The sequence below is a fragment of the Silurus aristotelis genome, assembly GCF_946808225.1.
Source record: "Silurus aristotelis genome assembly, chromosome: 5".
Lineage (NCBI taxonomy): Eukaryota > Metazoa > Chordata > Actinopteri > Siluriformes > Siluridae > Silurus > Silurus aristotelis.
This window is the reverse complement of record NC_139578.1, coordinates 8356714-8500892: the sequence shown is the minus strand read 5'-3', so window position 1 is coordinate 8500892 and position 144179 is coordinate 8356714. Positions and strand designations below refer to the sequence as shown.

General features: G+C 37.3%; 3 protein-coding genes, 1 long non-coding RNA gene and 1 pseudogene across 23 annotated transcripts in view; all 5 read right to left on the bottom strand.

Moving 5' to 3' along the window:
- LOC310726631 (uncharacterized protein) overlaps positions 1-4867 on the bottom strand; it is a gene marked incomplete at its 5' end in the record, with an annotated part of 5935 nt that extends 1068 nt beyond the window's left edge. Inside the window, 4 exons of the mRNA XM_083542377.1 lie at positions 1-1254; positions 1596-1916; positions 3156-3240; positions 4769-4867. The exon at positions 1-1254 is cut by the window's left edge and continues 1068 nt beyond it. Of these exons, the coding sequence (XP_083398503.1) occupies positions 1103-1254; positions 1596-1916; positions 3156-3240; positions 4769-4867 (657 nt within the window). The 3' untranslated portion in view covers positions 1-1102. The remainder of the gene's footprint in view (positions 1255-1595; positions 1917-3155; positions 3241-4768) is intronic.
- A 13792-nt stretch (positions 4868-18659) lies between these two features.
- On the bottom strand, positions 18660-18941 carry LOC310727024. The gene is made up of 2 exons (XR_014533916.1): positions 18850-18941; positions 18660-18736 (listed from the first exon to the last, which is right to left on the bottom strand). It is a non-coding gene; the product is annotated as an uncharacterized lncRNA (long non-coding RNA).
- A 12863-nt stretch (positions 18942-31804) lies between these two features.
- LOC310726343 (immunoglobulin lambda-1 light chain-like) lies at positions 31805-134873 on the bottom strand. 19 transcript variants are annotated; one of them, XM_083541838.1, is made up of 6 exons: positions 132515-132585; positions 120741-121052; positions 36643-36693; positions 33328-33648; positions 32933-33043; positions 31805-32737 (listed from the first exon to the last, which is right to left on the bottom strand). In XM_083541838.1, the coding sequence occupies exons 1-6, from the start codon at positions 132555-132557 to the stop codon at positions 32586-32588; spliced, it is 990 nt and encodes a 329-aa protein (XP_083397964.1). In that variant the 5' UTR covers positions 132558-132585; the 3' UTR covers positions 31805-32585. The 19 variants fall into 19 exon arrangements, with proteins under 19 accessions (XP_083397964.1, XP_083397949.1, XP_083397962.1 ...); XM_083541823.1 differs by having other exon boundaries at positions 120741-121049; positions 132515-132562; XM_083541836.1 differs by lacking the exon at positions 132515-132585 and adding an exon at positions 121204-121310.
- On the bottom strand, positions 113975-119119 carry LOC310726599 (uncharacterized protein; the record flags this gene model as incomplete). The annotated part of the gene is made up of 3 exons (XM_083542352.1): positions 118891-119119; positions 118414-118728; positions 113975-114330 (listed from the first exon to the last, which is right to left on the bottom strand). The coding sequence occupies exons 1-3, from the start codon at positions 119003-119005 to the stop codon at positions 113975-113977; spliced, it is 786 nt and encodes a 261-aa protein (XP_083398478.1). The 5' UTR covers positions 119006-119119.
- Positions 134874-138294: 3421 nt separating the features above from the next.
- LOC310726381 (immunoglobulin lambda-1 light chain-like) overlaps positions 138295-144179 on the bottom strand; it is a 6614-nt pseudogene continuing 729 nt past the window's right edge. The window contains exons 3-5 of the transcript XR_014538352.1: positions 142194-142236; positions 139265-139786; positions 138295-138709 (exon numbers count right to left, since the gene is read on the bottom strand). The product of XR_014538352.1 is annotated as an immunoglobulin lambda-1 light chain-like (transcript). The remainder of the gene's footprint in view (positions 138710-139264; positions 139787-142193; positions 142237-144179) is intronic.

The window sequence follows — 144179 nt, the reverse complement described above, 5'->3', positions numbered from 1 at the left end:
CCACCACACAGTCCACAGCTGTTTCCATTCTATTTGTTGAAACAAAATTGATTCTCATTAGAGTGACCTTTTTAAACTTAAATATTTCATCTAAAAATGTGCCCCAAACAAATAATTCTGTGTAAACTCTATTGTCTGTTGACTGCATAATGATTAGGAGTCTCAGATACTTAATCCAGCCTGTCTTGTACAACAAGCCACGAATAAAGTCTTATAGATCAAACTTTCCCATTACTGTATAATGTTTGATGTAAATCTTAACTATTTTTATGCATTGTGCTGCTGCCACATGATTGGCTTAAAATTTAGATTAATGATATGCAGCTGTACAGGTGTTAATGTATTAATAAGCACAGTGAGCAACTGCATTAGATACTCGGTCATTACATCAGGTAACACATCAAAGTCTATATTAATTGTAACATTATCACTATCTTTCTGCAAACGTGTAAAAACCTGTTGTCCTTTTTTAAAAATACATCTTAGTTATAGCTAACCAACACTGTATGGATATATAATAAATAAAACTCTATGACCCATTATCTTTATACATCTAGATTAACTTTATTTGCTATAAGCTAGTTTCAAACAGGCATTATTGTATCAGTGAAGAAAACAAGACTATTGGAAAAAAAAGCACTGTTCAAGAAGATATGAAAAGTACAAAAGTTACAAATTAAAAACATATTGTGAGATTTTACATTTCAAAATACCATAATACAGTATCTCACAAAAGTGAGTACATCCTTCACTTTTCAGTATCATTTCAGTATACTCACTTTAGTAGCGTACTCAACAATGGCTGTATATTTAGTTATTTTTAGAGGACAGTAAATCTGTATGGCTATAATCTGTAATCTGTAAATTACTCTAAAGTATATCTCATTTTCTTTTCTATAGTATTGACACATATAATAAAATGGCTTGAAATGTGAAGGGTGTACTCACTTTGGAATTAAACTTACTCAAGTTTTTAGTACTTTTGTATAAAAAGAGGATATTAAAAAGTATTAATTAAAATTCTACTTCAGACAGAATTCATGTGTAACATGAAATGGATACTAGTGGCATGTAAAGTCGTGCTGTTTGGCCGATGGGTGAATCAGTGAGCTTTGCTCCTGAACATCTCCTGGTTCACACTGTTTCTCTTGTACAGTATGACACAGACAGTGCAGAAATACAGCACATTTTTCTCCAGCAGTATCACATACAACACATTCAACAGGTACAGATTGTGGATAAGTTCGAACTCACCTGCACAAGAGAAACAAAAACAAAAAATCAAACTCAACATCAGAAAGTGTTACAGCCTTTGCATTACAACATTCGCTTTAAAATTCATTAACAGGAATTTGTACATCAGTAGAATCTTAAAGAATACCTTTATCAAAAAGAAAAAGTTTGTCTTTTGGGTTAATGTAATACAAAAACTGAAATGATAGTTAAGATGAAATATGTATTGAGGTAATATGAATGTAAATTTTAATGTTTTTTTTTTTTTTTTTACCTATGCATCAAGCTGTGAATAAGGACTTTATGAAGTTTAAAATTTGCCACTACTGAGGACATATAAAAAAAAGAAACTTTGTTGTTACCCCATGGAATCACATTAATCTGGTCATCAAAGCTGCTGTCGTGTTGAACAATGCAAGTGAATTGTTTGTTTTTTGCTTTATGCTGGTCTACGATGAGCATGCTGGTTATCTGGACTTCATCCACATCTCTCTGCTCCAGCTGCTCGTCCTCGATCAGCTCCACTTTTCTTCTGCCCCAATCTTCTGCTTGCCATATGAATCTCACCATGTTCGGGAACATGGATCTTGCCTGGCACAGCATCACACGCTTTCCATTTGATTGTTGTTTGGACAATGCGTAGACGGACACATACGGTTTTTTAACTTGGTCCTTTTCAGTGTCTGTATCATAATGGAGAAATGCAAATGTTGCAGCATTTAACAGTCTATAGATCAATCATTTTGCATAATCCATCAATTCTTTTATGCCTAATGAATGAGAACTATGTAATTATGTAAATTTTTTAATTCAGACAATGTTTGTTCAGATTATTTGATTACAAATGAGACTGACGATATCCAGGGCTCAACATGGACATTACAGAAATATGTTACAGAAAAATGTTGATTATTAAAAGCGTTCATGTTTTTATGTAAAAGCAAAAATAAGTTCTACAATATGCATGACCCAAAGTATGTGGGCACCTTTGCCATCACAAACATATAAGGTTCGTCTCCAAATAGGGACAAACTGGAAAGCAAACCAATGTAGCTACTTATACACATAATAAAATCCATAAAGACATAATTTGCCAAAGTTGGAGTGGTAGAACATTATTGGCCTGTCCTAAATTAACTAGACCTTTGGACTTAACTGGAATGCTGACTGCCCCCAGGCTTCTTACGTGCACCCAAACTCACTATTTGTGAGTGTTCTAATGCCACTATAGACACCCTTCAAATTCTAGCAAAAACCTTCCCCGAAGATTAGATGTTATTATAAAAGCAAAGCAAAAGAAAAGTATAAATGGAATGAAACGTGTTTTTGTGTGTGTGTGCGCACCTAATTTAAAGAATTTAAACTTGTGTATGCAAGTTACAAGACAACATGACAAAGGATCAAATCCAAAATGTTGAGAGTTAAAACATTTTGAGTACTGTTTTTAATGGATCTTTACACAACACACAACACAAGAAACAAGTCTTTATTAGACAATGTCTATAATTATTACTATGTATCAAAATAAATATCATATTTAAACTTACAAAAAAATATTTTGGGTTTTAAAGCATTTAATATTTGTATTTGTAAATAGAAAAAATTTTAACATTAAAATGTGTATGTATTATTTGATCCTTTTGCCACTTTGCATTTAATAATTTATTGTGTGAATCTTGGAATTTTTAGATTTAGAAAACTGACTTTGTTAGAACATTTCTCTTTGTAAAGATTTACTTTCAATCACATTTTTTGTGTTTGTTTTTGTTACTGTACTGCTTGTGATCCTATTTTAACATTCCTTTTGATTCATTGTTTAATTCTTTTAAAATGACAAAAAAAAATACTGTTTGGCATAATTTACATTAAACATATTATCAAGTCATAAGACAAAAAAGCGAAAACAAAAAATGTGCTTATACCTGTGACAATAAGCCGAGTTCCAGATCCAAATACCTTATTGTAGTAGTAGTAGTAGTAGTATCCATTGTATAATTGAACATCACACTGTGACACAAACTACATCAAAAACTAGTCATCTAAACAATGTCTTAACAAGTCTATAATACAGCTGGAACCCAATGCATTTTGCATGCAGTGTAATTTGTTTAATAATTTGAAAATGTCACAAGTTCGCTTAAAGACCCACAGATGTTTCAGTATTTGAATCAGCTTTATTGGCCAAGTGTGTCTGATTATACATGGAGTTTATTTCTGGTAATCCTATAGTGCAGACTTCACACACATACAGTACACAAACTAACATATAGACATCAAGTAATAAAAAGAAAACCGAGAGCACCACATAATACATTCTAAAACAAACTAGATTAGCATTCTTACCTTCTATGTAAAGTCTTGTTGTTGAGACAAAAACCTTATCTCCAGTTTTGCATAGCATTATGTCAAAGAGCAGAAACATTATTTCAATGACCTATAATGTTTGATATAGAGCAAATATTCATATTAAATGTATTACACTAACCAGGCCATTTTGCTTAAGATGCTGTAAAACTAATTATCAAATGTACTATTGTTGGCAAAGCATCTTAAATAAAAAAATTTTTAACAGGTTAATCATGATCTTACCACTAGTTGCTGAAATAGCTGGCATGTTTCTCTTAAATGTATCAGGTGAATAAAGCACTTCTGAAAACATGTTTTCTGTTACTACTTATCTGATTATTATCTGAATCTAAATTTAAATTTACTGACTGCAGCTCTCACTTTTTACTTGTGATGCTGTTACAGTATGACAAGTTTTTTACTCTAAACTCTTTTATTTTAGTAATCGAGTGTTCAATCGATTATGCCAGGACAGGTCTCTTAAAATGAACAAGTTGTTTCCTTTTTTAGAAAAATTAACGTTTTATTTCTGAAATTGCTTACAAAATCACAATACCTGTAAAACATTAAACCCATTTCATGCATTTATTTGCCATATTACACCATAATGCAAATATATAAATAAAAAACTTTTTCTCTCTCTCTTTTTTTTTTTTTTTTTTTTTTGGCTTGAATCCTATGGAAACCCATTTCCATTTCTTCAGGGATTAGTTTTAGATTAGTTTGATACTTTCAGGGAACAGCCTGTCATCCTCAACACTCTGCACGCTTGTAGCGAATCTCCATCATACTAAGTACCGGCACCTGGCGCTCATTACCACTATATGAACGCCCACTCTTCCCACAGTCATCGTCCGTTCTACTACTTCACTAAGGAGAACATTCCAGGACTATTCTTGTGGATATTTCACTCTTGTTGGGACTTTTCCTATATTCCAAGATTCCGTGGGCTTTACCTTTCCTAAGGTTCCCCTTGCATCATAGAGACTCTTACGGTACTATTTACTCGGTACCAGTGTATATGGGTTTTCTGAGTGCCGTCATTAAAAACCTTGAACTTTGTTACTTCGACTCCATTTCTCCGAACAGAAGAACGGACCCAAAAAACAAAAAAAAACATTGAGGAATTAACAGCGTTACCTATGGATCTACAGCCGAGTGCAGAAGCGGATCCTAAAAGGGAGCCCACCGCTGCTCTCCTGGAGGTATTTACGATGACCACGGCCCGCTGAGCTCCACCACAGGTGCCACCGCCACCCTCCGGCAGCCAGATGGCTCTTCTGGCCATCTTTTCCTGGGATGCCGCCGAGTGCCAAGGCTTCCTGCTCCAAGTGTCGCTATACATAGAAATGCAACCTCACAGATTTCCCTCTGAGCGTGCAAAGATAGCATTCCTCATCTCGCTACTTTGCCGGAGAGTGCTTGCATTGAGCAGAGCGTTGTGGCGCGCGAACAGCGCAGCAATCGCATCCTATGCGGTATTCACCGGCTATTTCACGGAGGTTTTCTGTACGGCATTTGGAGTCCTCACCACCGCAGACCAACTTCTAAAGTTTCGCCAGGGGGCAGACAGTACGATGGAATACAGTCTTTGTTTTCGCACTCTAGAGGCCACTAGTGGTTGAAACAAGATTGCACTCCTGGGCTCCTACTGACAGGGATTAAACCCAGAGATCCACTTAGCCATGGCCACCTATGATGACATCATGGGACTGGAAGCATTCATACAGCGCTCCATTCGTATTTTACAACACCTCACCGCCTGTCGATCGCCGGAGCAGGTTTTTACCCTCGCTCCTGCGTCTCTTCTTGCTCCGGATCCTGAACCCATGCAGGTGGACTTCTAGGAGAGAGAATGACACCTGGCAGCCGGTGCCTGTCTATATTGTGGTAGCTGGAGTCATTCCATCTCTTAATGTGCTGTCCGACCCCCACGTCCTGGGGTGAGCAATATTGAGTTCTCCAACGACATCTCCGAGACCTGGCAGTCCAGACCATCCAAGGACACCTGTTAGGGTGGGGCTGGGTTGAATACTGTACACCCACTATCACCCTCCAAGTCGGGTTGTTTCATAAGGAGAGGATCAAGTTCTGGAGAACTCAACAGTGAGCATCATACTGTTGCTCAACAAACATTCACCCAGATGCTCTTGGAACCCGTGCGACATCCTCGAGTGGAGCTCTTGGTGCCGAGAACACTGCCTGCACCACCTTCCATCTCCACTCCCGGAAGGAATAACCCTGGCGGCAACACTCGTGGAGGGCGCCCCTAAACCATCTCAGGTAGAGGTCCCAATTGAATACCACTCTTTTTCTGGTGTATTCAGCGAGCAGGCCGTGACCCACCTACCTTCTCACGGGCCTTGGGATTGTGCCATTTAACTAGTCCCTGGGGCCAAACTCGAATCTATCCCCTGTCAGCTCCTGAATGCATGGCCACGGAGGGATACATACAACAGGCCCTCCAGCAGGGTTTCATTGACTGTGCAGGGGACTGTGCATAGACTACCGCAACCTAAATGCTCAGATCGCACCACTTCAGTATCCACTCCCACTTGTCCCGGCCGCCCTAGGAGATCCTTGGGAGGCGCGGATCTTCTCTAAACTGGACTTAAGGAGTGCTTACAATCTTGTGCGCATCTGCAGGGGAGACGAGTGGAAGACCGCCTTCATCACCCCCGCTGGTCACTATGAGTATTGGGTCATGCTGTACGGCCTTTCCATTTCTCTGGCGGTGTACCAGAATTTCCTAAATGAGGTGTTTCGGTCGTTCTTACACAGGTCGTTATAGTCTGCTTCGACGATATCCTAATCTTCTCCCGGACACCTCAAGAACATCAAAACCAAGTGACCCAAGTCTTGAAACTGCTACTTAAACACCATTGAGGTTGGAAGGGCATTTCAAGAACTACGACCTCCTGCCTCTGTACTGAATACACCCCACCTTTCATGTGTCACACCTGAAGCCGTTCTGCACTCCTACAACACAACCTCCAGGGGATGATAGGGGTCTCCCACAGCCGGAAGTGCTGGACCAACCTACGGTGTATTCGGTATGGAAGATACTCGACTCACGCCAGAGTGGCTGGGTTCTAAAGTACCTGGTCGACTGGGAGGGATATGGGCCAGAGGAACAATTCTGGGTGGCCAATCAGGACATCCTAGACCATCTCTTGGAAGAGTTCCACACCACCCATCCACTCCTTCCCGCGCCCCGGGTTCGGGGTCGACCCAGGCCCCGTGTTAGGGTGTCGGTGGCCGGGGGGTTGAGGTAATGTCAGGGAACAGCCTTCCCTTAGCACTCCGCACACTCATAGCGAATCTCCATCATACTAAGTACCGGCACCTGCCGCTCAATACCGCTCGGCCCTATATAAATGCCTACTCTTCCCACAGTCATCGTCTGTTCTATTACTTTACTAAGGAGAACATTCCAGGACAACTCTTGTGGATATTTTACTTTGGTTGGGACTTCTCTTATGTCAAGAGTTTCCAAGATTCCGTAGACTTTATCTTTCCTAAGGTTCCCTCGCATCATAGAGACTCTTACGGTACTATTTGCCTGGTACCAGTGTATATGGGTTTTCTGAGTGCCATCATTAAAAACCTTGAACTTTGTTACTTCAGTTTTCGAAAAAAAAAGAAAAAAAAGAAAATAGTTCTATGCATGTGCAAAAAAACTAACATTTTTATATAATATGATTTTGTACCCAAGTTTAAAAATCGGCTTTGATAAGTCAATTTAGGATAAAATTTTATTAAAAAACTAAGATTAAATAAAAACAAATAAAAACAAGATTTATAGACTTTTAATAAAAAAAAAAAAAACAGTTAAATGTTTTTGTTTTAGAAGTTGTTTTCATGATCACTGTTCAGCTTTAGTTTGACATCACTTACCTCGGCTGGGAAAAAAGGGGGTGGTGTCCAATGCTGTATTGATTATTGTGGATTGACCGATGTAGGATTAAGTACCAGTTCTAGTACTGCTTGAAAAACTTTGTGTAGTCAAAATATTCAGGAAAAATGGACCTGCATAGTAAATATAATAACTGGACTGCACAATAGGAGTGGAAGTGGAGTAGAAGAAAGCTTTTAGTAACAGACTTCATCATTACCATCAGTGAACATTCAGGGAAAGAACATTGTGAGAGTGGACTTTTACAAATACCTGGGTGTTCATCTAAACAGCAAAATGGACTGGACAGATAACACTGAGGATTTATAAGAAAGGGCAGAGCAGACTCTTTCTGCTTAGGAGACTAAGGTCTTTTTGAGTGCAGGGAGAGCTACTGAAGACCTTTTTTGGCTCTGTGGTGGCCTCAGCCAAATTCTATGGTGTGGTCTGCTGGGGCAGCAGCATCTCTACTGCAGACAGGAAAAGACTGGACAAGCTGATCAGGAAGGCCAGTTCAGTCCTGGGGATTCCATTTGGACACTGTACAGGAGGTGGGAGCAAGGAGGATGGTAGCGAAACTATCATCATTGCTGGAGAACGTCTCTCACCCCCTGTATGAAACCGTTTCATCGTTGAGCAGCTTCTTCAGTGACAGACTGTTACATCCTAAGTGTCTGAAGGAGCGTTACAGAAGCTCTTTTCTCCCTGCTGCAGAGGTGGCAAAAGTACACACATCCTTTACTTAAATAGAAGTACAGATACTCATGTTTTAAAATACTTGGGTAAAAGTTGAAGTACTGATTAAACTTTTTTACTTAAGTGAAAGTAAAGAAGTTTGGCTCTGACATGTACTTAAGTAAAAAGTAGTTATTACTGCTACCTGTTTTAGCTCTTAACTGGACCTCACATCATAGATTGAATCCTGCTTTCTGCCTGCTAGTTGCGATGTAGGTTATGTTCCTGCTTCCTAAATATTTATTTAGCTTTATATTCTTGTGTTGATGGTTTAAAGGTAGAGAGACCTGCTCTAAACAACCTTCCGGCGTGTCTTCCCTGTTGGTTCAGTGGGTTAAATCAGGTTTCTTGCTTTTGGTGGGGTTCAGGGTTCGAATCCTGCTTTCTGTCTGCCAGTCACGATCAGGATTCACTTCCTACATCTTTCTTTAGCGATATATTTTTGTTTTTAATGGGTTAAAAAGAAAGATAGACCTGCTCTAAATAAGCTTCCTAGCCTGTCCTCACCAATGGTTCAATGGATTAAGGTTGGTATCTTGTTGGTGGTGGGGTTCATGGTTCGAATCGTGCTTTATTCATGTTATTTACAATGTGGGTTCAACTTGTGCTACTTACATCTGTATTTGCTTCCTACATCTTTCTGTACTGTTAAATTCTTGTGTTGATGGTTTGAAAAGAATGATAGACCTGCTGGAATCAAGCATCCCATCCTGTTTTTTTCTGATGGCTTAGTGGGTTAAGGCTGGTACTTTGCTAATGTTGGTGGTCAGGGTTCAAACCTGGCTTTCTGTCTGCTAGTCATGAGGTAGGTTAAATTCCTGATTCCTACATCTTCATATTCTTGTTTTGATGGGTTAAAAAGAAAGATAGACCTGCTCTAAACAAGCTTCCCAGCTTGTCCTTCCTGATGGTTTAGTGGGTTAATGCTGGTGCCTTGCTAATGGTGTGAATCAGGGATCGAATCCTGCTTTGTATGGGTTTGCTTCCTATGTCTGTCTTTAGCATTATTTTCTTGTGTTGATGGTTTGAAAGAAAAGATAGACCTGCTCTAAACAATCGTCGCAGCTGGTCCTTTCCGATGGTTCAGTGGGTTAAGACTGGTATTTCGCTGTTGGTGGGGTTCAGGGTTCGAATCCTGCTTTCTGTGTTTCTGTCTGGTCTGAATTTCTTGTTTTGAAGCATGAACGAAGGATAAACCCCCCAAAAAAAGACGGTGTGTTGTGGGACTTGATGGCTTTGTGATAAAAGCCTTGCCTCTGAGCTCAGAGGTTGCTGGTTTGAAGCTGGCTTGTCCCCACACTGGGTAAGCTGTGTGGAAAGTAGTGTCTGGTGAGCAATGAGGTAGTTGCCCCTTAACAAAGGCTGTGAATACTGGCTTCTTCACAGCCTCAAAAAAAGTGTGGGTGATAGGTTTTTGGCAGAATTCTTCCCTATATATGCAAAACTAAGTCGATACTTTTTGAAACGTTTTTGCTTCATAAGCCCCTGTTTTCAGCTTCTCAGACACCGGGGGGGGCCAGATGCCCGGATATTGCCCCCCTGCTCCAGGATACGCCCTCCGAAACCACATCCAACCTTCCACGCAGCCATTTCTGACACCTTCCTTACTACAGGAACCTTCCACACTCTTTACTTTGAGCCCTGGCCGGGGTTTGAACCGGCAACCTCTCAACCCAGAGGTAAAGCTCTTCCAATTGAGCCACAGGATCTCCTGCAAGAACCTGATTTTTAGGACCTTTTTTGTTCTTTTTAAAAACTTTTTAAAGAATTAAAAGGAAAGCTAAGGGTTAGGAATCGAACCGGGTGAGTCAGATAGCAGCGACCACGTCGCTGACCGTTACACCAACACAGGAGGGGCAAACAAGCCTTTGCTTATTGGACTCTTGGCTTTTCTATAGTTAGGAGACCAGTGTTTTCTTTTAGATCATGATGGTAGTGGGTCAAAACTTCTCCTTCCTGCACATTCTCTCAGTAACTCGAAGTCTATGAGAAGTGACTCAGGTACAAGAACCATATCTCCAACACCTGCACCACTGATATACCATGATTTACCAGCAACCGATTTTAATGATCTTTCATTGTTCTGTTTTTAAAAACTTCCTATAATGTTCAATATGAAACTAGAGGTAAGAATCGAACCAGGGAAGTCTTTCATCATAGATCACTAATGGCATTACTCCAAAACTCAAAACTTTGTTAGACATGTAAATAAGCAGGAAAGACAGAGACAAAGACAAAGAGACACTTAGAGAGAGCTTTAGAAACAAAAAAAAAAAGAGTGAGAAACAAATAAAGAGACAGCAAGAGAGAGACATATACAGTGAGACAGAGACATTTACTAAAAGAGACACAGAGACAATTAGATAGAGAAAATAGAGAGACAAAGTTAGCGAGATATAGCCACTTCCTGTTGGAAGTGTTTATCCCGAGCAACTCTTAATGATCTCATTTACTAAATGAGCAGTAGTGAGTTAAGGGCTTGCTCAGGTGCCCAAAACTGGCAGCTTAGAGGTGTTAAACATGGAGGTGTTAAACATGTATCATATGTACAGCATGTAATATGTATGTAAGCATATGTACAGTGATTAAATATAAAGGCTATATCAGTGCAGAGATGTGTGGACATCATTAAGAGCCTTTGCTATGTTTCCACACGGACAGTTATTGAGGTGATACCGGAGAGACTGCACCTCTTCAAGTCAAGTCAGGAAGCTTTTATATATATAACATTAGAGACATTTTACAGATTTAAATGATGTATTGTTTTTATCTGTACGATCAATAAAGACAGTAATTTAAGTTTGTGTCGCCATTATGAGGGAAAAACCCACAAAACGCCACCCAGAGGGTAAATTGTGAGAATCATGGCGGATTTTGGTGTTTGATTTGAGACTCAGAAATAAAACAAAAGTTGACTGATTAAAAATATTTTTATCTGGAGTTAATTTATTTATTTTATATCTAAGTAAAGAAAGGAAAAAATTTAGTGCCGTTTAAAATCATTTTAATTTTTTAACTTTCACAGTGGACATGCATCTACGATGACAATTTCAGACCCCTCCATGATTTCTAAGTGGGAGAACTTGCAAAATAGCAGGGTGTTCAAATACTTATTTTCTTTACTGTATATATATATATATATATATATATATATATATATATATATATATATATATATATATAGGGTCAAATATATATAGGGTTGGAATCCGCGATGCGCTTTGGGAAGAAAAGCGCAGCCGTTGAGAGAGTGCCGGTGGGAAGGCACGTACCGGGATACGCATGAGCGATAACAACGACCGCCGTGAACCAACATATACCAACAATAACGGACGGTGGGAGTGTGGAAGTTTAAATAGGAGCTGGTGATGAGTGCTAAACGAGCACCATATGTGCGAGATTGAAGCCGGGAGCTTCAGAGAAAGTGGCCGAGAAAGGTGGATTCCTGACAGTTAACAAACATGTACTGTATGTAAATTTTTATAGCATGACTTCATCAAACAAATCGCTTCAACACTGTTGTGTAAAGAAAACCCTCCAAAAACACGTGCATGCACATTCTGATTTATTAACGCACATCATGTACATAAAGAAATTTTAAGCACGTTAATATATTGCCGCCATATTGATTTTCGTTTATCTCGATCATCGGTTATCTCGATGCTTTTTGGCTACCCCCTAGGACATAAAAATAACCGGGTTCTACTGTATATATATATATATATATATATATATATATATATATATATATGATGAATATATGAATGTGTCCAGGCTGAAGATCCACATATAGAACACAAGCAGAGAAAAGATGATGATGATCAGGAATGTGTCTGTTCTCAGTCATGTTTACATCACTGACTCCCTCTGTCTCATCCACATTAACCCCAAACTTCTTACTGCCTTCTGTGGTGAGTGAGAGTCCGTACTTTATACACCAGTGGATTGAACGCGCAATGACAGGAAATCGGTTGTTCGGCTGAAATCGGCAACCAGTGAAAATAAAAAAATTATATTTCACCAAATCAATGGATTAAAACTAAAGTAACGAGTCTGATTTGAAAATGTAAGGAGTAAAAAGTACAGATATTTGTGTAAAAATGTAATGAGTAAAAGTAAAAAGTTGTCTGAAAAATAAATAGTGGAGTAAAGTTCTGATACCAAAAAAATCGACTTAAGTACAGTAACAACTGTACAACTTAACAACTTAAGTACAGTAACAAAGTATTTGTACTTCGTTACTTCCCACCTCTGCCCTGCTGCTATTACACTTTACAATCAAAACTGCTCCCAGTAAACCAGTCACCATAATAAACACTGTTATTACTGTTTAACTGTGTAATAATACTACCTGTGTGCAATATTACCTGCAATACGTGCAATTCCACCTGTGTGCAATATTACCTGCAATACGTACTTTTTTCCTTATTTGTATTTATACACTGTGTTGTGTACTATATACTGTATAATATAGTATGTGTCTATTCTTTTATATCTTCTTCTTCTTCTTCTTTTGGCTGCTCCCATTAGGGGTCGCCACAGCGGACTATCCGTCTCCATACCACCCTGTCCTCTACATCTGCCTCTTTCACACCAACTACCTGCATGTCTTCCCTCACCACATCCATGAACCTCCTCCTTGGCCTTCCTCTTTTCCTCCTACCTGGTGGCTCCATCTTCAGCATTTTTCTACCAATATAATTCATGTCCCTTCTCTGCACATGTCCAAACCATCTCAATCTCGCCTCCCTCACCTTGTCACCAAAACATCCTACATGTGCTGTCACTCTAATGAACTCATTTCTAATCTTGTCTATCCTCGTCACTCCCAACGAAAACCTTAACATCTTTAGCTCTGCTACCTCCAGCTCCACCTCCTGTCTTTTACTCAATGCCACTGTCTCTAATCCATACAACATCGCAGGTCTCACCACAGTCCTATAAACTTTCCCTTTCATTCTTGCAGATACCCTACTATCACAAATCACTCCTGTCACTCTTCTCCACCCACTCCACCCTGCCTGCACTCTTTTCTTTACTTCTCTAACACACTCTCCATTACTTTGCACTGTTGACCCCAGGTACCTGAACTCCCCCACCTTCTCCACCTCTTCTCCCTGCAACCGCATCACTCCACTGCCCTCCCTCTCATTCACACACATGTACTCTGTCTTACTCCTACTGACTTTCATTCCCCTTCTCTCCAGCGCATATCTCCACCTCTCCAGGCTCTTCTCAACCTGCTCTCTACTCTCACCACAAATCACAATATCATCTGCAATCATCATAGTCCAGGGAGACTCCTGTCTGACCTCGTCCGTCAACCTGTCCATCACCACTGCAAACAGGAAAGGGCTCAGGGCCGATCCTTGATGCAGTCCAACCTTCACCCTGAACCAGTCTGTCGTACCGACTGCACACTTCACTGCCGTCACACTGTCCTCATACATGTCCTGCACCACCCTCACATACTTCTTTGACACACCTGACTTCCTCATACAATACCACAACTCCTCTCTCGGCACCCTGTCGTACGCTTTCTCTAAATCCACAAATACACAATGCAGCTCCTTTTGTCATTCTCTATACTTCTCCATCAACATCCTCAAAGCAAATAAGGCATCTGTGGTGCTCTTCCTCGGCATGAAACCATACTGTTGCTCACAGATGGTCACCTCTTCTCTCAGCCTGGCTTCCACTACTCTTTCCCATAACTTCATGGTGTGACTGATCAACTTAATTCCCCTGTAGTTACTGCAGGTCTGCACATCTCCCTTATGCTTAAAGATCGGTACCAGCACACTCCTTCTCCATTCCTCAGGCATCCTCTCCCCTTCCGGAATCCTGTTAAACAATCTGGTTAAAAACTCCACTGCCATCTCTCCTAAACATCTCCACGCTTCTACCGGTATGTCATCTGGTCCAACCGACTTTCCATTCTTCATCCTCTTAATCGCTGCTCTCACTTCCTCCTTACTAATCCTATCTACATCCTGCTTCACCAACTCCACATCCTCCAACCTTCTCTCTCTTTGATTTTCCTCATTCATCAGCTGCTCAAAATACTCCCTCCATCTTCTCAACACACTCTCCTCACTAGTCAACACATTTCCCTCTCCATTCTTTATTGCTCTAACTTGCAGTACATCCTTCCCAGCTCGGTCCCTCTGCCTGGCCAATCGGTATAAATCCTTTTCTCCTTCCTTAGTGTCCAACCTCTTATACAGCTCCTCATATGCCTTTTCCTTGGCTTTCGCCACATCCCTTTTTACCTGCTGCCGCATCTCCTTGTACTCCTGCCTACTTTTCTCATCACTCTGTCGATCCCACTTCTGTTTTGCCAGCCTCTTTCCCCTAATACTCTCCTGCACTTCCTCATTCCACCACCACGTCTCCTTGTCTTGCTTTCTATTTCCAGATGTCACACCAAGTACTTTTCTAGCTGCCTCCCTCATCACTCCTGCAGTAGTTGCCCAATCATCCGGCACCTCTTCACCACCACCAAGCCCCTGTCTGACCTCTTCCCTGAACCTCACACTACACTCTTCCTCCTTCAGTTTCCACCATCTTATTCTTCTTTCAAACCTTACTTTCCTCCTCTTCTTCTTCGCCTCCAAAACCATCCTACAGACCACCATCCGATGCTGTCTAGCTACACTGTCCCCCGCCAACACCTTACAGTCTCCAATCTCCTTCAGGTTGCATCTCCTACACAGAACATAATCCACCTGTGTGCACCTTCCTCCACTCTTATACGTCACCCTATGATCCTCCTTCTTCTTAAAATACGTGTTCACCACTGCCATTTCCATCCTTTTTGCAAAATCTACCACCATCTGCCCTTCCACATTCCTCTCCTTAAAACCATACCTACCCATCACCTCCTCATCACCTCTGTTTCCTTCACCTACATGCCCATTAAAGTCTGCCCCAATCACCAATCGTTCTTTCCTAGGTACACCATCTACCACTTCATCTAATTCACTCCAGAATCTTTCCTTCTCCTCCATCTCACAGCCAACTTGTGGAGCATAGGCACTGATGACAATTATCATCATCCCTTTAATTTCCACCTTAACGATCATCACCCTATCAGAAACTCTCTTCACCTCCACTACACTCTTACTGTACTCTTCCTTCAGAATCACCCCTACACCATTTCTCTTCCTATCCACTCCATGATAAAACAGTTTAAACCCACCTCCAAGGTTCCTGGCCTTACTCCCTTTCCACTTGGTCTCCTGAACACACAGCATATCTTCCTCTCCATCATATCAGCTACCTCTTTTCCTTTACCCGTCATAGTACCAACATTTAAAGTACCAACCCGAACCTCTACTCTCCTACACTGCTCCTTTTCCTGCCGTCTCTGTAGACGCCTTCCTCCTCTTCTTCTCCTCCTTCGGCCAACAGTAGCCCAATTTCCACCGGTACCCTGTCGGCTAACGATACCTGTGGCGGTCGTTGTTAACCCGGGCCTCGACCGATCCGGTATGAAATTCTCATTTGTGATCCGCATATTTGATTTGGCACATGTTTTATGCTGGATGCCCTTCCTAACGCAACCCTCCCCATTTACCCGGGCTTGGGACCGGCACTAAGAGTGCACTGGCTTGTGCCCCCCTAATGGCTGGGTTATGTCTATTCTTTTATATATTTGCATTTATTTTTTCTTTGCTGCTGTAACAGAGAAATTTCCCCACTGTGGGACGAATAAAGGTATATCTTATCTTATCTTATCTTATCTTATCTTATCTTAATCTTTATCTTATCTTAGTACAACCTTAGGCCACTATGAATATCTTGTCTAGCACTTGTAGTGTCTTAAATGTATAGTATCTTAAATGTGTAATATCAAAAGGCCTAAACTCATATTATTCTGCAATGGTGACATTCCTGGAGAGGCCAAAGTTAATTACTGAACCGCCTGGACAGATGGTTCTCTGTAAACAAAAGTGTAGGGGGTAGACTTAATGTTATCTTAAGACTGGTAAGAGATACGGGCTCTCACCAGTGTTGAGATAATGTTCTTCAAATATGGAATGTGGTCCAGGATGTATATCTTCTTGGGAGGCGACCTCCCCGTTCACCATATACTTCGAGGTACAGGAAAACGGGATGCGCTTTATGTTTTATGATCTGGGAATGTGAGCCCTGGAAACATCTGGACATTTCAGGCTTCTCTTTACGTTCAACATTATTGCATAGTAAGCTCATATGCATCTCATTTACATTAAGAGGTGGACCCAGGAAACGGGCAAGCATTTAATGTGTGTGTAAGCATGGATCTGGAGTCAGACTTTGAAACAGAGCGTGCTGACTCCAGGCTTGACCGGAAGGCCTGTAAAGATGCTATATTTCTGTGCTGAATAAAAATCATTATTTACACGAAATACGGTGTCTAAGAAGAGTCCTTCCAGCAGACAACTACACCTCATCAAGACGACGAAATATACAACACACTCTCTAGCAATCCCCCAGTCTTCTAATGCTTTACAGATATTCTGATGTTTACTGATGAGAAACACATCACAATATTGGCTCCACTTCTGAACATTCACTGTGGCCTACAAACAAAACTGCTAAAAAACTGCCTTCACCTCATACATATTACATACATACTTTTGACTCTTCCTGTTTCATGAATTGGAATATTCTGCAATAACCTCCCAGTTATTGGTGTTAATCTGGCACCTCGTGCTAATTTCCTTGATTATCTGTCAACCCCTATTTAACTGGCAGCCTAACTTCCAGTTTCACTGACTCTGCAAGATGGTGGGCCGTTCTAAAGTAACTGAAAGCCTCTGGCAGCAGGTTGTCCAGATGAAAGCCAAAGGGATGACCCTATCAGCCATAGCAAGACAAGTTGGTCGTTGCAAATCTGTGATTTCAAGAATATTGAATCTTTACAACATCACAAACTCATTTAAGTCCGCCAAGAAGGCTGGTCGTCCACGGAGGACAAATACAATCAATGTAAATATAAATGCAATCGTTTCCACACTGCAGCTGGAATTGCTCACCAGTTCAGCGCTGAACAGGGTAAGGATCTGTCTCGTCATAAGAGCATTTGGACTGAAAGCCCACTCTGCAGTCACCAAACCTCTCATTAGCAGAAAGAATCAAAAGGCTAGACTAAGCTTTGCTGAGGAGCATGTTGTGTGGACAGAGGAGAACTGGTCCAAAGTTCACTTCAGTGATGAAAGCAAGTTTAATTTATTTGGGTCCGATGGGAAACATTATTTTCGGCGACAAACTGGAGAAAGACTGAACCCAAAGTGTGTAAAGAAGTCAGTGAAAAGTGGAGGAGGAAGTGTCATGGTTTGGGGCATGTTTTCTGCAGCAGGAGCTGGGCCTCTTATACAGCTACATGGCAGAGTGAATGCAAAGGTTTATCAGAACCTTCTACAACAACATATGGTTCCTTTCCTGCGTTCATCACCCAATCAGCCCGCAGTGTTCATGAAGGACAACACTCCATGTCACACAGCAAAACGGGTAAAGCAGTTCCTTGAAACTGAAAACATTGAAATACTGACATGGCCTGCCCAGAGTCCTGATCTCAACCCAAAAGAGAACCTCTGGAAAATCCTTGGTGACAAAGTTATGGCCAAGAAACCCACTACAGTCACAGAACTGTGGAGGAGACTGGAAGAAGAGTGGACCAAAATCAGAGTCTAGTGCTTTCCTGTGGCCGCAGATGTGCTGAAGTCATTCAGAGCAGAGGCCTGTACACTTCCTACTAATTTCTGACTGTTGTAACCTTCAGAAAATTTTGTTGTAATCTTTTTTTCATGCTACAGTCATTGCTGTTTTCTAATTTTGATCAGTGTGTTTTCGGCAAAATAATGTTTTTTTTTTTTTAAATGCCTTAGTTAATTTGTGGAAAAGGTGTTCTGGTAGCATGGTATAGACAGGACAAAAACTCCTTCAAATGTTGAGCAGTGAAGATGACATTATTTCTAAATTTTCAATTGTTTATAAATTGTTCTCTAATTTTGGTCTCCAGTGTATATATATATATATATATATATATATATATATATATATATATATATATATATATATATATATATATATATATATATATATATATATATACATACTGTATTATATCATATCAAATCATATATATGCTTCAGCATGCAGTTATGGAATGATGCTGTATGATGGTGGGTGCAGTGTATAGTTTTTGTACAAGTCTTTTAGCTTTAATCTCACTGTGATGATCAGTCCAGCAGGCACAATAATATGTTGCTGAATGCTCTGGCTTCACGTTTGGGATTATCAGAACAAACTTATTGCTTGCTGTCTTCTCTGATTGTAAAAATCCAAAGCCATAGTCATTTAAGTAATGTGCACTATTAATGTTCACATACTGAACTCTATTGAAAGGTTCACCATCTTTCTTCTGGTACCAGTGAATGTAATAATAACAGTCTGAATGAAAGGTACATTCTATCTTGATTAGCTTATTAACAGCTGTAGTCATTAAAAACTTCTGATGCAGCTCTACTGCATTTCCCACTGTGGAAAAAGAGAAAAAAAAAAGTCTGTCTTAAATGGAGAAAGTCATGTTAGGTATAAAGCAAAAAACCTGATAAAAATGAAGCAAAAAGATTTAAAAATGTGAAGCTTACCTGCACAGAACTGAAAACTCATCAGTACAAAATAGAACATGAAATGCATGGCAACTGTAGGGTGTGTAAGACGCTCTGTGAAAATGGAAACCAGCAGATCCACAAATGCAGAATGAACACTATTTCGAGTGTTACTCCTCCCTCTGGTGAACTGCTTATTTAGATTTTGTTTTACTACAGCAGAAGTACGCAAGATATTAAACTGATGATTCATTATAATCTTACTGTAAGAATGTATTAAGTCGATATATTGGATTTAAAACTGTATCTATATTAAAATACATAAAAATCTGTTAAAACCATTTGAACTTTTAATTAAAATGAGGTTTATTCACAAAAAAAAATTATGGGCCAAAAAAGATAGTCGCTTGTCAGTTTTTTTTGTTGAACTGTAATATATAGTAGGTAATATGTTTAAATTGTGATATTTGGTGCTACTTTGCCTTTGTCTGTCTGTCATAAAAATTTGGCCTGTTGGGAAATTATATCTGCTCAGACATGTTTCTTTAACTGATGTGAAATGAACAATTTCTAGCTGTTGATTAATTTTTTTTTTTTTCACACTGATATTAAAATAGTTTTCATTAAAAATTTTTTTTTAAGTCATCCTTGACCTGTTGTTTACATAATCCCACTAAAAGTCATAATCTGGGGTTCAGTGGTTTAGATGTTGAATTTTGGATTGGAAGATTGTGAACCCAGTACTACCAAACTCCCACTGGTGGGCCCTTGAGCAAAGCCCTTAACCCTTCATTGCTTAGTTGTGTAAATAAGATAACTGCTCTTTGATAAGGGCATCTACCAATTGCTGTAAATGTAAATCTTTGTAGACGTATCAAAGTTGTCATATTATTAATAGTATATATTATAAGAATAATAGAATAAAATTAGAATAATAGAATATAGTATACAGTATAGTGAGTATACACACACACACACACACACACACACACACTTACAAATAGAACATCTGGAAAGACAATTTCACCAAACATTTAGCAATAATTTATTTTTGTTCAAATGCATCTGAAATTGCACGTGTGCAAAAGTCCTAAAATTTGATGGCGGACAGTATTCACATCGATTACCACAAGAGGGCGGCAGAGATCCGTGTCACAGATTATAGTCCAAGAATATAATTTAGCATGACACTGATATCTTTTTTAATTTTAATATTAATTTAATATTACATTTTTAGTATGCAATATATACATTAGTTAGCCATTCCATTAAAATGATCTTGTACTGCTAAAACACCTCTGTCCTGTTGAGGCAAGACCTGTAACACCCCACAAGCCAGTCTATTTGAAAGATGTTCTAGATAGGCCTCTAGCCATCACAATTTGGCACCATTTTTCTTGCTACCAATAAATCAACTTCACCTTTTCACCTGATCCCTGCAGATCCCTTGCATTATTCACTTCCCCTATCAGTGAGTGTGATATTATTATTGGTCAAAGTACACCCTGTTTAATGTTATATAACGGTAAATTTATTTAAATACTTTGTGGTAACATCAAAAATCACAAACACTTGATTAATTCAGCAGTTATAAGCTGATCTCACATGCTTAATAGTGTTTATTGTAGTAAAAAAAAAATACTGTTCAACCACAGGGAGTTTCTTAGAAATAAGTGCAGGTGCATCATCAGGGAAAAACGTTTCCAACTGCATATTGATTTACTTGTAAATAACATCAAACCATCATTTTAGTTTCAGTAATAATATGAACAGAAATGCATGGATTTGTTTTTAAAATGGCTTAATGGTACACATAAAACAGGCCATGTCAAGACTTTCAGTAAAACCACCTCTTAGAATTTCAAACAATCACATACATCTCACAGAAGTAAATAGTTTATCAGTTTAGCAAATTGTGTTCAGACTACTGCATGCGGTTTACAAACTCGGTTACAGCGCATACAAAACTTACCATGCAATCCCCTTTTCACACTTGCATGCAAGGACACACAAACTCTCACAAACACACACACACACACACACACACACACACACACACACACACACACACACACACACACACACACACACCAACATTTTATATCCTAATGAAATGTTGAATATATATAATAATATATATGTTAATATATGTTAATTCTAACATTGTTAATAATAATAATAATAATAATAATAATAATAATAATAATAATAATAACAATAATGATAATAATACATATGATTGGTCATTAGCAACAAGGCTTAATGCAGACATGGGCAAACTACTGCCCGCGGGCCAGTTTGGGTTTATTAATCCGGCCCACCGAACGTGACCAAATTAGATTAAAATAGGTACAGATAAACATTGTTCAATTGACCTTTCCCCTGTAATGCCCACATTTCCCCAAAAGATGGCGCAATTCAGCTCCATTGACCTTGTTCGTGTGTATTACTCTCTTCTTCTCTTATGAGCCCTTCTGCAAAAATGATCTTATCAAAGAAAAGAAAAGTGGATGAGCTCCGAGTGTTTAATACGGAGTGGACAAAAAAATATTTTTTCACTAAGGTCCGATCAAAGCCCCTCACAGATCCAGGTTAACTGACCAACACCTCGGATGTATCCTGAGAATTGCCAAAACAAAACTTACTCCAGACTTTGATGAACTGGCAAAACAAGGAGTTCAACAACACTGTTCCTACTGAAACTGAACTTGAGTTTTTCTGCTGTGTTTATTGATGCACTGGCAAAAAAAAAAGAATCAACAAGTTGTTGATGTTTTGGCACTTGATGAAACTGAATTTGTGAAACTAAATTTGTGCTGTGTTTATTCAACTGAAACTTAATAAATTAATTATTAATTTAATTAATGCATTTGGAAAACAATTTGTACAATGAGCCATGCATATTCATGCTTTGCTACATGTTACAGGCCAAATCTCTAATGTAATTTTATATATATATATATATATCCTGGCCCAGCCTCTCTTTCAAATTTTAGAACCCATTGTGGCCCGTGAGTCAAAAAGTTTGCCCACCCCTGGCTTAATGTCAGCCATAATTTGATGTATAGAGTCCGTTGTACAAAAGGGCAAAGTAAAACATGTCCCCAAAATAAAGCATGATGCTGCATATTCTGTTATATTACTTATATCTTTATATAGGTCTTGATGACATGAATCATTGTGATTGCTTCTTTTCCATGATGCCTGAGGCTATGGATGGATAATATTACCTTTACAGTAGATAATATTTAATAAGGTTTATTTGAAGGGTTATCCAAACACATAAAAAAAAATATTTTTGTACACAATTGTAATATATATTATATATATATATATATATATATATATATATATATATATATATATATATATAAAAAAAAATAGAAATAAATAAAACACAAGTTAGATACATGCAGCTGCATCAGGCTCATAGAATGGATCATAAATCTACCATGCATATATTTTTTAAAAGACCTTACAAAAAATATATGATGAAATTAATAGATTAGATTTTCCCAAATGGTATCATATAGAACCCACATAACTACACCACTACAGTACTCCTATATAAGTATTTAATTTATACAATGCAGAATAATCAATATTTCAAACATTGCTTTCATGATTGTCAATTATACACAAAATGTTTGTGTGTGTGTGTGTGTGTGTGTGTGTGTGTGTGTGTGTGTGTGTGTGTGTGTGTGTGTGATTTTACTTCATGGTTAGAAGCTAATCTCTTTTCCTTAATATAATATATGTGATTAAAATTAACTGTTTAACCTCAGACAGTTTGTGAAAGCAGTGCAGAGAGAGTCCAGGTGCATCATCACTAATAAATCTAATGACACACAGTTTCTCATGATTGTTCCAATTCCAACTCTATATTTAGAGCAATGTGCTAAAGTGTTTTATACACCCTATTTCTTTCTAATACAAAATTAGAAATACACACACACACACACACACACACACACACACACACACACACACACACACACACACACACACACACACACACACACACACATCTGTTTTTGTATTTTAGTTACAGTGCAATGGAGATATAAAAAAAAAAATGACTGGAATTTTTTTTTTTTATCAAAATGCATTTTCCATTTGTGCAAGGCTATGCAGAAACACAAAGTTATATTTGCTCTCAGAAAAACCGCTAGCAGAAGTTTAGAGAATCCCCCCCCCCAAACACACACACACACACACACACACACACACACACACACACACACACACACACACACACACACACACACACACACACACACACACACACATACATCCTGCAGAAGCGAATAGGTTATCAGTTCAAGCTGCTGCATGTGGTTTATTTCTAGTAAACACACTCAGCTGCAACCACATGCAAAACCCACCATACTATCCTTTAAACAGACACACACACACACACACACACACACACACACACACACACACACACACACACACACACACACACACACACACATATACTGCTCACAAATCAAATAGCAAACAGGTTTAAATTTATTATTATTAATATTAATAATGTATGACGACTACTACTACTACTACTACTACTACTAATAATAATAATAAATAATAATGATAATAATAATAATAATAATAATTATTATTATTATTATTATAAATATAGAAATAACAATAGTCTATTGAACTTTTAGAACAATAGTCTAAAAGTTTCACCAGCATTAACATATACAGATATAAGTTTCCTAAAGTTGTCATACTAAATATTTGTTTTTAATTCCAGATTTAATACTATATAATAGATATTTGCAAAGGGATGCCAGAAAAATAAATATTACAATAGTAATAATTTTCTTTTAAAAGGCATTAAACTGTATGTTATACTGCATGTGCCAGGAATTTATGAACAGGAGCCTCAAAGCAGCCTCGGTCTGTGTGGGGCACAAATACAGTTACTGGTTCACTGAACCAAACATTCAATTAAACTCCTACGATGTAATTATCAGATTTCTTTATGATCCACACTTTCTGTCAAATAAACTTTGATTACCCCTTGAGCTAATTACATCATTACACCATTAATGGCATATTTCTATTGAAGATTAGTTATTAAGATGACAAAAACATTCATGTTGATAGTATACATAAAAAGTATTTTGTTAGTTAATGATTTATAAATGTTTTTTTTTAAATATTGCCAGTCCTTCAGAATCCTGAGGGACTGGCAATAAATGTTCCAAAATGTCCTAAAATGTCCTACACAAATGTATCTGTCAGCAAATGTGACTAAAAGGAAGACCCAAATGCAGGACGCAACAGGGGTATGGTGAAAACAGTCTTAAATAAAAGAAAGAGGCAGGGGGAAAACACAGACCAAGACCAGTCCAAACCAAAAACCAGAAGAACGGTGCATCGAAAGGAAGACTAATCCAAAAATCCAAAAACAGTCCTAAATTTTTTTTTTTTTTATAATTTAGGTAGGGTACACTAGCAACCTCAAGATTCATCTACATAGTGAAGGAAGTGCGCAATTAATTATTATTATTTTTTAAACCAGAATGAGCAAAATTTCAAAGCTTCACATCCAGTATAATTTAAACTAATATAATCTGTACAAGGAAATTGAAATAAATGTGCATTAAAAATGGTGATATGTCAGTTGATTGTGTTTATCACAGTCAGCTCTGAAAAGTTAATATACATGAATGGCAATTACATTCAAGCTGAGTGTAAATTTTTTTCATGTTTGTATGTTTGAATGTATTTATTTAAATTAAACTATATAATTTATGCCATTCAATTATATATAAATATTTCAATGAACATTTAGATTGTTTACTGTCTGTTATTATGTGGTATTTTTAAAATGTTTTTAGACTTATTTACAGTTTTAGATTTTTTTAATTATTATTATGGGTTTTTTTCCAAAGACTGCACACTTCAGTTAAGCTTGTAAGTCTAACTAACTAACTAACTAACTAACTAACTAACTAACTAACTAACTAACTAACTAACTATACATACAGACATACATACATACAAACAAATACATAACAAAAAAAGCTCTTGCTAATGACAACTGGCCAAGTTCCAGAAACACCAGTATTCTGTGTCACACTCGTAATCAAATTACATAAAATATCCAAAACCTTACCGGTTACATATCAGTTTTGTGCCTGAGCCGAAAACTTTTCTGGATGTCAAAGAGTATAATACAATGACCAAAAATAGTATTACAAATGTTCTTTGAAAATGCCCAGTAGTGTTTGGAATAAATAAAAATATGTAGATGTAAAACAGAAGACGTCAAAGCAAGAACAAACGAAGTTATATTGTGATACTACCACTAGGTGGCGATATAAATGTCATCCTCTCATTCTACAATTATGCACAGGAATGTAAAAGCTTTAATTGTAGACATTAATTTAAATATTTTCTTTATGATTTTAATATTAACCCTAGGGTTAGGAATAGGGTTAAAGGTTAGAGCACATCATTAGATGAACAATAATTTGATTGAGACTTTGTCCCATCCCTATTATAGCAAAATGAGAATCTTCACATAGTCCAGCTTGTTAGGAAGCTGGGGTTAGAGTACAGGGTACTGGGGCATAAACCAATGACTGTAAAATTAAAGGCACCACTGTCCTCAATTACAGGTCTGGCAACATATTTATGGATAATTACATAACATTTTACATGTATTTTTGTTAGATTTTTAACAACTGAAACATTTTCTTTTTGTTAATAGTGTTTGAGTATAGGCAGAATTCATTTTCATAAATGCAGTATGTATGTGTCAATATGTATTAATGATTATGTAACTGTTTTAATAGTTCAAAACTGTCATAATTGAATGTAAGAAGATGAGCTCTTACAATTTAGTTTTGTTTAATAAATAGCATGCAGTGCGTTTTTCCACAGTTTAAAATCAGGCTGATTTGTGTTTCTTTTTAACTTATTAAGTTCCATCTATGGTTATTGCAATAGGGTAAAGTATACGGTTTGCTTTTGTGTATGTTTAATATTATCACACTTTTTAAAGTAACATTATTAACTTATTCATTACTCCTCTTTCACTAACATCAGCTCATGATTGGTTAATGTATGTTTATTTCATGACTTTACATTAAGGAGCCTATAAACATGAACTCATCGTTAATTAAGCCTGTAATAATGTTAGTTCATGATGCATATTTATTTATTCGTGGAGCTTTGCAGCTGAACATTATAAACCGAATTGCACATGCAGTACTACACATAGTAACAAGCCCATTCAAAAAAGATTTGAAAACACAAATCCGGCCCGATATTGATGATTTATCTGTAGCCTAGTGCACTTGGCGACATTTTCAGTCAGACACCCTACTTTTACATGCTTATACATGTACATATACATATAAGCTACAGTATCCATGCAAGCTAGGAGAAGCAAGAAATCAGCACCAAAACTGTAGATGGTATGTAAAAAGTAATAAGATTATGCCTTTTTTATTTATATCAAGGTCATTTAGGTCAAAGTTGGGTTTAGTATTCCTCATTCTATATGTATGTCCATTGCATGTTGTTTGCCTGTAGGTATTAATCAAGCTGTTAACTATGGTGTGAATGAATGAATATATTAACTAACAAAAGGATTCACATTTAGTTAAAGTGGCTGTTAATAACACAGAAATCATCATAACTCCAGCCCTACTCATAACTCAAAACTCCAGCCCTACTCATAACTTAAAACTCCAGCTCTACTCTTAACTCAAAACTACAGCCCTACTCATAACTCAAAACTCTAGCCCTACTCATAACTCAAAACTCCAGCCCTACTTATAACTCAAAACTCCAGCCCTACTCATAACTCAAAACTACAGCCCTACTCATAACTCATAACTCCAGCCCTACTCATAACCCAAAACTCCAGCCCTACTCATAACTAAAAACTCCAGCCCTACTTATAACTCAAAACTCCAGGCCTACTCATAACTCAAAACTCCAGCCCTACTCATAACTCAAAACTCCAGCCCTACTTATAACTCAAAACTCCAGGCCTACTCATAACTCAAAACTCCAGCCCTACTCATAACCCAAAACTCCAGCCCTACTCATAACTCAAAACTACAGCCCTACTCATAACTCATAACTCATAACTCCAGGCCTATTTTGTGCATTATTAGTTTCTGGTTACTACTTTTATTCAATTACTTCATTCAATTTGTTTATGATGAACTAACTGTTAATTCAGATATTAACACATGATAAATCAGCTACCCTTATTATAAAGTGTTACCATTTTTTACTCAAATATGAAGACAGTAAATAATGCACAATAATAATAATTACATATATACCACTGGCATGCTTAACTAGTAGCTCTAAGGCTGGTCTTTTGCACAAACCGCACACTTCCTCAGCAACAGCCTTTCAAAAGTGTGAATGTTTACCAAAACGTTATCATATTAGCATCACCATTACCATCAGGGTTGTGCACCAAAAGGCACACATCTAAATCATTAGTAGATATTTATCTGATAAACATCATGCCTTTTTACCTAAACACATAAACACAGTGCACAAAATTCCATAAGCTAATTAAACATGTAGCTTGGTTCTTACCAGTGCTGCTAGCAAGCCAGCTAAGATCTCCCCATTGTTGATGCTAATGCACATCTTGTATACAATGACTATGAAACTTTTTTGGTATTGTCAGTATAGTTGCAGAAAAAATTAATATGTGACTTATTCTAAATATACAATGAGTAATTAAAAAATATATAACATGTTCTTTTTTGGCAGTTAACTGAATCTGGCTTTGGACCTATTATATTCATCTTCTGCCAATTTTTTAGTCAACGCTGATTCAATTTGAGTTACACAAATGACACATCGGGCAGAAACACTAATTTGATTGAGAGTTCTTATGTTTGCTAGTAGAGTGTTTACTTTTGGCTTAAGATACTATATAAAAGCTCTTCAGGAAATAGATCCCAAAAAAGCCACACTAACTGGTAGCCCAGGCAGTAAGCTGGTTAACTAGCACACAATGAATTTTTGACTCCCCAGAGCATTTTTTTTTCATTGTAACTATGAGATACAGCCTAACTTTTTGTTTGTGTGTACTGCTGTCAGATTCTTTTGGATAATTTGAAGTTTTTAAAATTATTTTGTGAAGGTTGTTCTGAAGATGACATTTTGTGTTGACTGGACATAATTAGTGGGAAAAGTTCATTTTGGATATTATAGAAAAGCATTAAACACCCAGTGCATCACAGCATTTTGTGTATAGGACTGTGTCGCCGAGAGCAGTCAGAAGTCCCATGCTGACCTTTGTACAGGGTAGAAATGAGCTACAAATGAAAGGTCAAATTTGTCTGGGCTAAGCTATTTATATATTTTTGTTTAAACTTATGACTTTACTATGAAGTTCACTTTAGCAATTTGTCAGAAGGAAATTATTACTGTAAAAATCTACTATCTGGTGTCACCCAGATGAGTCTGATTCATCTTAAGATTTCCTTTACTCCCCCCACCCCCCCTACAACTGTCTCCTCTCTGCATCATTAGAGAAAAATCCATGTATTTCTGTAAAGCTGCTTGTGACAGTGAGCGTTGTTAACAAGATATCCAAATAAAATTTAATCAAATTGATTGAAGGTCCATTCACTGTTTTTAAAAACAACTCTAGACTCTTTTCTGACTGTGATACTGTACTTAGTTCCCAAATTCAACAAACACAGTAATATGTTGCTGAACGCTCGATCTTCATATGGCGAATTACCAAAACAAACGTATCATTTGCAATTCTCTCAAATATGAAAAACTCGAAATCAGTATCGTTATTGCCCTTTCTGTTATGAATCTTCACATGCGGAACCATCTTGAAAGTTTCACTCTGTTTGTACTGATACGAGTAAATGTAAGAAAAAAAGGTTCTGAATAAAAAGTACTTTAAACCTCAGCAAGCTTGATGGCAGGTTTAATCATTAACATTATCTGGTGCAGCTCCATATCACTGTCCACTGTCCATCTTACCTGCACATGTTAAATTTAGCAATGCAAAAATGTAAATTATATTAAAATAAAGAATAAAAAATGTACCGCAGTGAGAGATTCATGATAACTCTAAAACGTGTAGGAAGCATTTGAAACTACACCTGCAGACTTTCCTTTAATTAGTTGTTTTTAAAGAAGCGGTATTCAGAACAGTATGTTACACAAGACATCAAAAAGATGCAAGAGAGTACAAAAAGTAGTATGTCAAAATAATTATTGTGTAATGTATACAATGATGGAAATAAATAATTGGAACAATTTTTATGAGTTCATTTATGTTTGGTGCACATACACACCTTTCACTAATTTCAAAGAACAGCAACAAAAACCTTCAACATTAATGTCAGCAAAATTAGTTTGATAATATGCAGGTGGAATGTAGATGGGCCAAAAATAATCATTCCTGGACAGGTGTAGCACCCAAAATTTTACAGTTCCTCTCAGATTACTGATAAGGTAAGAACAAACTTTTATGGCCCAAACCAAATCGTATTTCAGCTTTTCCCACACATACTTCTTCGAAGAATACTTGAGTAAAAATTAGGGCCTTTTGTTGAAGTTGATGACTTATCAGATCAGCAACTGTGGTCAAACTGTTGCATGCGGTTTATTTCTTGTAAACACGCTCAACTGCACTTCATGCTAAACCCAGCATGCATTTAAACCACAACAGTTTCCATTCTGATCAATCAACTTCACACAAAATTAATACTAATGCATATTTTTTTTTTTACATAGAATTATTACAAATGCATGAACTAAGCACATTCTGTTTGGGTTAAAATGGAATTATGTACAACAAATACTGCAACAAATACATATATTTTGTAATAACCTAATTCATTAAAAGTGTTTTCTCTGGTTAATCAGGTTAGCTAATTAAGAAAATGCATGTAGTGTACTGCTTGTTGGAGTTCAGAAATGTAGCCTATGTAGCAGTTATTTAAATGTTTTAAAATAATATAATAATTAAAAACATATGTCATTACAAATTAGAAATGTAAATTATAAAATATTTTATTTAAATAATAGTCAATAACAATATTCTCATCTCTAATTTAGCAGAGTGGGTCACTTTATCCTATAGTTAGACTTTTTATTAAGTTAAGTTATTATGTTTATTATGCTTCATTCATCAATTCATTTTCACGTTAGTGATGTGTTGATATGAAGAAAGCAAAAAAACACAAAATAAACAAGGGCTCACATGCACAAAATAAAGTGTATATATATATATATATATATATATATATATATATATATATATTTATAATTATTAAATTGGCACAAATTAAATGTATTAAATCAAATTAAATAAAAAGAATTTATTTTTTTTTTGTTAAACCCCATTTGGGTCATACAGTGTGTGTGTGTGTGTGTGTGTGTGTGTGTGTGTGTGTGTGTGTGTGTGTGTTTTTAACATATATTTAATTTTCTTAAGATATGATCTATTTCACTGTTCTACTTATTTTAACATACTTTAATAAATGTCTTTGTAAATAAATGTCATCCTTCCTTTCATTCACTCCCTACATGTGGAATTGTCAGGATTTTCACCTTTTAACAGAAATTCCTGGGGCTGGACATAAAATGCTAAATAATTCACAGCTTTAGCCGTTAGCCACTTCCTAAGTGGCTAGCGATATGGATTCTTTAGCGTTTTCATTCACACGCAAAACAAATCTTATTTCTGTCACGGAGTGAGTAGCTACAGTGCCACTGGGCTAACTCTAGTTTCTTTTTAATCCCCCCTGGAATTATGTATGTTTTCAAGTTTAATAATAATAAAAATATTGAAAAAACATTTTGAAAAAAAAAAAAAGGATCCCATTCGGTACACGTTTACACGTGTACAGTGACCATTACCAATTACATTTTGCAGTTCTGTTGAAGATGTCATTAAGGCTTAACACTAAAAATCAAAAAGCTAGAATCAATTCCAAAAACTTTGAGAACCAAAAATATTGCTCCTCTTTGAGACTGAAAGGTGCATCAAATCACAGTTTGCTCTGAATACTTGGTTTTATTTTATCTAAAATGATTTACTTGAATTTTATTTGTCCATTGAATATTAATGTTTCTTTTACTTTGTGACATGATACTGTAATTGTATTTGTTAACTGAAGATTGCATTAGTATTTTGTCTTCTTTTTTACTAAATAAAAAAGTTTGATCCTTGTTTGATCCGAATTGTTTGACCCTCATTCTGGCATGTTCAAGACGCTGTAATGTTGATGTTGCTTAATGCAGTGTTGAGGTGTACAATTTTATTCGTACTTCATGAAAGGAAATCTCACAAATCAACTGTTGTTGGCTTTTGCTAACATGTGTCTAGGTGTTGAGGACTAGTGCACCTTTGAGTTTATGTTCAATATGAGTAAATATTCAAGTACTGTTCAAATCAAATACTTTAAGATTTTTTTTTAAAGTCCTATTGGAATCGGTGACTTTGAACTTGTAATGGAGTATGTTTTGCAGTAAGGAATCTATACTTTTACTCAAGTATGATTTTTAGGTTCTCGTTACACCACTGTATACAGTATTATACAGTAACTTTTATACAGTTATTATAGGTTACATGTTAAATGTAATATTCACTATATTCATCATGAAAACTATAAAGAGAGTAAAATAACAAAACAAATATATACAGTTTTTCAAGCATAATTCATTTCCAGACATTACACTGCCCAACACATACCTCTGTTTAATAATATTAGTGGATTTTGAATGATTGCCTATATTTTCAGATTTTATTCTCAAAGCCAGGCTTATTGCTATCATTAATAAGAGCAACTCACTATAACATTTATCTGTTATGTATAATCTTTAAAAAAATAACCTGTGTTACAACAGCAGTATATGCACAGCTAAGTAAGTGACTGTTTAACTATAGAGATATTTTCATAGAAATACCTTTGTGACACTATAAATTCAGATGCATTTTTACAGGAAATACCTGCAACATCAGTTAGTCTGCCTGATCAGTGCATATTTAATCATTTTGTTATTACAATATTTCACATTTTCATGCCATGTCTTACTATTCTGATACAGTAAACCATGAGGTATTAATGATTATCATTTTATGAGCTAAACACATAACACATCATCAAATAATTGCTTCTGTTCTTTCCATTATAGAATAAAACATACGATTTTTAAAAGTCATTTTAATAAAACAACAATCCGTCTATAGCAAACAATGTATGGCAAGAGAACAAATACAAAATGTTTTTAGGCAGTACAGGTGCATGGATAGATACAACAGGTTTTAAATTAACTGTGTACAAAAACAGGTGTATATTCGCAATACAATTTAAAGTATTAAAATCGTCACATCATTTAAACACAAAAGCATAAAACTACAATGTAAAAAATTTGATAGATAGATAGATAGATAGATAGATAGATAGATAGATAGATAGATAGATAGATAGATAGATAGATAGATAGATAGATAGATAGATAGATAGATTGATTGATTGATTGATTGATTGATTGATTGATTGATTGGGCGGGCCAAATCTGGTTCTTACCACAAAGTCTGATGCATACAAGGATATAGGAGGTCTTGTTGCTTACAAATCTTCCCAACTATCTCCCCAACAATCCAAAATAGATAGATAGATAGATAGATAGATAGATAGATAGATAGATAGATAGATAGATAGATAGATAGATAGATAGATAGATAGATAGATGGATAATTCTTGAAAAAGATGTGTTGCATCGTGATGTTTAGCTGATGATCAGCGAGCTTTGCCTTTAATAAACTCCGTGCTAGCAGGACTTCTCTTGAACAGTAAGACAAAGATGGTGCAGAAATAGAGCACATTTTTCACTAGCAGTATCACATATGTCATGCTGAACAGATTCAGACTGCGATCAATCTTAAGCACACCTACAGTGCACAAAAGACAAAGGAAATAGTTTTTACAGATCAGTCATCAAAATGTTGATATTTATCATTATGTTAATTTCATTTATTATAATCACTGTAAAAATGTCAAATAGCTAGTGATATATGAAAATATAATTATTACATATCAATGTGCCTTTTTATCATAATATTTAAAAGATATTTGATTGTCCATACCAATATTCACGTTTTCCTCTTCCTCCTCCATCTCTGCCTCTGCTACTGCTTTTTTAGGTGGACAGGTAGGAGTTTTGGAAGGAATTTGCTTAGATTTACGAATTTCTTCTTCTGTAAGGAAATCAACATCATTGTGTATGTTTAGTAAATGTGAAAATAACTTTGACATTTTATGTAGTTATTTTTAAATTAAATATTTATAATATGTTGTTAAAAGATCAGGCAGCTAAATGATGAATAGTTCACACATTTGAATATTACATTAATAAAATCCATCTGTGGACATTATTTCCAACACAGAATTTTTGAAATGTCATTAGTTTAAGTCCAGATTGATAAAGGAAATTCTGAGAAAACATACTGTAGGCAACAAATTAACAGCCTTTTGTTGTTACCTGTTGGAATGACATGTTTCTTTTCACCAGTGGTGCCATGCTGAACAGAGCAGGTGAATTTGCTGTTTGTGGCTTTGCTCTCTTCTACGATGAGCATGCTGGTGATACGGACCTCTGAGTCTTGCTCTCTCTGCTCCAGCTGGTCATCATCTTTCAATGACACGTCTCTATTATTATTATCTTTTGCTTCCCACTTGAATCTCACTAGGTCTGGGACCATGCCTTTTGCCTCGCACAGCAAAACAGACTTTTGGTTCTGTGGCTTGGACACTGGATACACATGTACTTTAGGCTCTATGACCTTGTCTTTTTCATTCCCATCTGCATTTTTAGAAGATATGTAAGTTCTTTGTTAGTGTTAACACATTGAGAAAATACATTATTGAAAATGTGAATAAGAGCATGGACCCATTCTCCCTTTACCTACTTTGCACATTTTTTGACCTTTACATTATACACTGTATTCTTTATACAGTATATTTAATAATTTTGTTACTTGCATTTGTTCTTGTACCTTCATAAATTTGTAATTAATGTCTTGTCTTATGTCTTTTCCCTTATATGTCCTTATAATTAATGTCATAGGCTTTGAGGATTCCCAGAGCAAGAAGTTCAATGTATGTATAACAGACTGTTTCTTGTACATATAACAATAAACTCTTGAGCCTTAAACTTTCATATAGTATTTAGAATCATGAATCATGTCACAGAAAAATGCAATATTACTTTCATAAGTACAAAAATGTTTGGGATTATTAAAAAAATAGTGACATCAAACACCAGAACCTCAAAGAGAACAGTGCTGAATACAATTTACCTCAAACTTATACTGTTATTTATCACAAAAAGTAAATGATATGTTAAATAATAAACTATAATGAATTAAAATATTTTTTGAATAAATGATATAACTTCTAATTGTTCTACAAACAAACATTTGTAATTAAGAGTTTTAAAAATAGCAATGTAGGCAAAGTAATACTAAATATTAATTATATTATTATTATTATTATTATTATTATTATTATTATTACTACTACTACTATAAATAATAATAATAAAAAATTATTTACAAAATTTACTTTGTCTACATTGTTTTTTTTAAAACCATGAATTACAAAGATTTGTTTACAAAATGATTAACATTTGCGGCATTTATTATTATTTATTATTTATTCATTACCTTTAAAAATGTGTTATTCATTTAGTGTACAAGTGCACTCTTAGGGGTGCCACAATATCTGATTCAACAAGATCTATTTATTGGTAAATGATGTCAAGCCATAAGCATTAAAAAATGTTATTACTGGTTTACCAGTGTTAAGCAAGAACAATGCAAATTTTGTAGTTTTTCTTGCAAACCCATTTAATTTAATACATATATTGACTGTTAATGAACCTAAACCTAACTAACCTAAATGGCATGTTAAACATTATTAGTATCATTAGTATATAATGTATTTAACATTCAATATTCATTATTATCTGCATATATTTCTAAAACTTAACTGTTTCACTGTACAAATTGTGTACTACACGTCTACACTTCTGTCTATGTGCATATGTGTATTTGAATATTCTATTTGTATATTAATGATATTATCATACAAATATAAAAGTATTCATGGAGAAATACTTAAACATTATAAGTAAAACACAAATGTGTCTGCTTATTATTGAGGAGAAAACCACATAACTTTAACCACCATAAATTACAATCTTTTAACATATAATTTTAAATATAGTATGCTATTTATTCATTTATTATCTATTTGCCGTAGGCCTATGGTTCAATTGAATTCTGGACAATAATGTAAGGCTATGAAATATATAAAGCATGAAAAAACATCAATTATACAGTGTTTCTGGATTAACAGTGGTAAATTTGGATTAGGATACTAATAGAACATTAGATTAGAACATTAAAGGGAAAAAAAACAGTTAATATGACATTAACTATCAATTCTTTATTTTTTATTATATCTTTTTTTCTTTCTTCTTTCTTTTTCAATATGTTTATTATTTAATGAACTGCTAACATATCTAAACAAAATGATACAATAAATAATTAATTGGTAAAAGTAGTATGACAAATAGTGCGTATTAATCTATAAACATACACCAACCAGGCATAACTTTAAGGCCACTGATTGGGCATAACATAACCACCTGACTAATATTTTGTTGGTCCCTTATTTACTGCCAAAACAGTTCTATCCCATTAGGTATTAACAGCATTAACTTCTTTAGCAATTCAAGCTACAGGAGCTTGTCTGTTGGATCAGACCACACGGTCCAGCCTTTGCTCCACACATGCATCAAGTGAGCCTTGGCCGCACAATGACCCTGTCACTGGTTCACCACTGTTCCTTCCTCGGACCACTTTTGATAAATACTGACCACTGCAGACTGGGAACATCCCACAAGAGCTGCAGTTTTGGAAATGATTTGACCCAATTGTCTAGTCATCAATATTTGGCCCTTGCCAAACTCACTCAAATTCTTATGCTTGCCCATTTTTTCTGCTTCCAACACATCAATTTTGAGGACAAAATGTTTACTTGCTGCCTAATATATTCCCCCACTAACAGGTACCATGATAAAGAGATAATCAGTGTTATTCCCTTCACCGCTCATAATGTTATAATGTCATAATATTATGCCTGGTTCATGTATGTATACATCTACCAACAATTACAGATATGTTTATTAAATAAATCACTGATGTAATGTCTTATTAAGTAAAAAAAAAAATAATTCTTATAAAGATCATTTTATAACTTGTTTGTAACTAGAGTCCAGTGTACTACTTTGATTAGTATTTTAAAACATTCCTCCAGCATTTGAACATTGCACTGAATTTATACACAAATGCACATTTAAACAATCCTTATTGAAAAAAGAAATAAGAGAAAGCATAACCAATTCCTGAACACAGAAAAGGTTCATACTAATTGTAGTCACAATGGAGCTATTGGCTATGGCTATTTTAATACAGTGAAATGATAAGCATATTAAACATATTAAACATATTAAATATCTCTTTACATGTAATTTTCACATAGTAATGTTATGTTATGTTATTGACTGAATTAAGTATTTATAAATTTCATATTTAATGATTTATTCCCAATATTTATGAATCGATATTAGTTTTCATCACACAATATTTAAACCATTACTTATTTTATAGTCATTTTTTTACACCTTTTTTTTTCTTTTCTATTTTTTATGCATAGAATTTTTCTTTAAAATTCATTTTGCAGATATTATCAAGTAAGAAGACAAAACAGAAACAGCTAAATGTGCTCATACCAGTGACGATAAGCCGAGTTCCAGATCCAAAAACTTTGTCGTACACAGTGACTCAGATTACACCAAATACTTCAAAACAATTCGATATCCAAAAACTTTTTTATAAGGTCTATATTCTGGGAACAGAATATTTATTTATCTGACATTATTCGGAATGTTTCTCTCCTAGCATTGTTTTCTCTCTTTTTAAAGCGTTTTTTTTTTTTTTCTCCTTTTTGAAATTCTTTATTTTCTCAATTAATTTTGGGCATTTTTTAGGTCATGTAACAAAAAAAGTAAAATGTGGTGTTACCAGTGACGATGAGTAGAGTTCCAGATCCAAATACTTTATACAGGTATCCTTGCCACAGTGACGCACACTTCACCAAATACTTCTAAATAACTGGGCATCTAAACAAGCTTTGTTCAAATCATTTGTCTATATTCTTAGAACAAATACTACTTTTATTTACTTATTATTTTCTAATTAGAAATATTAAACATGTTAAAGACAAGGTGTCAGTTGTGCATCATATGGTTAATGTAAAGCTCTGGTAAACAGCTGTGGTACCAGTATAACCAGTATCTGTGACTACTATACATATGCAGTAAGGTCATTATTGAAGTCAAATGTCAATCGTATGAATACTTTTAAGTGTGTCTTCAAATACATTTTGTACTGTACTGTAAATTATTAACTGTATGCTATTGACTGATTAAGTTGCTAATGGCAAAAATATGTTGTATTTCTATGTGTGGGCAAAGATATACATTAAAAAGTTTGCTTTGCCTCATATCAATTTGGATTTTTATTTGAATGCAGTAAACAAAAAAATGACTTATACCTGTGACTATGAGCTTGGTTCCAGATCCAAATACTTTATCTCTGATATATCCATCTGACACTGTGACTCAAACTATACAAAATACTTCTCAACAACTAGATATCTAAACAAGATTAAGGTGACTTAATTAAAAAAATGTTTTAAATTAGCTTTCATTATAACTTTTTGTCTCTAATAAGGTAACAAAATAATAAAGACATTTCTACACCATATGGTTAATGAAATGCTCTGGGTACTATAACCAAAATGTATGACTACTGTACCTGTCAAGGTCTACACTTATCATTAAAAAATTCTTAAGTGTTTCTTTAAATATATTTTGTGCAATACTGTACACCTCTTACACAACTACATATTATTAACTAATACATTTGTCAGTAGTCAAATGTGTTTACTAATGAATTTGATATCAGATACGTATTTGTTGTATTTTAATATATGTGTATGAATCAATTTCATATGATATTATTTAAACAAAGAAAAACTTTGTCTTGGACTTTCTAAGGTCAAGTTGCTACAAAGAAAAAGAGCAAAATATACCCATACCAGTGACGATAAGATGAGTTCCAGATCCAAATGCTTTGTGGTAGTTTCCACCAGTTTACACCGTGATTCAGACTTTACCAAATACTTCTAAACAACATGACATCTAAACAAGCTGTTTTCTTAATGACTTCTAACATTACTACTACTAAATATATCACTTCACTAACAAAAAATATTGAAGATATCAAAGACAAACTGTCATGGTTAGACAGCTTTGCTTTGGTGAAGTGCTGATTTTGAAATGCTCTGGAAAGCATCTGTGGTATCAGTATGACAATATCTGTCACTACTGTACATTGTAAGCACTTTAAGACTACTGAGAAGCAACTTATTTCCTCTTAATATGTTATATTAATATTGTTTTTTTATTTTTAAACACTATAATTTGCTATTGACTGATTAGGTTTTTGATGTTAAACATTTTTTTAGGTGAACTAAAAAAACTTGTCTTTCTTCTTTCTTTCATCATAGACTATTGGTCAGTTAAAAACAAAAACAAAATATGCTCATACCAGTGAACTTAAGCCTAGTTCCAGATCCAAACACTACAAAATCATATCAAATCACACTATACTTTATGGCCACTTCTATGACTACTGTCACAGACTAACTATTACTTCACAAATGGTTCTACTCCTCTAATTTTTCTTCCATTGTTACCTCACGTTATAAAGTTTCTTCTTTTATTTTGGACATTGTTTACTTTTGCAGACCAAAACATTTTGCTTAAACCGGTGACCAGAAGTTCCAGATCCAAATATTTCATAGTGCTAATTTAGACTACACCAGATACTTATGTACACATGTAGTAATGCATGAAGTATTCCTATATTTTATATTTATGTTAAGTAATTATGCTCAATATTTACAACCCCAATTCCAGAAAATGTGGCACTCTGTGAAAAATGTAATTTAAAACAGAATACCATTTGCAAATCTCATAAACAAATTGCATATTTTATTGACAATAGAACATAGAAAACGTATCAAATGTTTGAACTAAGGAAATGTATTGTTAGTAAATTATAACCATTTGTGATTTTAAACCAGAAACATCGTCTTTTCTGGGCCAAAGCTCACGTAATATGGACTGAGAGCAAGTGGAAGTTGGTCAGATGTATCAACATTTTTTATTCTTTTTGAAAATCATGGACACTGCATCCTCCAGATTAAGAGGAGAGGAACCATCTGGCTTATTATCAGCTCTTATTTTAAAAGCCTGCATCTCTGATGCTATATGGGTGCATTATTGCCTATTTAATGAACAGCTTGCACATCATGAAATAAAAAATATGGCAAAAAAGAACCAGGACTGTTAAGCAGCTGGAATCCTCTATCAAACACAGACTGTATCTCTCATACATCTCCAGTCAAACTTCCCTGACATGTAGGTACTGTTGTTAAAGAGAGAATGTTATGCAATGGTAAACATGGCCCTGTTGCAACAGTTTTTGAGACATGGTGCAGCTATCAAATTAAAATTTCCTTAAAATAGTACAGTTTATTAGCAGATTAAACAGTTGATATGTTTTCTATGTTCCATTGTGAATAAAATATGGGTGTATAAGATCATTGCAGATCATTTCTGATACTATATGCAAGTCAGTCTATATTTAGAACAAATTCTAAATTATTTAAATGTTGATTCCTCTCCCTTATCTTTTTTTTTCTCTTTACTTTATGAAATGTGCCTTTATTATTCATTCTTCAATTCATTCTAAACTATTTCTTTAGGTAAGTTAACAAAAATAAGCAAGATGTGCTCATACCTGTGACAATAAGCCGAGTTCCAGATCCAAACGCTTTATAGGTGTATCCACTGTGACTCAAACTACACCAAATACTTCTAAACAACTATGCATCTAAATCAGCTCTTTAAAAATATCTGTATATTCTGAAACCAGATATTACTATTATTTGTTCATTAGAAATATTGGAATTATCAAAGACAAGATGCCACTGGTGACCATATAGATAATGTAATGTAACTTCATACCAACATAAATGGGACGCTATTAACTTTTACGCAACTAAACATCTAAGTAATCCCTTTTCCACCCATAACCTCGATATTACTACATTTCATTTTTATTTTTATTGATTAGAAACATTAAATATGCCAAAGAAATCTTAGACACCAATTTTTGTTTTTAGTGCTCAGCATGTTGAAGTGGAAAGCAAACTGTGAATACATTCTGTTAAACTCTAAAATATAGTTATATAAAAAGTTATATAAAGTTATATAAACCCTCTAATGATCTTTTATGTCACTCATATACATTTTCTTTAAATGTATTTTTTGATGCACTGTATTATTGACTGTATGCTATTGGCTGTAGCATACAGAATACAGAATATTAAAGTATTTGTTGAACAAGAAAAATCAGTTTAGTCAGTTTAGTTTAGTCAGACATTATTTAACATTGATTCCCTTTCTGTCATCATTTCTTACTCTAAGTTTATTTTGTCATTCATTCAGTGTTGAAATTTTTTTACGTGAGTGAACAAAAACAAAACTGCAAAATGTGCTCGTACCAGTGACGATAAGCAGAGTTCCCGATCCAAATACTTTGTAGTAGTAGTAGGTGTATCCAGAGTCACACTGTGACACTCTCTACATCAAATATCTACTTTTAAATAACAACATCTAACAATTGCTAAAACCCCCATCTTTACTGAGATTATATTTTAGAAATATTATAGACAAGTAAGAATTTGCTTACTATGTAGAAAGGGTATGATTCAGTATCATTTCAAAAGTCACAACTTTTTTATTTTAAAGACTCAAAAGGTGCCTTGAATTTTGTACAGTAATTCATTTCTTACCTGTTACATAAAGTCTTGTTCCTGAGCCGAAATGCTTCACCCAGTATCCCACAGCATGATGTCCAATGACAAAAAATGGAGGATACAATGAAAGGATTAATATCTCAAAACTCATTTACAAAATCATTTTAAAGTTAAAAGAGAAATCATGGCAATGTAAACTTTAGAATGGAATATTAATGTCCAGAGAATACCAGATGCTTTATTTATGATTCTGCAAACCAAATTCAAATGAATATACTTCAATAAACTATTCATGATCTTACCACTGGAGGCTGAAATAGCTGGCACACATCTATCAAAATGGATATGACACAGATGTTAGTAATCAGTCAACTACAGAATAATGAAGAAGTCTCATTTACAAAATATGTAAATGTAAGTGTCATTTGATTAATAGCAGGAACATTTCAACAATGTAGTTTAAATAAAAGCGAAAACTTTACCACATAACCATAATTCTGCTTCCCTACATCTGTACTGTTTCTAGATAGTGAGGTGGAATATTTGTTATTTTATTTATCACTTGTAGCTAAACATAGAGCCTAAAACATATGAAACTATGAACAATATTTTAGTTGTTTTTTTTTTTTTATAATAATGTGCAGTGGTGTTTATAAATAGTCAAAGAAATCAAGATTCATAATTAAAATGTAGACTATATAATATTAGCATAAATTAATGTAGCGGTACATTTAATAAAATATAATCAAAATTATCGAAAATTACATCTGCAAACAACATTTACGGGCCAAGCAGCCAGACTTGGTTGCTGTACATTCACAGTTGTGCTACAACATTTGCCTAGGCTATGAAGAAGAAAGAAAAGCTATTTGTAGGCTCACTCTTGAGATGTATATTTGGTTGGACAGTGGTGACGTGGCTGACAGTAGGAGAAAATGTCTAAATGAACAAATAGGCAGAGGTGGAAAGTAACGGAGTACAAAAACTTCGTTACTGTACTTAAGTAGATTTTTCTGGTATCAGTACTTTACTCCACTATTTATTTTTTGACTTTGATTTTAAACTTTTTACTTTTACTCATAAAATTTTTACACAAATATCTGTACTTTTTACTTCTAACATTTTCATATATATATATAGCTGTCAAAATTCAAATTATTTTAAACAGCACTAAACTGTATTAACGCGCTCAATTCAGCGCGCATTTCTGTTTTTACCATTTTTATAAAAAATATAAATAAATAAATAAATAAATAAATAAATAAATATTTTAAAAAAGGCGAAATTAAAACCTCCAGCCAACATACACTTATTAACGACGTCCCTTCTTTACTTCAATATAAAATAAATAAATAAACTCCACCGAAATATATTTTGAATCAGTAAACTTTTGTTTTATTTCTGCGCCAAGTCTCAAATCAAACACCAAATCCGCCATGTTTTATACAATTAGGAAGTGTTATATACAGCTGGTGAGCCTCTTCTCAATATTATTAACTCCTCACTATCGTTAGGTCATGTCCCTAAATCCCTCAAGTTAGCAGTTATTAAGCCCCTCATTAAAAAACCTAATCTGGATCCAAACACGCTATCGAATTACAGACCAATTTCAAATCTCCCATTTATGTCTAAGATTTTAGAAAAGATTGTCGCTGCCCAGTTATGTAACCACTTGCAGGAGAACAATATCTTTGAAGAGTTTCAGTCAGGTTTTAGGCCCCATCATAGCACAGAAACTGCTCTAGTTACAATCACTAATGACCTGTTTTTAGCTTCAGACCAAGGCTACATCTCCCTATTAGTTTTACTAGATCTTAGTGCTGCGTTCGACACTATAGATCATGATCTTCTCCTCGATCGCTTACAGAATTACATCGGTATTCAGGGACAGGCATTAAGCTGGTTTAAATCCTACCTGTCCAATCGTTACCATTTCGTAGATTTAAATGGAGAGCTATCCAGGATAATGCTAGTAAATTATGGCGTGCCACAAGGGTCAGTTCTAGGACCCCTGCTTTTTACAATATACATGCTTCCATTAGGAAATATTATTAGAAGGCATGGAATTAGCTTCCATTGCTATGCTGATGATACCCAGCTATATATTTAATCCAAACCAGGCGATACAGCTCAATTAGCTCGCATAACTGAATTTGTTGAAGAAATAAGAGATTGGATGACCCATAACTTTCTGCTATTAAATTCTGATAAAACGGAGATTTTGCTCATCGGCCCAAAAAATAGTACACAGAAGCTCCAGCATCTCAGCCTGCATTTAGACGGTTGTTCTGTAACTACTAGTTCAACGGTAAAAGACCTGGGAGTTATTTTAGACAGCAACTTATCTTTTAAAAATCACATCAATCAAGTTACAAAAACAGCCTTCTTTCACCTTAGAAATATTTCTAAGCTAAGAAATATCTTATCTATATCTGATGCAGAGAAGCTCGTCCATGCGTTTATGACCTCTAGAATAGACTACTGTAATGCATTACTAGGTGGATGTCCTGCATCATTAATAAACAAGCTTCAGTTAGTTCAGAATGCCGCAGCAAGAGTTCTTACTAGGTCAAGAAAATACGATCATATAACCCCTATCTTATCGTCCCTACATTGGCTTCCCATTAAGTTTCGAATAGACTACAAACTACTGCTACTCACTTATAAAGCACTAAATGGTTTGGCTTCCATGTATCTATCCAGTCTTTTAACACGCTACAATCCGTCACGCTCCCTGAGATCTCAAAACTCTGGGCTTCTAGTAGTTCCTAGAATAGCAAAGTCCACTAAAGGCGGTAGAGCATTTTCACATTTAGCTCCTAAACTCTGGAATAGTCTTCCTGACAGTGTTCGGGGTTCAGATACACTCTCCCAGTTTAAGTGTAGATTAAAAACATATCTTTTTAGCAAAGCCTACACATAACACACATCACACACATCACATCACAACCTTGTGCTCCAGAATATATGCACATGCACATTATCAACTTGTGCTGTTAATATCATGAACAGCAGCTACGCTAATTCCTCTCCACTGCTTCTCTTCTCTCCCCATCCCGAGGCATCCTGAGGTTTGGCCAGCTCCAGTCACGTCCCACCTCGTGAAGATTATGGACCTATGGATGATCATGGAGAAGTAGATGCCGAGTGTTTAAAGGCCCTGGCATGGAGAAGCTGATGCTGGATCTATGATGATCACAAATTGTTCTGTATTGTTGAAAGATTTATGACCAAACTCTTGATGTCACCCATATGAGGATGGGTTCCCCTTTGAGTCTGGTTCCTCTCAAGGTTTCTTCCTCATATCATCTAAGGGAGTTTTTTCCTTGCCACTGTCGCCACGGCTGCTCATCAGGGACAAACGCACACCATTCACCTTCACTGTTGTTTTCTGTAAAGCTGCTTTGAGACAATGTCTGTTGTGAAAAGCGCTATACAAATAAACTTGACTTGACTTGACTTGACAATTAACCCTCTAGGTGGCGTTTTGTGGGTTTTTCCCTCATAATGGGGAAACGAACATAAATTACTGTCCTTATTGATCATAGAGATAAAAACAACAGATCATTTAAATCTGTAAAATGTCTGATTATATATATAAAAGCTTCTTGACTTGAAGGGGTGCACTTTCTCCGGTATCACCTCATTAACTGTCCGTGTGGAAACATAGCAAAGGCTCTTAATGATGTCCACACGTCTCTGCACTGTTATAGCCTTTATATTTAATCACTGTACATATGCTTACATACATATCACATGCTGTAAATATGCTACATATTTATCTGCACTATTTGCACGATTGCTACTTTTTGCACTTCTGGTAGATGTCAAACTGCATTTCGTTGCTGTGTACCTGTACTATGCAATGACAAAGTTCAAACAATCAATCAATCAATCAATCAATCAATCAATCAATCTATCTATCTATCTATCTAGCTAGCTAGCTAGCTAGCTAGCTAATATTAATATGATGTGAGGTCCAGTTAACAGCTTAAACAGGTAGAAGTAATAACCAAATTTGGTGAATATTGGACACAATTTAGAGGAGTACCAACAATGGAGATTAGATGTAAGCAGGTTTAAGTATGTTTAGTATGTTGTTATTGTAATTTGTAATCAAATATCCTGTTGTCAGGACATTTGTTACATATCTTAGGTCATTGACAAATCTTTTGCAGTGATACAGACTCACACTGCTTTACTGTCAGATTCACAAGCTATTTAAAATTCTTTAGACAACTTTTGTAAGACATCAGCCACATTTGGTGATGACTGGACAAAATACTCTATGTAGGAGCTAAAAAAACTCAGATGGGAGAAGATTTCATTAGGGAAAAATTTCTGCTGTCAGTTATATTGAGTTGAACTTGCCTCAACCTAGGAAATTTAGGACAACCTTTCTATTCTGGACACAGGTCAAATGTATGAACTAATAAACATACTTCCAAATTAAGCCAGATTTTGGTAACAAAGCATTGTCAGGACTTGGCCTAAATATGGCCCCTCCTTAAACAGTGTGCCAAATTTTAAAACATTGACAACCTAGCCAAAAGTAAAAGAAGAAAAAGAAGAAAAATAGAATAACAAACAACCTTTAGTATTTGGCACCCTAATTAAAGATTCTATAGCTATCAAGGGTTTATCAAATGCAATGTAATTCAAACAGATTAAATCAATTTATCATGTTATCAATTTATTTATTTATTTAGTATGCTACAACAGGTGCTAGAGAATGAAATGTTTTCAGTATCCTTAATATATGCACGCATTTGGCTTTTTGTTTCGTTTTGCACCTTTATAATAATTCCTGAATAAATAAAATACCTATGCAATCTCAAAAAATATGAGAAACTTTAGATGTATGTCATTATTTTTATGTGTTTTTAAAACTTGGGAAAAGTAAAAAAAATTACTATATAATTTGGAAAGAAACCATGAATTCTGATTGTGAGTTGTTGTACAGCACTTATAGTTTTATTCTCACTGTGCTGCCCACACCCAGCAGGCACAATAATATGTTGCTGAATGCTCTGTTTTTAAATTGGGGATTATCAAATCAAACTTATTTCCTGTTTTTTCAGCTTTCAGTGTTTCAAATCCAGGCTCATTTCGAACGGTTTGATCCTCAATTTTCACATATTGAACTCTCTTGAAAAGTTCACCATCCTTCTTTTGATACCAGTGAATGTAATATTCACAATCTGAGGGGAAAGTACATTCTATCTTAACGAGCTTGCTGGTTTGTTTAATCATGAACATCTTCTGATGCAGCTCCACATCACTGTGCCCTGTGCAAAAAGAGAAAAAAACATTATTTTAGCTCAATTGTACGTATAAAATATGTTGATGAAAACGCATCTAAATGGAAAAAAAAGTTATATGAATAAAACTTTGTTGAAAGGACTTAAGTATAATTTAAGACAATCTTACCTAAATAAATAAGAAAAATCATCACAAAACATAACTTCAGTAAGACAATCAAGGCCATTTTTTAATATGTTGGAAAGCAATTGAAGCTGCACCAGAAGATACTGAAAGCTTAATGAAAATCATTAAGAGATTAAGAGAGAATCATCATACAGTGTACGCCCATTATCTGCTACATTTCTCTCTTAGATGAACATCCAACAAAGCAAATCCAACAAAGCATTCAATAATATGTTGTACATTGGTTTTTGTTTTCAACTGGATGTTCAGTTTTATTACTTTGTTTTATAAAATAGTTTTTTTATTAAAAGCAAATAAAAAAAATGCACCACAACAGCATAACATAATTGCAAAGAATTATAGAGCCCTTAAGCTCTTGAGGATCCCCAGTTTACAGACAAATACTTATAGCATATTGCATTATTAACCTAAGTGGTTGCAAAAACAGGTGTTGAGGGTTTTCAGCATTAATATTAAAGTCGGTCTACACACTGTTATGAAAATTGAAACTTCCAAGATAAGTATGCTTTTAAGAAATCTTAGAACATCCATTTATGTCCTAATATTCTTTAAAAATTTCTTAATTGCATTTTACTCTGTTATGTGTTTAGAATACAGCACTTGTATAATGGCATGAGTCAATATCAATAATAATAATAACTGTTGAACCATGGAGAACTTTTCGTGGAAATGCCACTGCACAACTGTGAATCCAGGTGCATCTTCACAGCAAAATTACACTTATCAGCCAGAGCATTAAAACCACTGACGTGAAGTAAACATTGACTATGTCGTTACAAAAGCACCTGTCAATGTTGGGATATATTAAGCAACAAGTGAAGAGTCAATTCAGGAAATTTAAGTACGCGTAAGGCTTTAAGCCAACATTGACTATAATTAGGGCTAAAATGTGATGATTATACAGCTGGTTCATGGGGTGTTCCTGAATGCTGTGGTTGCAGTGGAATTCGGTACCTACCAAAAGTGGTGCAAGGAAAAACGACTATGCACTCGAGCATTGTTTCAAACCAAGTACACCACTTCATGAAAATGCATTGCTTAATTGCACTGGCCTCTTCAGCCGGATAATGCGCCCTGACACACTGCAAAAAGTGTTCAGAAATGGTGTTACGGCTTCTTTTTATACTCCTAGGGTTTGAAGCTGCAACATTCATACTGTGATCCATTCTGTGAACAGGCCAGGGAAAAGGACATGTAAACCAAGTATAATATAAAAGGATTTATTTAAACAATAAGGAACATATGGCGTAGTATATTCACAATATTTACACACTAGTCAAAACCAAAACATAAATAATCCCACAGGAGAGAGAGGCGGAGAGTGGCGCTAAAAAGGAACACAATAAAACAAAACCCACCTAACCCAGTAATAAACCACTAACCTAACTCCAAACAAAACAATTTTCTGGCACCTCTACACGCCCTAGCTTACCTACTCTAAACTAACAAAAATACAGAAGTAGCGCACACTCCTAGCTAGTGTCTCTATACATAGTAGTCTCTACATGTTGCAAGATGTAAGTCACGTGACATACTACCTGACCAACACTCCTGGGGAAAACACAGGGGTTGTTATGGAAAACGCAAAGTTGTTATCAGAATATAAACAAACAAGATGACATTAACTTTAACTTAACAAATATTGTACAAAACCAAGTCAAAAGGGAAAAATACAAGACAGAATCAATGCTTGAAACACAACAATGCAAAAAACAAAAAAAACAAACAAAAAAACAAAACAAATGGTGCTCTCTCTAACGTTCCTGCAGTCCTCTTTTTAAACTCCAGCAGCTGACCGGATTGGCCACAGGTGCAGTCAGGTCACAAACGATGATTACCTCCCTAGCCAATAGCAGTCCAAACAGGGAGGAACCTTGAGAAATTGACAGGAAGGTGAACCAATAGAGAGAGAGACAAACACCCTCACACACGAACATCCAATGGGACGTAACAAATGGTTTGAGGAAAATGAAGAGGAGTTCAAGATGAAATCCCTCAGATTTATATCTGATTGATTATCTGTTAGATGTGCTAGATAAGCAATTCTAAATCATGGAGGTCCCACTTCACAACTTACAGGATTTAAAGGATCTTTTGCTAAACACTTGGCAACAGATACCACAGCACACCTTCAGAAGTCTTGCGGAGTCCAAACCTTGTCAAAGCTGTGTAAAGATCTTAGCATACATGAACACAGTACCTACAAAATATTTTAACCCATTAGGCTACCATTACATATTTAAAAGGTTTCCTTGTTGACAATTTCTGTACTTTGCTCTCTATTGAGTTAATGGGTTGAAAGTAACAGAATAGTAGCATTGAATATTCAATTACACAAACTAATTAACTAGCATTCATTTAAATAATTACAAATAACTTTGTTGGCTTTGGTATGGATCAGAAATCTCACAATAATTAATGACTAATGATTGCATTTGTAAGTGACTTGTAAGGGTTGTAAGGGGCTATAAGACAAGAATAACAACCAATAAAATCCTTATAAATAGCTTGTGATGGCATACAAGTCTATAACGAGTCACCCTATATATTTAAATATTAATAATTTACTTAATAATATCACATTTTGTATTCCCATCATTGTGTGCTTCAAGAAATTATGGGTGATGCAAATTTTCTGTGATTGTATTTTTTTTTTCATGACCAATAATGGATGATTTCAGGGAAGCGCATCACCCATGATTTTAAAATAAAGGGCCAGATACTAGAGAGTGGTTCTATAGAAGAACTGTTTTTTTTTTTTTTTTACCTACAGTGTGTTTACAAAATCCTTTTTTTTTGCATTTCATATTTGTAAATGCAATACCAGCCAAGTATGAGCTATCCCCATATAGTGTTCAAGTTTCAAGAGTTTTTTTTTTTTTTTTTAATTCTCATGGTTCATGCTGTCTTACAAAACAAGTGCATGGACAAATAAAAGCTCAGTGCACCTTCTTTCTCCCTTTCTCTCTCTCCTCTCTCTCTCTCTCTCTCTCTCTCTCTCTCTCTCTCTCTCTCTCTCTCTCTCTCGCACTTTCTCTCATGCACACACACACACACACACACACACACACACACACACACACACACACACACACACACACACACACACCATACAGCATCTAGCAGCTTATCACCTCAACAACATTGAGCTCTATTTCCAGGAAACACTCTCACCTACCAAGCATGCAAACCACCCCAATCACTATAGAGAATTTCATAACTAACTCGACTGCTAAGTATATACTGGAAATATATAATTATATAAAGTAGGCCTTTGATAGGGATGCCTTGTATAGTCTATACAAAATATGCATTTCACATCTGCTTCCTTAGTGACATAAACTTATTTTACAAAAGTATTACAAAACTAAAGCTAATTGATCAAAGTAAAGATTAATTAAAAGTAAAGACACTCTTTATGTATAGAGGACATTTCTAACAACAGACACTGACCAAAAGTGCTTTACATATCATTTAAAACACCTAAACTTTACCCAAGTATGTTTACATATAAAATAACATTAATCAAGCATAAGTATAACAAAAATTACTGTCAAGGATGATTTTAGAAGTGTTTATTGAAGGAGCTGACCTAAAATGGAAAAAACTAATATTTCAAGGGTTTAGGAAAACAATAAAAGCATGATTGTATTTTTTTTTTAGTGCCAACAATGGACCATCCAAAACACAGAAATGTTGTGAGGATGAATATAACACTAAAACACTAAGAATAAAATCCATCCTGAATATTATAAAGGTGCAATGACAGTAGTGTGTCTATACTTTAAAACATACAGATCGACACTAATTTTTTAAAGATTTGTGAAGAATGAGACTAAACTAACTAAGTTGCAGATTTTTTCCTTAATGTACAGATATGTCCACTTAACCCAGCCATTATGGATGCACAAGCCAGTGCACTCTTAGTGCCGGTCGCAAGCCCGGGTAAATGGGGAGGGTTGCGTTAGGAAGGGCATCCAGCGTAAAACGTGCCAAATCAAATATGCGGATCACAAATGAGAATTTCATACCGGATCGGTCGAGGCCCCGGTTAACAACGACCGCCACAGGTATCGTTAGCCGACAGGGTACCGGTGGAAATTGGGCTACTGTTGGCCGAAGGAGGAGAAGTAGAGGAGGAAGATGTCAACAGAGACGGCAGGGAAAGGAGCAGTGCAGGAGAGTGGAGGTTTGGGTTGGTACTTTAAATGTTGGTACTATGACGGGTAAAGGGAGAGAGGTAGCTGATATGATGGAGAGAAGAAAGGTAGATATGCTGTGTGTTCAGGAGACCAAGTGGAAAGGGAGTAAGGCCAGGAACATTGAAGGTGGATTTAAACTGTTTTATCATGGTGTGGATGGAAAGAGAAATGGTGTAGGGGTGATTCTGAAGGAAGGGTGATGATCGTGAAGTTGGAAGTTGAAGGGATGATGATAAATGTCATCAGTGCCTTTGCTCCACAAGTTGGCTGTGAGATGGAGGAGAAGGAAAAATTCTGGAGTGAATTAGATGAAGTGGTAGATGGTGTACCTAGGAAAGAATGATTGGTAATTGGGGCAGACTTTAATGGGCATGTAGGTGAAGGGAACAGAGGTGATGAGGAGGTGATGGGTAGGTATGGTTTTAAGGAGAGGAATGTGGAAGGGCAAATGGTGGTAGATTTTGCTAAAAGGATGGAAATGGCAGTGGTGAACACTTATTTTAAGAAGAAGGAGGATCATAGGGTGACGTATAAGAGTGGAGGAAGGTGCACACAGGTGGACCATGTGCTATGCAGGAGATGCAACCTGAAGGAGATTGGAGACTGTAAGGTGTTGGCAGGGGACAGTGTAGCTAGACAGCATCGGATGGTGGTCTGTAGGATGGTTTTGGAGGCAAAGAAGAAGAGGAGGAGAGTGAGGACTGAAAGAAGAATAAGATGGTGGAAACTTAAGGAGGAAGAGTGTAGTGTAAGGTTTAGGGAAGAGGTCAGACAGAGGCTCGGTGGTGTTGAAGAGGTGCTGGATGATTGGGCAACTACTGCAGGAGTAATAAGAGAGGCAGCGAGAAAAGTACTGGGTGTGACATCTGGAAATAGAAAGCAAGGAGGAAAGGATTTATACCGATTGGCCAGGCAGAGGGACCGAGCTGGGAAGGATGTACTGTAAGTTAGAGCAATAAAGGATGGAAAGGGAAATGTGTTGACTAGTGAGGAGAGTGTGTTGAGAAGGTGGAGGGAGTATTTTGAGCAGCGGATGAATGAGGAAAATCAGAGAGAGAGAAGGTTGGATGATGTGGAGTTGGTGAAGCAGGATGTAGATAGGATTAGTAAGGAGAAAGTGAGAGCAGCGATTAAGAGGATGAAGAGTGGAAAGTCGGTTGGACCAGATGACATACCGGTAGAAGCGTGGAGATGTTTAGGAGAGATGGCAGTGGAGTTTTTGACCAGGTTGTTTAACAGGATTTTGGAAGGTGAGAAGATGCCTGAGGAATGGAGAAGAAGTGTGCTGGTACCGATCTTTAAGCATAAAGGAGATGTGCAGTCTTGCAGTAACTACAGGGAAATTAAGTTGATCAGTCACACTATGAAGTTATGGGAAAGAGTAGTGGAAGCCAGGCTGAGAGAAGAGGTGACCATCTGTGAGCAACAGTATGGTTTCATGCCGAGGAAGAGCACCACAGATGCCTTATTTGCTTTGAGGATGTTGATGGAGAAATATAGAGAAGGACAAAAGGAATTGCATTGTGTATTTGTGGATTTAGAGAAAGCGTACGACAGAGTGCCAAGAGAGGAGTTATGGTATTGTATGAGGAAGTCAGGTGTGTCAGAGAAGTATGTGAGGGTGGTGCAGGACATGTATGAGGACAGTGTGACGGCAGTGAAGTGTGCAGTAGGTACGACAGACTGGTTCAGGGTGAAGGTTGGACTGCATCAAGGATCGGCCCTGAGCCCTTTACTGTTTGCAGTGGTGATGGACAGGTTGACGGACGAGGTCAGACAGGAGTCTCCCTGGACTATGATGTTTGCGGATGATATTGTGATTTGTGGTGAGAGTAGGGAGCAGGTTGAGAAGAGCCTGGAGAGGTGGAGATATGCGTTGGAGGGAACGGGAATGAAAGTCAGTAGGAGTAAGACAGAGTACATGTGTGTGAATGAGAGGGAGGGCAGTGGAGGGGTGCGGTTGCAGGGAGAAGAGCTGGAAAAGGTGGAGGAGTTCAGGTACCTGGGGTCAACAGTGCAAAGTAATGGAGAGTGTGTTAGAGAAGTAAAGAAAGGAGTGCAGGCAGGGTAGAATGGGTGGAGAAGAGTGACAGGAGTGATTTGTGATAGTATCTGCAAGAATGAAAGAGAAAGTTTATAGGACTGTGGTGAGACCTGCGATGTTGTATGGATTAGAGACAGTGGCATTGAGTAAAAGACAGGAGATGAAGCTGGAGGTAGCAGAGCTGAAGATGTTAAGGTTTTCTTTGGGCATGACGAGGATGGACAAGATTAGAAATGAGTTTATTAGAGGGACAGCGCATGTAGGATGTTTTGGTGACAAGGTGAGAAAGGCGAGATTGAGATGTTTGGACATGTGCAGAGGAGGGACATGAATTATATTGGTAGAAGAATGCTGAGGATGGAGCCACCAGGTAGGAGGAAAAGAGAAAGGCCAAGGAGGAGGTTCATGGATGTGGTGAGGGAAGACATGCAGGTAGTTGGTGTGAAAGAGGCAGATGTAGAGGACAGGGTGGTATGGAGACGGATGATCCGCTGTGGCGACCCCTAATGGGAGCAGCCGAAAGAAGAAGAAGAAGAAGAAGAGGTACAGATATGTCCACTTAAAAAAAATAAAAATAATTAAATTAATTAAATAAATGTCAGTAATTATATTAGTCTTTTACAGTGTTCACGATTTGGGCTGAGAAATTTTGAAAACATGAGACTGAAATAGTTGACTTTGTTTTTACCTTTATTGATTTATATAAAGAACATGAAACCATTTAATTATTATAGAATACAACAACTTTATAAGACAAATGCTGAAGAAATAGAATACCACAAAATACCACTCACAGATAATCAGTAGAAAATTTCCATTACCACAAATTGCTGGATAATTTATTTTTGGACAAGAATAAGAAAAACAGAAAACAGAGTGTTACTGTTGTTGCTTTTGTTGTTGTTTTAAATTTCCTTCAACACTGCAGCATGAAAGTTTATACACATAAAGCAAATACAGTGAATATATTTAAAAAAAATAAACAGGAAGAGACAGATGTTTAACAAAATGGATTTCTATAGTTTTATACCATTCAAAATAAAATAATCGATCAGCGAGCTTTGACTCTGAACATTTCCTTTTTAGCAGAATTCCTCTTGTACAGTAAGACAAAGATAATGCAGAAATACAGTAGGTTTTTGACCAGTAGCATCACATACGTCATGCTGAACAGATGCAGACTGCGGCTGATCTCATGCACACCTGCACAAGAGACACAGTAACAAACAAATTTATGCATGTAAGTGATTAACTTCATATAAACTTAATTTCTATTAATAAAAAGAGATATTCAATAATTAAAATAGTAAAAAAAAAAATATATATATATATATATATATAAAAATAAAAATAAAAATAAATATATATATATATATATATATATATATATATATATATATATATATATATATATATATATATATATATATATATATATATATATTTATTTTTTTATTACCAGAAATGAGAGTTTCCTCCTCCGATGTTTCTTGTCTGGGCACACACTTGGTTGCAACAGCTTTAACTGTGCAAATACAATATTTTAGTTAATAGATGACAGAAATCAGGATATTTTGACTTATTTTTGCTGCATCTGTTAAACTGACAATATTCAAGGTTAAATTTATATTGACATAATGGTAATATCTTTAAAATGCCTTATAAAATGAATAGAATAAATCCAAAAGTGAATCGATTGAATTAAAACGAGATGTTTTAATCAAAGTTCTTCGGAGAGCCAGTGGTTGTTAAAATGTTGTAAGATAATCAAAATAGCATGTGAATTTTTTTTTTACCTGTTGGAATGGTTTGTCTATGCTCTTCTCCCTCATGTTTGACAATGCAGGTGTATTCATATGATGTCACTTTGTTTTTCTCTAAAATGAGCATGCTGGTTATCCCTACACCATCTTTCTGCTCCAGCTGCTCATCACCTTCATCTGATGACTTCACTTCTCCCCCCTTTGGATCCAGCCATGTGAATTTCACCAAGTCTGGGAACATGTTTTTAGCCTGGCACAGCAGTACATGCTGTCCTTCCTCCTGTTTGTTGGATACTGGATACACAGATATTGTAGGAGGTACCTTTGCTGTGTCTGATTAGGAGGACAGACAATGATCATGCGAGTAAGCAATCAATAAAGCAAATAGAAACATGTCAATTTGTACTTTTTTCATTGGACACAGCATGCAAAATGTCAAGGATTCAGTGATGTACAAAGTACACAAACCATGTACTTGAGTTAAAATAGAGATGCACTAGACAAAATATTAATCCTGTAAAAGTAAAAGTGCTCCCTTAATACCCTCACTTGAGTAAAGGTATTTGCCTTCAAATGTACATAAGTATCCAAATAACTATGATTTATTATGTCTATTAAATGCTCCTATTATCATTTTTGTCGTAAGACTTTTGCTTAAGCAGTTCAGTTCATGTGAAAAGACTCTAATGTTACTTGGCACGAAAATCTATTAATAGAATGATAATAAGGCAAACACTGAATAATATCTATTAAAATTATTATGAGCCAAAAAACTTTTTTCAACTACTTAAAATAAAATCAGTAAATAAGGCCACAGGTGTTGTGACAAGTTAGATTGAGGAGTTTCCTTCATCATTTATTCCTCTCAAAATTTTCTTCTTGCTGTTGAACTGCATGTTGGTGATAAGTAGATACCACCAAGCGGCGATCAAAACAGGTTCAAAACAGAGATCGTGCTCGACCCTGATTGGTGGTTTGCTGCGTGCTTGATCAGTTAAGTTTGTATCCACAAATAACAACTGAGTTAGCAAATTATAAAGATATTTAAGTTTGAAATGTAGTAAAGTTCAAGTAAACGTCTCCACAAATAGAAAAACTTCAGCAGTGTATACATATGCAAAAAAGCTACATAGGTACAGAAATTAATTACATTTCATTCATTACTGTCCACCACTGAAAAGATTTAACTGAAACATTTTTAAACTATTGAAATCCACTCAGTATGCACATTTATTTACTTCCTTCTTATAATGATGGCCATGGAAGAATTAAAAACAGACCTAGAATAGACTTCAAATTCCTGGTCTTTGATTAAGAACGTATTTGAGGCCAGGAACTTGTCATGTATCTTGCATTTCTCTTTCTTTGTACTTGTAAATATGACAGTGACATTGAATATCATCTAATCTTACAGAATGAAAATATAATCCTACTTTTCGCAAGAAATAAACATTTTTGTCCATCATTTCTGATGTTCAGACTGTCAGTTTTCCTGCCCTGCTGCTAGTACACAGCCTTGGTCACAATTTACACTGTTGATCTGTTCAGTGCATGCATTCACTTCTCAGTATTTACAGAACATGGACCCCAAAGAGTGTTTAAGTGCCATGTATTTGTGTTTTTCTGGTCATAACTAAAGAATGATGGACATATTATAATACTTGGAAAAAACAGAATAAATGCAGCGTTCTATATGTCTATTCATCAACTAAACATCCACAGAGTACAGTTGTTAGATCATGAATTGAGGGTAGAAATGCACTTTATTATTAGACTTATTGAGTAACTCAATAAGGTATTAATGCTTCACTTGTTAAAATTGAATATCTGAATCTAATTATATATCCAATTATCATAGCTCGAGCTATAATCTCGTATGACTTTCATATGCTACACATTGTAATTAGAAGTATAGTATATAGTTGTATAGAAATTGCGGAATGTGAAAATGTTTCATTTTGTTGCAATAAGCAAAGACTAATACAAAATGAAGCATCTCCTTTATTTCTGTAGAAGGTGGACATGTACTCCATTTAAGTTGCAGAAAGCATGTTCAATAACTTGTTAATAGCCTATATTTATAAATATAAATAATACAATTTAATAAAATTTAAATAAAATAAATGTTTAAATATTTATTTAATAGATTAGACTAGAATTCATTTCAGTAGCTCACACAAATTGGCTATTAAAATTATGGCTAATGAAAAATATTTCTATAATGTTTCTTACATACATTTTATTTCTAATTAACAAACTGGGTAACTGGCGCTAGTCACGAGGCTTCAAAAAAATCTTTATTAAGTAAATTTAGTATGAATCTGGCACATTATCTATATTTAAATTAAGTACGTATAAATCATGTATGGATTTTCTTTTTTACACAGACACGGGATCCCATAAAACCAAAAAAATTACTTTGACCATGGAATAAGAATTCTGATACCTACATTATAACCTACAGTTTACAGTCAAAACATTTTTCTTTGAATTCATTGTTGTAGTCATTCTAATTTATTACCTTAACTATCTTAACTATCATGATGTATTAAAAACTATATTTAGTACATACAAGTTTGTACAAGTTTTTAGCATACATAGGACTATAGAATATTATATACAGTCTATATTAGCTTTTTTCCTAGACGTTATACATACATGCATACAAACGCACACACACACACACACACACACACACACACACACACACACACACACACACACACACACATACATGCATTTATGATTTTCTTTTGCAAGATCTTTTATAAGATGTTTTTTTAAATGTCTCCATCAAAATTCAAAGCAAAATGGCAGCTTTATTTATGAAATGTATTCATTTATGTACCACCTACCTAACTGTTTCATGATCTAAACTTATTTATTGATTGTTTCCTATTTTTTGTTTTTGTAATTTCGTAGTTATTGTAGCTATCATAAAATAATATTTAATGTTATTATATAAAATGGCATTCTGTTTTTTTACAATGTTGTTTGATATACAAAAAATACTTTGTAATTAATACTTGAATTTGTAATAAAATATAATTTCATGGTGCCAAATTGGTTTGAGAGTTCATATATATCTAAGAAGGTACAGTTTATAAAGGTCACCTCCAGACCAGAACAAAAAAAAATAGGCTTCGCATAAATTTTTTACATATGTAAACAGTCTGCATTCAGAGTCAGAAAAAAAGTATAGAAGACATTGGATTAATAATTTAAAACAAGTATAATATACTCCTACTATCTACTGACATTTTGCTGCCTTCATTTTTTAACGTATTTTCAGAATTATACACAGTTGAGACATTTTAGAAATTAAAAGACATTTTTCTTACCTGTTACATATAGTCTTGTCCCTGAGCCAAAGATTTTAACTCCCACAGTGTATCATTCAGTTATAAAAACATGTGCACTGATCTGCATACAGCCAGATCCAGATGTGTTTAATATCAATATTCACATGGAATTTACTTAGTGAGGAAACAAGTGATAAAACTTTACTTTGGATCATTACCAATGGATTAAACCTAGTTTGAAAATAATAAAGCAGATATGAAAGTAAGTATGTCGTTATCTTACCACAATTCTTTTTTTTTTTCTTTTTCAGTCAACATGCCTCCTTTAATATGTTAAGTAAAATTCATACCAGAGTATAACAAGGGCTGTAAAAAATCTGTTATTTATTTATTTATATCCTCACTGTGGTTAATATTTGTTTTTGATAATATCTGTTGTGTACACATGCTGTTTTCACATATACATAATGAGCAAAGAGTAATGGCAGCTCATTTAGAACTTCTATCATCAGAGCAATCTGGCCATTAGAACGCTTTGGAATAACGTTTTGTTAACAAATATATGTACTTTCACACTTAGTATTATGATGAAGCGCAATGACAAAAAGAATAGTGTTTTTAAATGTACTAAATGAACTGAAAAAAATAAATTTTTTTAGGATAATTATCACGTGTAGCACATAAGTAAGTGCATATTATATATTTAAATAGCGTGAACTTTTAATTAAAAACAAAAACATACAATGACTAAAATGTCAAACATAGCAAAGACAAAAGTTGCGGATTGAGTGCTATACAAAATGTCCAATGGCTCGGTATACTCGATTATGTTTACATCTCTATAGATTAACAGCAGCAGGTCCAATTTTTATATGGGCCTTTCTTATAACAGATGTTTTTGGTTCCCTTTTCCAGTGCCATTTCACCAGGTGCAGTGTATCATGAGGGATGTGTCTGGGCGCAGCATGGTGGCATTTGGGAGTTACCTGTTTGGTGTACTTCTTCACAATCTAGACATATCTGATTACAAAGCAGAGCAGTGAAGGCTGTTCCTAGCAGTCTACCTTGGCCATGTCTAATAGTCATCAGAGTTTCCTCTCAAAGAGGATCTCTAATGAAATCTGTGGATGCCATTGGGGTTTTATCAACCACAAAAAGGACATCCCAGTTTTTCTGATTCTTGTCTTCCTCTTTCAAAGAAATGAGGCAAGCAAAGCCTGATGGTTTGCTCAATTAACCTGTAGACCCTGCCCACACCACTGTTACAGATTGCCATCCTCCTTCTGCTCTCAAACAAAATTACACTTGGGCATGCCTAGACTGGGTTCCATTGATTCATCTATGCCATTTTGAGGTTTTTATGGCCCTCTTGATTGTATGTCACTCAGAAGAAGACTGGGGCCCATTTTATTCTTTTTTCTTTGAACTGTTCCTTTTCTTTTCTTTCCAAAAGATTTTTTAAATAACTGATCAGAAGGTTGAGATACAAGTCTCAAGTCCACCAATCCATGTATGGCCATTAAACAGGGTCTATAACCGAATCAACTCGGTGACAAATAATTTTTAAAAATATGTTCTGACAGTTTGCTCCGACCCCAGGTTTAACAAACTGGGGTGTGCAAAGTGAGAATTTCAATGTATAGCAGCACTGTCATTGGATAACTGGATTGGGGGATTTTCTGCCATTCTTCATGGCAAATCCTTTCATGCTGGGTCAGGTTGGATGGGGACTGTTGGTGGACAACCACTTTCAAAGATATTTAAAGATATTCAAAAATGTTCAAGTTAGGGCTCTGGCTGGGCCACTCTAGGACATCCTTTGGGAGCTTTGGGCTAGATAAGGTCCTGAGCACTGTTAAACTGATTTTTGTTGAAAATATATCTTCACTTTGCTTCATTCAGCTTCTCTTCAAACTTGACCACTTGCCCAGTCTCTGCTGCAGAAAAACACCCCTATATCATCAGTGAGACCATCAGCATCTTGGGCACCTTTCTTAGAAAGGCCCTTTCCCCATTGCTCAGTTTGGCCAGACAATCAGCACTTTTAAGAGTCCTGGTTGTGCCACACTCCTTCCATTTGAGAATTATGGAAGCCATTTTCTCTTCAGTGCGGTGGATATATTTTTGTAGCCTTTCCAAGATCTGTGCTTTGCAACAATCCTGTCTCTGAGCTCTGCAGGCAGTTCTTTGACCTCATGGCTTGGTTTTCGCTCTGGTATGCATTTTCAGCTGTGAATCCTTCTTTAGAGAGGTGTGTGTCATAGATAGATAGATAGATAGATAGATGGATAGATAGATAGATAGATGGATAGATAGATAGATAGATAGATAGATAGATAGATAGATAGATAGATAGATAGATAGATAGATAGATAGATAGATAGATAGATAGATAGATAGATAGATAGATAGATAGATAGATAGATAGATAGGGTAGAGTAGAGTAGAGTAAAGTAGAGTAGAGTAGAGTAGAGTAGAGTGCATTTCAAAATAAAAATGTGTTGAAATACATTTTCCATAGAGTCGCTGTGGGTGTGTACCATCGAGGTTTTTGTACAGGCACTCAATGTTTGCTGTCACTGTGGCGACATCCCAGCTGGCACAGTAATAAACTGCTGAGTGACTTTTCTTCAGTTTTGCTATCTTTAGATCAAATTGTTGAAGCTTGTTCACATCAAATTCCTTGGCGTCAGGATATTTAGAATCATGAACAACTTGACTACCTTTTTTGACATACAGGATCCTTGTAAGAGCTTCACCTTCTTTCTTTTGGTACCAGTGAACATAATTGCTGTCAGATAATCCGGTAACATTGCAGCTGATAAACACAGTCTTGTCTATCCCTTTTGTCATGGAGAGATCTTTTTGCTCCAGTTTCACATCCAGAACAACTTCTGTAAAAATACAAAACATTATCAATGTTTTGTATTATTTAGAAAATGTATTATTTTATAAAAATTATTTCTATTATTTATTTTTTCAGCATCTTATATTAAGTATTTTTAGTCTTTAGTCTTTCATATTTTAGGTAAAGATTCCAGACCTGTGACCAGATAGAAGAATAGAACACTGTATGTGCCTATATACATTTTGATTTGGTTGTAAAATAAAATATTTTCTTATTTCACCACCTGTGCATTAATGCTATGTTAGAACATGATGCGTTTCCCTTTATACAGTAATGATGTCATTTCCTGGGGGTGGAGATTTGCCACCTTGTCAATCAGTATTAACCCAGACTTGGTTCATTTGTTATTTAATGATTACTGAACAAACAATACTAAGAACGTTGCAAAATATTTGCCAAAAGGTTTTCTTATATGTTCATTGCCATTAGTAGAATTTCTGAAACATCTTCCATTGATTCAGGTCAAATAGTTTGCTTATATATTTAAAAAGATTAGCTGGAGTGATATTGAAATACTTTTCAGGTTTTTATGTGGTTAATATTCTGGATTTTGTTACTGATAAAGTAATGACTCATAAATCCGTTGTTTCCACTGTTGGTATTTGTGCTCTAATTATAAATATAAATATGTCCATACACTCATCTAACAACTTCCCTCTAGAGCAGAGCAGGGGAGGCTATTCCTCCCAGGCTACGTGGATCATGACTAGTATTCTTCAGCCCTCTTTTCAAATCCCAGTTTCACCCATTCCTGTCTTCCTCTATCTGGAAGTATGAGGCAAGCATAGTCTGTTTACCCTGGTAGGTTTCTCTTTTTTCCCTATAGCACCTGTTCCCAACAGTGTTTCAGATGGTCATCCTCTTATCTGCTCTCAAGCAAAATTGCCATTGTTTGCTGAGCAGGCTTGGAATGGGTCTCGAGGTTGTCATGGCCCTCTTGGTTGCAACCAGGTCTGTGAGGAACAATGGCATGTTTCTTTCAGTTAGTAAAGGCACATGTAATTCGGATACCAACCCAATTAATAATTGGTACTCACTTCCTTGATTCCCTTGGAAGTATAGAACTTACAGAAATTCTTGTGCACATATAACCCAAAATGATTCCATATGTCCTATCAGCCAAGTTGACAGTGCTTCCTGTGTCTAGTAATGCTGGGACATGTGTGCTATCTAGTTTAATAGTGTTGATGGGGGCTTGACTGTGAGATTGAAATAAAGTGCAGGCCCAACTTAATGGGCATGGGTTCATTCAATGGTGTGACAGTCAGAATGGCCCTTCTGGCATTTGTTTCTCAGCTGATGCTCAGACCTTGGTGGATCATCCTGGCAGATGCCAGGAAAGAACTCTCTTCACTCTCCTCTACTGATTTCCAAAGATGCCAGAGCATAATTAATCGGTGTGATACGAGACTGCATGCATACTTTTCTCTGGTGGTAGGGACCTCAAGAAATTCTTCTAGCATTCTCCAATAGTTTTATGACTCTAAGCAAGTAGAAAACAGACAGAAGTGGAGATACTGGTTAAAGGAAAGATGGAAGTGTAGTAAGGAATGCGTCATGGTGGGGCACAGTGTAGCAGCTCTTCCTCTCATCTCTTAGAGAGTTTTTCTTTGCTATGGTTGCAATCGTTTAATATAATTGGGATTTAAAAAACTGATGAGATGGTGAAGATAAAGGTCCCAATCACACATTAATAATGTAATCATGGCCATTGGTGGCAGTGGATTTTATTATTCAGCAAAAGGGAAAAATAGCAGGACATCCCTGCATGTATTCCAACTTCTGATTGGGTAGCAGCTTCTACTGATTGCCCACCTATTATTTGTGCCAGCCTACCCTAATATAATTTGTTAGAATATAATTGGTTATACACTGAACCAAATTACAACTGACAGTCAGATCTTTTTTTAAAGTTTTGAGTTTAAACTTGATAAATTGCAGCAGTAAATATATTATATTCCAATTCTATTTTAAATCCACTTTATTTTTGTCAACATGTGTACTGATGCAGCTTTGTTGTTAAGTTTAAATAGAATGTGTAACCCCAAAGTCTTATTTTTTAACTCTCATGGTTTAACGTTAAAACTTGAGCTAGTGCATATCAGAATAAAAATATGTTAAAATACATTGGGTGGCATAGAGTTCCTTTTGTAGGTTTGTACATTCTGGGTTTTTGTACACACAGTAAATATTTACTGTGACTGTGGGAGCTTTCCCAGCTGGCGCAGTAATAAACTGCAGAGTGACTTTTCTACAGTTTTGCTATCTTTAGATCAAATTGATCAGACAGGATTCTCATTTCGAATTTCTTTGTATCAGGATGGTTAGTATCATAAAGAACGTGACCAACTTTATTAACATACAGGATCCTTGTAAGAGCTTCACCTTCTTTCTTTTGGTACCAGTGAACATAATTGCTATCAGATAATCCGGTCACTTTGCAACTGATAAACACTGTTTTGCCTTCCTCTTTTGTCAAGGAAAGATCTTTTTGCTCCAGTTTCACTCCCAGCACATCTGTAAAATCAAAAGAAATCATTAATCCATAAAACAGGCATGTTTTCTATAATTTTGAAAACAATCTGGCAGCATCTTAATACATGTTTTTCCCCTTTTTCAGTTTAGTGCTGTAATATGATTTTTACCTCTGCCCAAATAGAAGAATAAAACAGCGTATATGCCTATAAACATTTTGTAAAATAAAATATGTTCTTATTTTACTGCCTGTTTTTGAATTAATGGTGTAGAATATTATTTTTTTCCTTTATAAAGTAATGATGTCATTTCCTGGGGTGGAGTTTGTCATCTTGTCGTCCACTATTGGGCAAGCCTCAGTGCATTTATTATTAAATTATTAATGAACAAACAAAACTAAAAAAGTTGCAAGATTAGATGTAGTTAAGAAATAATTTTCATTGATTTATGTGAGATTATGATATGATATATAAGAGATTCTGAACATCTCTTCATTTTATTGAATTATTTTTACATACAGTGGAACCCCGTTGTACGAGGATAATTCGTTCTTGAAAATTGCTCGTGTGTCCATTTGCTCGTATGTTCGAACTGATTTTTCCCATAGGAATGAATGTACAAGTGATTTAATCCATTCCGAGATCTCATCCGAACGCTTATTTCTGCATTTGTAGCCTATTTTTTAAAAACAAATACACAGCAAATGACCGTAATATAAACATAATTTAACACTTACTCATGTGGTAGTGGTTGATTGCATGTGTGAGACGCACAAAACGCTCATAACCTTCTCGGTTTCCATGTAATTCTATTTACTTTCGTTTTCACAGCACTATCACTGATTTTCTTGGGAGACATTTTTCAAGATTTCTAGTGAAATAAAAATATAAAACTAAAAAAAGTTACTGTGGGAGAGCGCCACAAAAGGTCAGGTGCAAAGGCTTCACATCCACTTTTATTAGTTTTTTTTGTGTCAGTCTGCTTAGTGCCCCACGCAGCACGTCTCTGACGCACGCACACACACACACACACACACACACACACACACACACACACACACACACACACACACACGCGGTCTCCCCCTTAAATGCACCCTCCGATCACTGGATAAGCGAGAACAGATTATCTTCAGGTGAGGCAATCCCCTGCCTATCTGCTCCCAGACCCACCCTCCATTCACAAACCACCATTCGGCCACGCCCCTGCTGCCACAGTTACGTTTTTGCTGCACTGAACAACGAGAGCGACCGAGTGATACGTCATCAACTTAGCGACTGATGCGAGCCTCCGCCCGAAAACGGGGAACCGGCAGCATGAGTTTGCTCGTGCCTTCGAGATTTGCTTGTGAAACAGGGTAAAATTTTGCGAGCGAGTTTGCTCGTATCTCCGTTTGCTCGTACAAGTCAAGTCAAGTCAAGTCAAGTTTATTTGTATAGCGCTTTTCACAACAGACATTGTCTCAAAGCAGCTTTACAGAAAACAACAGTGAAGGTGAATGGTGTGCGTTTGTCCCTGATGAGCAGCCGTGGCGACAGTGGCAAGGAAAAACTCCCTTAGATGATATGAGGAAGAAACCTTGAGAGGAACCAGACTCAAAGGGGAACCCATCCTCATATGGGTGACATCAAAAGTTTGGTCATAAATCTTTCAACAATACAGAACAATTTGTGATCATCATAAATCCAGCATCAGCTTCTCCATGCCAGGGCCTTTAAACACTCGGCATCTACTTCTCCATGATCATCCATAGGTCCATAATCTTCACGAGGTGGGACGTGACTGGAGCTGGCCAAACCTCAGGATGCCTCGGGATGGGGAGAGAAAGAGAAGCAGTGGAGAGGAATTAGCGTAGCTGCTGTTCATGATATTAACAGCACAAGTTGATAATGTGCATGTGATCAGATGTTCTGGAGCACAAGGTTGTGATGTGATGTGTGTGATGTGTGTTATGTGTAGGCTTTGCTAAAAAGATATGTTTTTAATCTGCACTTAAACTGGGAGAGTGTATCTGAACCCCGAACACTGTCAGGAAGACTATTCCAGAGTTTAGGAGCTAAATGTGAAAATGCTCTACCGCCTTTAGTGGACTTTGCTATTCTAGGAACTACTAGAAGCCCAGAGTTTTGAGATCTCAGGGAGCATGACGGATTGTAGCGTGTTAAGAGACTGGATAGATACATGGGAGCCAAACCATTTAGTGCTTTATAAGTGAGTAGCAGTAGTTTGTAGTCTATTCGAAACTTAATAGGAAGCCAGTGTAGGGACGATAAGATTGGGGTTATATGATCGTATTTTCTTGACCTAGTAAGAACTCTTGCTGCTGCATTCTGAACTAACTGAAGCTTGTTTATTAATGATGCAGGACATCCACCTAGTAATGCATTACAGTAGTCTATTCTAGAGGTCATAAACGCATGGACGAGCTTCTCTGCATCAGATATAGATAACATATTTCTTAGCTTAGAAATATTTCTAAGGTGAAAGAAGGCTGTTTTTGTAACTTGATTGATGTGATTTTTAAAAGATAAGTTGCTGTCTAAAATAACTCCCAGGTCTTTTACCGTTGAACTAGTAGTTACAGAACAACCGTCTAAATGCAGGCTGAGATGCTGGAGCTTCTGTGTACTATTTTTTGGGCCGATGAGCAAAATCTCCGTTTTATCAGAATTTAATAGCAGAAAGTTATGGGTCATCCAATCTCTTATTTCTTCAACACACTCAGTTATGCGAGCTAGTTGAGCTGTATCGCCTGGTTTGGATGAAATATATAGCTGGGTATCATCAGCATAACAATGGAAGCTAATTCCATGCCTTCTAATAATATTTCCTAATGGAAGCATGTATATTGTAAAAAGCAGGGGTCCCAGAACTGACCCTTGTGGCACGCCATAATTTACTAGCATTATCCTGGATAGCTCTCCATTTAAATCTACGAAATGGTAACGATTGGACAGGTAGGATTTAAACCAGCTTAATGCCTGTCCCTGAATACCGATGTAATTCTGTAAGCGATCGAGGAGAAGATCATGATCTATAGTGTCGAACGCAGCACTAAGATCTAGTAAAACTAATAGGGAGATGTAGCCTTGGTCTGAAGCTAAAAACAGGTCGTTAGTGATTTTAACTAGAGCAGTTTCTGTGCTATGATGGGGCCTAAAACCTGACTGAAACTCTTCAAAGATATTGTTCTCCTGCAAGTGGTTACATAGCTGGGCAGCGACAATCTTTTCTAAAATCTTAGACATAAATGGGAGATTTGAAATTGGTCTGTAATTCGATAGCGTGTTTGGATCCAGATTAGGTTTTTTAATGAGGGGCTTAATAACTGCTAACTTGAGGGATTTAGGGACATGACCTAACGATAGTGAGGAGTTAATAATATTTAAAAGAGGCTCACCAGCTGTATATAACACTTCCTTCAGTAGTTTAGTGGGAATTGGATCTAACTGACATGTTGTTGATTTAGCTTTCATAATAGCATCATACAGCTCTTCCTGTCCTATACATGTAAAACAGTGTAGTTGTGGGGTTGTAAGTACGATTGTGTCGGGAGATGCTGTCAGAGGTTGAACTGCCACAATTGTTTTTCTAATGTTATCTATTTTTTCAGTGAAGAAATTCATAAAGTCCTCACTACTAAACTGTGATGGAACACATTTTTCAGATCCCTGATTTGTTGTTAATTTAGCGACTGTACTGAAAAGGAACCTGGGGTTGTTTTTGTTATTTTCTATGAGTTTGCTCAGGTGTTTAGCTCTAGCAGCTTTTAGCGCCTGTCTGTAGCTAAGCATACTGTCTTTATACGCAATTCTAAATACCTCCAATTTAGTTTTCCTCCATTTTCTCTCCAGATTACGTGCTGTTCTCTTTAGGGCATGCGTATGACTATTATACCAAGGTGCAGGTGCTTGTTCTCGAACCTTTTTTAACCGGATGGGGGCAACAGTGTCTAAAGTGCTAGTGAGGATAAGGTCTATGTTGTTTGCCATCTCATCAAGATGATCAGCAGTTATGGGTTTAATATGAAACTGAGATAAATCAGGCAGGTTATTTATGAATCTGTCCTTAGTGGTTGGAATAATAGTCCTACCAAGTCGATACCGTGGTGAAACACGGTTAATCTGCTCTACCGGTAGTGTGTACAGTAGGAGATAATGGTCTGTGATGTCATCATTCTGAGGTAAAATATTTATATCAGTGACGTCTGCTCCGTGGGATATTATTAAGTCTAGTGTGTGGTTAAAACGGTGGGTTGGTCTGGTGACGTTTTGTTTAACTCCAAAAGAGTTTAGTAAATCGACAAATGATAATCCTAGGGCATCGTTTTCATCATCTACATGAATATTAAAATCTCCTACAAGCAGCACTTTATCAAAGCTGATCAGGAGGTCTGAGAGAAAACAAGCAAACTCATGAAGAAAATCAGCGTAGGGTCCTGGGGGTCTGTACACGGTGACCAGAGCGAGTTTTCTATGCATCTCTGAAAGTGCAATTTTAAGAACGAGCACTTCAAATGATTTAAAGCTGAATCCTAATCTCTGACTAACATTAAGAGAAGCACTATAAATGGTTCCTACACCCCCCCCACGACCAGTCTGACGGGGCTCATGCTTATAAACATATCCTGATGGTGTCGACTCGTTTAGACCCATATAATCACCTGGTTTAATCCAGGTCTCAGTGAGACAGAGTGCATCGAGATTATTATCTGTGATCATCTCATTTACAATCAGTGCTTTGGGTGCAAGTGATCTAATGTTTAAAAGACCGAACTTTAGAACTTTGTTGTGTTTGTTTATCTGGCATTTTTCAGTTTTAACTGCAATAAGATTATTTCTGGATCTTGTGTATGTAATTCTTGGTTTTACTACACGAGGAATAGATACGGTTTCTATAAACTGGGCTGTGTGTGAACTTGTAACTATTTGGTCTGTAGTATGCGTGTTCTTATAGTTGAAGATTTCTTGATGTCTTACCAGTCAGATGGTGTGTAGTATCCTAGAGATGTTATCTGATAGCACTGCTGCTCCAACTCTGCTGGGGTGCAGGCCATCAGGGCGGAAGAACCTAGGACGCTCCCAGAAACAGTTCCAGTTATTAACAAAGAGAAGTTTATGTTCTCGACACCATGACTGTAACCATTCATTTAGAGCTAAAAGTCTACTAAACTTCTCAGCCCCTCGCTGGTAAGTGGGAAGAGGTCCTGACACAATGATCCTCGTTGTGGGTGATGTGCTGCGTACCGTCTCCACCAGGATCCTGAAGTCCCTCTTTAAGATCTCCGTTTGCCGCAGCCTGGTGTCGTTTGATCCGGCATGGAGAACAACCGCTCCGAAGTTCTCGTTCAGGATCGCGGGTACCTGCGCAGCGACATCCAGAACACGAGCACCAGGAAAACAGCGAGTGTGCACCTTACCTTTAGCTCGGGTAGCGCGGACATGCCGGACGATGGAATCTCCGAGAATAACAGTGTCGCGTTCCGTCTCGCGGAGGGGGACGAAGCGGTTCTCGGTCGAGATCTCGAAGGCCGGTGGTGGAGGTGGAGACGTCCTCGATCGGGGCTTGGCTTGTCTCTTCCGCCGCGGTCGCATCCAGGGTCCATGTTGCACCGGTGCCGGAGTTGTAGGTGCGCTGGGCCTGGGCAAAGAAGCACGCGGAGTTGATGTGCTGGGAGCGTTAGGTTCCAGCGCCGCTTTCCGCTCTCGCAGCCGGTCATGCTTTACATGCAGCTCGCGAATCTGTTTCTCCAATGCCTCCATCTCCAACGCCACCGTTTGCAACTCGAACGAGTCCTCACCTGTGCTCGAATGCAGACAAACAACCGGCATAGTGCTTATCGTCACGAACAGATTTATTATACAGAGATGTGAGTGAGAGAAAATAAATATAAACAACACTAGTTATAGTCGAGTTAACTAACTACAGGCACAAGTCAGGAAGACAAAAACAATTAAGGATTATTAAAAGAGGAAAAACGGATGGATAGATAGCAAAGTTTGTTTGAAAGACGCCGAGAGAGATACAAACACGTAACTCGCGGCAAACAAGTCAAACACAGGAAGCTACGTCACAGGAAGCTACGTCAAACAACAATAGGTACAATAGGTTGCTCGTACAACAGGGTTCCACTGTATAAGCAAACCTTTGATCAGGTGCATAGGTTTGGTTATATGTAAAAATAATTCAATAAAATGGATAGATGTTCATACGTTTTAGATATGTGTGTAAAGTTGACACTGCTACATTTTTTCACACCTGCCTGCTTGCCTAAAATGCATGGTACTGTGTGTGTGTGTGTGTGTGTGTGTGTGTGTGTGTGTGTGTGTGTGTGTGTGTGTGTGTGTGTGCGTGTGTATGTATATAAAGCAAAGTGGATCTAAAATACACTCTATTGCCAAAAGTTTTGGGTCACCTCTTCGTAAGTATGGTATGTGATGTTGAGCATTGCATTCCGCATTGGTCCCAATTTGTGCCACTAGATTTTGGAGTGTGCTGTGTTGTGTTTGTGTTGATTAACCACAAGGGTAGTATGAAAGGCAGGTACTGATGTAGGTGAGGAGACCTGGGGTGCAATCAGCATTCCAATTTATTCCAAAGGTGTTTAGTAGGGATGAGAGCAGAGCTCTATAGCAGGCCACTCAAGATCATCCTCTCCAAAGCATGTAAACGTCTCTAAGTTACGTATGTAACACTAGTTCCCTGAGAGACCAAGACGATGCAAACCAACGCTTTGGGAACACCTCGTGTTGTCCACACTTGAATCACGTGTAAAATCGGGCCAATTGGCCAGTCGTGACGTCATCAGCGGACAACGTCGCAAAACCAGGAAGCTACAAAATGGGTAAACAATAGAGCAACATTAGCTTCTGGAAAAAGAGAAGATAAGCGCTGCAGGAATGCAGGGAGTATGGCCTGTTGACTCAGTGTCTTGTTCCCTCTGGAACTCAAGCTGCGTCCCAACGCTTTGGGAACGAGTGTCCAATCACGCCATACTGACCAGTCCCTGCCTAGGGGAGGCTGGTTTCTGACCCTCTCAGAATGGCTGGAGCAATGCCCTGCAGCTGTGGATGCTTTCTGAACAGTGACAGGTCCCCTCCATCCGCAGCGATCTCTCAGGCTGGAAGGAGACACCCACTGGAGGGCGACTGTGCTATGAAGCAAATCCTGTGGCAGAGCTTAAAGCTGGGCCTGCTGGTGGTGTCGAGGAGGTACGGGCACCGTATAATGAGGTGTACACCACCCTTCTCCACCGCCCTTCTGATTGTCAGGGCCGCTGCACCACTGCCCATTTGTTAAAGGAAAGGACCACCCTTAGGTTGGCCCGCCATTCCTTGGTGGCCCTAAGGGTTAGGTCGCAGCGTGATGAAACTCCTTAAATTGTCAGCTGCAGAGCTGAATCCCTCGCCCATTTCTCGTAGCAGGTCAGCCCGGTATGCCTGCAGCACACTCATGTGGAGGCAACCCGCAGCCTGACCCGCTGCCGTGTAAGCCTTGCCTACTAGGACCGTCTCAACGGTTTAGTAGGCAGTACCGGGGCCTTATCGATGATGCTATACCGAGGGAGAGATAGTTAGCTAGCATCTCTTGCACCTTAGCATCACCCTATAGCCACAGGGGCATTGCCATGCTGAAACAGGTTTGGGTTTCCAAATTCAAGTTGAATGCAATCTAAAGACGTCCTATACAATTGAGTGCCTCCACCTTTGTGATAACAGTTTGGTTATAGAACCACATATAGTAGGAAAGGTCAGGTGACCCAATAAATGGTATATAGTTTTTTCCCTGTGTATAATGTCAGGAAGAGAATCCAAATTTACTCCTAATATATTTTTGATTCTATTACTTACAATTAATCTAACCATTTTTAAATCTTCAGTTTAGCTGCCAACATTAAGTCTTTCAAGTTTTTGTATGTTGTTTTTGTTTCCCCTTTTTTATCATTGTGCACCATCTCCAGGTGCAGTGTATCATGGGGAATGTGTTCAGGTGGAGCATGGTGACAGTTGCTGTCAACTAACAATGAGTTACAGGAATAAGGTACAACAATGGTGTAAAGTCTGTGAATCTTTAGTGGGTAGCAGGGGTTCGGAGTCTTGGCCATGGTACACAGCAGACAGAGGACATTGCTGAAATCACTTTAGTCAGAAATAAGAACAGAATGTGTCAGAATGCATATATAATTATAATCAATAGTCAAGATAGACTGGGCTATCCAGAGGTGTTCTATTGAGTTGTACACTCAGGGGAAAGGTAGCTGTCAAACTTGAACACCTGATTCATTGTCCAGAATTTATTACAAAACCAAAGGCTTCAGTCAGAATTTAAGACCATGATGCAGCTGGCACAATGGTCTCACTAATAATGCTGTGATGTAGAATCTTGGTGACTTTTTAATCAAGAGACTTGTGCTTTGTGCTGGCAGTTGTGACCTGGAACTTGCAGGGTGAGGCTAGTCAGTTGTAGTTGCACGGCCTGCTCCTCTCAGGCTAGATTGGCCATGTCTTGTATTTTTTTAGGTGTCCTTCTATTTGGGGTGTTGTCTGTGGATGGCTGTGGGGTTTCATGGATCACAAAAAGAACGTGTCTAGGTTACGGACGTAACCCTAGTTCCCCGAGGGAACGAGACGCTGCGTCGAAACGCTATGGGAACACCCTGCGTTGTCCATGCTCTGAACCACGTGTGAAATCTAGCCAATAGGCAAGCCATGATGTCATAGACAGGTGACGTAGCGTAAACCAGGAAGCTACAAGATGGCTGTGCGGTGGTAGCGACATTAGCTTCTGCAAAGAGAGAAGGTAAGTGCCGCAGGGATGCAGGGAGTGTGGCATGGGGACGCAGCGTCTCATTTCCTCTGGGAACTAGAGGAACTCGAGCTGCGTCGAAATGCTATGGGAACGAGTGTCCAATCACGCCACACTGACCAGACCCTGCAGAGAGAGTGAGGGCCTCGGCACCAGCACGTAGGACAGAGGAGCCTGGGGTTGGCTCTGAGGTCAAGGCCATAGAACCTGACAAAAGTCAGTGGGGTGGACCAACCCGCAGCGTCACAGATGTCCTGGAGTGACACTCCAGCGGACCCAGCCGTAGAGGCCGCCACACTCAGGTGGAGCGAGCCCTGACCCCGATCGGAGCGGGGACCAGGACTCGCAGCTGAAAGGATGGCATCCGCTACACACCTGCTTAACGTCCGCCCATTGGCCAGGAGACCCGCCCTATCAAGGCCACAGCAGACGAACACCTCCAAGGACTCGTCCTTTGAAGATAAGCACCCAGTGCTCGCACTGGACACAGCCGGGCCTTGTAACCCCTGGTCAGGGGCTATAAACAGAGGAGGGCAGAATGCCTGTAACACGACACATCGTATTGGAGCACCCAGCCTCGTGTAAAGAAACACTCTGGCCATGCCAGGGGGCAAACTCCAGGCGGGACGAGGCAACTGCCCCCCTGGTGGTTGATGTATGAGACCACCGCAGTATTGTCCATGCGGACCAACACATGGTGATCTCTCATGACTGGGAGGAAGTGTTGTAACCCCAAAACACTGCCAGCATCTCCCGGCAATCTATGTGCCACGAGAGACGTGGGCCGCTCCACAGACCCTGGGCCGAGTGGCCACTCATGACCGCTCCCCACCCCGTGAGGGAAGCGTCCGTCGTTAGCATTACGCGATGACAAGGAGTCCCTAAAACGGGGCCTCGGGACAGAACGAAGGGTCCTTCCATGCAACCAAGGCTCAAAGGGCACACCATGAGACCTTGATGGTACGATACAGACTCCCTCTGGGGAAGAACCCTCCTGCCCTGGAGCCACCACTGGAGGGACCTCATGCGGAGAAGGCCGAGTGGAAATACACTGGACGCTGCCGCCATGAGACCCAGCAGCCTCTGGAACTGCTCCTACCCTCCTGACTGTGGTGAGGATGACTTCAAACTGGGCGGGAGACAACCGTGCCCGCAACCTGGCCGAGTCCCACACCACGCCGAGAAAGTGGTTCTCCGTGCTGGAGAAAGTACACTCTACCCGGCGTTTCAGTCTGAACCCCAGTACCTTCATGCAGGCGAGAACAGCATCTTAATGCCGAACTGCCTGGTGCTCTAACGAGCCAACATCAACCAATCGTCGATATAATACAAAATGCGGATGCCCTAAAGCTGCAGCGGGGTCAGTGCCGCGTTCACGCACTCTGTGAAGGCACGGGGTGAGAGCGCTAGGCCGAACAGAAGGACCGATATTGGTAAGCTTTGCGCCGAAAGCAACCTCAGGAACCTCTAGTGTGTGGTGAAGGATGGCTGCGTGGAAGCATGCGACCACCAGATCTAACGTATGACAAATCAGTCCTCGGACTCGACCTGAGACACGACCTCTCTAAATGAGAAACCTGAATCCAAACCTTAAAAGTGAGTGGTTCAAGGAGTGGAGATCCAGAATGGGATGCAACCCGCCATCCTTCTTCGGAACAATGAAGCACGGGCTGTAGCAGCCTAACTCTCTGAACAAGGAGGAGGGAACCACCTCGATGGCCTGTTTCCACAGGAGAGCACGGACCTCCTGACCCAGGACCAGAGCCTGCACGGGTCCCACCAGGGTGGGACACACCCCATTGAACCGGGGAGGAGAAGATGCAAACTGAATCGCGCAGCCCTTTTCCACTGTATGCAGGACCCCCGAGAGACTCCTGGCAGCCCTCCAGACTGACAGAAAGTTTCCACAGGAAGAACCAACCCCTTGGGGCTGGCCCCTGACCCACTCAGAGCGGCCGGAGCGGTCTCTGCAGCCGACTACACCTTCTGATAGACGGCGGATCTCCCATCCGCAGCGATCATACGGGCGGAATACAAGGAGCAAACCGCTGGAGAAAGCTGCGCCCTGAACATGACCCGTGGCAGGGCTGGCAGACAGTCCTCCTGAACCCGAATGGCAGGAGCAGCGTACTGCGGCCGTTGAAGCCTCCTGAGAAGCGGCGGATGACCCCCATCCGCAACAAACTTTCGGGTGGAATAAGGGAGTTAACCACTGGGGGAAGGCAGTGTCCCGAACACCCTGTGGCAGGGCCGACAGACCGACCTCCCGGTAGTGCCGGTGAGGGACGGGCACCGTAGCATGAGGTGCAGACCGCCCTCCAAGATGCAAGCTATCAGGCTTACGCACCACAGTCCATTCACTAGAGGTGAGGACAATCCTCAGGTCGTCCTCGGGCTAAGAGTGTCACCAGGGGCCCCCTAGGACCTCCCCGCGGGAATCGGGTGGCAACCCTCTCTCACCGCCGAGCAGCCCCATCGAAGCAGTGAGGAACTACCACTGAAACGCCACCGCGGTCTCCTGAACCCGCCAGCAATCGCCCTCACCTACAGCGTTACCAGGTCAGGCCAGGAGGGGTCACTGTGGCACACAGAAGGAAGCTCACATCGTCCCCATAGCAGGCCAGCCTGGTATGCCTGCAACACACATCGCGTGGAAGCAACCCGCAGCCTGACCGGCTGCATAGCCCTACCTACCAGAGCCAAGCGGCTCTTCGTAGGCAAACCGGTAGCCGTCATAGATGCAGCACTCAGGGAGAGACAGCTAGCTAGCATCTCCACCGCAAGCGGAATCATCCCGTAGCTGCGCTACTAAGCTCCAATAACATTCGCGCACAGCGAGAAACATCGGAAAAGCACGCACGCACACAGGCCTCCCAGGACCCAGACACCTCAGTGCGCAGCTCAGGGAAGGCGCTAAGGCTGTGGACCCGGCCCATGCCATGACCTCAAGGAGCTCCACGTACAGCACAGGCTGTGAGGAGTCCACAGGCTAGCATCCATCATCTCATCCTCCTTGGAGAGAGAGACATGCAACACTGCGCTGCCCGCACCGGGAGAAGAAGCAGCCACCAGGCATGCTTCCCCGAATTTTCCGAAATTTCTCCCACCTCGGAGGAAGAAGTACGGAGCACCGCGTCACCCACACCGGGAAAAGAAACGTTTCCAAACGAGCACTCTCCCTGGGGAACGGGAGCTCGGCTAGCAGCCGGGAGCGCATAGCCACACGGCTAAAATGCTAACAGCCGATACCTTCGAGTGCCGAGGCCGCGAGGGAGAGCGCTTACCTTGGAGAGCACTCTCCAAAAATCCTCACACCTCAGAGGAAGAAATATGTAGCACCGCATCACACTCACCGGAGAAGGAACCGCCAAACGAGCACAATCCCCGGGGAACGGGAGCTCAGCTCGGCTCGCAGCTGGGAGCGTATAGCCACACGGCTAAAATGCTAACAACCGATACCCTCTAGAGCCGACTAAGCACGCTCCTATGCTAAGCAAACAAAACATCGGCTGCGTGCACCCCCCCCCTCTGAATTGAATCAGGGCAAGCAGGAAACACGCAGACTGAATTCTGCCTGCATTTAAGCTCATGACTGCACAGATAACACACACAAAGCGCTTACTTCAACTTGCCTATTGGCTAGATTTCACACGTGGTTCAGAGCGTGGACAACACAGGGGCGTTCCCATAGTGTTTCGACGCAGCTCGAGTTCCTGAAGGGGAACATACAGCAGAAGTACATCCCAGTTTTTCCAATCATATGAAAATACAGTGCATCCTAAAATAATTTACAGCTCTTCACTTTTTACACATTTTGTAATGTTATAGCATTATTCCAAAATGGTTTTCATTCATTATTTCTCTCAAAATTAGACAAACAATACCCCATAATGACAACATAAAAGAAGTTAGTTTAAAATCTTTCTAATTAAAAAATTTATAAATAAAATTACATGTACATAAGTATTTACAGCCTTTGCCATGACACTCAAAATTTAGCTCAGGTGTATCCTGTTTCCACTGATCATTCTTGAAATGTTTGATTGGAGTCCACCTGTGGGAAATTCAGTTGATTGGACATTACTGGAAAGGCACACGCCTGTCAGTATAAGGTCCCACAGTTAACAGTGCATGTCAGAGCTTAAACGGAGCAATGAAGTCCAAGGAATTGTCTGTAGACTTCAAAGACAGGATTGTATCAAGACACAGACCTGGGGAAGGAAAGAGGAAAATATCTGCAGCACTGAAGGTCCCAATGAATACAGTGACCTCCATCATACATAAATGGAAGAACCACCACCACCTTAGTCAGTGAGGTGACCAAGTACCTGATGGTCACTTTGAAAGAGCTCCAGCATTTCTCTGTGGAGAGAGGAGAACCTTCCAGAAGAACAACCACCTCTGCAGCACTCCACCAATCAGGCCTGTATCATAGAGTGGCCAGACAGATGATACTTCTCAGTAAAATCCTGCCTGGAGTTTGCCAAAAGGTACCAGAACGACTCTCAGACCATGAGAAACAAAGATTGAGCTCTTAAGCTTGAATGGCAAGTGTCAAGTCTGGAGGAAATCAGGCATTGCTCATCACCTGGCCAATACCATCCCTACAGTGAAGCATGGTGGTGGCAGCATCATGCTGTGGGGATGTTTAAAGCAGCAGGAACTGGGGGACTAGTCAGGATTGAGGGAAAGGTAAATGCAACACTGTACAGAGATTGATGAAAACCCGCTCCAGAGCTCTTTGTATGTGTGCCAAGCTTGTAGCATCATACTCAAAAAGACTAAGACTATAAGTATTGAGCGAAGACTGAACACTTATGTACATGCGATTTAAAAAAAAATATATATTTTTTTTATACCTTTTATTATATTTTTATAGGTTTCAAACATGCTACTTTAACGTTGTCATTAAGGTGTATTGTTTGTTTGGACAAGAATGAATTTAATAATTTTTTTTTTTTAAATAAGGCTATAACATTAAAAAATATGTGGAAAAGGTGAATCACTGTGAATACTTTCGGGATGCACTGTATGATGCAAGCAAAGCCTGGTTACCCTTTTGGTTTTCTCCTTTAACCTGTAGCACTTGTCCCCAACAGTGTTTCAAATGGTCATTCTTGTTCTCTTCCCAAGCAAAATTGCCCTTGTCCACTGAGCAGGCTTGGAATCAGTCTCCCGTTTGCCATGGCCCTCTTGGTTGCAGCAAGGTCTGTGAGGAACAATGGCAAGTTTCTTTCAATGAGTAAAGGCATATGTAATTCAGGTGCAAACCCAATTACTAATGTAAACTCACTTTTTTGGTCCCCCTGGAAGTGGAGAACTTCCAGACATCCTTATGCAAATATGACCAGAAATGATCAAATATGTATTAACAACCAAGTTGACAATGCTTCCTGTGTCTAGCAGGAACTGGTGGGACATGGAAATCCTGGACATGTGTGCTATCTAGTTTGATAGTGTTTGTAGGGGCTTGATGTTGAGAGTAAGAAAGAGAATGGGTCTAACTTAGAAAGCATGGGCTCACTCAATGGTGTGCTCTTCCGCTCAATTCATTTTAGAGAGTTTTTCTTGGTTATTGTTGCATTTGTTTTATTTAATTGGGATTGAAATAACTCATCAGATGGTTAAATTATGTTATATATAATTACTGTCTGATCCAAATCACAACTGACAGTCAGATCTATTTTTACATTTTGAGTTTGAGTTTTGAGTTATCTCATGAGCTAGTGCATGTGTTAAAATTAATTTGTTGGCATAGAGGTCCTTTTGTGGTTGTGTACCATCAGGGTTTTTGTACACACAATGAATGATTACCGACACTGTGGTAGCATCCCACCTGGCACAGTAATAAACTGCAGAGTGACTTTTCTTCAGTTTTGGTATCTTTAGATCAAAGTGATCAGACTGGGTCCTCACTTCAAATTCCTTGGCGTCAGGATGGTTAGTATCATAAACAGCTTGACCATCTCTTTTAACATACAGGATCCTTGTAAGAGCTTCACCTTCTTTCTTTTGGTACCAGTGGACATAATTGCTGTCAGATAATCCGGGCACTTTGCAGCTGATACTTACAGTTTTGTCTTCCCTTTTTGTCATGGAGAGATCTTTTTGCTCCACTTTCACTTCCAGAACAACTTCTGTAAAAAAATATTTGAATAAATAAAATAAAAGAAAGATTTATTGATAAAATGGAAATTTTGGTATCATGTTTTTTAATATTTTGAAAACATTCTGTATATGTCATTTCTCTTTTTAGTTTTGTGCTGTGATATGATCTTTACCTGTGACTAAACAGAAGAGTAAAAGAGCGTATATGTGTATAGACATTTTCATTTGATTGTAAAATAAAATATGCTTTTATTTCACCACCTGTTTTTTAATGAATGCTGTAGAATACAATTCTTCTCCTTTATAAAGTAATGATGTCATTTCCAGGGGTGGGGATTCAACACCTTGTCATCCACCACTAACCCAGACTTGGTGCCTTTGTTATTTAATGATTAATGGACAAACAATACTAAGAACATTTGCCAATAGAAGAATTTGAGGAATATTTTCCATTGGTTCAGGTCACTTAATTATAGATCAGAATATATATTTAAAGCATAAAATGGGGGATAAAAACAGGGATGTTGTTACATTTTTAGCAGTAGATTTGAATTAAAATGTCCTCCTTTAAATTAATAGTTCTCAAGTGTTTGTGTGTCAAATATTCCAAATTTTGTTACTGAAAATTAAAAATCAGAAAATCATTGTTTCCACTGACGGTATTTGTGTTTCTAGTTAACATGCTACTGTATCTAATGGAAGTCTAGTAGCAAAAATAAGAGCTGTTTTATAGTAAAAAAGGACTTTTCCTTACCTGCATTTAAATGCTCTATTTCAAGTGTGTGACAAAGATCATTATACCAGGGTGCTAGTTTTTCTTTTTCTTTCCCTTTCAACATAGGTGTAGCTACATTATTGAGAGCAGTGTTTCTCAAAACCCTATATGTTCTGATCCACACAGATCCAAAAAAGACCACCCACACTATATCTTTATACGGATATACACACAATAAAACAGTCATTTTGGTGTCATGTTTTCTATTATTTTGAAAACGTTCTGGGAGCGTTTTATGATCAATCCCCCCCACTCTAACCCTAGAATAAATATGTTTTGAAATGAATGTGGTGACATAGAGTTCCTTTTGTGGGTTTGTACCATCGGGGTTTTTGTACACACAATAAATGTTTACCATCACTGTGGCACCATCCCAGCTGGCGCAGTAATAAACTGCCGAATGACTTTTCTTCAGTTTTGCTATCTTTAGATCGAATTGATCGGACTGAATCCTCACATCAAATTCCTTGGCATCAGGATGGTTAGTATCTTGAACAGCTTGACCACTTCTTTTGACATACAGGATTCTTGTAAGAGCTTCACCTTCTTTCTTTTGGTACCAGTGGACATAATCATTATTAGATAATCCGGGCACTTTGCAGCTGATAAACACACTTTTGCCTTCCTCTTTTGTCATGGAGAGATCTTTTTGTTCCAGTTTCACTCCCAGAACATCTTCTGTGGAAAGAAAAAACATTAATTCTAAAACAGCCATTTTGGTGTAAATATTTCTATTATTTAGAAACCATTATGGCATCATCTTAAATAAAGTATGTTTTCTCCTTTAAATCTTCAGTGCTGTAATATGATTGCTACCTGTAACCAAATAGAAGAGTAAAAGAGCATATATGCCCATAGACATTTCTGATAAGTGTAATATGTTCTTATTTCACCAGCTGTTTTTGCAATAATGCTGTAGAACATGATTCTTTATCTTTATGAATTAATGATGTCATTTCCAGGGGTGGAGATTGGCCATCTTGTCATTCACCATAACACAGTCTTGGTGCTTTTGTAATTTTATGATTACTGAACAAACAATATTAAGCACATTGCAATACATTTGCAGTAGAAGTATTTAAAAAATGTTTTTCATTGATTCAGGCCACATAGTAATAGGGTTGCTTATATGTTAAAATAAATAAATAAAAATAAATGGATAGATGTTGATAAATTGTTGTTTCTACTTAGATTGGTATTAAAATGTATTACTCTAAGTTCATACATTGCAGATTTTTTGGGGTCTAATATTCTGGATCTTTTTATTGTTATATTTTTTCATACCTGTCTGCCTGCCTAAAACCTTTTGCTCAATACTGTGTGTGAGTGTGCGTGTGTGTGTGTGTGTGTGTGTATATATATATATATATATATATATATATATATATATATATATATATATATATATATATATATATATATATATATATATACTTTTGCCAGCATTCTCCTCTAGTGTTATGATAAAGATTATAGTGTAGAAATGGTGCTGTCAATAGGTGCAGTGGGTCATTAGGGATGTGTGAGTGTGGAGCATGTTGTGGGTTGCGATTGGTCAGGCAGAGGGTTGCTCAGACTACTCCACAATTTGTGTCTTTTTATTCTCTAAAACAGTGGGCCCCAACTGCAGAGCTGCGGACCGGCAGCAGTCCGTGGGTCAATTTGTACCATGCCGCACAGAAAGAATACATAACTTGTTAACTAATTTCAGTTTTTATTTATTATCTGATTCTGAACAATGTTTTATTGTGGAAAATTACAGGATTCTCTCCGCCATATCTGTATATGACTCACTCTTGATGCATCTCAAGATGCCTCGATCACATGTCTAACCTCCATCCGCTACCTACTTAAAAGTGCTGCTCCGGCATAATACATTTCCGCTAAATTGAAACCCCCAAGCTAGCAAAGTGAACAAAAAATCCACTGGTGGTAAACATGTCCTTGTCCCTACTTTTTTGAGATGTGTTGATGCCATGAAATAAAAAATCAGCGTATGATGATGAAATGAAAGATTTTCTCAGTTTAAACATTTGATATGTCATCTATGTTGTATTCTGAATAAAATATTGAAATTTGAAACTTCCACATCATTGCATTCTGTTTGTATTTACAATTTGTACAGTGTCCCAACCTCTTTGGAATCGGGTTTGTATATTCTATTCCAATTCTATGTCAATTATGGTTAACTTTATTTCTATCCACTTGTGCACTAATGCAGACTTATTGTAAATACCAAATAAAATATGTAACACCACAGTCTTATTTTACATAGTCTAAATGTTTAAAAATGCAGTTAATTTGTTGACATGGAGCTCCTTTTGTGGGTGTGTACCATCAGGGTTTTTGTACACACAATGAATATTTACTGTCACTGTGGCACCATCCCAGATGGCACAGTAATAAACTGCAGAGTGACTTTTCTTCAGTTTTGGTATCTTTAGATCAAATTGATCAGACTGAATTCTCACATCAAATTCCTTGGCGTCAGGATGGTTAGTATCTTGAATAGCTTGACCATCACTTTTGACATACAGGATCCTTGTAAAAACTTCACCTTCTTTCTTTTGGTACCAGTGAACATAATTGCTACTAGATAATCCAGACACTTTGCAGCTGATATACAAACTTTTGCCTTCCCCTTTTGTCATGGAGAGATCTTTTTGCTCCACTGACGCTCCTAGAACAATTTCTGTAAAAAACAAAACATAATATTAATCCATAGAACAGCCATTTTGTTATCATGTTTTCTATTATTTAGAATTATTCAGTTATGATATGATCTTCACCTGTAACCAAATAGAAGAGTAAAACAGCATATATGCCCAAAGACATTTTGATTTGGTTGTAAAATAGATTCTGTTCTTATTTCACCACCTGTTCTTGAATTCATGGTGTAGAATATTATTCTTTTTCTTTATAAAGTAATGATGTCATTTCCTGGAGTGGAGGTTGGCCATCCTGTCATCCACCTCTAACCCAGACTTGTTATTTAATGATTAATAAACAAACAGTACTAAGAACGTTGCAAAACATTTGTCATTAGAAGTAGTTAAAAAATATTTTCCATTGATTTAAGCCACCTAATCATAGGTTTGCTTATAATAAAAAAAATTATAAAATGGAGGGATGTTGATACATTTTGTATCAATAGATTGGTATTAAAATGTCTTACTTTAAGTTTATAGTTTTCAGGTTTCTGTGTGTCCAATATTCTACTTTTTGTTACTAAAAAAGCTCATAAGTTTGCTGTTGCCTCTGTTGGTATTTGTGATTCTGTGATAATTGTATTTTTAAGTGGACAGACTCTGTTAGACTGAGTGATCTATGATGCTGCATTCCATTTAGCCATATTGTAGTAAGGGAAAGAGGAAAACGTCATCTCTACTTTTACAGATATTAAGACTTCAAGACATTTTGATGTTATCAGTGTTTAAATGAATTTAGTTTTGAGACTATTGGAGAATTTCATGCATGCATATTAAAAGCTGTATTTCTGTTGTGATTGTGTACAGTGCCGTTTTCTGTACACTCTGTGGATATTTATTCTCACTGTGGGAGCCTGTTCCCCAGCTGGCGCAGTAATAAACTGCTGAGTGACTTTTCTTCAGGCTTGCTATCATCAGATCATAATTATCAGACTTTGTCCTCACATCATAATCCTTGGCTTCAGGATGGCTGTTATCAGGAACAGCTGGGCTTCCTTTTTTTACATATAGAATCCTTTTGAATGCTTCACCTTCTTTCTTTTGGTACCAGTGGACATAGCTAGTGGATAATTTAGTCACACTGCAGCTGATAGTTACAGTTTTGCCTTCCATTTTTGTCATGGAGAGATCTTTTTGCTCCAGTTCCACTCCCAAAACAGCTTCTGTAAAAAATAATAATAAAAAAAAAACACAAAAGATGAATGCATAAAACAGATATTTTGCTATGTTTTCTATTATTTGTTTAAACATTCTGGGAGCGTCTTATATTATGTTTTCTTCCTTTTTCAGTTTAGTGCTGTGATATGATCTTTACCTGTGACCAAATAGAAGAGTAAAACAGCATATATGCTGAAAGACATTTTGATTTGGTTGTGAAATAAAATATGTTCGTATTTCACCACTGTTTTTTGAAGTAGTGTTGTTGAATATGATTCTTTTTCTTTATGAAGTAATGATGTCATTTCCTGGGGTGGGGATTAGCCACCTTGTCATCCACCATTAACCCAGACTTGTTGCATTTGTTATTTAATGATTAATAAACAACCAATACTACTACTACAATACTAATACTAATAGCATTTTATATGTTGATATACTGTACATAATGCATATATTCCCTGTACCCAGTGACCTTTAGAAGTGGATGGATACTCTTTTGTGTTTACTAATGTCATCTTATTGTTAAGTTTTCCTAGAATATGTAACACTATAATTACACATTTTACTTCTCTAAATAAACATTTAGGAATCATAATTCATAATATGTGAAAAACAATCCAATCCCTGTCATTGTCAGTAATATTTGTTTTTTTGTTCTTGTACAGATTATATATCTAAGTGGTAGATATGTATTCTGTAAGACCAAGAGATCTATGATGATACATTCCATAGGATAATACACTATGCATGTTTACACAGTGCTGAAAAGGAAAGAAGAAAACATGTATTTCTTTATTTTTTTAGATATAAAGACTTCAAAGTAAAACATATGCGGATCACGAATCAAAAGGATGATCCGCTGTGGCGACCCCTAATGGGAGAAGCCGAAAGAAGAAGAAGAAAAAGAAAGAAGAAGAAGAAGAAGAAGAAGAAGAAGACGAAGACGAAGAAGAAGAAGAAGAAGAAGAAGAAGAAGAAGAAGAAGAAGAAGAAGAAGACTTCATAACACAGATATTCACTGGAATTTTTTTTTTAAGATTGACCATTTATTTTAGAAACATATTAAATAAAGAAGTTATTAGTGTTTAAATACATTTTGCTTTTAGACTATTGGAGAGTTTAATTTGTATATATTCAAAGCTGTATTTCTGTTGTGGTTGTGTACAGTGCAGGTTTCTGTACACTCTGTGGATATTTTCACTCACTGTGGGAGCCTGCCCAGCTGGCGCAGTAATAAACTGCTGAGTGACGTTTCTTCAGGTTTGCTATTTTCAGATCATAATTATCAGACTGTATCCTCACATCAAAATCACTGGCTTCAGGATGGCTGTTATCAGGAACAGCTGGGCTTCCTGTTTTTACATATAGAATCCTTTTGAATGCTTCACCCTCTTTCTTTTGGTACCAGTGGACATAGCTACTGGTTAATCCTTTCACATTGCAGCCGATATACAAACTTTTCTCTTCCTCTTTTGTCATGGAGAGATCCTTTTGCTCCAGTGTCACTCCCAAAACAACTTCTGTAAAGACATAAAACATTAATCAATAAAACAGAATACATTTCTATTATTTTTTTAAACATTCTGGGAGCATCATATGTTATGTTTTCCCCTTTTTCAGTTTAGTGCTGTGATATGATCTTTACCTGTGACCAGACAGAAGAGTAAAACAGTGTATGTGCCTATAGACATTTTGATTTGCTTGTAAAATAAAATATGTTCGTATTTCACCACCTATATTTCATGAATGCTGTAAAACATGATTCTTTTCCTTTATGAAGTAATGATGTCATTTCCTGGGGTGGAGGATGGCCACCTTGTCATTCAACATTAACCAAGACATGTTGCATTTATTATTTAATGAATAATGAAAAAACAATATTAACAACATTTTAAGACATTTGCCATTAAATATAGGTTTGCTTATAAGTAAAAAAAAAAAAAAAGAAAGTAAAAAAAATTATAATTATATATATATATATATATATATATATATATATATATATATATATATATATATATATATATATATATATATATATATATATATATACATATATATATTAATTAATTTTGTATTATTAGATGGGTCTTAAAACGTCTGACTTTAAGTTTTTCACTTTTTTGTTGGTCTGAATTTTGGTACATAAAAAAGCGCATGAAGTTGCTGTTTCCACTGTTAGTATTTTTTGTTTCTAGTTTACTTGCTACTGTACACTTCATTTTCTAGCTACTGGGAGTCTAGTAGCAACTGTAAGAACTGTTTAATAGTAAGAAATACTTTTCCTTCCATGCATTTATATGGTCTGTTACTAGGGTGTTATTTTTTCTCTCTTTTTCCATCTCAGCTTAGGTGTAGCTACATTGTTTAGTGCAGTTGTTTTTCAGGACATTTTTGAAAAAAAATAATGTTCTGATTCACACAGACCCAACAAACCCACCTGCATAATATTTATATGATATTATACATACTGCATATATATTCGCTGTGAATTTCCATTTGTGTTTACTAATGTAGCCTTATTGTAAAGTTTTACTAGAATACGTAACATTCATTTATGAACTAATTGTATATAAAACAATTTAATCCTTGATATTGTCAATAATGTTTTTTTTTCTTGTATAGATTTTTTATATATTTAATATATATATTACTATATATTTAAAAAATTCAGACTCATACTGTTAGACTGAGTGATCTATGAGGCTACATTACTTAGGCTTGTACACAATGTGTGTTTGGTGAGTGCAGAAAGGGAAGGAAATTTCTACTGTTACAGATAGTAAGACTGTTAAGACACAAATCTTTCCTGGGAGTAATGAATCTTTACATTAGAAACACATCAAAATTATCAGTGTTTAAATACATTTTGTATTGAGACTCTTGTGTGTATATTAAATCAGAATTTCTGTTGCAGTTGTGTACAGTGCAGGTTATTGTACACGCTGTGGATATTTATTCTCACTGTGGGAGCCTGTCTCCCAGCTGGCACAGTAATAAACTGCTGAGTGACTTTTCTTGAGGCGTGCTATCTTCAGATCATAATTATCAGACTGTATCCTCACACTGAAGTCCTTTGCTTCAGGATGGCTATTATCAGGAAAAGCCGAGCTTCCAGTTTTTACATAGATAATCCTTCTGAGGGCATCACCTTCTTTCTTTTGGTACCAGTGGACATATTCAGTTGTTAACCCGGTCACATTGCAGCTAATAGTTACAGATTTGTCTAAATCTTTGGTCAGTGAAAGATCTTTTTGCTCCAGTGTTACTCCCAAAATGGCTTCTGTAAAAAAAAAAAAAAACCACAAACAAAAGATTCTGTAAACTCTGATATTTACTTTTCTGTTCTTTATTTATTTATTTATTTTTATTGCTATGCTGTGATACTTACCTGTGACCAAAAAGAGGAAAAAAGCATATATTATTATAAGCATTTTGATTTGGTAAATAAAATATGCTCTTAGTTCCGCACTTTATTTCATCTGTTTACAGCAAGTTTACAACATACATCTCACTTATAAAGTAATGACGTCATTTCCTGGGGAGGGGATTGGCAACCAAGTCACCCAGCCAGTATTAATCCCCAGACTTGGTGTATGAATTATTTCCTAATCATTATTACTAAAGGAAAATTTAATACTAATAAACAAGAATGCAAGACATTCAGTATTTGAGGTAGTTCTAGGAATGTTTAGCTTATAGTTTTTTCTCATTGAGGCCATCTAGTTAAAAGCTTATTCATAGTTTTTGATTAAAAAAGACTTCCTTTTTTAATGTTAATTGGAATTTTTAGGTTACTTTGGTCTTAATTAGTGAAGTGAAGATGAAGAAGTTACATGGTTAACCACGATATGGCAGCCCTTGGAGCAGGTAGACGCCTTGCCAACAGAGTCCAACAGTGCCAGCTTGATGCAGTATTTGTAGTTTAAACATTTATTATACAATATGCTTCTCTTTCATTTATTTCTTTATTTTTTTATTTTTTATCTAATATATTATTAAATAAATAGAACATTTTAGTTGCATAATTGTTACTGATTGAGGGGGACAATATATTCATTTACTCGCACCCATTATAAGGTGCCGATAAACAGTGTTTCAATCAGTCCAGACACAAACCATTGTTTTCATGAAGGTTGTATGCACATTCAGTGGCAAACCATAAACCAGCCCACAAAGCACAGAAAATGTTATCACACGTACTGATGGTGTTTAACACCAAAGGGATAAAATCCATAATTTGTAAGTTGAATTACAATGACTGCTTTAACACAGGGACTTATTTATCTTTGACTGCCGGTAAGGTCTAATGGGTATTAGGCAAGAAAGTAATAGCATCAATAGCATTAAGACCAAACTGAACCATGTGCTGTTCGGTCACTTACAATGATTACAAATTCTGTCAGATGCAGTGAAGCCTAACCAATGGGATGTGGATTGGGGAAGGGGTGCACAGCTTCTAGGAAGTGTCTTTTAGATAGTTCAAAACACCTGTGTAGATTATTCCAGATTCACATGGCAGTTGGCTCATCTGTCATTTAATTAGAGAAAAAAAAAACTGTTACAGTGTATGGTTGCGTGGTAAACTCATAGAAGCAAAAGAAAGTTTTTTTGGGGAGCTCCTACACCAAATGCATAGAAGTTGGTTAGTGATAAACGTCACTGAATATTGTGGCAAGGTGCAGAGGAATTCTTGCATTTGATGCATATAAGTCACATCTGCATTGATTGCCTGGGCAAAGTTGCAGGGAAATTTTATTTGTCACTGACATCCAGTGGCAGGTCATGCATGTCACACCTAGGCCTTCAGCGGTGTGTCCTACCTGAATCAATCCACCCCTTAATACCATCATTCTAACACCATGGTTATAGTAAAAAAATCAAAATTTTACGAAAAAATATGTAATGATAAAACAGTTATTAAATTCACATGAATATATTTGAGCTTGTGTAGTTTGCTCTGACTAGTGCACTCTTTAAACATACAGTCAAAGGAGATGAAAATGTTGTGTTATTGGATCCCTGCTCGACGCAATCTGATTGGTTAAAGCAACAGCGTCTGCTGCAAGTGCCCACAGTGTTCATTTTTAAAGGCCTCACAGCAGATATAGATCCTGGAAACATAAAATGTAATAGCTGAAATCTGATTAGATAGAAACTCCAACATAAACAGACACTTGTAGCAGTGCACCCGAAAGAAACCCTGGTAAACAAATATTGGGAATATTGGTAACATTAATCTGATAGTGTTTAGGCCAGCAGAGAAGACCTTCCTGTATTAAAGGCATAATTTGTAACAAAAATGACATTAAGCATCTACATTAACTTGTTATATCACGTTTTCTCACATGCCTTGTTCTCGAGTAATTAGGCCTACTGGTTAGCATATTGCTAATGTGTATTTTTTAATAATGCTTAGAAACTTAAGACATTGAGACCCGGCCTCTGAAGAGTTTCCTTGAAATTATGTTCTATCAGAGTTTTTGTACACACTGAGAATATTTACTGCCACTGTGGTCGTTATACTCCCAGCTGGCACAGTAATAAACTGCAGAGTGAATTTTCTTCAGGTTTTCTATCTTCAGGTCAAAGTTATTAGACTCTATCCTCACACTAAAGTCCTTTGCATCAGGATGGTTAGTATCATGTTCGGGTTTGCTTCCTGCTTTGACATACAGGATCCTTGTGAGAGCTTCACCTTCTTTCTTTTGGTACCAGTGGACATAGTCACGGGTTAATCCGGTCACTTTGCAGCTGATAGTTACAGTTTTACGCTCCGCTTTTGTCACAGAGAGATATCTTTGCTCCAGTGTCACTCCCAGAACAGCTTCTATTTTTTTTTATAAATAATAAATAAATAAATGAACAAAATTTTTTAGAATTTTCTTTCTCATTTTATATTTTTATTGCAGTGATATACTCTATACTTACCTGTGTTCAAAGAAAGGAAAACAGAAAATATGAATATAAACATTTTTATTTGGTTGTAAAATAAAATATGCCTACAGTTCACTACCCTTTATTGCACTTGTATTTGCATTAATGCTCAGGAACGCAAGACATTTATTTATAAAGTAATGATGTCATTTCCTTGAGTGTGGATTGGCCATCTTATCAACCAACATGAATCCAATACTGCAAGACATTCTGACACCTACAGAAATTATAAATTCATTTATGTTTCAAGTAAGAATTGGTTAGAATTCAACAGTGATAAACTTTTTTTTTTTTTGTTATAGCCATACATTTTTTTTTACTTTTCCTTCCTGGTCTCATAAACAACCTCTATAGTTAATACATAATTGTTAAATTATGTTTCTGTTACCTTACATGCACTTTATTATTTTTTTTATTTTTATTATATCAATATATGTGTTCCAAATGTTGACAATTATTTCAATTTATTCCAAAGTAAAACATAGGGATGAGGCCAGGGCTCTGTGTAGGCACTCCAAAAGTGTCAAAACGGTGACATTGAATACTGCATATTACCAAAGACATTTTAATCCAATTGCAAAAGTGAAGTATTTTCTCAGTTCAGTACTTTTGTTGCACTCGTTTTTTTTTTCATCAATGATAATTTACAACCCAAATATTTTCTTTATGTTATGGTAAAATATGAGTACTCAAGTTTATCAATCTTTTTATTCCACTCGTTTTATACATTGTTTCAGTTTGTCACTATCAATGCATTGGTGTGCTTTGGATTTTTTTCCCCCAGATTAAACAGCTGTATCAATGACATTTAACATGATATTTGTCTTAAGAACATTATGGTATATAGTAGAGTTCATTATAGTAGACTTTAATTTTTCTCAGATCCTGTGGTGACAAAACAAGTGCAAATCATCACCCCTCCACTACAATACTTGATTTGAGTTTTTTTTTGTTGTTGTTGTTGTTGTTGTGTTTGATTTTTTCCATAAATGGCTGTGTATGATGACCTAACTTCTCTTCCTTAACCCAACATGCCAAATGTTATTGTTTTAACCCTTTGTGGTTTGTCCAGATTTCCAAATCTGTGCTATCATATACATTTTGGAGATAAGACACCATTTCCCACACACCTTTCAACATTTAATGTCCCTACAGAGGCCTGAAGTCCACATGATGTACACTTTATAGACAAAAGTATTGGGACACCTGACCTTTTCTGCCATATGTGGTACTTTTCCATAATGTTACCACAAAGCTGGAGGCACAAAATTTTGTCTTTGGATGCGGTATAATAAAATTTAGTATTCACTTGAACTTGGAAACCCAAACATGTTCCAGCATGTGATGCCTATATAGTTTACGTGGTTTGGAGAAAAGTGCCTTGAGTGGTCTGCTATAGAGCTCTGATCTCAACCCTACTGAACACCTTTGGGATGAATTAAAGCACTGCACCACCAGGCCTCCTCACCTCACCTACTGTACCTTAGTATCTGACTTTACTAACACCCTTGTGGCTGATCAAATGCCAATAAGCACATTTGAAAATCCAGTGGAACATTATCCCAGAAGAGTGGAGGGAATTATATGAGCAAATTGGCACTAAATGTGTGAGGCTCAAAAAGCACATACCATTCTTAAGACCATTGTTAAACTCTAGGATGTGTGACTGCCCAATGGTTTTCTGAAATATTGAATCGCTAGCCACCCAGCGATTTCTTACTGTAAGCAATTTAACTGGTTAAAGGCTCTCCCATGCCAATTTTTAATAGATATGCAAAAAAAGCACACTTTACTGTAATTTTGGAGAAAGGTCTGATGTTTATTTAGTAAATAATGTAAATAAAGTAAATATAAGTCTATAATTGTATATGAAGCAGAGAAATGTAGAAAACAGTATTAATACAAATCAGGGTTTTTGTACACATTGTGAATATTTACTATCAGTGTGGGAGCTGGTCTCCCAGCTGGCACAGAAATAAACCCCTGAGTGACTTTTCTTGAGGCTTGCTATCTTCAGATCGTAATTTTCAGACTGTATTCTCACATCAAAGTCCTTTGCTTCAGGATGGCTGGTATCATGAACAGATTTGCTTCCATGGCTGACATATAGGATCCTTCTCAGAGCTTCTCCTTCTTTCTTTTGGTACCAGTGGACATATGTGTTGGATAATTGTTTCACACTGCAGCTGATATACATACTTTTGTCCTTCTCTTTTGTTATGGAGAGATCTTTTTGCTCCAGTATCACTCCCAGAACAGCTTCTGTTTAAAAAAAAAATAAAAATCAATAAAACAGCACATCTGGGTTGTAGGTTTTTTTTCCTGTGTTATAATACTTACCTGTGACCAAAGAGAAGAGCACGGCATATATGGTTAAAAACATTGTCATTTATCTGTAATATACTGTTCTTTTAGCACTCTTTAATGCACCTGGTATTGCTGTAATGCTAGTATAGAACTGGAGTCCTAGAAATATAAAGTAATGATGTCATTTCCTGAGGTGGGGATTGGCCTCCTTGTCAGGCAAATTTTGAGGTATTTTCTTATTATTGAATAAACACTTGACTTTTAATCTAAAAATCTGATTACAATACATTTTTATAATATTACAAATTATTATACCTGTATATGTTTTAAAGTTTCAACCCAGCCATTAGGGGGGCACAAGCCAGTGTACTGTTAGTGCCGGTCCCAAGCCCGGGTAAATGGGGAGGGTTGCGTTAGGAAGGGCATCCAGCGTAAAACATGTGCCAAATCAAATATGCGGATCACAAATGAGAATTTCATACCGGATCGGTCGAGGCCCGGGTTAACAACGACCGCCACAGGTATCGTTAGCCGACAGGGTACCGGTGGAAATTGGGCTACTGTTGGCCGAAGGAGGAGAAGGAGAGGAGTAAGGCGTCTACAGAGACGGCAGGAAAAGGAGCAGTGTAGGAGAGTAGAGGTTCGGGTTGGTACTTTAAATGTTGGTACTATGACGGGTAAAGGGAGAAAAATAGCTGATATGATGGAGAGGAGAAAGGTAGATGTGTTGTGTGTTCAGGAGACCAAGTGGAAAGGGAGTAAGGCCAGGAACATTGGAGGTGGGTTTAAACTGTTTTATCATGGTGTGGATGGGAAGAGAAATGGTGTAGGGGTGATTCTGAAGGAAGCGTACAGTAAGAGTGTAGTGGAGGTGAAGAGAGTTTCTGATAGGGTGATGATCGTGAAGGTGGAAGTTGAAGGGATGATGATAAATGTCATCAGTGCCTATGCTCCACAAGTTGGCTGTGAGATGGAGGAGAAAGAAAGATTCTGGAGTGAATTAGATGAAGTGGTAGATGGTGTACCTAGGAAAGAACGATTGGTGATTGGGGCAGACTTTAATGGGCATGTAGGTGAGGGGAACAGAGGTGATGAGGAGGTGATGGGTAGGTATGGTTTTAAGGAGAGGAATGTGGAAGGGCAGATGGTGGTAGATTTTGCTAAAAGGATGGAAATGGCAGTGGTGAACACGTATTTTAAGAAGAAGGAGGATCATAGGGTGATGTATAAGAGTGGAGGAAGGTGCACACAGGTGGATTATCTTCTGTGTAGGAGATGCAACCTGAAGGAGATTGGAGACTGTAAGGTGTTGGCGGGGGACAGTGTAGCTAGACAGCATCGGATGGTGGTCTGTAGGATGGTTTTGGAGGCGAAGAAGAAGAGGAGGAAAGTAAGGTTTGAAAGAAGAATAAGATGGTGGAAACGGAAGGAGGAAGAGTGTAGTGTGAGGTTCAGGGAAGAGGTCAGACAGGGGCTTGGTGGTGGTGAAGAGGTGCCGGATGATTGGGCAACTACTGCAGGAGTGATGAGGGAGGCAGCTAGAAAAGTACTTGGTGTGACATCTGGAAATAGAAAGCAAGACAAGGAGACGTGGTGGTGGAATGAGGAAGTGCAGGAGAGCATTAGGGGAAAGAGATTGGCAAAACAGAAGTGGGATCGACAGAGTGATGAGAAGAGTAGGCAGGAGTACAAGGAGATGCGGCAGCAGGTTAAAAGGGATGTGGCGAAAGCCAAGGAAAAGGCATATGAGGAACTGTATAAGAGATTGGACACTAAGGAAGGAGAAAAGGATTTATACCGATTGGCCAAGCAGAGGGACCGAGCTGGGAAGGATGTACTGCAAGTTAGAGCAATAAAGGATGGAGAGGGAAATGTGTTGACTAGTGAGGAGAGTGTGTTGAGAAGATGGAGGGAGTATTTTGAGCAGCTGATAAATGAGGAAAATCAGAGAGAGAGAAGGTTGGAGGATGTGGAGTTGGTGAAGCAGGATGTAGATAGGATTAGTAAGGAGGAAGTGAGAGCAGCGATTAAGAGGATGAAGAATGGAAAGTCGGTTGGACCAGATGACATACCGGTAGAAGCGTGGAGATGTTTAGGAGAGATGGCAGTGGAGTTTTTAACCAGATTGTTTAACAGGATTCTGGAAGGGGAGAGGATGCCTGAGGAATGGAGAAGGAGTGTGCTGGTACCGATCTTTAAGCATAAGGGAGATGTGCAGACCTGCAGTAACTACAGGGGAATTAAGTTGATCAGTCACACCATGAAGTTATAGGTAAGAGTAGTGGAAGCCAGGCTGAGAGAAGAGGTGACCATCTGTGAGCAACAGTATGGTTTCATGCCGAGGAAGAGCACCACAGATGCCTTATTTGCTTTGAGGATGTTGATGGAGAAGTATAGAGAAGGACAGAAGGAGCTGCATTGTGTATTTGTGGATTTAGAGAAAGCGTACGACAGGGTGCCGAGAGAGGAGTTGTGGTATTGTATGAGGAAGTCAGGTGTTTCAGAGAAGTATGTGAGGATGGTGCAGGACATGTATGAGGACAGTGTGACGGCAGTGAAGTGTGCAGTAGGTACGACAGACTGGTTCAGGGTGAAGGTTGGACTGCATCAAGGATCGGCCCTGAGCCCTTTCCTGTTTGCAGTGGTGATGGACAGGTTGACGGACGAGGTCAGACAGGAGTCTCCCTGGACTATGATGTTTGCAGATGATATTGTGATTTGTGGTGAGAGTAGAGAGCAGGTTGAGAAGAGCCTGGAGAGGTGGAGATATGCGCTGGAGAGAAGGGGAATGAAAGTCAGTAGGAGTAAGACAGAGTACATGTGTGTGAATGAGAGGGAGGGCAGTGGAGTGATGCGGTTGAAAGATCTTTTTGCTCCAGTGTTACTCCCAAAATGGCTTCTGTAAAAAAAAAAAAAAACCACAAACAAAAGATTCTGTAAACTCTGATATTTACTTTTCTGTTCTTTATTTATTTATTTATTTTTATTGCTATGCTGTGATACTTACCTGTGACCAAAAAGAGGAAAAAAGCATATATTATTATAAGCATTTTGATTTGGTAAATAAAATATGCTCTTAGTTCCGCACTTTATTTCATCTGTTTACAGCAAGTTTACAACATACATCTCACTTATAAAGTAATGACGTCATTTCCTGGGGAGGGGATTGGCAACCAAGTCACCCAGCCAGTATTAATCCCCAGACTTGGTGTATGAATGATTTCCTAGTCATTATTACTAAAGGAAAATTTAATACTAATAAACAAGAATGCAAGACATTCAGTATTTGAGGTAGTTCTAGGAATGTTTAGCTTATAGTTTTTTCTCATTGAGGCCATCTAGTTAAAAGCTTATTCATAGTTTTTGATTAAAAAAGACTTCCTTTTTTAATGTTAATTGGAATTTTGAGGTTACTTTGGTCTTAATTAGTGAAGTGAAGATGAAGAAGTTACATGGTTAACCACGATATGGCAGCCCTTGGAGCAGGTAGACGCCTTGCCAACAGAGTCCAACAGTGCCAGCTTGATGCAGTATTTGTAGTTTAAACATTTATTATACAATATGCTTCTCTTTCATTTATTTCTTTATTTTTTTATTTTTTATCTAATATATTATTAAATAAATAGAACATTTTAGTTGCATAATTGTTACTGATTGAGGGGGACAATATATTCATTTACTCGCACCCATTATAAGGTGCCGATAAACAGTGTTTCAATCAGTCCAGACACAAACCATTGTTTTCATGAAGGTTGTATGCACATTCAGTGGCAAACCATAAACCAGCCCACAAAGCACAGAAAATGTTATCACACATACTGATGGTGTTTAACACCAAAGGGATAAAATCCATAATTTGTAAGTTGAATTACAATGACTGCTTTAACACAGGGACTTATTTATCTTTGACTGCCGGTAAGGTCTAATGGGTATTAGGCAAGAAAGTAATAGCATCAATAGCATTAAGACCAAACTGAACCATGTGCTGTTCGGTCACTTACAATGATTACAAATTCTGTCAGATGCAGTGAAGCCTAACCAATGGGATGTGGATTGGGGAAGGGGTGCACAGCTTCTAGGAAGTGTCTTTTAGATAGTTCAAAACACCTGTGTAGATTATTCCAGATTCACATGGCAGTTGGCTCATCTGTCATTTAATTAGAGAAAAAAAAAACTGTTACAGTGTATGGTTGCGTGGTAAACTCATAGAAGCAAAAGAAAGTTTTTTTGGGGAGCTCCTACACCAAATGCATAGAAGTTGGTTAGTGATAAACGTCACTGAATATTGTGGCAAGGTGCAGAGGAATTCTTGCATTTGATGCATATAAGTCACATCTGCATTGATTGCCTGGGCAAAGTTGCAGGGAAATTTTATTTGTCACTGACATCCAGTGGCAGGTCATGCATGTCACACCTAGGCCTTCAGCGGTGTGTCCTACCTGAATCAATCCACCCCTTAATACCATCATTCTAACACCATGGTTATAGTAAAAAAATCGAAATTTTACGAAAAAATATGTAATGATAAAACAGTTATTAAATTCACATGAATATATTTGAGCTTGTGTAGTTTGCTCTGACTAGTGCACTCTTTAAACATACAGTCAAAGGAGATGAAAATGTTGTGTTATTGGATCCCTGCTCGATGCAATCTGATTGGTTAAAGCAACAGCGTCTGCTGCAAGTGCCCACAGTGTTCATTTTTAAAGGCCTCACAGCAGATATAGATCCTGGAAACATAAAATGTAATAGCTGAAATCTGATTAGATAGAAACTCCAACATAAACAGACACTTGTAGCAGTGCACCCGAAAGAAACCCTGGTAAACAAATATTGGGAATATTGGTAACATTAATCTGATAGTGTTTAGGCCAGCAGAGAAGACCTTCCTGTATTAAAGGCATAATTTGTAACAAAAATGACATTAAGCATCTACATTAACTTGTTATATCACGTTTTCTCACATGCCTTGTTCTCGAGTAATTAGGCCTACTGGTTAGCATATTGCTAATGTGTATTTTTTAATAATGCTTAGAAACTTAAGACATTGAGACCCGGCCTCTGAAGAGTTTCCTTGAAATTATGTTCTATCAGAGTTTTTGTACACACTGAGAATATTTACTGCCACTGTGGTCGTTATACTCCCAGCTGGCACAGTAATAAACTGCAGAGTGAATTTTCTTCAGGTTTTCTATCTTCAGGTCAAAGTTATTAGACTCTATCCTCACACTAAAGTCCTTTGCATCAGGATGGTTAGTATCATGTTCGGGTTTGCTTCCTGCTTTGACATACAGGATCCTTGTGAGAGCTTCACCTTCTTTCTTTTGGTACCAGTGGACATAGTCACGGGTTAATCCGGTCACTTTGCAGCTGATAGTTACAGTTTTACGCTCCGCTTTTGTCACAGAGAGATATCTTTGCTCCAGTGTCACTCCCAGAACAGCTTCTATTTTTTTTTATAAATAATAAATAAATAAATGAACAAAATTTTTTAGAATTTTCTTTCTCATTTTATATTTTTATTGCAGTGATATACTCTATACTTACCTGTGTTCAAAGAAAGGAAAACAGAAAATATGAATATAAACATTTTTATTTGGTTGTAAAATAAAATATGCCTACAGTTCACTACCCTTTATTGCACTTGTATTTGCATTAATGCTCAGGAACGCAAGACATTTATTTATAAAGTAATGATGTCATTTCCTTGAGTGTGGATTGGCCATCTTATCAACCAACATGAATCCAATACTGCAAGACATTCTGACACCTACAGCAATTATAAATTCATTTATGTTTCAAGTAAGAATTGGTTAGAATTCAACAGTGATAAACTTTTTTTTTTTTTGTTATAGCCATACATTTTTTTTTACTTTTCCTTCCTGGTCTCATAAACAACCTCTATAGTTAATACATAATTGTTAAATTATGTTTCTGTTACCTTACATGCACTTTATTATTTTTTTTATTTTTATTATATCAATATATGTGTTCCAAATGTTGACAATTATTTCAATTTATTCCAAAGTAAAACATAGGGATGAGGCCAGGGCTCTGTGTAGGCACTCCAAAAGTGTCAAAACGGTGACATTGAATACTGCATATTACCAAAGACATTTTAATCCAATTGCAAAAGTGAAGTATTTTCTCAGTTCAGTACTTTTGTTGCACTCGTTTTTTTTTTCATCAATGATAATTTACAACCCAAATATTTTCTTTATGTTATGGTAAAATATGAGTACTCAAGTTTATCAATCTTTTTATTCCACTCGTTTTATACATTGTTTCAGTTTGTCACTATCAATGCATTGGTGTGCTTTGGATTTTTTTCCCCCAGATTAAACAGCTGTATCAATGACATTTAACATGATATTTGTCTTAAGAACATTATGGTATATAGTAGAGTTCATTATAGTAGACTTTAATTTTTCTCAGATCCTGTGGTGACAAAACAAGTGCAAATCATCACCCCTCCACTACAATACTTGATTTGAGTTTTTTTTTGTTGTTGTTGTTGTTGTTGTGTTTGATTTTTTCCATAAATGGCTGTGTATGATGACCTAACTTCTCTTCCTTAACCCAACATGCCAAATGTTATTGTTTTAACCCTTTGTGGTTTGTCCAGATTTCCAAATCTGTGCTATCATATACATTTTGGAGATAAGACACCATTTCCCACACACCTTTCAACATTTAATGTCCCTACAGAGGCCTGAAGTCCACATGATGTACACTTTATAGACAAAAGTATTGGGACACCTGACCTTTTCTGCCATATGTGGTACTTTTCCATAATGTTACCACAAAGCTGGAGGCACAAAATTTTGTCTTTGGATGCGGTATAATAAAATTTAGTATTCACTTGAACTTGGAAACCCAAACATGTTCCAGCATGTGATGCCTATATAGTTTACGTGGTTTGGAGAAAAGTGCCTTGAGTGGTCTGCTATAGAGCTCTGATCTCAACCCTACTGAACACCTTTGGGATGAATTAAAGCACTGCACCACCAGGCCTCCTCACCTCACCTACTGTACCTTAGTATCTGACTTTACTAACACCCTTGTGGCTGATCAAATGCCAATAAGCACATTTGAAAATCCAGTGGAACATTATCCCAGAAGAGTGGAGGGAATTATATGAGCAAATTGGCACTAAATGTGTGAGGCTCAAAAAGCACATACCATTCTTAAGACCATTGTTAAACTCTAGGATGTGTGACTGCCCAATGGTTTTCTGAAATATTGAATCGCTAGCCACCCAGCGATTTCTTACTGTAAGCAATTTAACTGGTTAAAGGCTCTCCCATGCCAATTTTTAATAGATATGCAAAAAAAGCACACTTTACTGTAATTTTGGAGAAAGGTCTGATGTTTATTTAGTAAATAATGTAAATAAAGTAAATATAAGTCTATAATTGTATATGAAGCAGAGAAATGTAGAAAACAGTATTAATACAAATCAGGGTTTTTGTACACATTGTGAATATTTACTATCAGTGTGGGAGCTGGTCTCCCAGCTGGCACAGAAATAAACCCCTGAGTGACTTTTCTTGAGGCTTGCTATCTTCAGATCGTAATTTTCAGACTGTATTCTCACATCAAAGTCCTTTGCTTCAGGATGGCTGGTATCATGAACAGATTTGCTTCCATGGCTGACATATAGGATCCTTCTCAGAGCTTCTCCTTCTTTCTTTTGGTACCAGTGGACATATGTGTTGGATAATTGTTTCACACTGCAGCTGATATACATACTTTTGTCCTTCTCTTTTGTTATGGAGAGATCTTTTTGCTCCAGTATCACTCCCAGAACAGCTTCTGTTTAAAAAAAAAATAAAAATCAATAAAACAGCACATCTGGGTTGTAGGTTTTTTTTCCTGTGTTATAATACTTACCTGTGACCAAAGAGAAGAGCACGGCATATATGGTTAAAAACATTGTCATTTATCTGTAATATACTGTTCTTTTAGCACTCTTTAATGCACCTGGTATTGCTGTAATGCTAGTATAGAACTGGAGTCCTAGAAATATAAAGTAATGATGTCATTTCCTGAGGTGGGGATTGGCCTCCTTGTCAGGCAAATTTTGAGGTATTTTCTTATTATTGAATAAACACTTGACTTTTAATCTAAAAATCTGATTACAATACATTTTTATAATATTACAAATTATTATACCTGTATATGTTTTAAAGTTTCAACCCAGCCATTAGGGGGGCACAAGCCAGTGTACTGTTAGTGCCGGTCCCAAGCCCGGGTAAATGGGGAGGGTTGCGTTAGGAAGGGCATCCAGCGTAAAACATGTGCCAAATCAAATATGCGGATCACAAATGAGAATTTCATACCGGATCGGTCGAGGCCCGGGTTAACAACGACCGCCACAGGTATCGTTAGCCGACAGGGTACCGGTGGAAATTGGGCTACTGTTGGCCGAAGGAGGAGAAGGAGAGGAGTAAGGCGTCTACAGAGACGGCAGGAAAAGGAGCAGTGTAGGAGAGTAGAGGTTCGGGTTGGTACTTTAAATGTTGGTACTATGACGGGTAAAGGGAGAAAAATAGCTGATATGATGGAGAGGAGAAAGGTAGATGTGTTGTGTGTTCAGGAGACCAAGTGGAAAGGGAGTAAGGCCAGGAACATTGGAGGTGGGTTTAAACTGTTTTATCATGGTGTGGATGGGAAGAGAAATGGTGTAGGGGTGATTCTGAAGGAAGCGTACAGTAAGAGTGTAGTGGAGGTGAAGAGAGTTTCTGATAGGGTGATGATCGTGAAGGTGGAAGTTGAAGGGATGATGATAAATGTCATCAGTGCCTATGCTCCACAAGTTGGCTGTGAGATGGAGGAGAAAGAAAGATTCTGGAGTGAATTAGATGAAGTGGTAGATGGTGTACCTAGGAAAGAACGATTGGTGATTGGGGCAGACTTTAATGGGCATGTAGGTGAGGGGAACAGAGGTGATGAGGAGGTGATGGGTAGGTATGGTTTTAAGGAGAGGAATGTGGAAGGGCAGATGGTGGTAGATTTTGCTAAAAGGATGGAAATGGCAGTGGTGAACACGTATTTTAAGAAGAAGGAGGATCATAGGGTGATGTATAAGAGTGGAGGAAGGTGCACACAGGTGGATTATCTTCTGTGTAGGAGATGCAACCTGAAGGAGATTGGAGACTGTAAGGTGTTGGCGGGGGACAGTGTAGCTAGACAGCATCGGATGGTGGTCTGTAGGATGGTTTTGGAGGCGAAGAAGAAGAGGAGGAAAGTAAGGTTTGAAAGAAGAATAAGATGGTGGAAACGGAAGGAGGAAGAGTGTAGTGTGAGGTTCAGGGAAGAGGTCAGACAGGGGCTTGGTGGTGGTGAAGAGGTGCCGGATGATTGGGCAACTACTGCAGGAGTGATGAGGGAGGCAGCTAGAAAAGTACTTGGTGTGACATCTGGAAATAGAAAGCAAGACAAGGAGACGTGGTGGTGGAATGAGGAAGTGCAGGAGAGCATTAGGGGAAAGAGATTGGCAAAACAGAAGTGGGATCGACAGAGTGATGAGAAGAGTAGGCAGGAGTACAAGGAGATGCGGCAGCAGGTTAAAAGGGATGTGGCGAAAGCCAAGGAAAAGGCATATGAGGAACTGTATAAGAGATTGGACACTAAGGAAGGAGAAAAGGATTTATACCGATTGGCCAAGCAGAGGGACCGAGCTGGGAAGGATGTACTGCAAGTTAGAGCAATAAAGGATGGAGAGGGAAATGTGTTGACTAGTGAGGAGAGTGTGTTGAGAAGATGGAGGGAGTATTTTGAGCAGCTGATAAATGAGGAAAATCAGAGAGAGAGAAGGTTGGAGGATGTGGAGTTGGTGAAGCAGGATGTAGATAGGATTAGTAAGGAGGAAGTGAGAGCAGCGATTAAGAGGATGAAGAATGGAAAGTCGGTTGGACCAGATGACATACCGGTAGAAGCGTGGAGATGTTTAGGAGAGATGGCAGTGGAGTTTTTAACCAGATTGTTTAACAGGATTCTGGAAGGGGAGAGGATGCCTGAGGAATGGAGAAGGAGTGTGCTGGTACCGATCTTTAAGCATAAGGGAGATGTGCAGACCTGCAGTAACTACAGGGGAATTAAGTTGATCAGTCACACCATGAAGTTATAGGTAAGAGTAGTGGAAGCCAGGCTGAGAGAAGAGGTGACCATCTGTGAGCAACAGTATGGTTTCATGCCGAGGAAGAGCACCACAGATGCCTTATTTGCTTTGAGGATGTTGATGGAGAAGTATAGAGAAGGACAGAAGGAGCTGCATTGTGTATTTGTGGATTTAGAGAAAGCGTACGACAGGGTGCCGAGAGAGGAGTTGTGGTATTGTATGAGGAAGTCAGGTGTTTCAGAGAAGTATGTGAGGATGGTGCAGGACATGTATGAGGACAGTGTGACGGCAGTGAAGTGTGCAGTAGGTACGACAGACTGGTTCAGGGTGAAGGTTGGACTGCATCAAGGATCGGCCCTGAGCCCTTTCCTGTTTGCAGTGGTGATGGACAGGTTGACGGACGAGGTCAGACAGGAGTCTCCCTGGACTATGATGTTTGCAGATGATATTGTGATTTGTGGTGAGAGTAGAGAGCAGGTTGAGAAGAGCCTGGAGAGGTGGAGATATGCGCTGGAGAGAAGGGGAATGAAAGTCAGTAGGAGTAAGACAGAGTACATGTGTGTGAATGAGAGGGAGGGCAGTGGAGTGATGCGGTTGAAAGATCTTTTTGCTCCAGTGTTACTCCCAAAATGGCTTCTGTAAAAAAAAAAAAAAACCACAAACAAAAGATTCTGTAAACTCTGATATTTACTTTTCTGTTCTTTATTTATTTATTTATTTTTATTGCTATGCTGTGATACTTACCTGTGACCAAAAAGAGGAAAAAAGCATATATTATTATAAGCATTTTGATTTGGTAAATAAAATATGCTCTTAGTTCCGCACTTTATTTCATCTGTTTACAGCAAGTTTACAACATACATCTCACTTATAAAGTAATGACGTCATTTCCTGGGGAGGGGATTGGCAACCAAGTCACCCAGCCAGTATTAATCCCCAGACTTGGTGTATGAATGATTTCCTAGTCATTATTACTAAAGGAAAATTTAATACTAATAAACAAGAATGCAAGACATTCAGTATTTGAGGTAGTTCTAGGAATGTTTAGCTTATAGTTTTTTCTCATTGAGGCCATCTAGTTAAAAGCTTATTCATAGTTTTTGATTAAAAAAGACTTCCTTTTTTAATGTTAATTGGAATTTTGAGGTTACTTTGGTCTTAATTAGTGAAGTGAAGATGAAGAAGTTACATGGTTAACCACGATATGGCAGCCCTTGGAGCAGGTAGACGCCTTGCCAACAGAGTCCAACAGTGCCAGCTTGATGCAGTATTTGTAGTTTAAACATTTATTATACAATATGCTTCTCTTTCATTTATTTCTTTATTTTTTTATTTTTTATCTAATATATTATTAAATAAATAGAACATTTTAGTTGCATAATTGTTACTGATTGAGGGGGACAATATATTCATTTACTCGCACCCATTATAAGGTGCCGATAAACAGTGTTTCAATCAGTCCAGACACAAACCATTGTTTTCATGAAGGTTGTATGCACATTCAGTGGCAAACCATAAACCAGCCCACAAAGCACAGAAAATGTTATCACACATACTGATGGTGTTTAACACCAAAGGGATAAAATCCATAATTTGTAAGTTGAATTACAATGACTGCTTTAACACAGGGACTTATTTATCTTTGACTGCCGGTAAGGTCTAATGGGTATTAGGCAAGAAAGTAATAGCATCAATAGCATTAAGACCAAACTGAACCATGTGCTGTTCGGTCACTTACAATGATTACAAATTCTGTCAGATGCAGTGAAGCCTAACCAATGGGATGTGGATTGGGGAAGGGGTGCACAGCTTCTAGGAAGTGTCTTTTAGATAGTTCAAAACACCTGTGTAGATTATTCCAGATTCACATGGCAGTTGGCTCATCTGTCATTTAATTAGAGAAAAAAAAAACTGTTACAGTGTATGGTTGCGTGGTAAACTCATAGAAGCAAAAGAAAGTTTTTTTGGGGAGCTCCTACACCAAATGCATAGAAGTTGGTTAGTGATAAACGTCACTGAATATTGTGGCAAGGTGCAGAGGAATTCTTGCATTTGATGCATATAAGTCACATCTGCATTGATTGCCTGGGCAAAGTTGCAGGGAAATTTTATTTGTCACTGACATCCAGTGGCAGGTCATGCATGTCACACCTAGGCCTTCAGCGGTGTGTCCTACCTGAATCAATCCACCCCTTAATACCATCATTCTAACACCATGGTTATAGTAAAAAAATCGAAATTTTACGAAAAAATATGTAATGATAAAACAGTTATTAAATTCACATGAATATATTTGAGCTTGTGTAGTTTGCTCTGACTAGTGCACTCTTTAAACATACAGTCAAAGGAGATGAAAATGTTGTGTTATTGGATCCCTGCTCGATGCAATCTGATTGGTTAAAGCAACAGCGTCTGCTGCAAGTGCCCACAGTGTTCATTTTTAAAGGCCTCACAGCAGATATAGATCCTGGAAACATAAAATGTAATAGCTGAAATCTGATTAGATAGAAACTCCAACATAAACAGACACTTGTAGCAGTGCACCCGAAAGAAACCCTGGTAAACAAATATTGGGAATATTGGTAACATTAATCTGATAGTGTTTAGGCCAGCAGAGAAGACCTTCCTGTATTAAAGGCATAATTTGTAACAAAAATGACATTAAGCATCTACATTAACTTGTTATATCACGTTTTCTCACATGCCTTGTTCTCGAGTAATTAGGCCTACTGGTTAGCATATTGCTAATGTGTATTTTTTAATAATGCTTAGAAACTTAAGACATTGAGACCCGGCCTCTGAAGAGTTTCCTTGAAATTATGTTCTATCAGAGTTTTTGTACACACTGAGAATATTTACTGCCACTGTGGTCGTTATACTCCCAGCTGGCACAGTAATAAACTGCAGAGTGAATTTTCTTCAGGTTTTCTATCTTCAGGTCAAAGTTATTAGACTCTATCCTCACACTAAAGTCCTTTGCATCAGGATGGTTAGTATCATGTTCGGGTTTGCTTCCTGCTTTGACATACAGGATCCTTGTGAGAGCTTCACCTTCTTTCTTTTGGTACCAGTGGACATAGTCACGGGTTAATCCGGTCACTTTGCAGCTGATAGTTACAGTTTTACGCTCCGCTTTTGTCACAGAGAGATATCTTTGCTCCAGTGTCACTCCCAGAACAGCTTCTATTTTTTTTTATAAATAATAAATAAATAAATGAACAAAATTTTTTAGAATTTTCTTTCTCATTTTATATTTTTATTGCAGTGATATACTCTATACTTACCTGTGTTCAAAGAAAGGAAAACAGAAAATATGAATATAAACATTTTTATTTGGTTGTAAAATAAAATATGCCTACAGTTCACTACCCTTTATTGCACTTGTATTTGCATTAATGCTCAGGAACGCAAGACATTTATTTATAAAGTAATGATGTCATTTCCTTGAGTGTGGATTGGCCATCTTATCAACCAACATGAATCCAATACTGCAAGACATTCTGACACCTACAGCAATTATAAATTCATTTATGTTTCAAGTAAGAATTGGTTAGAATTCAACAGTGATAAACTTTTTTTTTTTTTGTTATAGCCATACATTTTTTTTTACTTTTCCTTCCTGGTCTCATAAACAACCTCTATAGTTAATACATAATTGTTAAATTATGTTTCTGTTACCTTACATGCACTTTATTATTTTTTTTATTTTTATTATATCAATATATGTGTTCCAAATGTTGACAATTATTTCAATTTATTCCAAAGTAAAACATAGGGATGAGGCCAGGGCTCTGTGTAGGCACTCCAAAAGTGTCAAAACGGTGACATTGAATACTGCATATTACCAAAGACATTTTAATCCAATTGCAAAAGTGAAGTATTTTCTCAGTTCAGTACTTTTGTTGCACTCGTTTTTTTTTTCATCAATGATAATTTACAACCCAAATATTTTCTTTATGTTATGGTAAAATATGAGTACTCAAGTTTATCAATCTTTTTATTCCACTCGTTTTATACATTGTTTCAGTTTGTCACTATCAATGCATTGGTGTGCTTTGGATTTTTTTCCCCCAGATTAAACAGCTGTATCAATGACATTTAACATGATATTTGTCTTAAGAACATTATGGTATATAGTAGAGTTCATTATAGTAGACTTTAATTTTTCTCAGATCCTGTGGTGACAAAACAAGTGCAAATCATCACCCCTCCACTACAATACTTGATTTGAGTTTTTTTTTGTTGTTGTTGTTGTTGTTGTGTTTGATTTTTTCCATAAATGGCTGTGTATGATGACCTAACTTCTCTTCCTTAACCCAACATGCCAAATGTTATTGTTTTAACCCTTTGTGGTTTGTCCAGATTTCCAAATCTGTGCTATCATATACATTTTGGAGATAAGACACCATTTCCCACACACCTTTCAACATTTAATGTCCCTACAGAGGCCTGAAGTCCACATGATGTACACTTTATAGACAAAAGTATTGGGACACCTGACCTTTTCTGCCATATGTGGTACTTTTCCATAATGTTACCACAAAGCTGGAGGCACAAAATTTTGTCTTTGGATGCGGTATAATAAAATTTAGTATTCACTTGAACTTGGAAACCCAAACATGTTCCAGCATGTGATGCCTATATAGTTTACGTGGTTTGGAGAAAAGTGCCTTGAGTGGTCTGCTATAGAGCTCTGATCTCAACCCTACTGAACACCTTTGGGATGAATTAAAGCACTGCACCACCAGGCCTCCTCACCTCACCTACTGTACCTTAGTATCTGACTTTACTAACACCCTTGTGGCTGATCAAATGCCAATAAGCACATTTGAAAATCCAGTGGAACATTATCCCAGAAGAGTGGAGGGAATTATATGAGCAAATTGGCACTAAATGTGTGAGGCTCAAAAAGCACATACCATTCTTAAGACCATTGTTAAACTCTAGGATGTGTGACTGCCCAATGGTTTTCTGAAATATTGAATCGCTAGCCACCCAGCGATTTCTTACTGTAAGCAATTTAACTGGTTAAAGGCTCTCCCATGCCAATTTTTAATAGATATGCAAAAAAAGCACACTTTACTGTAATTTTGGAGAAAGGTCTGATGTTTATTTAGTAAATAATGTAAATAAAGTAAATATAAGTCTATAAATGTATATGAAGCAGAGAAATGTAGAAAACAGTATTAATACAAATCAGGGTTTTTGTACACATTGTGAATATTTACTATCAGTGTGGGAGCTGGTCTCCCAGCTGGCACAGAAATAAACCCCTGAGTGACTTTTCTTGAGGCTTGCTATCTTCAGATCGTAATTTTCAGACTGTATTCTCACATCAAAGTCCTTTGCTTCAGGATGGCTGGTATCATGAACAGATTTGCTTCCATGGCTGACATATAGGATCCTTCTCAGAGCTTCTCCTTCTTTCTTTTGGTACCAGTGGACATATGTGTTGGATAATTGTTTCACACTGCAGCTGATATACATACTTTTGTCCTTCTCTTTTGTTATGGAGAGATCTTTTTGCTCCAGTATCACTCCCAGAACAGCTTCTGTTTAAAAAAAAAATAAAAATCAATAAAACAGCACATCTGGGTTGTAGGTTTTTTTTCCTGTGTTATAATACTTACCTGTGACCAAAGAGAAGAGCACGGCATATATGGTTAAAAACATTGTCATTTATCTGTAATATACTGTTCTTTTAGCACTCTTTAATGCACCTGGTATTGCTGTAATGCTAGTATAGAACTGGAGTCCTAGAAATATAAAGTAATGATGTCATTTCCTGAGGTGGGGATTGGCCTCCTTGTCAGGCAAATTTTGAGGTATTTTCTTATTATTGAATAAACACTTGACTTTTAATCTAAAAATCTGATTACAATACATTTTTATAATATTACAAATTATTATACCTGTATATGTTTTAAAGTTTCAACCCAGCCATTAGGGGGGCACAAGCCAGTGTACTGTTAGTGCCGGTCCCAAGCCCGGGTAAATGGGGAGGGTTGCGTTAGGAAGGGCATCCAGCGTAAAACATGTGCCAAATCAAATATGCGGATCACAAATGAGAATTTCATACCGGATCGGTCGAGGCCCGGGTTAACAACGACCGCCACAGGTATCGTTAGCCGACAGGGTACCGGTGGAAATTGGGCTACTGTTGGCCGAAGGAGGAGAAGGAGAGGAGTAAGGCGTCTACAGAGACGGCAGGAAAAGGAGCAGTGTAGGAGAGTAGAGGTTCGGGTTGGTACTTTAAATGTTGGTACTATGACGGGTAAAGGGAGAGAGATAGCTGATATGATGGAGAGGAGAAAGGTAGATGTGTTGTGTGTTCAGGAGACCAAGTGGAAAGGGAGTAAGGCCAGGAACATTGGAGGTGGGTTTAAACTGTTTTATCATGGTGTGGATGGGAAGAGAAATGGTGTAGGGGTGATTCTGAAGGAAGCGTACAGTAAGAGTGTAGTGGAGGTGAAGAGAGTTTCTGATAGGGTGATGATCGTGAAGGTGGAAGTTGAAGGGATGATGATAAATGTCATCAGTGCCTATGCTCCACAAGTTGGCTGTGAGATGGAGGAGAAAGAAAGATTCTGGAGTGAATTAGATGAAGTGGTAGATGGTGTACCTAGGAAAGAACGATTGGTGATTGGGGCAGACTTTAATGGGCATGTAGGTGAGGGGAACAGAGGTGATGAGGAGGTGATGGGTAGGTATGGTTTTAAGGAGAGGAATGTGGAAGGGCAGATGGTGGTAGATTTTGCTAAAAGGATGGAAATGGCAGTGGTGAACACGTATTTTAAGAAGAAGGAGGATCATAGGGTGATGTATAAGAGTGGAGGAAGGTGCACACAGGTGGATTATCTTCTGTGTAGGAGATGCAACCTGAAGGAGATTGGAGACTGTAAGGTGTTGGCGGGGGACAGTGTAGCTAGACAGCATCGGATGGTGGTCTGTAGGATGGTTTTGGAGGCGAAGAAGAAGAGGAGGAAAGTAAGGTTTGAAAGAAGAATAAGATGGTGGAAACGGAAGGAGGAAGAGTGTAGTGTGAGGTTCAGGGAAGAGGTCAGACAGGGGCTTGGTGGTGGTGAAGAGGTGCCGGATGATTGGGCAACTACTGCAGGAGTGATGAGGGAGGCAGCTAGAAAAGTACTTGGTGTGACATCTGGAAATAGAAAGCAAGACAAGGAGACGTGGTGGTGGAATGAGGAAGTGCAGGAGAGCATTAGGGGAAAGAGATTGGCAAAACAGAAGTGGGATCGACAGAGTGATGAGAAGAGTAGGCAGGAGTACAAGGAGATGCGGCAGCAGGTTAAAAGGGATGTGGCGAAAGCCAAGGAAAAGGCATATGAGGAACTGTATAAGAGGTTGGACACTAAGGAAGGAGAAAAGGATTTATACCGATTGGCCAAGCAGAGGGACCGAGCTGGGAAGGATGTACTGCAAGTTAGAGCAATAAAGGATGGAGAGGGAAATGTGTTGACTAGTGAGGAGAGTGTGTTGAGAAGATGGAGGGAGTATTTTGAGCAGCTGATAAATGAGGAAAATCAGAGAGAGAGAAGGTTGGAGGATGTGGAGTTGGTGAAGCAGGATGTAGATAGGATTAGTAAGGAGGAAGTGAGAGCAGCGATTAAGAGGATGAAGAATGGAAAGTCGGTTGGACCAGATGACATACCGGTAGAAGCGTGGAGATGTTTAGGAGAGATGGCAGTGGAGTTTTTAACCAGATTGTTTAACAGGATTCTGGAAGGGGAGAGGATGCCTGAGGAATGGAGAAGGAGTGTGCTGGTACCGATCTTTAAGCATAAGGGAGATGTGCAGACCTGCAGTAACTACAGGGGAATTAAGTTGATCAGTCACACCATGAAGTTATAGGTAAGAGTAGTGGAAGCCAGGCTGAGAGAAGAGGTGACCATCTGTGAGCAACAGTATGGTTTCATGCCGAGGAAGAGCACCACAGATGCCTTATTTGCTTTGAGGATGTTGATGGAGAAGTATAGAGAAGGACAGAAGGAGCTGCATTGTGTATTTGTGGATTTAGAGAAAGCGTACGACAGGGTGCCGAGAGAGGAGTTGTGGTATTGTATGAGGAAGTCAGGTGTTTCAGAGAAGTATGTGAGGATGGTGCAGGACATGTATGAGGACAGTGTGACGGCAGTGAAGTGTGCAGTAGGTACGACAGACTGGTTCAGGGTGAAGGTTGGACTGCATCAAGGATCGGCCCTGAGCCCTTTCCTGTTTGCAGTGGTGATGGACAGGTTGACGGACGAGGTCAGACAGGAGTCTCCCTGGACTATGATGTTTGCAGATGATATTGTGATTTGTGGTGAGAGTAGAGAGCAGGTTGAGAAGAGCCTGGAGAGGTGGAGATATGCGCTGGAGAGAAGGGGAATGAAAGTCAGTAGGAGTAAGACAGAGTACATGTGTGTGAATGAGAGGGAGGGCAGTGGAGTGATGCGGTTGAAAGATCTTTTTGCTCCAGTGTTACTCCCAAAATGGCTTCTGTAAAAAAAAAAAAAAACCACAAACAAAAGATTCTGTAAACTCTGATATTTACTTTTCTGTTCTTTATTTATTTATTTATTTTTATTGCTATGCTGTGATACTTACCTGTGACCAAAAAGAGGAAAAAAGCATATATTATTATAAGCATTTTGATTTGGTAAATAAAATATGCTCTTAGTTCCGCACTTTATTTCATCTGTTTACAGCAAGTTTACAACATACATCTCACTTATAAAGTAATGACGTCATTTCCTGGGGAGGGGATTGGCAACCAAGTCACCCAGCCAGTATTAATCCCCAGACTTGGTGTATGAATTATTTCCTAATCATTATTACTAAAGGAAAATTTAATACTAATAAACAAGAATGCAAGACATTCAGTATTTGAGGTAGTTCTAGGAATGTTTAGCTTATAGTTTTTTCTCATTGAGGCCATCTAGTTAAAAGCTTATTCATAGTTTTTGATTAAAAAAGACTTCCTTTTTTAATGTTAATTGGAATTTTGAGGTTACTTTGGTCTTAATTAGTGAAGTGAAGATGAAGAAGTTACATGGTTAACCACGATATGGCAGCCCTTGTAGCAGGTAGACGCCTTGCCAACAGAGTCCAACAGTGCCAGCTTGATGCAGTATTTGTAGTTTAAACATTTATTATACAATATGCTTCTCAATATGCTTCTGAATGAATGAATGAATGAATGAATGAATGAATGCTTCTCTTTCATTTATTTCTTTATTTTTTTATTTTTTATCTAATATATTATTAAATAAATAGAACATTTTAGTTGCATAATTGTTACTGATTGAGGGGGACAATATATTCATTTACTCGCACCCATTATAAGGTGCCGATAAACAGTGTTTCAATCAGTCCAGACACAAACCATTGTTTTCATGAAGGTTGTATGCACATTCAGTGGCAAACCATAAACCAGCCCACAAAGCACAGAAAATGTTATCACACATACTGATGGTGTTTAACACCAAAGGGATAAAATCCATAATTTGTAAGTTGAATTACAATGACTGCTTTAACACAGGGACTTATTTATCTTTGACTGCCGGTAAGGTCTAATGGGTATTAGGCAAGAAAGTAATAGCATCAATAGCATTAAGACCAAACTGAACCATGTGCTGTTCGGTCACTTACAATGATTACAAATTCTGTCAGATGCAGTGAAGCCTAACCAATGGGATGTGGATTGGGGAAGGGGTGCACAGCTTCTAGGAAGTGTCTTTTAGATAGTTCAAAACACCTGTGTAGATTATTCCAGATTCACATGGCAGTTGGCTCATCTGTCATTTAATTAGAGAAAAAAAAAACTGTTACAGTGTATGGTTGCGTGGTAAACTCATAGAAGCAAAAGAAAGTTTTTTTGGGGAGCTCCTACACCAAATGCATAGAAGTTGGTTAGTGATAAACGTCACTGAATATTGTGGCAAGGTGCAGAGGAATTCTTGCATTTGATGCATATAAGTCACATCTGCATTGATTGCCTGGGCAAAGTTGCAGGGAAATTTTATTTGTCACTGACATCCAATGGCAGGTCATGCATGTCACACCTAGGCCTTCAGCAGTGTGTCCTACCTGAATCAATCCACCCCTTAATACCATCATTCTAACACCATGGTTATAGTAAAAAAATCAAAATTTTACGAAAAAATATGTAATGATAAAACAGTTATTAAATTCACATGAATATATTTGAGCTTGTGTAGTTTGCTCTGACTAGTGCACTCTTTAAACATACAGTCAAAGGAGATGAAAATGTTGTGTTATTGGATCCCTGCTCGATGCAATCTGATTGGTTAAAGCAACAGCGTCTGCTGCAAGTGCCCACAGTGTTCATTTTTAAAGGCCTCACAGCAGATATAGATCCTGGAAACATAAAATGTAATAGCTGAAATCTGATTAGATAGAAACTCCAACATAAACAGACACTTGTAGCAGTGCACCCGAAAGAAACCCTGGTAAACAAATATTGGGAATATTGGTAACATTAATCTGATAGTGTTTAGGCCAGCAGAGAAGACCTTCCTGTATTAAAGGCATAATTTGTAACAAAAATGACATTAAGCATCTACATTAACTTGTTATATCACGTTTTCTCACATGCCTTGTTCTCGAGTAATTAGGCCTACTGGTTAGCATATTGCTAATGTGTATTTTTTAATAATGCTTAGAAACTTAAGACATTGAGACCCGGCCTCTGAAGAGTTTCCTTGAAATTATGTTCTATCAGAGTTTTTGTACACACTGAGAATATTTACTGCCACTGTGGTCGTTATACTCCCAGCTGGCACAGTAATAAACTGCAGAGTGAATTTTCTTCAGGTTTTCTATCTTCAGGTCAAAGTTATTAGACTCTATCCTCACACTAAAGTCCTTTGCATCAGGATGGTTAGTATCATGTTCGGGTTTGCTTCCTGCTTTGACATACAGGATCCTTGTGAGAGCTTCACCTTCTTTCTTTTGGTACCAGTGGACATAGTCACGGGTTAATCCGGTCACTTTGCAGCTGATAGTTACAGTTTTACGCTCCGCTTTTGTCACAGAGAGATATCTTTGCTCCAGTGTCACTCCCAGAACAGCTTCTATTTTTTTTTATAAATAATAAATAAATAAATGAACAAAATTTTTTAGAATTTTCTTTCTCATTTTATATTTTTATTGCAGTGATATACTCTATACTTACCTGTGTTCAAAGAAAGGAAAACAGAAAATATGAATATAAACATTTTTATTTGGTTGTAAAATAAAATATGCCTACAGTTCACTACCCTTTATTGCACTTGTATTTGCATTAATGCTCAGGAACGCAAGACATTTATTTATAAAGTAATGATGTCATTTCCTTGAGTGTGGATTGGCCATCTTATCAACCAACATGAATCCAATACTGCAAGACATTCTGACACCTACAGAAATTATAAATTCATTTATGTTTCAAGTAAGAATTGGTTAGAATTCAACAGTGATAAACTTTTTTTTTTTTTGTTATAGCCATACATTTTTTTTTACTTTTCCTTCCTGGTCTCATAAACAACCTCTATAGTTAATACATAATTGTTAAATTATGTTTCTGTTACCTTACATGCACTTTATTATTTTTTTTATTTTTATTATATCAATATATGTGTTCCAAATGTTGACAATTATTTCAATTTATTCCAAAGTAAAACATAGGGATGAGGCCAGGGCTCTGTGTAGGCACTCCAAAAGTGTCAAAACGGTGACATTGAATACTGCATATTACCAAAGACATTTTAATCCAATTGCAAAAGTGAAGTATTTTCTCAGTTCAGTACTTTTGTTGCACTCGTTTTTTTTTTCATCAATGATAATTTACAACCCAAATATTTTCTTTATGTTATGGTAAAATATGAGTACTCAAGTTTATCAATCTTTTTATTCCACTCGTTTTATACATTGTTTCAGTTTGTCACTATCAATGCATTGGTGTGCTTTGGATTTTTTTCCCCCAGATTAAACAGCTGTATCAATGACATTTAACATGATATTTGTCTTAAGAACATTATGGTATATAGTAGAGTTCATTATAGTAGACTTTAATTTTTCTCAGATCCTGTGGTGACAAAACAAGTGCAAATCATCACCCCTCCACTACAATACTTGATTTGAGTTTTTTTTTGTTGTTGTTGTTGTTGTTGTGTTTGATTTTTTCCATAAATGGCTGTGTATGATGACCTAACTTCTCTTCCTTAACCCAACATGCCAAATGTTATTGTTTTAACCCTTTGTGGTTTGTCCAGATTTCCAAATCTGTGCTATCATATACATTTTGGAGATAAGACACCATTTCCCACACACCTTTCAACATTTAATGTCCCTACAGAGGCCTGAAGTCCACATGATGTACACTTTATAGACAAAAGTATTGGGACACCTGACCTTTTCTGCCATATGTGGTACTTTTCCATAATGTTACCACAAAGCTGGAGGCACAAAATTTTGTCTTTGGATGCGGTATAATAAAATTTAGTATTCACTTGAACTTGGAAACCCAAACATGTTCCAGCATGTGATGCCTATATAGTTTACGTGGTTTGGAGAAAAGTGCCTTGAGTGGTCTGCTATAGAGCTCTGATCTCAACCCTACTGAACACCTTTGGGATGAATTAAAGCACTGCACCACCAGGCCTCCTCACCTCACCTACTGTACCTTAGTATCTGACTTTACTAACACCCTTGTGGCTGATCAAATGCCAATAAGCACATTTGAAAATCCAGTGGAACATTATCCCAGAAGAGTGGAGGGAATTATATGAGCAAATTGGCACTAAATGTGTGAGGCTCAAAAAGCACATACCATTCTTAAGACCATTGTTAAACTCTAGGATGTGTGACTGCCCAATGGTTTTCTGAAATATTGAATCGCTAGCCACCCAGCGATTTCTTACTGTAAGCAATTTAACTGGTTAAAGGCTCTCCCATGCCAATTTTTAATAGATATGCAAAAAAAGCACACTTTACTGTAATTTTGGAGAAAGGTCTGATGTTTATTTAGTAAATAATGTAAATAAAGTAAATATAAGTCTATAAATGTATATGAAGCAGAGAAATGTAGAAAACAGTATTAATACAAATCAGGGTTTTTGTACACATTGTGAATATTTACTATCAGTGTGGGAGCTGGTCTCCCAGCTGGCACAGAAATAAACCCCTGAGTGACTTTTCTTGAGGCTTGCTATCTTCAGATCGTAATTTTCAGACTGTATTCTCACATCAAAGTCCTTTGCTTCAGGATGGCTGGTATCATGAACAGATTTGCTTCCATGGCTGACATATAGGATCCTTCTCAGAGCTTCTCCTTCTTTCTTTTGGTACCAGTGGACATATGTGTTGGATAATTGTTTCACACTGCAGCTGATATACATACTTTTGTCCTTCTCTTTTGTTATGGAGAGATCTTTTTGCTCCAGTATCACTCCCAGAACAGCTTCTGTTTAAAAAAAAAATAAAAATCAATAAAACAGCACATCTGGGTTGTAGGTTTTTTTTCCTGTGTTATAATACTTACCTGTGACCAAAGAGAAGAGCACGGCATATATGGTTAAAAACATTGTCATTTATCTGTAATATACTGTTCTTTTAGCACTCTTTAATGCACCTGGTATTGCTGTAATGCTAGTATAGAACTGGAGTCCTAGAAATATAAAGTAATGATGTCATTTCCTGAGGTGGGGATTGGCCTCCTTGTCAGGCAAATTTTGAGGTATTTTCTTATTATTGAATAAACACTTGACTTTTAATCTAAAAATCTGATTACAATACATTTTTATAATATTACAAATTATTATACCTGTATATGTTTTAAAGTTTCAACCCAGCCATTAGGGGGGCACAAGCCAGTGTACTGTTAGTGCCGGTCCCAAGCCCGGGTAAATGGGGAGGGTTGCGTTAGGAAGGGCATCCAGCGTAAAACATGTGCCAAATCAAATATGCGGATCACAAATGAGAATTTCATACCGGATCGGTCGAGGCCCGGGTTAACAACGACCGCCACAGGTATCGTTAGCCGACAGGGTACCGGTGGAAATTGGGCTACTGTTGGCCGAAGGAGGAGAAGGAGAGGAGTAAGGCGTCTACAGAGACGGCAGGAAAAGGAGCAGTGTAGGAGAGTAGAGGTTCGGGTTGGTACTTTAAATGTTGGTACTATGACGGGTAAAGGGAGAGAGATAGCTGATATGATGGAGAGGAGAAAGGTAGATGTGTTGTGTGTTCAGGAGACCAAGTGGAAAGGGAGTAAGGCCAGGAACATTGGAGGTGGGTTTAAACTGTTTTATCATGGTGTGGATGGGAAGAGAAATGGTGTAGGGGTGATTCTGAAGGAAGCGTACAGTAAGAGTGTAGTGGAGGTGAAGAGAGTTTCTGATAGGGTGATGATCGTGAAGGTGGAAGTTGAAGGGATGATGATAAATGTCATCAGTGCCTATGCTCCACAAGTTGGCTGTGAGATGGAGGAGAAAGAAAGATTCTGGAGTGAATTAGATGAAGTGGTAGATGGTGTACCTAGGAAAGAACGATTGGTGATTGGGGCAGACTTTAATGGGCATGTAGGTGAGGGGAACAGAGGTGATGAGGAGGTGATGGGTAGGTATGGTTTTAAGGAGAGGAATGTGGAAGGGCAGATGGTGGTAGATTTTGCTAAAAGGATGGAAATGGCAGTGGTGAACACGTATTTTAAGAAGAAGGAGGATCATAGGGTGATGTATAAGAGTGGAGGAAGGTGCACACAGGTGGATTATCTTCTGTGTAGGAGATGCAACCTGAAGGAGATTGGAGACTGTAAGGTGTTGGCGGGGGACAGTGTAGCTAGACAGCATCGGATGGTGGTCTGTAGGATGGTTTTGGAGGCGAAGAAGAAGAGGAGGAAAGTAAGGTTTGAAAGAAGAATAAGATGGTGGAAACGGAAGGAGGAAGAGTGTAGTGTGAGGTTCAGGGAAGAGGTCAGACAGGGGCTTGGTGGTGGTGAAGAGGTGCCGGATGATTGGGCAACTACTGCACGAGTGATGAGGGTACTTGGTGTGACATCTGGAAATAGAAAGCAAGACAAGGAGACGTGGTGGTGGAATGAGGAAGTGCAGGAGAGCATTAGGGGAAAGAGATTGGCAAAACAGAAGTGGGATCGACAGAGTGATGAGAAGAGTAGGCAGGAGTACAAGGAGATGCGGCAGCAGGTTAAAAGGGATGTGGCGAAAGCCAAGGAAAAGGCATATGAGGAACTGTATAAGAGGTTGGACAATAAGGAAGGAGAAAAGGATTTATACCGATTGGCCAAGCAGAGGGACCGAGCTGGGAAGGATGTACTGCAAGTTAGAGCAATAAAGGATGGAGAGGGAAATGTGTTGACTAGTGAGGAGAGTGTGTTGAGAAGATGGAGGGAGTATTTTGAGCAGCTGATGAATGAGGAAAATCAGAGAGAGAGAAGGTTGGAGGATGTGGAGTTGGTGAAGCAGGATGTAGATAGGATTAGTAAGGAGGAAGTGAGAGCAGCGATTAAGAGGATGAAGAATGGAAAGTCGGTTGGACCAGATGACATACCGGTAGAAGCGTGGAGATGTTTAGGAGAGATGGCAGTAGAGTTTTTAACCAGATTGTTTAACAGGATTCTGGAAGGGGAGAGGATGCCTGAGGAATAGAGAAGGAGTGTGCTGGTACCGATCTTTAAGCATAAGGGAGATGTGCAGACCTGCAGTAACTACAGGGGAATTAAGTTGATCAGTCACACCATGAAGTTATAGGTAAGAGTAGTGGAAGCCAGGCTGAGAGAAGAGGTGACCATCTGTGAGCAACAGTATGGTTTCATGCCGAGGAAGAGCACCACAGATGCCTTATTTGCTTTGAGTATGTTGATGGAGAAGTATAGAGAAGGACAGAAGAAGCTGCATTGTGTATTTGTGGATTTAGAGAAAGCGTACGACAGGGTGCCGAGAGAGGAGTTGTGGTATTGTATGAGGAAGTCAGGTGTTTCAGAGAAGTATGTGAGGATGGTGCAGGACATGTATGAGGACAGTGTGACGGCAGTGAAGTGTGCAGTAGGTACGACAGACTGGTTCAGGGTGAAGGTTGGACTGCATCAAGGATCGGCCCTGAGCCCTTTCCTGTTTGCAGTGGTGATGGACAGGTTGACGGACGAGGTCAGACAGGAGTCTCCCTGGACTATGATGTTTGCAGATGATATTGTGATTTGTGGTGAGAGTAGAGAGCAGGTTGAGAAGAGCCTGGAGAGGTGGAGATATGCGCTGGAGAGAAGGGGAATGAAAGTCAGTAGGAGTAAGACAGAGTACATGTGTGTGAATGAGAGGGAGGGCAGTGGAGTGATGCGGTTGCAGGGAGAAGAGGTGGAGAAGGTGGAGGAGTTCAGGTACCTGGGGTCAACAGTGCAAAGTAATGGAGAGTGTGTTAGGGAAGTAAAGAAAAGAGTGCAGGCAGGGTGGAGTGGGTGGAGAAGAGTGACAGGAGTGATTTTTGATAGAAGAGTATCTGCAAGAATGAAAGGGAAAGTTTATAGGACTGTGGTGAGACCTGCGATGTTGTATGGATTAGAGACAGTGGCATTGAGTAAAAAACAGGAGGTGGAGCTGGAGGTAGCAGAGCTGAAGATGTTGAGGTTTTTGTTGGGAGTGACGAGGATGGACAAGATTAGAAATGAGTTTATTAGAGGGACAGCACATGTAGGATGTTTTGGTGACAAGGTGAGGGAGGCGAGATTGAGATGGTTTGGACATGTGCAGAGAAGGGACATGAATTATATTGGTAGAAAAATGCTGAAGATGGAGCCACCAGGTAGGAGGAAAAGAGGAAGGCCAAGGAGGAGGTTCATGGATGTGGTGAGGGAAGACATGCAGGTAGTTGGTGTAAAAGAGGCAGATATAGAGGACAGGGTGGTATGGAGACGGATGATCCGCTGTGGCGACCCCTAATGGGAGCAGCCGAAAGAAGAAGAAGAAGATGTTTTAAAGTTTCAATTAAAAAAATTATATAATATGAGTGCAACAAAAGAAAATGGAATTAAACTGCTACAAACTGGTATTACATTCTACATACATGTACAGGATATTTGGAAATTGACAAATTTGCTATCTACCATATCATGCACTAGGTTTTAAATGAATTGCATTTACATTCAAATCAGCTAAATGGTGAAGAAATTATGTTCATGTGAGGTCCTTTTTTAAAAAAGCCAAAAGTAACTACACCAAATACTGCCTTGTAAAACTTGAGAGTAGAACCAAAGGTACTGCTTCCAAAAAAAAAAAAAATGCAGAGTGAACTACTGAACTACTGTACTGAACTACTCTGACCTTTTTCATATGGGACTGCAGGTCAGGTCGATCAATAGAAAGCACCGGCAGTACCTATAATAACACACAGAATCTTGAACTGTACTGCCAGCATGAGGTTACCTATGCACTATACACTGTGTGTTTACATACCATTGCCTGTAAATATCATTTTCTGTAGTGGGTGTGTACCATCAGCGTTTTTGTACAGACTGTAAATATTAACTGTCACTGTGTGCCAGTACTGCTGTCCCAGCTGGCGCAGTAATAAACCCCTGAGTGACTTTTCTTCACATATGGTATTTTCAGATCATAATTATTATTCTGTATACTCGTATCGAAGTCCTTCGCATCAGGAAGGTTATTATCATGAACAGGTTTGCTATTTCGTTTCACATACAGGATCCTTATAAGAGCTTTATCTTCTTTCTTTTGGTACCAGTGGAGATATTCAGAGCTCAATCCAGTCACGTTGCAGCTTATATAGACACTTTTGCCCTCTTCTTTTGTCATGGAGAGATCTTTTTGCTCCAGCAACAGTCCCAGAACAGCTTCTGGAAAAACATCAATCTATAAAACACTTTTCTTGGTTTCTCTCTTTTTTCATTTTTATTGCTTTTTTCTAAAATCAACGAACATGTAAAACAATTCTATTTGTTTGCTTGTTTTTTTTTTTTTTTTTTTTTTCATTTTATAGATTTTCTCTAAATACTTACCAGCAACCAAAGAGAAGAGAACAGCATATATTGCTATAAACATTTTGATTTTGTTGGAAAATAAAGTGTACATATTTGGAACATGAGTCTTTTCTTTATAAAGTAATGATGTCATTTCCTGGGGTGGGGATTGGCCACCTTGACAGCCAACATTAACTCAGACTAATGCATTTGTTGTTTCCTGTTGTGGTTGTTGTGTACCATCAGGGTTTTTGTACACGCTGTGAATAATAACTGTCACTGTGGTGCTGTCCCAGCTGGCACAGTAATAAACTCCAGAGTGTCTTTTCTTCAAATTTGTTATTTTCAGGTCATAATTATTATTCTGTGTCAGCACATCAAAATCCTTCGCATCAGGATGGTTGGTCTCAGGAACAGGTTTGCTATTTTTTTTCGCATACAGGATTCTTTTGAAAGCTTCATCTTCTTTCTTTTGGTACCAGTGGACATAATTAGTGCTTAATCCAGTCACTTCACAACTAATATACACACTTTTGCCCTCTTCTTTAGTCATGGAGAGATCTTTTTGCTTTAAAGACACTCCCAGAACAGCTTCTGGAAAAACATCAATATTTAAAACAATTCTATTTGTTTCTCTGTCTTTTTCTTCTTTTTTCCTTTTTCTAATATCAATCAATATGTAAAAAATATATATTTATTTTTCTTAATTTGTTCCTTTTATTGCTTTATTTTTAAATACTTACCAGCAACCAGAGAGAAAAAAACAACATATATTGCTATAAACATGTTGATTTAGTTGTAAAATAAAGTGTGCATATTTGCCATGTAAGTCTAATTCTTATAAAGTAATGATGTCATTTCCTGGGGTGGGGATTGGCCACATTGGCAGGCAGCATGAACTCTGACTTGTGCATTTGTTGTTTTCTATTCAAGACATTTTGGCACCTTGGTCATTAATATAACACGTCATTATGCTGCTGTCAGTCTGCACTAGTGTGTGATTCTCTAAAAAGTTGCAGCACTCTCCACATTGCTTATATTTCCAGGAATTTGTGGCTTAAATACTTTATGTCTAAAATAAGGTTTAAATTATTGAACAAAAGCAATTTACCTTTAAATTGTAAATATGGCTGATTACTTTGGACTCGATTTCCCATAGATCCAGACCAGCAATAAAGTTAGTGATATAACTGTATGTTATCTGTTTTAAGTAAAAAAAAAAAAAAAGAGGTAATAATTTGGCCATAACAAAATAAATGCTATCTTTTATACTTAGAAACACCACTGCTGAATCATGTTACTGTGAGAAGAAACTGCTCCAATCAGATCTGATACAAAAATCTACAGGCATGTACAATAATATTTGTACATTTACAATTAATGTTTATTGTAACTCTAACACAAGATAAAAGAGGGACAAATTAAATATTGAGTTTTAAAACCTTAAAGGCATTTCTAGCTGACTCTCAAAAAGAACGAAATGCATTGTTTATGCTTAATTGTTTCGCTGAACTTCAGTGACCTGTTCATATGGAACTGCAGGTCAGGTCTGAACGATAGACAGCACCGTCAATACCATTAATAACACACACATCTGTTCTACCAGCATGAGGTTATCTATTCACAATAAAAAGTAATTTCTATGTTTACAGGTGTTGATTCTTTAAGACATGGTAATTTAGTGGGAATATTTCTTCTATTTCGAGACACATACGATTTAGAAAAGTTTTTAGTGTTTGAATTCATTTAGTTTAAGGCTCCTGCAGAGTTTGACGTGTGTGTTTTTACATTTGTATTTTTCATACCATGTAAATATAATTTCCTGTTGTGGGTGTGTACCATCAGGGTTTTTGTACGCAGTGTGAATAATAACTGTCAACGTGCATCACTGCTGTACTCCCAGCTGGCACAGTAATAAACTCCAGAGTGTCTTTTCTTCACATTTGTTATTTTCAGGTCATAATTATTATTCTGTGTCAGCACATCAAAATCCTTCGCATCAGGATGGTTGTTCTCAGGAACAGGTTTGCTATTTGTTTTCGCATACAGGATTCTTTTGAAAGCTTCATCTTTTTTCTTTTGGTACCAGTGGACATAATCAGTGCTTAATCCAGTCACTTCACAACTAATATACACACTTTTGCCCTCTTCTTTAGTCATGGAGAGATCTTTTTGCTTTAAAGACACTCCCAGAACAGCTTCTGGAAAAACATCAATATTTAAAACAATTCTATTTGTTTCTCTGTCTTTTTTATTTTATTTGCTTTTTCTAAAAACCAATCAATATGTAAAACAATTCTATTTATTTTTCTTAATTTTTTCATTTTGATGCTTTAAAAAAGAAATACCTACCAGCAAACAAGGAGAAGAGAACAACATATATTGCTATAAACATGTTGATTTAGTTGTAAAATAAAGTGTGCATATTTGCAACTTGAGTCTAATTCTTATAAAGTAATGATGTCATTTCCTGGGGTGGGGATTGGCCACATTGGCAGGCAGCATGAACTCTGACTTGTGCATTTGTTGTTTTCTATTCAAGACATTGTGGCACCTTGGTCATTAATATAACACGTCATTATGCTGCTGTCAGTCTGCAGTAGTGTGTGATTCTCTAAAAAGTTGCAGCACTCTCCACATTGCTTATATTTCCAGGTATTTGCGACTTAAACACTTTATCTCTAAATTAAGGTTTAAATTATTGAACAAAAGCAATTTACCTTTAAACTGTAAATATGGTTTATTACTTTGGAATGAATTTCCCATAGATCCAGACCAGCAGTGAAGTTGGTGATATACTTGTATGTTATCTGATTCAAGTTTCAAATAAAAATTATAATAATAATAATATGGCCATAAAAAAATAACCACTTTCTTTTATACTACACCACTGCTAAATCGTGTTACTGAGAGGAAACTGCTCCAAACAGATCTGATACAAAAATCTACAGACATATACAAATAATATCTGTAAATGTACAATTTCTGTTTATAGTAACTCTAACATAAGATCAAATATAGTTAAATAAAATTGTAAGTTTTAAAACCTTAAAAATCTCTTAAAAATAACTAGATGCAGTGTTTATGCATAAAGTTTTCGCTGAACTTCAGTCACTTGTTCATATGGAACTGCAGGTCAGGTCTGATCGATAGACAGCACCGTCAATACCATTAATAACACACACAGCTGTTCTACCAGCATGAGGTTATCTATTCACAATAAAAATTAATTTCTAAGTTTACAGATGTTGATTCTTTTAGACATGGTAATTTAGTCGGAATATTTACGTTTTTAGTGTTTTAATTCAACAAGTCTTTTGTTTATAAAGTATTGATGTCATTTCCTGGGGTGGAGACTGGCCACCTTGTCAGCCAACATTAACCCAGACTCATGCATTTGTTACTTTTTAGTTATTTGTGAAAAAAACAAACAAAAGGAAAGTAAAACAAACATTATTACAAGATAGGAATTAATTTCCCATAGATCCAGCAGTAAAATTAGTGTTTATTGTAGGTTACTACTGTATGTACACATACATGTACAGACATATTTAAAAATGTAAAATTTATATTTATTTTAACTTTAATTCAATATATAATTCCAATTCCAAAACATTTGGACACTCTTTAAAATGTAAATAATAACAAAATGCAATGATTTGAAAATCTCATAAACCCATATTTTATTTACAATAAAACATAGAAAACATATCAAATAGTGAAACTGAGGACATTTTATATTTTGAGGGGGGGGAAGAAGGTAATTTTGTTGTAAAAACATCTCAAAAATTTAGGGACAGGGCAACAACAGTCTGGAAAACGTAAATGTAATTAAAATAGTGTAATTAAAACAGTTAACATTTAACATTAAATGTTAAACATTTTGCAACTAATTATGTTTATTGACAACAGGGCAGTAAGATGATTGGATATAAATGGTGTATCTTAGAGAGGCTGAGTTTTTCATAAGTAAAGATAGGCAGAGCTCCACCAATCTGTGATAGACTGTTTTTACAAATTGTGGAACAATCTCAACATAAAATGAAACATTTGAATATCTCATCATTTACAGTACATATCATCAAAAACTTCAAAGAATCTGGAGAAATCTCTTTGCACAAGGGACAAGATCGAAAATCAATATTGGATGCCCACGATCTTCAGGCCCTCAGGCGGCACTGCATTTAAAACAGTCATGATTCTGTGGAAATCACTGCATGGGCTCATTAACACCTCCAGAAATCACTGTCTGTGAACAGAGTTTGGCATGTCATCCACAAATGGAGGTTAAATCTATATCATTCAAAGAAAAAGGCATGCGTGAACATATTAGGATATTTTAGTTACACAACGCATAGATTTTCAATGTGCACTCCCGGGTTGGCAGCTATTTTGTCTCTTTTCTCACGCTACCAGATATGTAAGGACTTTGAGAACACATACTCTTTGCCAGATTAACTCACGTCCTTGGATTTATCTCACCATTCTGCATGTTCTGCTTCCTGTTTCCTACCTCTGTTCCCTGATCAGCGCTGTTTTCCCTGTTCCTCGTTAGGACTCTGGACTGTGTTCTTGGTTTGTGGTTCTTGAATTTTTTATCTGTGCCTGCCCTGCTTTGCTTTGCTTGCCGGTTTCTGTGAGTTAAGGACTTAATTTTCGGACTGTGTTCAGTTCTGTCCTCTACTGCCCTGTTTGCTGGTTTTGGATTTATAGATTGTTTTTGGACTGTATTTTATTTTGGATCTGTTGGGAACTGATTACTCTCTCCTGTAAGCTGCATTTGTTAAAGACTGCTTACACCATACCCCTGTCTGTGTTCTCACAATTTACCCGCTGGGTGGCGTTTTGTGGGTTTTTCCCTCAGAATGGCGACACAAACTTAAAGTACTGTCTTTATTGATTGTACAGATAAAAACAATACATCATTTAAATCTGTAAAATGTCTATAATTTTATATATATAAAAGCTTCCTGACTTGACTTAAAAGGTGCATTTTCTCCGGTATCACCTTATTAACTGTCCGTGTGGAAACATAGCAAAGGCTCTAAATGATGTCCACACGTCTCTGCACTGATATAGCCTTTATATTTAATCACTGTACATATGCTTCCATATATATCAAATGCTGTACATATGATACATGTTTAACGCCTCCAAGCTGCCAGTTTTGGGCACCTGAGCAAGCACTTAACTCACTACTGCTCATTTTGTAAGTGAGATCATTAAGAGTCGCTCGGGATAAACACTTCCAACAGGAAGTGGCTATATCTCGCATCTTTGTCTCTCTATTTTCTCTATCTAATTGTCTTTGTGTCTCTTTTAGTAAATGTCTTTGTCTCACTGTATATGTCTCTCTCTCTTGCTGTCTCCCTATTTGTTTCTCACTCTTTCTAAAGCTGTGTCTGTGTCTCTTTGTCTTTTTCTCTGTCTTTCCTGCTTATTTACATGTCTAACAAAGTTTTGGAGTAATGCCATTAGTGATCTATGATGAAAGACTTCCCAGGTTCAATTCTTACCTCTAGTTTTATATTGAACATTATAAGAAGGTTTTAAAAACAGAACAATAAAAGGTCATTAAAATCGGTTGCTGGCAAATCATGGTATATCAGTGGTGCAGGTGTTGGAGATGTGGTTCTTGTACCTGAGTCACTTCTCATAGAGTTCGAATTACTGAGTGATTGTACAGGAAGGAGAAGTTTTGAATCTCTACCATCATGATCTAAGAGAAAACACTGGTCTCCTAACTATAGAAAAGCCAAGAGTCCAATAAGCAAGGGCTTGTTTGACACCCCTGTAGTAGTGTAGTGGTTAGTGATACGGTCTCTGCTATCTGACTCACTCAGTTCGATTCCTACTGCTTAGCTTTCCTTTAAATTGTTTAAAAAGTTTTAATAAAGAACTATAAAAGGTTCTAAAAATAAGGTTCTTGCAGGAGATCCTGTGGCTCAATTGGAAGAGCTTTGCCTCTGGGTTGAGAGGTTGCTGGTTCAACCCCCGGCCAGAGCTCAAAGTTAAGCGTGTGGAAGGTTCCAGTGGCCGTAGTAACTAAGGTGTAAGGAACGGCTGTGTGGAAGGTTGGATGCGGATCGTTCGGAGGGCGTATCCTGAAACAGGGGGGCAATATTCGGGCATCTGCCCCCCCAGCGTCTGAGAAGCTAAAAACATGGGGTTATGAAGCAAAAATGTCCAAAAAAGTATCGACTTAGTTTTGCATTTATAGGGAAAATTTCTGCCAAAAACCTATCAGCCTTAACCCACTAAGCCATCAGAAAAAAACTTGATTGGAAGCTTGATTAGAGCAGGTCTATCATTCTTTTCATACCAGCAACACAAGAATTTAACAGTAAAGAAAGATGTAGAAAGCAAATACAGATGTAAGTAGCACAAGTTGAACCAACATTGTAAATAACATGAATAAAGCAGGATTCCAACCATGAGCCCCAGCACCAACGAGATACCAACCCTAACCCGTTGAACCATTGGTGAGGACAGGCTGGAAAGCTTATTTAGAGCAGGTCTATTTTTCTTTTCAACCCATTAAAATCACTAAAGAAAGATGTAGGAAGTGAATCCTGATCGTGACTGGCAGGCAGAAAGCAAGATTCAAACCCTGAACCCCACCAAAAGCAAGACACCTGATTTAACCCACTGAACCATCAGGGAAGACAGGCCAGGAAGTATGTTTAGAGCAGGTCTATCTATCTCTAAACCATCAACACAAGAATATAAAGCTAAAGAAAGATTTAGGAAGCAGGAACATAACCTATATCGCAACTAGCAGGCAGAAAGCAGGATTCAAACCCTGATCCTCACCATCAGCGAGGCACCAGCCTTAACCCACTGAACCATGGAAGAGATCAGACTGGAAAGCATGTTTAGATGAGGCACAAGCCTTAAACCACTGAGCGACCACTGCTGAAAAGCATGTGTGCTTTTTGGAGGGTTCATACTTTGTTTCATGCCAGCACAGTAAGAAAGAAGGCATGTAGGACTGGCTTTGAAACCTTATCACCAGCCTGGATTATATTAAGGACCGAGTTTGAGAGTTTGATTCCTGGTCGAGATGCAACCGCATCACTCCACTGCCCTCCCTCTCATTCACACACATGTACTCTGTCTTACTCCTACTGACTCTCATTCCCCTTCTCTCCAACGCATATCTCCACCTCTCCAGGCTCTTCTCAACCTGCTCCCTACTCTTACCACAAATGACAATATCATCCGCAAACATCATAGTCCAGGGAGACTGCTGTCTGACCTCGTCCGTCAACCTGTCCATCACCACTGCAAACAGGAAAGGGCTCAGGGCCGATCCTTGATGCAGTCCAACCTTCACCCTGAACCAGTCTGTCGTACCTACTGCACACTTTACTGCCGTCACACTGTCCTCATACATGTCCTGCACCACCCTCACATACTTCTCTGACACACCTGACTTCCTCATACAATACCACAACTCCTCTCTTGGCACTCTGTCGTACGCTTTCTCTAAATCCACAAATACACAATGCAATTCCTTCTGTCCTTCTCTATACTTCTCCATCAACATCCTCAAAGCAAATAAGGCATCTGTGGTGCTCTTCCTCGGCATGAAACCATACTGTTGCTCACAGATTGTCACCTCTTCTCTCAGCCTGGCTTCCACTACTCTTTCCCAAACCATGGTGTGACTGATCAACTTAATTTCCCTGTAGTTACTGCAAGACTGCACATCTCCTTTATGCTTGAAGATCGGTACCAGCAGACTTCTTCTCCATTCCTCAGGCATCTTCTCACCTTCCAAAATCCTGTTAAACAACCTGGTCAAAAACTCCACTGCCATCTCTCCTAAACATCTCCACGCTTCTACCGGAATGTCATCTGGTCCAACCGACTTTCCACTCTTCATCCTCTTAATCGCTGCTCTCACTTCCTTCTTACTAATCCTATCTACATCCTGCTTCACCAACTCCACATCGTCCAACCTTCTCTCTATCTGATTTTCCTTATTCATCAGCTGCTCAAAATACTCCCTCCATCTTCTCAACACACTCTCCTCACTAGTCAAGACATTTCCCTCTCCATCCTTTATTGCTCTAACTTGCAGTACATCCTTCCCAGCTCGGTCCCTCTGCCTGGCCAATCGGTATAAATCCTTTTCTCCTTTCTTAGTGTCCAACCTCTCATACAGCTCCTCATATGCCTTTTCCTTGGCTTTCGCCACATCCCTCTTTACCTGCTGCCGCATCTCCTTGTACTCCTGCCTACTTTTCTCATCACTCTGTCTATCCCACTTCTGTTTTGCCAACCTCTTTCTCCTTATGCTCTCCTGCACTTCCTCATTCCACCACCACGTCTCCTTGTCTTGCTTTCTATTTCCAGATGTCACACCAAGTACTTTTCTAGCTGCCTCCCTCATCACTCCTGCAGTAGTTGCCCAATCATCCAACACCTCTTCAACACCACGAGCCTCTGTCTGACCTCTTCCCTGAACCTCACACTACACTCTTCCTCCTTAAGTTTCCACCATCTTATTTTTCTTTCAGTCCTCACTCTCCTCCTCTTCTTCTTTGCCTCCAAAACCATCCTACAGACCACCATCCGATGCTGTCTAGCTACACTGTCCCCTGCCAACACCTTACAGTCTCCAATCTCCTTCAGGTTGTGCACCTTCCTCCACTCTTATACGTCACCCTATGATCCTCCTTCTTCTTAAAATAAGTGTTCACCACTGCCATTTCCATCCTTTTAGCAAAATCTACCACCATTTGCCCTTCCACATTCCTCTCCTTAAAACCATACCTACCCATCACCTCCTCACCTTCTCTGTTCCCTTCATCTACATGCCCATTAAAGTCTGCCCCAATCACCAATCGTTCTTTCCTAGGTACACCATCTACCACTTCATCTAATTCACTCCAGAATTTTACCTTCTCCTCCATCTCACAGCCAACTTGGGGAGCATAGGCACTGATGATATTTATCATCATTCCTTCAACTTCCACCTTCACGATCATCACCCTAACAGAAACTCTCTTCACCTCCACTACACTCTTATTGTACTCTTCCTTCATAATCACCCCTATACCATTTCTCTTCCCATCCACACCATGATAAAACAGTTTAAACCCACCTCCAATGTTCCTGGCCTTACTCCCTTTCCACTTGGTCTCCTGAACACACAACAGATCTACCTTTCTCCTCTCCATCATATCAGCTACCTCTTTCCCTTTACCCGTCATAGTACCAACATTTAAAGTACCAACCCGAACCTCCACTTTCCTACACTGCTCATTTCCCTGCCGTCTCCGTAGACGTCTTCCTCCTCTCCTCCTCCTCCTTCGGCCAACAGTAGCCCAAATTCCACCGGTACCCTGTCGGCTACCGATACCTGTGGCGGTCGTTGTTAACCCGGGCCTCGACCGATCCGGTATGAAATTCTCATTTGTGATCCGCATATTTGATTTGGCACATGTTTTACGCTGGATGCCCTTCCTAACGCAACCCTTCCCATTTACCCGGGCTTGGGACCGGCACTAAGAGTGCACTGGCTTGTGCATCCATAATGGCTGGGTTATTTCTGAGTCTCAAATCAAACACCAAAATCCGCCATGATTCTCACAATTTACCCTCTGGGTGGCGTTTTGTGGGGTTTTCCCTCATAATGGCGACACAAACTTAAATTACTGTCTTTAATTATCGTACAGATAAAAACAATACATCATTTAAATCTGTAAAATGTCTAAAATTTATATATATATATAAAAGCTTCCTGACTTGACTTGAAGAGGTGCATTTTCTCTGGTATCACCTCATTAACTGTCCGTGTGGAAACATAGCAAAGGCTCTAAATGATGTCCACACGTCTCTGCACTGATATAGCCTTTATATTTAATCACTATACATATGCTTACATATATATCACATGCTGTAAATATGATACATGTTTAACACCTCCAAGCTGCCAGTTTTGGGCACCTGAGCAAGCCCTTAACTCACTACTGCTCATTTAGTAAATGAGATTATTAAGAGTCACTTGGGATAAACACTTCCAACAATCTTTGTCTCTGTGTTTCTTTTAGTAAATGCCTCTGTCTCACTGTATATGTCTCTCTCTTGCTGTCTCTCTATTTGTTTTTCACTCTTTCTAAAGCTGTGTCTGTGTCTCTTTGTCTTTGTCTCTGTCTTTCCTGCTTATTTACATGTCTAACAAAGTTTTGAGTTTTGAAGTAATGCCATTAGCGATCTATGATGAAAGACTTCCCTGGTTCGATTCTTACCTTTAATTTCATATTGAACATTATAAGAAGTTTTTAAAAACAGAACATTGAAAGGTCATTAAAATTGGTTGCTGGCAAATCATGATATATCAGTGGTGCAGGTGTTGGAGATGTGGTTCTTGTACCTGAGTCACTTCTCATAGACGTCGAGTTACTGAGAGAATGAACAGGAAAGAGAAATTTTGACCCTCTTTGGTCTCTTGTTTGCCACCCCTGTGATAGTGTAGTGGTTAGTGATGCGGTCTCTGCTATCTGACTCACCCGGTTCGATTCCTACCGCTTAGCTTGTGGCTCAATTGGAAGAGCTACGCCTCTGGGTTGAGAGGTTGCTGGTTCAAACCCCGGCCAGGGCTCAAAGTTAAGCGTGTGGAAGGTTCCAGTGGCCGTAGTAAGGAAGGTGTCAGGAACGGCTGTGTGGAAGGTTGGATGCGGATGGGTTCGGAGGGCGTATCCTTAAACCGGGGGGCAATATCCGGGCATCTACCCCCCCAGCGTCTGAGAAGCTGAAAACATGGGGTTATGAAGCAAAAACGTCCAAAAAAGTATCGACTTAGTTTTGCATATATAGGGAAAATTTCTGCCAAAAACCTAGCAACCCTTTTTTTTGAGGCTGGGAAGCAGCAGGTCTTCACAGACTTTGTTCACAGTCAATCACTCCATTGCTCACCACAGAGTACTTTCCACACAGCTTACCCAGTACAGGGAGAAGCCAGATTCGAACCAGCAACCTCTGAGCTCAGAGGTAAGGCTTTTACCACAAAGCCATTAAGTCCCACAACACACCTTCTTTTTTTTGGGGGTTTATCCTTCGTTCATGCTTCAAAACAAGAAATTCAGACCAGACAGAAACACAGAAAGCATGATTCAAACTCTGAACCCCACCAACAGCGAAATACCAGTCTTAAACCACTGAACCATCGTGAAGGACCGGCTGCGGCGATTGTTTAGAGCAGGTCTATCTTTTCTTTTAAACCATCGACACAAGAATATAATGCTAAAGACAGACATAGGAAGCTAAGCCGTATCGTGACTAGCAGGGACAAAGCAGGATTCTAACCCTGACCACCAACATTAGCAAAGTATTAGCCTTAACCCACTAAGCCATCAGAAAAAAACAGGATGGGACGCTTGATTAGAGCAGGTCTATCATTCTTTTCAAACCATCAACACAAGAATTTAACGGTAAAGAAAGATGTAGGAAGCGAATACAGATGTAAGCAGCACAAGTTGGACCAACATTGTAAATAACAGGAAGAAAGCAGGATTCGAACCATGATCCTCACCACCAGCGAGATACCAAACTTAACCCGTTGAACCATTGGTGAGGACAGACTAGGAAGCTTATTTAGAGCAGGTCTATCTTTCTTTTCAACCCATTAAAAACAAAAATATATCGCTAAAGAAAGATGTGGGAAGTGAATCCTGATCGTGACTGGCAGACAGAAAGCAGGATGTGAACCCTGAACCCCACCATAAGCAAGAAAACTGATTTAAGCCACTGAACCATCAGGGAAGACAGGCTACGAAGGCTGTTAAGAGCAGGTCTATCTGCCTTAAAACATCAACACAAGAATATAAAGCTAAAGAAAGATTTAGGAAGCAGGAACATAACCTACATCACAACTAGCAGGATTCAAACCCAGCTCCTCACCATCAACAAGGCACCAGCCCTAACCCACTGAACCATGGAAGAGATCAGACTGGGAAGCATGTTTAGATGAGGCACAAGCCTTAAACCACTGAGCGACCGCTGCTGAAAAGCATGTGTGCTTTTTGGAGGGTTCATTGTTTCATGCCAGCGCAGTAAGAAAGAAGGCATGTAGGACTGGCTTTAAAACCTTATCACCAGCGTGGACTATATTAAGGACCATGTTCAGGCACAAGCCTTAACCCACTGAGCTACCACTGAAGTGCTTTTTTTGGTGGAGTTATCTTTCATTAAAGACCAGGAAATCAAGAAATTAATCCCACAGAAATGAAATGTTTTCAGAATGGACAAGCATCAGAAGTTTTATTTACCAACACAGCAACCAGCTCGACCAGGAATCAAACTCTCAAACTCATCCTTGTGGGGATACTGACATTAACCCACTAGGCTATCACATCTATCTATCTATGTATCTAGTTGTATAGTAGAGTTGAATTAAATATTGAATACAACCTCATTGTGAAGACTTTCAGTTTGAACTTCAATGCATTTAGACACAAATCACCTGAACCATGTACAACAATGTTCATATGTGGTCCTTCCTTTTTAAAAGAATAAAAGTAATTGTGCTACATATATACTATTAGGATGTACTGATTCTGCCATGTAAATATTGATTGTAGAACCAAAGGTACGACTACGGTTCTTGAGGAACCTTCTACTGCGTACTCCGTCAGCTATATATGGTTGAAATGACAATAAAAGCTTCTTGACTTGACTTGACTTGACTTTACTTTACTTTACTTGATCAAAAGAAGGATGCAGTGTTTTTGTTTAAGTGTACTGAGCTACTGTAACCCATTCATATAGGACTGCAGGTCAGGTCTAAGTGATAAAAGGCATGATCACTACCATTAATAACACATAGAACCGTGATCTGTTATACCAGCACAAGGTTATCTATTCACAATAAAAAGTCAGTTCTATTATTATAGATGCACATTTCTTAAAAACATTAAACCTAAAAGGTAGTTTAAGTGGGAATATTTCTTCTATTTGATGACACACAATTTTAAATAGTTATCAGTGTTTTAGTTGATTTACTATAGTTGTAAGATTCCTGCAGAGTTTTACGTGTTTGTGTGTGTGTGTGTGTGTGTGTGTGTGTGTGTGTGTGTGTGTGTGTGTGTGTCTGTGTGTGTGTGTGTGTCTGTGTGTGTGTGTGTGTGTGTGTGTGTGTGTGTGTGTGTGTGTGCGTGTTTTTTTTTACATTTTTATACTCCCCTACATTGCTTGTTGTGGGTGTGTACTATCAGGGTTTTTGCACCCACTGTTAATATTTACTGTCACTGTGCATCACTGCTCTCCCAGCTGGCACAGTAATAAACCCCTGAGTGGCTTTTCTTCAATTTTGTGATTTTCAGGTCATAATTATCCAACTCTATTCTCACATCAAATTCCTTTTCAGAAAAGTTATTATCATGAACAGGTCTGCTATCTTTTTTGACATACAGGATCCTTATGAAAGCTTCATCTGCTTTCTTTTGGTACCAGTGGACATAATTAGTTCTTAATCCATTCACATTGCAGCTGATATATACACTTTTGCCCTCTTCTTTTGTCATGGAGAGTTCTTTTTGCTCCAGTGACACTCCCCGAACAGCTTCTGTAAAAAAAGAAAAACATCAATATGTAAAACAATTCTATTGTTTTTTCTTAATTTTTACATTTGATTGCTTTAAAAAAAAATACTTACCAGCAACCAGAGAGAAGAAAACAACATATATTGCTATAAACATTCTGATTTTGTTCTAAAATAAAATGTGCATATTTGCAACATGAGTCTTTTCTTTATAGAGTAATGATGTCATTTCCTGGGGTGGGGATTGTCCACCTTGGTAGCCACCATTAACTGGTGAGACTTTTTTTTTTTTTTTTTGTCTCTGTATAGTTTTATATTTATACATATTCACCAGCATTGATTTATTATTGAAAGGAAAACAATAAAGCAATAATGTAAGATATTTGAGATTAGTAGTAGTCCTGGAAACTTCCAAACCTTGTTTGCCCACTTCATTATTGCCTGAGATTTTGTGCCAATCTTAAAGTTAACAAGGTCAGGAAAAAATTGTAATCTCATTTTCAGGTGCCGTCCTGTTATTCCTTGTCACTGTCACTTTTTTCTTGCTCAATATGGATCTACAGTATATAATTAAATAAGATAACTATATTAAACCTAATTCTACATTTAGATTTCTGTATGTCGATACAGAAATAAGAAATTTTCTATAATTTTTTTTTATTAAAATTGAAGACATCAATAAATTGCAATGTTTAATATGTATTAAACAAATTGTTCATGAATAATGATTACTACTTCTAAAATATTGGAGACCACTTGGTGCAGCTGAGGTTGGCTGCACATGAACAGCCTAACCATGTTTTTGCACTAGTATTTATAATAAAAGCTAAAAAATCTTCTTAGGGCTGCCATTAACAGTTTTGGATTAATAATCTTAATAATCTTAAGAACAATGGAACTATAATGAATGGACATTCTGTGTCACCCAGATAACATCTTCGTGAGTTTTTTCTTGCTATAATCACCACTGGCTTGTTCATTAGCGACAAATGTATAGGGACTAATTAATGGCTCAAAAATGTATAGTTGCATCCTATTTATTTTGCTAAAGCTGTTTTGGGGCCATTGTAAAATAAAATGCTATGCAAATTAAATTGAATTAAATTGGAATGAAATCAAAAATGCTTAAAACACAGCAAACAATTTTGGAAACAATACAATTGAACTAAGAGTGAATGTCACTGTACTGTAAAATATAATAACAATTTTATTCTTTGCTTTTGGGTGTGCACCACAATCACATAAGTAATGTCTAAATAAAGCCATTTATCGAAAATAATTAATAAGTATATGGCTGTGTTTGTATGCTTTTACACATTATATATATATATATATATATATATATATATATATATATATATATATATATATATATATATATATATATATATATATATATATGTGTGTGTGTGTGTGTGTGTGTGTGTAATAATAATTTAATAGTTAATAAAATCTTCGAATTATGTACAATAATTGAACACTTGTACACTTGAACACTTGCTTTATAAATAAAATTATATTGATTGATTGATTGACTTGTTATAGTCAGGAGATCTTTCCTTTATATATTATTATATATTGATTATCACTTAGACTGTTCACTGCTTAGTCATGCTGTGTAGTTTATAGAAGTTTGGTGACAGTAGAAAGATGTAAGGTTTTGAGTAAATAGAGTAAAAAGTCTCCTGTAGGGTTTTTGTATACACTATGAATATCTACTGCCACTGTGGGAGCTTCTTTCCCAGCTGGCACAGTAATAAACCCCTGAGTGAATTTCTTTGATTGTTTCAATCTTCAGCTCATAATTATTTGACTGGGACTGAATCCTCACTTTAAAGTCTTTTGCTTCAGGGTGGCTATTATCAAGAACTGGTTGGCTTCCTTGTTTAACATATAGGATTCTTTTAAAAGCTTCACCGTCCTTCTTTTGATACCAGTGGACGTATTCAGTGGTTAAATCCTTGACTCTGCAGCTGAGATGCACAGTCTTGTCCTTCTCTTTTGTCATGGAGAGTTCGCTTTGCTCCAGTGTCACTTTCAGAACAGCTTCTGTAAATAGATTATAAACAGTCATTCAAGATATTTTGTTTTCTACTTCTTCTCTTTCTTCTATTTTTTTTCTCTTTATTATTTGTATTTTATTGCAGTGATCTGATACATACCTGTGACCAAAGAGAAAATAACAGCACATACGGCTAATAACATTTTAATATTTTTGTAAAATAATATATAAAACACGTTCAGCACTCTTTATTGCGTCTGCTTTACATTAATAAGTACTGAACAAGAGTTTTCATATATTAAGTCATGATGTCATTTCCTGGGGTGGAGATTGGGCCCTTTGTTAGCCAGCATTAACCCAGACTTATTATATTCGTTATTGTCTTATTTTAAGGAAAAGAAACAATACTAATAATAATATACGATATTATTTAGGTATTTATCAATTCATTTGACATCATTTCTTTAATCTTGTTAAATCTTGTTGATCTAATTGTTAACTGTGGTCCTCATTCAATGCGGTAATTAACCCAGTCACATTTTATTATAACAAATTAATTGTATAGACTCTGGTATCGTGCTGTCTTGTACTGCCACATTTGTAGACAGCGTACACAGACTGGTGTGCAAACAAGTTACAGCCACTCCTAAAATTTTAAAATTAACAGAGAAATTGTGTTTTAGACATTTAACACAAGGGGGTAGTAGTGTTTAGTGTATTTAAAGGATCACAACTTGGTTACAGAGCCCATACTAACCACATGCCCACAGTGGCTTTGCTGTACAATGGTGCTGTGTAGGTACAGCACGATATTTCATTCTAAGAAATTAACCCCTGCCGTTTTTACTCAGTTACCTGACAATATTAATAATATATATATATATATATATATATATATATATATATATCCCTAATGAGAAAACCCTCCCTGAGATGCCACCATACTTTTCTGGGTGACACCAAAAAGTGTGACTACTTTTCTGTGTCTGTGTACTATAGAGTTAAAAAAAAAAAAACGCCATCTGATTATCAAACTGGTGTTATTAACTGTTTAGACTTGAGTGTAAACTGTTCTAAACAATTGCAGCCTTTAGGTTATCCAAGAAAGAATACAGTCATCTTTAAGGTATGGTACCCAAGAGACCTTAAGCAAACCCATGGAGACCTTTAGGCTATCCATGTGGGGCCATCCTTAGCAGCAGTGAGCAAACACTCCAAGCACAAGTGACATCAGAATGGATCAGGCAGGTCTGGAGAACCAATGATAACTCAATTTTAGAGAATAGAAAGTGTGAAAGAAGGAGAGAAAAAAGAGAGCAGGAGAGTGAAAGGAATAAAAAGGAAGAACAGAAGAAGAAGAAAAACAGATCACAGATTGTTAGCTGTGCTCTTGTCCTGCAGAGTGTGCACAGAGGGCACAACTAAAGAACGAGCCAGGTAACACTGACATGAAGGCACGCTTTGACATACATTTACCAGCAATCCACCAACAATAACTAAAGTAAGTACAAAAGTGGTGAAGACACCCAAACATTCCAGTTTACCCAAACACTCACTGCCTACAAACATTAAAGATCTGTGCCATTATATTTAGTAAAAAAAAAGGCTTGACTAAACAAAATATGTTTTCAGCTGAAAGACTGGGATTCTGTTGCATAACTTTGAGGGTTTGTAAGAGAAAGCTGTTATCCACCAACCCATCTGCTGGTTCTTCCTGGCAATCAAGACACCAACAGTGATTAGCTGTGGATATGAGAATCTTTTCTTAAAATGAGAAATTGCTTTTTTGCAGGCATGTGCATGTAAGCACCACAAAGTCATCCAATTTGCCAGGACAATACAAAAAACATTTATCTTTATCTTATGAAAATGTCAGACACAATGGCTCAACAACTTTACTCTTTTATCTGAGTGCACTTTCGCAGAGAAGGGTAAGGCTGCAATGTAAAATGGATAATGCCCACTGAAATGTGTAAAAATAGGAGGAACTCTTATTGTTAACTGACAAATCAGTATTAGGTTTGGAACAATTTTTCCGATGTCAATCTAATCTGATGTTTGATGCAATGGTGCAGTTGTGCTCATTCTGCAAGGTCATATATAAGAGCACAGAGTCTACAAAAAAGCAAACAGCCTAACATTAGCTGGCTAACCATAATAAACACTGTGGTTAAAGGAGACTGCTTGACTGTAATCTCACAGCATGCTGCTTGTGCAGAACTGCTTCTGCAGGAGGTGAATAAATGCACCACCAAGGCTGACAGTAACAGCTAGAATACATTGTAGAGAGCAAAACATCTGCAGAAAAAAGCATTTTTTCTGGCTCAATAAATTAAGAAATTACACATTATATATGCTTATATTTGGTGTCTTGAAAAGATAAATAGAAAAAACTAAGCAAAACAAACAAAAAACAAACTCTCTCTCTCTCTCTCTCTCTCTCTCTCTCTATATATATATATATATATATATATATATATATATATATATATATATATATATATATATATATATATATATATATATATATATTTTTTTTTTTTATAAAAAAAATATAAACAATTTACTACACACTATTGATGATTCTGTGTCTTTAATTTCTATTTCATTTAATTTATTTTAAATGAATATTGAATATATTTCTTTGCAGAAATAATAATAATAATCATAATCATAATAATAATAATAATAATAATAATAATAATAATAATAATAATAATAATATTTGTACAATCACAATCATCTAACTTAATGTTATATAATTGTGATTATTTTCAATAATTTATTTTTTATAATTTTTTGAAGAATTTGAGGTTTTTTTCATGTTACTAAAATATTTTATATAATCCGTTTTTTTTATTTTTTATTTTATTTTAGATGCATAATCAAATATATCAAACTGTTGAACCACACATAATTTTATTATTTCTTTTATTTCAAGAATCATCTCATATCACTGAGTCCAGGTGCATCCTCACTCTTGAACGATCACTTAGCACTAATAAAGGAAACTGCACCTTTGAACACTGAATATACTTAAATATGAAAATATGTACACTAGATTTACTGAAAATGACACATTTTGTGAATAAAAATAAAAATAAATCTAATATCTGACAGTAGGTACAATTTGGATGAATACAAAATGAATTATACAAAGCAAGATTTATTTTTCCAGTCAGGTTTATTTTAATAAATATCAAATATATCACACTTGTTTAATAAATATTTGAGTGTGATAAAAATGTATTGAATACGGAATAAATTAAAGAGGTGAGTGAGGAAAAAAAAATTTGGAATCTGCTCTTCTGTGAGAAATAAAAAGTTTATTCTTTATTCTTTTTTTTCCCCTAAAATAATACAAAACAGCTATTGTTTAAGAAGATGCATTTCCTGCTTTTTTTTATGTTCAAGATATGAGAAATGGAAATCTAAAATCTACAACTATACATCAGAATGTTTCCAAACTAGAACCATATTAGTAAAATAAGAAATTTACTAAGAACTGTTGATTAAATTAAGGTTCAGAGAATCACACAGATACATCCTGTACGGTTAATAGCTCATCAGCTCAGCAAATTGTGGTGAAGCTGCAGTTTGCATTTCATTTCCAGTAAACACATTCAGCTACTGTGTACGTTAACATAAAAACCCACCACGACCACACGTTCCTCCCACACCAGTTTCCATTTTGCAAATAATACAATTCATAAACATGCAATAGCAAAGCAAACACTGTTTATGGATTTATTTACCAAATACAGTACCTGGTATGAACAGCATTGCAGATATGGATTAATGTAGGAAAATGTGCTCATAATGAATTATATGGAAGGCTTTGTGTTTTTACAAAGAATTTTTCATAAAAAAAAAAAAAAAAAGAAAAAAGTTGATTTTTGTAGTATTTATTAATGAGCATCTGTCATTCATACAGAGTAAAACCAAAAGATTAAATGCTATCATAATTAAAGCACTAAACTATTATTAACTAATTCAAAGAAAATAAGAAAAGTGTTTTGTCTGAAGACTTGATATAAAAATGATTGCCTGTTATGAGGAAATAGTGAAATAAAAAAAAGTTTTTATCAGAGTAACTAGGACAAAAGTTGCATTAAGAAAATAAAACTCTTTCAGTTTGTTGTGCTGATGGTCTAATCAGCGTGCCTTGCTTCGGAGCATCTTCTTGTTTGCGGCGTTTCTTTTATACAGTAAAACGGAGACTGTGCAGAAATACAGCACATTTTTCAGCAGCAGTATCACATATGTCACACTGAACAGATTCAGACTGTGTTTGAGTTCAGTCACACCTGCACAAGAAACACAAATTAAAGATTAATGAGCATGGGTTCCCTTTTTGAGTCTGGTTCCTCTCAAGCTGTATTCCTCATACAATCTCTGAGCATTGTCCTTGCCATTGTTGCCATTAACTTTTTAAACATATTGGGACAAACATATAGGAAGTAATTTATAATGTGAAAATGTATTATTGCAATTTATTTAATACTATAAAGCTATTCATTGTAGAAAGTGGGATAATTTGAATAAAAATTAATTGAATAATTAATCCATTATAACCCCAATTATTTCAGCATTGTACAATAAAAATGGAAAACATGTTTAATGTATTAATATTCTCATCCCATATATATGTACGTTATGTATCTTAACTTTAAGTTAAACAACCAACACCATAAAGGATCCTTAAATGTATTTCTCTGGTGAAACCCAACAATTTTTCTTCCTTCAGAAAAAAATATAATTTTTTTTTGAGCTGGTATAGATCCAAATGACCCTTAAGGGAAAGCATAATCTCACATAGAATTTACATATACAATACATTGGAGAGTTTTGTTTTTTTTTACCATATGTAGGTTTTTCCATCTCTTCCACTTCCTCCTCTTTTTCTGCTTGTTTTTGTTCTTTTGCCTTTGGGGTTGGACAAGGTTTAACAGTAGCAGGTTTCTCGTCATCTAAATAGTAGCATAAAAAAAAGCATTTATATACAAATATGACTGATTAACCTGAGAACAATGTGTTTAATAATTTAAGAGTAATAATTGAATTGCCTTGTTGCTGAGATCTTGGAATGTCAACACTCTGTTCTTTGCTTTCGTGTTGAACAGAGCAGGTGAATTTATTGGTCTTGGCTTTCTCTTTGTTTACGATGAGCATGCTGGTTAATTTAACCTCCTGACCCTCGTCTCTCTGCTCCAACTTCTCATTATCGTTTAGGTCCACTTTTTTTCCACTCTGATCTTCCATTTTCCAATTGAATTTCACAATGTCTGGGAACATACCTCTGGCCTCGCACAGCAACACGCGATTTTCACCTTGTGGCCTGGACACTGGGTATGCGGACACTTTGGGACTTACGGACACTTTATCTGTTTATTTATAAGACACAAAATATAATTAATTAACAATCAAGTGAAAAGTTTTTTTTTCATGAATTCACCCCATGATGACCAAATAAAATAAGAATTCTAGAAATGTTTGTACATTTTTGCAAATAAAAAAACGAAAATATTACGTAAATTACCATTCAGACCCTTGAAAACTTGTTAATCTGCTTCCCAATTCTCTTGATCATTTTTGAGATGTTTTTACACCTTGAGTGGCTTCTACCTGGAACAGTTTATTGATTGGACATGCTTTAGAATGGCGCATACCTCTCTATAGAAAGCCTCACAGCTGCCAGTGCATAGCAGAGCAAAAACCAAACCATGAGGTCAAAGGAACTGACTGCAGAGCTCAAAAACAGCATTGTTGCAAAGCATGGATCTGGAAAAGGTTACACAAAAATTGCTGCGGCACTATACATTCCCAAGTGCCTCCATTATTCACAAATGGAAGAAGTGTGGCACAACCAAGACTCTTCCCAGAGCTGATCACCAAACTGAGAAGAGGGAGAAGGGCCTTAGTAGGAGATGAGACTGAAAACTCAATGGTCACACTGTCTGAACTCCAGAGATCCTGTGTGGAGATGTAATGGGTGTTTTCTGGGCAGCTGATTAGGTTTGAGGGAAATTGTATGGAACAAAGTACAGACAGATCCTCAATAAAAAAAAACTGTTCTACAGCACTCAGGACCTCAGCCTTGGCCGAAGGTCTACCTTCTTACATGACAACAGCCTTAAGCACACAGCCAAGACAACACAGGAGTGGCTTAAAGACAAATCTGTGAATGACCTAGAGTGACCCAGCCAGAGCCCTGACTTGAAACCCAATTGAACGTTTTTGGAGAGACCTGAAATCCTGAGTTTGTAATTGTTGCCAAAGATCCTTCAAATAAGTATAGTTATGTATTATTTTATATTCATTTACTTCTGAATACTTTTGTATTTTTGTTTTTTATATGAAAAAATTTAGACATTTCTAGATTTTTATTTTTTATTTTGTACGGTTTAATGAAAGTAGATTAACAAGGGGGTAAAAAAAATCAACCTGGACTATTGAATGAGGCTGCAACATTAGTGAAGAGGGATTGATGAGGATCTGGATACTTTCTCTGAATGCACTGTATATATATATATTCTCTCAGGATATATCAGGAATCATGCTGTTTTATGCATTTTTTTTTATTATCTATATTTTAATGCTTTTTTTTTTTTTTTTTTACAAAACTTTACTTATATATTTGAAATTCATAAGGGTTTTTTTTTTTATCAATTGGGTTTTTAATATTTGTATTGTTTTGATCATAATTCAGATACAATTGCTACACTAATGAAACCTGTTTTATAAAATGAACTCATTTTGCCTTGGCTTGTTTAAATCCTGTCCTTACACTTTTACACTTTATAATTTTTGAGACACATGCATGTTCTTTTTGATTATTTGCAACAAACTAGGTAAAAGAGAAAACACAGAAATCAGACAGTAAATGAATGGAAAAGAGTTTTGATTCAGATGAGACCAAATTTGACATTTTTGTCTCTAACAGAATAACTTTGGTAAGACAAAAAATCTAATTTAAGATTTTTACACACTGCCTCACACACACAGTCAAACATGGAGGTGGAAACTTAATGGTTTGGCTTTGTTTTGAAACAGGGAATTTTATTCCATACTTCAACACCAAACAATTTAGTCTGGACTGTGTCTAATTGGAACCAACTTCACCATACAACAAGACAATGACCCGAAGTATACATTAAAGCTCTGTAAACATTATTTAGAGAACAAACAGTTGACTGGAGTGTTATCTATCATGGAATGACCTGCCTAGATATTGCACCTACATCCTATTGAACTGCTCTGGAATGAACCGGATCACAAGGTCAGAAAGAAATACCCAATTAGCGAAGAATAATTTTGTTTTACGAGAGGAGAAACTAACTACTCTATACGAATGCCAAGAGTGTGTAAAGCTGTTATTTATGCAAAGAGAGGATTTTTTTAATACAAATAAAGTTTGGCATTTGTATATTTCTATTTTCATTTGGTCAAAGTAAATCTTCATGCTGTTAAATTACCTAGTTTAATGTATACAACAAAAAGAACATGTATCTCTCAAAAATAGGAAGCTTAGGACAATTAAATGAAGCGCAAAATTTTTTGGTTTGACCTTTTACATTTTGGGGGTTTTTTTTATTATGTAACTAACCATAATTATTCAATTACACAATAAGAAGATTTTTCTTATTCAGTTTTTATACATAAATCAGCACTACTGGCAATTATTGATTATGATTATGTTTAGTATGTAGATTGGATGTTATATAGAACATTTTATTTATATACATTATATATTGAATAACAATTAAGTAATGCGTAGAAACAAGGTCTTACCTCCAACATACAGTCTGGTGCCTGAGCTAAAGACTTTTTCATTCTCCACAATGTTACACACAAGAACAAAAAGTAGCAAGTGCTGGACATATTTTCATAGCTGTGTGAGTATCGCAAGCTATCTCATCATGCGTATTTATCATTCTAAACAAAAAGTGTAAATCAAAGCAAAACAAATATGAATTTTTAATGGTCATTTCAGATGCCTGGTGCTAAACAATGTGTTTTGTTGCTTTGTTAGAAGGAACAAATGCACCACAAATGCACCACCTTCATCTGTAAGTCTGTCCCTGTTTAACCATTTGATGGCAAAATTAAATGATGTCTTAATTTGACAAATCTTTAATATTTCAAAGCACGTAACATGCAATGAGAGACTATAAAACACCACAGATATTTGATGGTATTATATTTTAAATCCTTATTTTATTTATTTTTTAATTAGTTGCAAATGAATGTTAGATCATCTTCATTAATGATATCACTGGCTCCAAATAAAACTTCCGGGAGCTTGATAGATTGGCTTCACAATTCAGTACTTGTATTCATGTTGCACAAAATTTGAATACTAAGCTTCCATGGGGTTTTCAAATGTGGCATTCGGCACTGCTCCATCCTCAGTGTATGAATATTCTCAGTGAAGAAATACAAAGGACAGTTATTGTCACAGTTTTCATGTTTTTACACCCGGATGGAATAGTTTATAAATACTCTGCATCCTATTCAAGATCAGCATACAATAAAACAAACAAAAGCAAAATATAAGTGCAGGCAATGTGTTTATGATCTAACAAACAATTCCACTGCTAGATACAGAATACTGCAGATTTTTTGACTCCAAATATGCACCCACTACTTAATTGAACGTGTTTGGGTTAATTATAGAATAATCTTCATTGAGGTCACTAGTTTATTTTTCCTAAAGAGTGTCTAATGCAGTTCTAGCTCAACCAGTTATCAGTTATAGCTTCAGGTCACAGGTCTTGTGTTTTCCATGGGATTATATGGTTAATTAATGTGATAAAAAAAAAAAATTTTAAACAGACCACATGAAAATAAATTGTATTCAATCATGTGGAAAAATAAATACTGGGAAATTGGAAATATGTGTAAGAAAATAATTGTAAAAAATGTCAGAATGATTAATAGAAAGAAAAAAAGATTGTGAAAATAAATATAACACTGAAAAATCACTGTATAGTGATCCTGTCCCTTTCTTTTTTCCAGACCTGACTAATTTCAACCTGTGGATGGAGTTCTTTTTAATTGAAGAACACTCTGATTCCACATGGACAGTCTAAAGATCCATGAAGTTAGAGAGAGAGTTTCCATCAGTGAATACTGTAGTTAATAACCTCAACAGTGGTGGAACTTTAACGAATGGACGTGAAGAGTGGGTTCTCTTTTGAGTCTGGTTCCTCTTACGATTTCTTCCTCATACAATCTCAAGGAGATTTTCCTTTTACTCTGTTTCCACTTTCTTGTTCATTAGGGATAAACTTATAAACTAAATTATAAATAAATAATTCATATTAGTAATTAAAGTAAAGCTGCTTTGGGAAAATGTCAATTGTTAAAAGTGTTATAAAAATAAATTATATATTTTTTTTAATTACCTCATGTAAAATGTGAAAACGTGAGTCAGTGTTGAAAATCAAGTGTGTACATTTCATCATGTGATTATTACTTCACTTGTCGATCATGTGATTATTATTTTTTGGTGAAGAAAGTGATTATCATTTTGCTATTGAAAGGTGTCTTTTGTCAGTCATGTGAATATTATTTCTGGGTGAAGAAAGTGATTATCATTTTGCTTGTGAATTATGTCTTTTGTCAATTATATGATTATTATTTATTGGTGAAAAAAGTGTTGGTGAAAATTTAGCTTGTGAATGAAGTAGTCATTTGTCAATCATGTGATAATTCATAAATCAGTGATCAGTGATTCCTTTATTTATAAATGAAGTGAATTATTAGAATGTATTA

Excerpts from the sequence above, each read along its gene's own strand:
- LOC310726343 (XM_083541833.1), bottom strand. The coding sequence starts at position 84,192 with ATGTCTATAGGCACATACACTGTTTTACTCTTCTGTCTGGTCACAG. Across the intron at positions 82,504-84,146 it reads ACTCTTCTGTCTGGTCACAG|AAGCTGTTTTGGGAGTGGAA; the intron begins GTAAAGATCATA and ends TATTTTTTACAG. Across the intron at positions 32,738-32,932 it reads AGAGGAAAACGTGAATATTG|GTGTGCTTAAGATTGATCGC; the intron begins GTATGGACAATC and ends TGTGCACTGTAG.